The following is a 144,179-nucleotide window of genomic DNA, read 5'->3' as shown; positions in this document are numbered from 1 at the left end:
TCCCTCTTTCACCCTCAGTTGTCCCTCTTTCAGGACTTTGTCCCCCTTTCTATATAAATATATATATTTCTATACTAAAAATGTGTTTGATTGACTCTAAACTTTATTCCCATCCTTTAAATTGATATATTACTAATTTTAAAAATGTTACTATGAAGGAAAATGAACTAGGATAGACAGGACCAGTGTGGTTTGAATTATAAAACAACATTTTTTTCTTATGAAATTTTTATGGTATGCGTGACTAGGGATGTGGCAGGGGTGTGATCAGGGGTGTGGAAGGGGCGTGGCTTAAGGGCCCGTTCAGATCACAAATGCGGATGACCATGCGTGCGGAACGCAACGCATGCGAACGCACGCCATCCGCGTTTGTGTGCGTTGCGTGGCTGATCCCATCACTGAAAAGTGAATGGGACAGCCGCGCGTTTTTACAAAATCTGCATGCAACATGCGTTCCCGGACCGCACAGGTCCAGAACGCATGCAGTGTGAACATCAGACAGTGCACTCTATGCACTGTCTGGTGTCGTGCGTGTCTGCCTCCTGCACGTGTTTCCAAAACGCGGCTGGAAACGCGTGCAGTGTGAACGGGCCCTTAGTGTCCCTTTTTCTCATCTCAAAAAGTTGGGAGGTATGCAACTACATTGCCTAGGGCCTCATTACATTATAGGACAACTGAAGTGAGAGGGATATGGAGGCTGCCATATTTATTGCCTTTTAAGCAATACCCGTTGCCTGGCTGTCCTGCTGATCCGCTGCCTCTAATACTTTTAGCCACAGCCCCTGAACAAGCATGCAGCAGATCAGGTGTATCTGACATTATTGTCACATCTGACAGGATTAGCTGCATGCTTGTTTCTGGTTTGATTCAAACACTACTGCAGCCAAATAGATCAGCAGGACTGCCAGGCAAATGGTATTGTTTAAAGGAAACAACCGAGGGCTCGATCTATTTACCCGGGTGGGCTTCCTCCAGCTCCTGGCAGCCGACATGTCCCTCGCCGCAGCTCAGTTGACCCGGGATCTCCTCGCCAGGTCCAGCTAACAATGCCACTTCCTGCTTGCGAGGACTCCGCCAAGATATAGTTAAACTCTCAAAGAGAATACAGATCAAGCTGAAATCAAACGCTTATGCTACGTACACATTTGCGATAACAATCGTTTGCAAGGAACGATAGTTACCAGACGAACAAACTTGGAACGACTGGGATGCAGCGATCATCATACACATTTTAACGATCGTTCTCGTAGAAAAGAACGATCAGAGGGAAATGCTGCGTACATATTTATATAAAATAAAAAAACAAACAAACACTAAAATGGGGTTACAATAGATAAAAACATATGATAGTTAACTTGAAAACAAAGTTTATTTGAAATTTGTAATGTAACAATATTTACGGGTCGCGCTACACAGGAAGTACGGAAGCTGGGCAGAAGCCAACGCAGGTGCATTGGCCCTTGTAACGATCGTGCTCAGCAGATAACTGTACACACTATAGTTTTGTAACGATTGTCGCTCGATACGATCCGTCCTGTTGGATTTTCTCATCGTGCCGATATCGTTCATTTGTCGTTGTACTTAATGATTGTTTGGTAAAGTTCTTTAACCGATTGTCGGCAGACCGATCGTTAAGCTTAGCTTCTGTTTCAAACGACCATAGTCGCAAGTGTGTACGTACCGTTAGGCTTTGTTCACATCTAAATTCGCAATCGCTGACGCCAACATTTTGCAATTTTGTGCGCAATTATTTTTAGCACCTCCCGGCGCTTACCTGGGTGTTGCGATTTTTTGTAAAGCGTTTGTCTAAGCGCTTTTGCAGAGCGATTTGTTTTTTCACTTCCTGACTCAAGTCACTCTTTGACCCGTAAAATAATAAATACAATGCATCTATTCATGAAAGCGCTCAGGAAATCGCTTACATGCTTTCCTTGCGTTGAAAGACATCCATGGCTACAATTACTAGGTATTGCCCAATGATGTTGATCCAGGGATTTTATCTGATTGCCATCTGGAGTCGGGAAGGAATGTTTTCCCTTTTGGGGCTAATTGGACCATGCCTTGTAAGGGTTTTTCTCCTTCCTCTGGATCAACAGGGATATGTGAGGGAGCAGGCTGGTGTTGTACTTTGTTCTCTGGTTGAACTCGATGGACATATGTCTTTTTTCAACCCAAATAACTATATAACTATGTAAAGCGCTTTCAAGCATTTTGCGGTTTCCCTATACCTTCCATTGAGGCAAATCGCCCCAAAAAAGGTACAGGCAGCGCTTTGCTGAGCAGATCGGAATCGAAACCGCTCATATGTGAACACTCTCATAGGGAATCATTGCACAAATCGCTTTTAAAGAAAGCTGAAAACGCCCCTAGTTGTGAACAAACCCTTAAAGGGAACCGAAACTAAGAAGGATTAGGCGTTTTCCTTTTAAAATAATGCCAGTTGCCTGACTCTCCTGCTGATCCTGTGTCTCACTCTCTAATACTTTTAGCCACAGCCCATGAACAAGCATGCAGATCGGGTGCTCTGACTGAAGTCAGACTGGATTAGCTGCATGCTTGTTTCAGGTGTGCGATTCAGACACTACTGCAGCCAAAGAGATCAGCAGGACTGCCAGGCAACTGGTATTGTTTAAAAGGAAACACCCATATTCCTCTCAGTTTAGGTTCCCTTTAACATTAAAGAAACATATAGACAACATAGCGCAGTAATCATCAGAGTTTATTACCTGCTATTATTATGTTCAGAACGCTTAGACGTGTTACAAAAAACGCGGGCGTGCCACAGCTACCGCTCCCCTCTCGCTCCTCTGATTGATGCGGGTGACAGAGCCGCAGCTGAACTATTAATAAGACTCGCTTTGTAAGATAAACAAGCTAATTACGCACAAGGCGAGGCATAACTGGACCATCTCCTAATGAGGGATAACAAGCACATAATCGCCCTCGGCAAAGAATATCTCTTAATTGGAGAGCAGTCATTCTGGAAAGGAGCGAATGGCTAAGTGATTAGCGAGTGGGTCCACTTCTCATCTCTCATCGCGGCTGTTTATTACGTGCGGAGAGAGAGGCCTTGTTATTGCTGAACTTGTCATACAGACGTGAATGTGGCGGAGACGTCACCTCCTGACACAGGACTAGTAATGACATAAACCTCCACATAGGCAGAGCTGGGCCTGATATACACAGATGTGCTACGAGGTTGTAAGAACAGCGATGTTGTCGTTATTGTTGTTGTTCAGATTCAGGCTAAAGTCAAAAGTTGTCACAAATATCGATCGATTAGTTTGGAAAAGTCATGAATGAGTAACAGCAATGCTGGCAGTATTCAGCAGACTCTTAGGTCAAACCCATACCTCCCAACTTTTGTACAGTGATGAGCGAAATTTCGTTTCAATGGGCGAATTTCGTTTCGACGGGCGAATCTTCGATCGAACATTTTCGCGTTAATTTTCGAATAATGCCCGTTATTTTTGCATTAAATTAGAGGATTATTGCGGACATTTTTCCGCATAAGCGTCCGCATACAGCGACGTTTCTTTCGGATTATTGCGGACATTTTTCCACATAAGGGCATAAGCGTCCGCATTCAGCGCAGTTTCTTGCGGATTATTGCGGACATTTTTCCGCATAAAGGCATAAGCGTCCGCATGCAGCGAAGTTCCTAGCGGATTATTGCGAACATTTTTCCACATAAGCGTCTGCATTTAGCGACGTTGTTTGCGGATTATTGCAGACAATTTTTCTCATAAGGGCATAATCGTCCGCATACAGCAAAGTTCCTTGCGGATTATTGCGGACATTTTTCCCGCATAAGGGCATAAGCGTCCGCATACAGTGAAGCTTCTTCAATTTTCATTGCTGGTCGAAAACGCGAATATTTCCAAAGATTTTTGTGAATATTTGCCGAAATCGAAAACGGGATTTTCGATGTGAAAACTTGGGCGAAAATTCGCAAGCAACACTGCTTTTGGAGCCAGAAAAAATGGATATATGCGACCCCCCTCCCTTATAAAATTCCCTGGTGACTAGTGGCTCCCCCTCTGACCCCTATACTGTCTAATGCCCAGTACACACGATGAGCTTTTGATGCCCGGCTGTTCCTCTGCCTCGAATACATTTAGCCATAGACCCTGTGCAAGCCTGCAGCACATCAGGTGTTTGGCCCAGTGCACACCAAAAACCTTTAACAGATCCACAAAACGCTAGAGGTTTTTGAAGCAGATTTTCAGAGCGATTCTGGGCATGTTTAGGGTCCATTCACACTAGAACATTTTGCCGGCGATTTTGGCAAGACACTCAAGCGCTAGAGCTTTCTAAAGCGCTAGAGCAATAATATCCTATGGGCCCGTTCTCACTTGGGCAAATCGCCAAACGCAAACGCATTTTCAGGCGATTTTCTGGCGATCACATTTAGTGCTATAGAAGCGCTAAATGCGGAAAAAAAAAACAAGTGTGAATAGCGATTTTTTTGCGATAATCGCCAAAAATCGCCTGAGCAGAACGCTAGCAAAAGCGCTAGCGTTTTGCAGGTGTGAATGGGGCCTTAGAGAAGTTTTCTAAACATGCCTAGCGTTTTTTGGAGTGTTTTTGTGTAGCAGATTACAAATATTGTTACAGTAAAGCTGTTACTGAACAGCTTCTATAACAAAAACGCCTGCAAAACCGCTCTGATCTAGCATTTTCCAGAGCGGTTTGAGCTTTTCCTATACTTTACATTGTGGCAGAAACGCTTCTGCAAACCGCAAAAATGCAGCAGGAGTCACGTTTGGAGTTTGCTAAAAACCTCAATCCGCTGGTGTGCACCATCCCATCGAGATACATTAGCCAAGCGTTCTCACAGGCGGCAGCGGTTTTGAAAACACTACAAAAAACGCTCGGTGTGCACCAGGCCTTTCGGATGTTATCCGATCTGACAAGATTAGCTGCATGCATGTTCCTGGTGTTATTCAGACACTACTACAGCCAAACAGATCAGCAGGGCTGCCAGGCAACTGGTATTCAAAAACAAAATTGAAAATTAAATTTTCAACTTCAGAAATATAAACCATTATTCAAAAAATGCAAATGAAAAAAAGCATGAAAAACACATTAAAAAAACCCACATGAAAAAAACGAAAAACACTCAAGGCAGAAACTGAAGTTTGTGCGCGGACAAGTGCGATCCCTGCATAAATAAGATTTTTAAGCTAAGTTCTGTAATGCCACTGGAATTCCACAAGGTGGCGAAAAAGAGCTCTGGCTCAAAACAAGAAAGCAAGATCAGAATAGATACATAGCTGAGCATTGCCATAAGCCCCATTTACACCTAAAGCAACCTGCTTTATAGGACAACAACTGAAGTGAGAGGTATATGGAGGCTGCCATATGTATTTCCTTATAAGCAATACCAGTTGCCTGGCTGTCCTGCTGATCCTCTGCCTCTAATACTTTTAGCCCTAGCCCCTGAACAAGCATGCAGCAGATCAGGTGTTTCTGACATTAGACTGGATTAGCAGAAAGCTTGTTTCTGGAGTTATTTAGACACTGCTGTATCCACACAAATGAGCAGGGCTGCCAGGCAACTGGTATTGTTTAAAAGGAAATAAACATGGCAGCCCCCATGTAATTCTCACTACAGTACCTCAGGGTACCTGAGACGGGAGAGAAAAAAAAAATATACATACCTGGGGCTTCCTCTAGCTTCATCCACGGTAATCTCTCCCTCGATGTCCTCCTCCACCTCCTGGAGTGTTGCAAAGTCCTCCAGTCGGCACAGTCCGGCTGCGCGTGCTTTACCATCGCCCTCCAGTGGCCGGGAGTGTTCTGCGCTTGTACCATAGTACCGTGCAAGCACAGAACACTCCTACACTCCCCGACATGGGAGCGCACATGTGGCCGGCAATGCGCAGTACGTTCCAGCCCGGAGGACTTTGTGAGGCGAAGGAGGACGGCGAGGGAGCGATCCGTGTGGAGGAAGCCCCAGGTATGTATATTTTTTTTCTCCACCGACTATCTCAGGACATATTAACCACTTCCGGACCAGCCGCCTAACCCCCCTTAAAGGATACCACAGCCCACAGGCTGTGGTAAAATAAATGCAGCATGTGTAGGGGAAAAAAAGGACATACCGCTCCCCTCGCTTCCAGCTGTCGAGTCCCGCTCGTCTGCTACAGCTCCCGGTACCGGCCGACTCATCTGACCCCTGACCCGGACATACTGCACTGCGCATGCGCAGTATGTCCAATCATCTTCCCTTCTGCCGTCGCATCATGACGGCAGAATATCGGACACTCCCCCGCCTCCTCCCTGCCCAGCGTGTACGCTCCACTAATAGAGCTAGCGTGACATGCTAGCTGGAGTCACGCTGGGAGCGGCGATTTGGAGAGAGAGTGGAGGGGGAGTGAGTTGGGATGGACGGGAAGCGGCTTGCATGTGTCCTATTGGATGTGTTGCAAGCCTCACCACCGCGCACTTCCTCCTTCCGGCTTGAAGGAGGAAGTGCGCATAGTAAGGCTTGCAAAGCACATGCAAGCTGTTTGGAGTGCAGGGAGGATGACGGACTTATGGGTAACCAATCCCTTCTCATCCAGCCGCACACCTGAGGCAATTAAGCCTTATTTAAAGGGAAGGTTCAGGGAGGGAGAAAAAAAAATAAAAATCCATATCCACTTACCTGGGGCTTCCTCCAGCCCGTGGCAGGCAGGAGGAGCCCTCGCCGCCGCTCCAGAGGCTCCCGGTCGTCTCCGGTGGCCGACCCAACCTGGCCATGCCCGGCTGCCAGGTCGGGCTCTTCTGCGCTCCAATCTGCGCCTCACGGGGGCGCGCTGACGTCATCGGACACTCTCCGGGCTGTACTGCGCAGGCGCAGTAGTTCTGCGCCTGCGTAGTACAGCCCGGAGGACATCCGATGATGTCAGCGCGCCCGCGTGGAACGCAGAAGAGCCCGTCGTTGGAGCGCAGAAGAGCCCGATCTGGCACCCGGCCTGGCCAGGTCGGGTCGGCCACCGGGAGCCTGCGGAGTGGCGGCAAGGGCACCTCCTGCCCTCCACGGGCTGGAGGAAGCCCCAGGTAAGTGGATATGGATTTTTATTTTATTTTTCTCCCTCCCTAAACCCTCCCTTTAAATCAGGAGTTTGAGTCCTTATAGACTCGTAACTACTCGTGAGCCCATCACTGCTCCCTAGACAAGGCCTTGTCGATAAGCTTCGGGAGTGCCGGGAAGGGAGGGGGGGGGGGGGGTGTTACACTACTTGTATTTTCTGTTCCTCAGCCGAGCAACCAACTCTTTATATACCGCGAGCACAAGTGGAATGACGGGCTGCACAATATGGCCTCATTCAAAACATGTATTTCCTACACATGGCCGATATCAGCCCAACAGTTGTGTGAGGTGATCTGCCAGATGGATTGGGCAAAATGTCTGATATCAGTCAGTCGCTTGTCTAGTCGTGTACCATGCATACTGATTATATTCCAACACACCAAAATCAGACGGCAATCAGGTGGTTTGGTTGAGCGTGTGTATGGGCCTTTACTTGGTTGGGGAAACTTGCTTAACCTCCCTGGCGGTCTATTGAGATCGCCAGGGCGGCTGCGGGAGGTTTTTTTTTTAACTAAAAAAAAACTGTTTCATGCAGCCAACTGAAAGTTGGCTGCATGAAAGCCCACTAGAGGGCGCTCCGGAGGCGTTCTTCCGATCGCCTCCGGCGCCCAGAATAAACAAGGAAGGCCGCAATGAGCAGCCTTCCTTGTTTTGCTTACATCGTCGCCATAGCGACGAGCGGAGTGACGTCATGGACGTCAGCCGACGTCCTGACGTCAGCCGCCTCCGATCCAGCCCTTAGCGCTGGCCGGAACTTTTGTTCCGGCTGCGCAGGGCTCAGGCGGCTGGGGGGACCCTCTTTCGCCGCTGCACGCGGCGGATCGCCGCAGAGCGGCGGCGATCAGGCAGCACACGCGGCTGGCAAAGTGCCGGCTGCGTGTGCTGCTTTTTATTTCGCTCAAATCGGCCCAGCAGGGCCTGAGTGGCGACCTCCGGCGGTAATGGACGTGTATAGTCGTCCATACCGCTGAGGAGGTTAAAGTGGACCTGAACTCTTGCACAGGACAGAAGGAAAACAGAAAGAAATGCACCCTGTATGTATTTGCAGAGTTTATTCCCCCTCATCTGTGACTAAACACAAGTTGTAATTTGATCTCTTCTCTGCCACTGGAGAGCAGCTATTTTGTAAGCACAGGAAGGTAACAATATGTCTGCTTCCATGAACGCTGCAGATTTATTGCAGGATTAGTATGAGCTGTAACATAGAAGTGTTTTAGTCTGAAGCGAAATTGAAAAAAAAAACATACTCACCTAAGGAGAGGAAAGGCTCTGGGTCCTATAGAGCCTTCTGTCTCCTCTCAAGGTCTGTTCATTTCAGCGCTGGCTCCACCATTCAAATCCCCAGCTGTGGGAGGCTGTGGGAGTCTTCGGCAGCCCGAGTGCATGAGAGAGCAGGTTTGCGCAGACGCAGTCTTCAGGAGCACTCTGGCTCCCGCAAACTTCCAAAGCTTCCCGCAGTGGCAGAGAACAGTCTCTGACGCATCAGTCAGAGACGGCTAATGGGTCAGAGATTGCTAATGGGGGAGCCAGCGATGGAATGCGGGATCAGGTGAGAAGCAGGAAGACTCTATAGGACTCAGAGCCTCCCTCTCCTTAGGTAAGTATTGGTGTTTTATTTTTCCACTTCATACTCATTTGCTGATGCTTATATTTTAGAGCAGAGAGGCCTTGCTCACATCTAAAAACGAAGACGCAAGCATTTTGCGTTTTTGTGTGCTTTTTTTTACCACCTCCAGGCGCTCCACTGCACATTGCGTTTTTGTTAAAATCGCTTTTCTAAGCATTTTTCCAGAGCGTTTTTTTCATTCACTCCCTGACGCAAGTCAGGAAGTGAACTCTTTGACATGGAAAAGAATACAATGATTCATTCTTAAAAACGCAATCGCTGCACGAAGCGATTTAGTGAACATTTTGCATTTTTCCTATACCTTCCATTATAGCAAAAACGCCCCAAAAATGGTACAGGCAGCGCTTTGTGGACCGCAAACCGGACACAACGCGCTGATATGAAACTTATGGAGATTCCTTGCACAAACATTTTGTGGCTGATTTTGAAAACTGTCTGCGCTTGAAAAAAGGGCAAAAACGCCCTAAGGCCTCTTGCACGCTGCAAGCGATTCAGATTCAGATTCCGCTTTTTAATCTGTTTTTACTTCCGATTCCGATTTGCAGTTTGCTCCTTGCACACTGCAAATCGGAATCTGAATCGGAGGTAAATACTGATTAAAAAGCGGAATCTGAATCGGAATCGCTTGCAGTGTGCAAGAAGCCTTAGCGTGACCGAGCCCAGAGGAAGTTCTGTTAAGGTCTGTTAAGGTGTTGCAGGAATTTTCACCATACCTCCCAACTTTTTGAGATGAGAAAAAGGGACACTTAAGCCACGCCCCTGCCACACCCCTGGCCACGCCCCCACTACGTCCCTAGTCACGCATACCATAAAGATTTCATAAGAAAAATATGTTGTATTATCATTCAAACCACACTGGTCCTTTCTGTCCTGGTTCATTTTCCTTCATAGTAACATTTTAAAATTAGTAATATATCAATTTAAAGGATGTGAATAAAGTTTAGAGTCAATCAAACACATTTTTAGTATAGAAATATATATATTTATATAGAAAGAGAGACAAAGCCCTAAAAGAGGGACAAATGAGAGGAAAAAAAGGGACAAAGGGACAGGGCTTCCAAAAAGGGACTGTCCCTCCGAAAAAGGGACAATTGGGAGCTATGATTTTCACTTCAAATCTAATGTGAAATCTCAGCTTCGTTCCCTAGTTTCCAGGCAGACGAATCAGACGATTGTATCGCTTGTTTATCGGTTTGTGACGCGGAGATCATTTAATCCGGTCTCCGATCAGAGCTGAAGTCTTATCAGCAGGGGCGTAACTAGATATCACTGGGCCCCCCTGCAAAGTTTTGCATGGGGCCCCCTCCCACCAAGGAGGCTGGGTGCTGTACACCAGAACATGATTCACACTGAATGCGGACTGTCTACAAATCTTTGTCTGCAAACTTTGTACGATTCCTTATTAGTGGCTGAGCAGATGCAGTCATTAGAACAATTTTGCAGAGAGTAGAAAGCTTCTTCTCTTCTTGCCCTTAGTTGTCAGTCTATCAGGATGGGGCCTCCTATGGACTTTGGGCCCCCCTGCAGCTGCATCCCTTGCAGGGTCTATTGTTACGCCCCTGCTTATCAGGGAGATTTCTATGGAATGCACAACAATGAGGCTACATGCTGATGTGGGTAAGAGAATGACTGGTAGCAGCCGGTCACACTCAGCAGGTTAGTATAGTAAGTCAGGATACACATTTGTATAGAATGCCTGTTTCCTCGTTGTTATATTTTTCCTTTAGACCTCTTTTCCACGAACTGTTTACAGGCAGTGAAATGCCTCTCAAACTCTTACAATTGCTTGCTGCTGCCTGGTAACTGCTTACTGCTGCCTGGCAACTGCTCACTGTTGCCTGGTAACTGCTTGCTGAGCACACAGCTCAACAGTCCGTGAAAAGGAGGCCTAAGTGTAAATGGGGCCTTTAGGGCCCGTTCACACTAAGGCTGAGGAGTCAGAGCAATTTTGGGTACCTGGAGACAGAGTTGAAGTCGGTGGTTTCATAAACTGAGGAGTTGGATGATTTTTGTACCAAATCCTTAGTTTTGGTAAGTATTAGACTAGAAAAAAGGAGAAAACACAGGGACACCGAGAGCCCAATATAGTGTAGTACGTATGGACACAAGGGAGGAGTTATGTAAGGTAAGCCACAAGGATAAAACAATATAATAAAATTCTTAAAACATGGACGTGGTCGTGGTGGATATCTGGTCACTCCACAGGACACTCAGAAATAGGTGTGTTTCAAGGTAAAACACAAAGAACATTTATTTATACACTCCACGATTTCACAACGCGTTTCACGAACGTGACCCCACTTCCTCAGGCAATTCAAAAGGAGAATATAGGATTAGTAGTCCTGGTCTGCATTAAGCACCTCTGACAGACGTTTTAAGAATGTTATTATATTATTTTATCCTTGTGGCGCCTCTGTTCGCTTGCATTAAGTATTAGACTAAGGAGTCGGAGTCGAGGAGTCAGAGCCATTTTGGGTACCTGGAGCCTGAGTTGGAGTCGGTGGTTTCAAAAACTGAGGAGTTGGAATCAGATGATTTTTGTACTGACTCCACAGCCCTGGTTCACACTAGGGTCATTTTCCGCCTTTTTTCAAGCACAGGCAATTTTCAAAATCGCCCACAAAACACTCGTGCAATGAGAAAGTTCACAGCTGAGCGGTTCGTTTCCGGTCCGCTCAGCAAAGCGGTGTCAGTACCATTTTTGAGGCGTTTTTGCTATAATGGAAGGTATAGGAAAACCACAAAACGCTCACAAGATTGCTTTGTGTAGCGATTGAATTCGGATTTTTAAAAATAGATACATTGTATTTATTATTTTACGGTCAAAGAGTTCACTTCCTGACTTGCGTCAAGGAGTAAATTACAAAACTGCTCTGCATCTTTTACAAAAATGCAGCGCGCAGTGGAGAGACGGGAGGGGGGAATAAACAGCACACAAAAACGCAAAAAAACGCTTGCGTTTTCGTTTTTAGGTGTGAATGGGGCCTCAGAGTCAGAAGCATCTGAATCACACTCATCTCGTAGCCAGAGGTGTCAGGACACCAGAGTCAGTGAGTCACAAAGTATTAGCAGCAGAGGAACGGTGTAAGGCCTCCTTTCCATGGACTGTTGAGCTGTGTGCTCAGCAAGCAGTTACCAGGCAGCAGTGAGCAGTTACCAGGCAGCAACAAGCAGTTACCAGACAGCAGTGAGCAGTTGTGAGAGTCTGAGAGGCATTTCACTGCCTATCAATAGTCTGTAGAAAAGAGGCCTAAAACTATACATTACTTTTAAAGTGGACCTGATCTCAGAACTTCCTCTCTAGTCTAAAAGATAAGCAACAGCATAATAACCTTGAGGCCTCTTTCACAGTAGGACGTTGCGTTTTGATGTGGCGTTAAAGTCGCAACGCAAATTACAACGCAATGCCCCCAAAAAGTTGCAACACAACTTTGGCCTCCTTTCCACGAACTGTTGAGCTGTGTGCTCAGCAAGCTGTTACCAGGCAGAAGTGAGCAGTTATAATACAGCAACAAGCAGTTACCAGGCAGCAACAAGCAGTTACCAGGCAGCAGCAAGCAGTTACCAGGCAGCAACGAGCAGTTACCAGGCAGCAACGAGCAGTTACCAGGCAGCAACGAGCAGTTACCAGGCAGCAACGAGCAGTTACCAGGCAGCAACGAGCAGTTACCAGGCAGCAACGAGCAGTTACCAGGCAGCAACGAGCAGTTACCAGGCAGCAACGAGCAGTTACCAGGCAGCAACGAGCAGTTACCAGGCAGCAACGAGCAGTTACCAGGCAGCAACAAGTAGTTACCAGGCAGCAACAAGCAGTTACCAGGCAGCAACAAGCAGTTACCAGGCAGCAACAAGCAGTTACCAGGCAGCAACAAGCAGTTACCAGGCAGCAACAAGCAGTTACCAGGCAGCAACAAGCAGTTACCAGGCAGCAACGAGCAGTTACCAGGCAGCAACGAGCAGTTACCAGGCAGCAACGAGCAGTTACCAGGCAGCAACGAGCAGTTACCAGGCAGCAACGAGCAGTTACCAGGCAGCAACGAGCAGTTACCAGGCAGCAACAAGCAGTTACCAGGCAGCAGTGAGCAGTTACCAGGCAGCAACAAGCAGTTACCAGGCAGCAACAAGCAGTTACCAGGCAGCAACAAGCAGTTACCGGGCAGCAACGAGCAGTTACCAGGCAGCAACGAGCAGTTACCAGGCAGCAACAAGCAGTTACCAGGCAGCAACAAGCAGTTACCAGGCAGCAACAAGCAGTTACCAGGCAGCAACAAGCAGTTACCAGGCAGCAACAAGCAGTTACCAGGCAGCAACAAGCAGTTACCAGGCAGCAACAAGCAGTTACCAGGCAGCAGTGAGCAGTTACCAGGCAGCAGTGAGCAGTTACCAGGCAGCAGTGAGCAGTTATCAGGCAGCAACGAGCAGTTATCAGGCAGCAACAAGCAGTTATCAGGCAGCAACAAGCAGTTACCAGGCAGCAACAAGCAGTTACCAGGCAGCAACAAGCAGTTACCAGGCAGCAACAAGCAGTTACCAGGCAGCAGTGAGCAGTTACCAGGCAGCAGTGAGCAGTTACCAGGCAGCAGTGAGCAGTTACCAGGCAGCAGTGAGCAGTTACCAGGCAGCAGTTACCAGGCAGCAACAAGCAGTTACCAGGCAGCAGTGAGCAGTTACCAGGCAGCAGTGAGCAGTTACCAGGCAGCAACAAGCAGTTACCAGGCAGCAGTGAGCAGTTGAGAGAGTTTCAGAGGCATTTCACTGCCTATTAACAGTTTGTGGAAAGGCCCCGTTATGGTTGCATACAGTAGAGCATACAGGCAATGATAATTATGCTTCCAGGTCATTACTGAGCATGTGCAAACAGTCCAACACAGCTAATAACGTGTATAACACACTGCATGCAGCACTTTCTAATAATGCTACGTAGGGTTGCCAGGTGTTTTGTGCGCTGTGTCCGGTGCAAAAAGGCATGCTAAACCGGACAATTAAGTTGTCCGGTTTAGAGCCCCCCCCTGCAGCGCAGGAGGAGAACAGCGCAGCAGAGAGAGAGCTGGGAGCAGCGGTGGAGAAGGTGGGCAATCTCCCCCCCCCTTCCCTCACCTTAGGGTGCTCTCTCTCCCCCGCTGTCTCCTCCAGGATGATGTGCAGGCTGGCGAGTGGCTGCAGGCGGAACTTACCTCTGTGTCGCTCCAGCGCCGGAAGTTCGGGTCCCGCAGCCGCTGAGATTCGACTCAAAAAAGATCCGGATCAAAGATCCGAATCATTCATGAGCCGGACAACACTAATCAGTCTGAATAGTGTTGTCCGGCTCATGAATGATTCGAATCTTTGATCCGGATCTTTTTTGAGTCGAATCTCAGCGGCTGCGGGACCCGAACTTCCGGCGCCTGCGACACAGAGGTAAGTTCCGCCCGCAGCCACCCGCCAGCCTGCACATCATATTGGAGGAGACAGCGGGGGAGAGAGAGCACCCTAAAGTGAGGGAAGGGGGGGGAGATTGCCCCCCTTCTCCACCGCTGCTCCCAGCTCTCTCTCTCTGCTGCACTGTTCTCCTCCTGCGGGGGGGGGGGGGGGGGGGGAGCGGGGGGCACCTGGCTACCTAACCTATTCTGGGCACATATAGCCCCTGGCTACCTATTCCGGGCACATATACCCCCTGGCTACCTATTCTGGGCACATATAGCCCCTGGCTACCTATTCTGGGCACATATACCCCCTGGCTACCTATTCCGGGCACATATAGCCCCTGGCTACCTATTCCGGGCACATATAGCCCCTGGCTACCTATTCTGGGCACATATAGCCCCTGGCTACCTATTCTGGGCACATATAGCCCCTGGCTACCTATTCTGGGCACATATAGCTCCTGGCTACCTATTCTGGGCACATATACCCCCTGGCTACCTATTCTGGGCACATATACCCCCTGGCTACATATACTGGGACATTTACACCCCTGCCTACATATACTGGGACATATATACCCCCTGGCTACATATACTGGGCACATATATCCCTGGCTACATATACTGGGAACACTGGCTGTTTGTCATTATGTGCATTTAGTGGTGAAAAGCTGTCTCTTTTGTGCATTTACTGGTGAAAATCTGTCTCTTATTATGTGCATTTACTGGTGAAAAGCTGTGTCTTATTATGTGCATTTACTGGTGAAAAGCTGTCTCTTGTGCATTTACTGGGGAAAAGCTGTCTCTTATTATGTGCATTTACTGGCGAAAAGGTGTCTCTTATAATTTGCATTTACTGGTGAAAAGCTGTCTCTTATGTGCACTGGACCAGTACTACTGGTGAGGACAGTTAGTGACATGGCTATGTACTCTGTAATGTGCTGCAGAAGATGTCAGTGCGATATAAATACTATAATTTTTTTTTTTTAAAAAGCCCATTGCTTAGCCCCACTCTACATAAAAGTGCGCTTCTGACCCCGCCCCTAACTCCACCCCTAACTCCACCCCCTGCCCGGTTTTCTCCATCAGCCGACCTGGCAACCCTACACGTTACACACAAACGCAACGTGTGCACTGTGAATGTCGCACAGACTTAGTATTGCTGTGCGTTAGTCTGCGTTGAAACCTTTTTCTAACATGCGACTTTAACGTCTCACTGTGAAGGAGGCCTTAAAGAAAAACATTTCTATGTTAGGCCTAGTGCACACCGAGCGGTTTGTGGAGCGATCCGCCGGCCGCATCCGCCTGTAAAACCGCTTGGCTAATTGCAATGGGATGGTGCACACCGGCGGTTTGAGGTTTTTGCCAAGCCGCAAACGCACCTCCTGCTGCACGTGTGCGGTTTGCAGAAGTGTTACGTCCTCAATGTAAAGTATAGGAAAAACGCAAACCGTTCTGAAAAACGCTACTTCAGAGCGGTTTTCCAGGCGTTTTTGTTACAGAAGCTGTTCAGTAACAGCTTTTACTGTATCAATATATGAAATCTGCTACACAAAAATGCTCCAAAACTGCTAGTTATGTTTAGAAAACCTCTCTAAACATACCTAGAATCGCTCTGAAATCAGCTCCCAAAACCGTTAGCATATTGCGGATCTGCTAGCGGTTTTGGTGTGCACTGGGCCTCACAGCTGATACAAATCCTGCAATAAATGTGCAGGGTCTGCTTCCTGCTTTCATGGAAGCAGACATATAGTTAACATCCTGTGTTTCCAAATGAGCTTATCTGCTGCGGCAGTCAGCTGACATAGGGGAGAGATCAAATTACAACTTGTGATTAGTCACAGATGCGGGGGAATTCAACAGAATAAACTCTCTAAATACATACAAGGTGCAATTCTGTTGTATTACTGTCCCGTGTAAGAGTTCTGGTCCAGTTTAAAACTGAGCCCATCCAAATGAACCTCTCTGAATCCCTCTCCAGCACAGGTGAGCATTGCGGAGCCATGGCTGTAAATGGGTAGCTTGACGTGTAATAATATCACATGCTTTCCTCAATGCTCCCGTGTGCTGCTGGATGCTGGGCTATTTATACAGCTCAGGCAGCTTTCCATAGCTAATACTGGCAGCCCCAGGCAATACCCGGGGACATCCATGCTTCTGCATACTGATAGCTGACAATCACGCTCTGGGATACTTTAAATAATTAAACCTATGAACATTCCAGAAGAGAATTGCTCTCAGGTCAGACCACAGCCTTGCTGCATTTCAGAATAATTAGACGCTCGTCCCCCCCTTCTGCTGTGTATAATAAAGATCTTTAACTTTCTGCTGAATTTTATGTTTCAGGTTGCATAGCAAAACGCGCAGGGGGGGCATTACAGCTGCCCAGAATCCCCCCTCAGACCAGGGCCAGTGCAGTGTCTGGGTACAGGCACAAGTTGAGACACCAGAATATCTGCAGGTATCCTGCAGCTCACAGCCCTGCCCCTTTTATTTCCCCGCTACAGTTGACTTTGGATGGAGCAGCAGCGTGTGTACAGAGCATGGAGCAGCAGTGTGTGTACAGAGCATGGAGCAGCAGTGTGTGTACAGAGCATGGAGCAGCAGTGTGTGTACAGAGCATGGAGCAGCAGTGTGTGTACAGAGCATGGAGCAGCAGTGTGTGTACAGAGCATGGAGCAGCAGTGTGTGTACAGAGCATGGAGCAGCAGTGTGTGTACAGAGCATGGAGCAGCAGTGTGTGTACAGAGCATGGAGCAGCAGCGTGTGTACAGAGCATGGATCAGCAGTGTGTGTACAGAGCATGGAGCAGCAGTGTGTGTACAGAGCATGGAGCAGCAGCGTGTGTACAGAGCGTGGAGCAGTAGCGTGTGTACAGAGCGTGGAGCAGCAGGGTGTGTACAGAGCGTGGAGCAGCAGGGTGTGTACAGAGCGTGGAGCAGCAGGGTGTGTACAGAGCGTGGAGCAGCAGCGTGTGTACAGAGCGTGGAGCAGCAGCATGTACAGAGCATGGAGCAGCAGCGTGTACAGAGCATGGAGCAGCAGCGTGTACAGAGCATGGAGCAGCAGCATGTACAGAGCATGGAGCAGCAGCGTGTGTACAGAGCATGGAGCAGCAGCGTGTGTACAGAGCATGGAGCAGCAGCGTGTGTACAGAGCATGGAGCAGCAGCGTGTGTACAGAGCATGGAGCAGCAGCGTGTGTACAGAGCATGGAGCAGCAGCGTGTGTACAGAGCGTGGAGCAGCAGCATGTACAGAGCGTGGAGCAGCAGCGTGTACAGAGCGTGGAGCAGCAGCGTGTACAGAGCATGGAGCAGCAGCGTGTACAGAGCATGGAGCAGCAGCGTGTGTACAGAGCATGGAGCAGCAGCGTGTGTACAGAGCATGGAGCAGCAGCGTGTGTACAGAGCATGGAGCAGCAGCGTGTGTACAGAGCATGGAGCAGCAGCGTGTGTACAGAGCATGGAGCAGAAGCGTGTGTACAGAGCATGGAGCAGCAGCGTGTGTACAGAGCATGGAGCAGCAGCGTGTGTACAGAGCATGAAGCAGCAGCGAGTGTACAGAGCAAGGAGAGCAGCGTGTGTACAGAGCGTGGAGCAGTAGCGTGTGTACAGAGCGTGGAGCAGCAGGGTGTGTACAGAGCGTGGAGCAGCAGCGTGTGTACAGAGCATGGAGCAGCAGCGTGTGTACAAAGCATGGAGCAGCAGCGTGTGTACAGAGCATGGAGCAGCAGCGTGTGTACAGAGCATGGAGCAGCAGCGAGTACAGAGCATGGAGCAGCAGCGTGTACAGAGCATGGAGCAGCAGCGTGTACAGAGCATGGAGCAGCAGCGTGTGTGCAGAGCATGGAGCAGCAGCGTGTGTGCAGAGCATGGAGCAGCAGCGTGTGTGCAGAGCATGGAGCAGCAGCGTGTGTGCAGAGCATGGAGCAGCAGCGTGTGTGCAGAGCATGGAGCAGCAGCGTGTGTACAGAGCATGGAGAAGCAGCGTGTGTGTACAGAGCATGGAGCAGCAGCATGTACAGAGCATGGAGCAGCAGCGTGTACAGAGCATGGAGCAGCAGCATGTGTACAGAGCATGGAGCAGCAGCGTGTGTACAGAGCATGGAGCAGCAGCGTGTGTACAGAGCATGGAGCAGCAGCGTGTGTACAGAGCATGGAGCAGCAGCGTGTGTACAGAGCATGGAGCAGCAGCGTGTGTACAGAGCATGGAGCAGCAGCGTGTACAGAGCATGGAGCAGCAGCGTGTACAGAGCATGGAGCAGCAGCGTGTGTGCAGAGCATGGAGCAGCAGCGTGTGTGCAGAGCATGGAGCAGCAGCGTGTGTGCAGAGCATGGAGCAGCAGTGTGTGTGCAGAGCATGGAGCAGCAGCGTGTGTGCAGAGCATGGAACAGCTGCGTGTGTACAGAGCATGGAGCAGCAGCCTGTGTACAGAGCATGGAGCAGCAGCGTGTGTACAGAGCGTGGAGCAGCAGCATGTACAGAGCATGGAGCAGCAGCGTGTACAGAGCATGGAGCAGCAGCGTGTACAGAGCATGGAGCAGCAGCGTGTGTGCAGAGCATGGAGCAGCAGCGTGTGTGCAGAGCATAGAACAGCTGCGTGTGTGCAGAGCATGGAGCAGCAGTGTGTGTACACAGCATGGAGCAGCAGCGTGTGTGCAGAGCATGGAGCAGCAGCGTGTACAGAGCATGGAGCAGCAGCGTGTGTGCAGAGCATGGAGCAGCAGCGTGTGTGCAGAGCATGGAGCAGCAGCGTGTGTGCAGAGCATGGAGCAGCAGCGTGTGTGCAGAGCATGGAGCAGCAGCGTGTGTGCAGAGCATGAAGCAGCAGCGTGTGTACAGAGCATGGAGCAGCAGTGTGTGTACAGAGCATGGAGCAGCAGCGTGTGTACAGAGCATGGAGCAGCTCTGGAGGTCAGGTATGAGCACAGCCCTGTGCCCTGCTGTGTGAATGCTTTACTTTCCCCTTCATTACCAATGTCGGCTGTCCTCATTATTATCTGTATCTAAACTGCTCCTGATCAATCCCATTGTCGATTGGGAGCAGATTGGACATTTAGGAAATAATTGTCAGATCCTATCAGTCGGATTGGAAATTGCATTATGTGTACCCAGCATGATGTCCTACCATATTATTTTACTGTATTGTGCGGGTTGAGGGCGACCTTTCAGGAATCCCCCCCTTAAAAATCCTGGGTTTGCCCCTGGGTTGCATGCAGGAGGGCTTGAAACAAACTTGGCCATACATCTCTCGACTTAGCGCCCGATCGAACATCCGATTTGATAATTATCGACTTGGAAAAAAATTGGTGCTGCTAAGAGCATGCGTGATGAAGAGGTGACGAACTTCAAGCCGAAACTGGTCGCGTGTATCGATCAGGCATGCTGCAAGATGGCGAGCATGCGAGGTCGATAGAGTGCATGGCGGTAATGGGAAGCAGTATTGGGATGAGCGACGAAAACCCCCACCGCTGTTTCCCCGGTGTATAAATGTGGTGTGTGCGTTGGATTTATCTCCCCACAGAAGACTCAACAGATATAGATACAATATTTTTTTTTTATTTCTTTTACTCCAAAACAAAAAGGAGGGGATGCAATGCGTTTCACAAGTCCACAGCGTCTTCATCAGGCAACAATATCGGGAGCAAGCTTATTCTGATGGATGATAAATAAAAGAGGCACAATACTGTTGCCTGATGAAGTAGGCTGTGGACCCGTGAAACGCATTGCATCCCTCCCTTTTTGTTTTGGAGTAAGGCCTCTTTTCCACGAACTGTTTACAGGCAGTGAAATGCCTCTCAAACTCTCACAACTGCTCACTGCTGCCTGGTAACTGCTTGCTGAGCACACAGCTCAACAGTTCGTGGATAAGAGGCCTAAAAGACATAAAACAAATATTATTGTTGAATTGATATCGGTCAAGTCCTCTGTGGGGAGGTAAATTGACCCCCCCCCCGTTTTAGTGAGGACAGGAAAAAATCCCCACCTGCCTATACAGTGGTTGCCTCGGAGGTAACCCACCTTTGTGAGTATCCTTCCTGAGTGTCTACAGATTGAGTGCTCACAACCTCGAAATAGAGTCTGGGAGACACAGACAGACGTACAAACCCAGGGAGGAGAGACTATGCCAACACTGTGAGCAGAAGACTGTTGAGGATGAAAGCCACTTCCTACTGCACTGCCCCAGATATACTGCAACCAGCGACACTTACTTTAAGAAATTGTCGGAACTATTCCCAGACTTTCTCACACTAGAAGATGAGAGAAAAACATATATCCTACTAGGAGAAGAGGAATCCACAGTGACAATCTCTGCAGTGCACACTATGTCACAGCATGCCACAGACTGAGAGGAGCATAACAGAACTGTAAACCTAAAAATGTCCACAGACTGCTTAGCTATTGTCCCCCTACCCCACCCCCTCCCATGTCCCCTATTTCCCCTGCTTTGGCAATACCTGTAATGAATCTTGGTCATGCCAATAAAGCTATCTTTGATTTGGTTTGAGTATTTTTTTCATATAACTACCCACCCACCAACACCTAAATGACTATACCATAGTGGGCTCATTATACTTGTCCCCTTTTTGCTTTAGATTTATACACTGCGGAGCAGCGGTGAGGGCGGCCAGTTCCCGAGACATTTCATGCACAAAGCGATTGGGAATCATCCTGCGGTGTAAGGGCAGCTGACCGATCACCCTCTTATCAATCAGAGAGAAATTTGTCTCGAATCTGCCCATCATCGCTGGATGTATGGCCGCCTCTGGATCAACAGGGATATGTGAGGGAGCAGGCTGGTGTTGTACTTTGTTCTCTTTTTGAACTCGATGGTCGTAGACTCGTATGTCTTTTTTCAACCCAAATAACTATGTGTTTGTATAAACCAGAGACGAAAAAAATAAATAAAAAGATTTCTACATACCTGGGGCTACCTCCAGCCCCATGCGCAATGACCGCTTCCATGCCGACGCCGTCCACTGCCTGCAGCTCCGGTATCGGGTCCCGTTAGTTCTGCCAGTTGCCGCCATGAAGCAAGGTGAAACATTTGCATCAAGCGCAGAGAAAACAGGGGCAGAACATTTTGAAACAGCATGCAGTCAGGGTTCGTTCACATTGCGTTCTGATCATGTTAGAGTTCGCGTTGGGCGTTTGAGGTGTTTTTTTTTTCCCTTTCGCAACGCTTGGGTTGGCAATGCATTTTTGTTAAAAGCGCTTTTCTAAGTGCTTTTCCTGAGCGATTTTTATTTCACTCCCTAACAACAAATACAATGTATTTATTCTTAACCTCCTGGGCGATAATTACGAGCTGAGCTCGGGGTAAGCCACCGCTGAGGATTTCTCAGCCCCTGGTGGGCCGATTTCCACACTTTTTGCTTTGTTACACGCAGCTACCACTTTGCTAGCTGCGTGTACAAGCCGCTACCCGCCGCGCTAGAGGCCCCCCCCCCGAGACCCCGTGCACAGCCTGGCCAATCACCGCCAGGCTGCTCTAAGAAGTGGATCGGGACTCCCTCTGACGCCATGACGTGGATGACGTCATCCTGATCGTCGCCATGGCGACGGGAGAAGCCAAACAGGAAATCCCGTTCTGAACAGGATTTCCTGTTTGCTCTGATTGCCGGAGGTGTTTGGAAGGGGTGGGGGGGATGCCGCTGCACAGTGGCTATCATGTAGCTAGTGCTAGGCTAGCTACATGATTTAAAAAAAAAATGTAAGTGCTCAGGGAGGTCAGAAACACAAACACAATCGCTGCACAAAGCGATTTTGTGAGCATTTTGCGCTTTTCCTATACCTTCCAGTGTAGAAAAATTGGCCTCGACAGTGGTCCCTGCAGCGCTTATCTGAACGGAAAATGAACGGAATGCCCAAATGAGAACTATCTCATTAGAAAGCATGGTGTAAGCGCTTTCAGGGCAGTTTTGAAAAATTGCCATCCAAAAAAACGCCTCTAGTGTGAATGAGCCCTCAGAGTAGGAGGAGAAGTGAGAGGAGGGTGAGGTGAAGAGGTCATCATTGGGAGTCTGACAGTGAGTGAGGAGGGGGGAGGCAGGAGAGCAGCATTGGGGAAAAGCATCTTGTTGTGCTGTGTCAAGGAGTCTGACAATGAGTGAGGAGGAGGAGGCAGGAGAGCAGCATTGAGGAAAAGCAGCTTGTTGTGCTGTGTGAGGAGTCTGACAGTGAGTGAGGAGGGGGGAGGCAGGAGAGCAGCATTGGGGAAAAGCAGCTTGTTGTGCTGTGTGAGGAGTCTGACAGTGAGTGAGGAGGGGGGAGGCAGGAGAACAGCATTGGGGAAAAGCAGCTTGTTGTGCTGTGTGAGGAGTCTGACAGTGAGTGAGGAGGAGGGAGGCAGGAGAGCAGCATTGAGGAAAAGCAGCTTGTTGTGCTGTGTGAGTGGTCTGACAGTGAGTGAGGAGGGGGGAGGCAGGAGAGCAGCATTGGGGAAAAGCAGCTTGTTGTGCTGTGTGAGGAGTCTGACAGTGAGAGAGGAGGGGGGAGGCAGGAGAGCATCATTGGGGAAAAGCAGCTTGTTGTGCTGTGTGAGGAGTCTGGCAGTGAGTGAGAAGGGGGGGGGGGGGAGGCAGGAGAGCAGCATTGGGGAAAAGCAGCTTGTTGTGCTGTGTGAGTGGTCTGACAGTGAGTGAGGAGGGGGAGGCAGGAGAGCAGCATTGGGGAAAAGCAGCTTGTTGTGCTGTGTGAGGAGTCTGACAGTGAGTGAGGAGGGGAGGCAGGAGAGCATCATTGGGGAAAAGCAGCTGGTTGTGCTGTGTGAGGAGTCTGACAGTGAGTGAGGAGGGGGGAGGCAGGAGAGCAGCATTGGGGAAAAGCAGCTGGTTGTGCTGTGTGAGGAGTCTGACAGTGAGTGAGGAGAGGGGAGGCAGGAGAGCAGCATTGGGGAAAAGCAGCTTGTTGTGCTGTGTGAGGAGTCTGACAGTGAGTGAGGAGGCAGGAGAGCATCATTGGGGGGAAAGCAGCTTGTTGTGCTGTGTGAGGAGTCTGACAATGAGTGAGGAGGAGGAGGCAGGAGAGCAGCATTGGGGAAAAGCAGCTTGTTGTGCTGTGTGAGGAGTCTGGCAGTGAGTGAGAAGGGGGGGAGGCAGGATAGCAGCATTGGGGAAAAACAGCTTGTTGTGCTGTGTGAGGAGTCTGGCAGTGAGTGAGAAGGGGGGGAGGCAGGATAGCAGCAGTATTTCATTTGACTTGGCGCATCCTCACAAGTTTGCCTCAGGCAGCAAAAAGTCTAGAACCAGCCCTGCGCAATTGTATGGACACCTTTAGTTTCATTCTCGCAGTTTAGCCATTCTTTGGAGCTAGTAAATTTCCATTCATCTTTATCTCCAGACTATAATAAGGTCAGATGAGCATTGCAGAGACGTTATCATTAGTAGATTCTGATACATTTCCTTATTACTCAATACCAGGGAATACTGCTATCTGTCACTGCATGCATCATGCTTTCCTCCATCTCTCAGGCTGTGTTGGGTGTCTGGAATATCCCACATTTCACCATCGCAGGTCAGACTTTTCACCACACTTAAGGTGGGTACACACATCAGATAAAAGTCTTTGGAAAATGAAAGATCACAGACCAATTTTACCCCCTTCCATGTAGTATGAGAGCCATACCTACACAGTCTATTCTATGGAGCTGAACTCCCCATCAGATAAACTCTTTGCAAGATGCTGCACACACACAAAGATGCTGAACACATTCAAAAGATCATTATCTGCAAAAGATCTGTTCCTGCAAAATGCATTCATAGTCTATGAGATCTGCAGATCCTCATACACACCTTGTTTAACAGACAATCATCTGCAGATCATCTGCAGATCAGATCCACCAGGATGGATTTTCAGATCTGCAGATGATTGCCAGATATGCAGATGAAGTCTGTTAAACATGGTGTGTATGAGGATCTGCAGATCTCATAGACTATGAATGCATTTTGCAGGAACGGATCTTTTGCAGGAACAGATCTTTTGCAGATAATGATCTTTTGAATGTGTGCAGCATCTGTGTGTGTACAGCATCTGTGTGTGCAGCATCTTGCAAAGATGTCTATCTGATGGGGAGTTCAGCTCCATAGAATAGACTGTGTAGAGTATGGCTCTCATACTACATGGAAGGGGGTAAAATTGGTCTGTGATCTTGCCTTTTCCAAAGACTTTTATCTCAAGTGTGTATGAAGCATTACTCTACAATGTCATCACATACCCGCCTGCTAAAATTACCCTTCTAAACTTAGCTTCATTCAAAAACAACCAACCAACCATGAAACATTTGTAAAGCGCTTTTCTCTCATAGGGCACAAACCGCATAAGCTTGTCTCAGATCAGAAAACAGTGATGTCTACAAGGGCGAAAAATATGTGGTCATCATAAATTCCAGACTACACGGGTAGCTTTTCAGATTTGATTTAAAAGTGTCCAGGGTTGGAGCTGTCTTGAATAAGTTTGGCAAGGCGTTCCAGAGATTAGGGGCAGCATGACAGAAAGGTCTGGCTACAAAGATTCTTAGTTGGACTCTAGAGGTTGGTCAAGTTATTGGATACTTTTTGATTTGAGGTTGTGAGAGGTGTGATGCAGTTGCAGCAAATCCTTCAGGTATCCAGAGCCTAGGTCGTGTAAAGGTGGGTACACACGTCAGATAAAAGTCTTTGGAAAATGAAAGATCACAGACCAATTTTACCCCCTTTCATGTAGTATGAGAGCCATACCTACACAGTCTATTCTATGGAGCTCAACTCCCCATCAGATAAAAATCTTTGCAAGATGCTGCACACACAGATGCTGTACAGACACAAAAGATCAGTATCTGCAAAAGATCAGTCCCTGCAAAAGATCCATTCCTGCAAAATGCATTCATAGTCTATGACATCTGCAGATCCCATACACACCTTGTTTAATGGACATTCATCTGCAGATCAGACAATCATCTGCAGATCTGAAAATCCATCCTGGTGGATCTGATCTACAGATAATTGTCCGTTAAACAAGGTGTGTATGAGATCTGCAGATCTTATAGACTATGAATGCGTTTTGCAGGAATGGATCTTTTGCAGGAACAGATCTTTTGCAGATACTGATCTGTTGCGTGTGTACAGCATCTTTTTGTGCAGCATCTTGCAAAGATTTCTGTCTGATGGGGAGTTCAGCTCCATAGAATAGACTGTGTAGAGTATGGCTCTCATACTACATGAAAGGGTTTAAAATTGGTCTGTGATCTTTCATTTTCCAAAGACTTTTATCTGACGTGTGTACCCACCTTAAGGATTTGAATGTTAGCATGCCAATTTTGAAAATAATTCTCCATTTTATTGGCAGCCAGTGTAGTGAGCCAAGGATTGGTGTTATGTGGCAATGGCAGGGTTGGCTTGTTAACAGCCTTGCGGCAGCATTCTGTACTAGCTGCTGGCGGTGTAGGTATTTATTTGGCAGGCCTGCATAGAGAGCATTACAGTAGTCCAGCCGTGATGTGATGAAGGCCTGAATATTCCATGCAAAATGAGAGTAAACCATTTCCTATTGTCTTGCAATTGTGATATACCCACCAGAACTACACTTTTCCATGTAATCTGTGTTCATTACCGGTGGATAGATTTTTATAGTGCGCCCAATTATCACATGGCACATTGCAGAGTATGCCCTGAAGATAGTCATCACCACAAGCCATAGCTGCAGCATAAGGGCCCTTTTCCACTGAGAAATGCAATAACGCTGCTATTGCAATAGAATTTCTCTTGATTTCCAATACTGTGAATCTGCAGCAATCTGACTGCAAGGCAGGCAGAAAGGGCGCCGGACATTAGGGCGCCTTCATAGCCTGTAATGTGAATTACGGCTAAAGCTGAACTCAGAGGGTAATTGGGGCGCCGGAAAAAGATAGAGCCCAAATTACAAAAAAAGTGCAATTCGGCCGCCAGCAATATCTGGCAGCCAAATTAAAGTAAACCAGAGGCGATGCACCCTAACGTATTTTACCATATAGATCAGTGGGAACATTAGAGAAAACATCTACCCTGCTCTCTGTTTCACTCTTCACTGCTCAGCCTGCTTGTTATCAGCCCTGATAAAATCCCCCACTGAGCATTCAGTCTGGCTTTGCTCAGGAATCATTATAGCTGAGTCTGTCTTCTCTGATGTCTTTTCAAGCCCAAGCCTGCCCTCTTCTGGCTCTGCTATAATGACTCAGCTATAATGATTCCTGAGCAAAGCCAGACTGAATGCTCAGTCGGGATTTATCAGGGCTAGCTGGCGTACGGGAAGATGGCTGGGAAGCACAGTGTCCCTAGCAGGTGTACGGAGCGCTGGTCGGGAGGCATGGTGTTCCTGGCAGGTGTATGGGGCACTGGCTGGGAGGCGTGGTGTCCCTAGCAGGTGTACAGGCAGCTGGCTAGGAAGCGCAGTGTCCCTGGAGGGTGTACAGGTGCTGGCTGGGAGTAGCTGTATCCCTGGAGGGTGTACGGAGAGCTGGCTGGGAGGCGTGGTGTCCCTAGCAGGTGTACAGGCAGCTGGCTAGGAAGCGCAGTGTCCCTGGAGGGTGTACGGCTGGCTGGGAGTAGCTGTATCCCTGGAGGGTGTACGGAGATCTGGCTGGGAGGCGTGGTGTCCCTGGCAGGTGTACGGGGCGCTGGCTGTGAGGCGTGGTGTCCCTGGCAGGTGTACGGGGTGCTGGCTGGGAGGTGCGGTGTCCCTGGCTGGTGTACATGACGCTGGCTAGGAGGCGCGGTGTCCCTGGCGGGTGTACAGGTGCTGGCTGGGAGGCGCTGTGTCCCTGGTGGGTGGTGTACGGTGCGCTGGTTGGGAGGCGCGGTGTTCCTGGAGGATGTATGGGGCACTGGTTGGGAGGCGTGTTGTCCCTAGCAGGTGTACAGGGTGATGGCTGGGAGGCGGGGTGTCCCTGGGGGGTGCTGACAGTGAGGTGCAGTGTCCCTGGTGGGTGGTGTACGGGGTGCTGGCTGAGAGGTGCGGTGTCCCTGGCTGGTGTACATGACGCTGGCTAGGAGGCGCGGTGTCCCTGGCGGGTGTACAGGTGCTGGCTGGGAGGCGCTGTGTCCCTGGTGGGTGGTGTACGGTGCGCTGGTTGGGAGGCGCGGTGTTCCTGGAGGATGTATGGGGCACTGGTTGGGAGGCGTGTTGTCCCTAGCAGGTGTACAGGGTGATGGCTGGGAGGCGGGGTGTCCCTGGGGGGTGCTGACAGTGAGGTGCAGTGTCCCTGGTGGGTGGTGTACGGGGTGCTGGCTGAGAGGTGCGGTGTCCCTGGCGGGTGTACAGGTGCTGGCTGGGGGGTGAGGTGTCCCTGGCGGGTGCACAGGTGCTGGCAGGGGGGTGCGGTGTCCCTGGCGGGTGTACAGGTGCTGGCAGGGAAGCATGGTGTCTCTGGCGGGTGTACAGGTGCTGGCTGGGGGGTGCGGTGTCCCTGGCGGGTACAGGTGCTGACAGGGGGGTGCAGTGTCCCTGGCGGGTGTACAGGTGCTGGCAGGGGGGTGCGGTGTCCCTGGCGGGTACAGGTGCTGACAGGGAGGTGCAGTGTCCCTGGCGGGTGTACAGCAGGTGCTGGTTGGGAGGCGCGGTGTCCCTGGCGAGTGCTGGCTGGGAAGTGCGGCAGAGCAGGATCATCCACCAGGCGACCTAGGCAGGCGTCAACTGGCCCACCTGCCGCCCAGGGCCGTGGAGTCGGTATGACAATAAGATCCAACTTCGACTCCACAGCAGGGTTGCCAACTCATCCCTTTAATTACTGACACATATGAATTATACAGGGTTTGTGGCTATTTAGATGCAGTTAATGCACTGGTTATGTGCAAAAAGCCCCAGAACCTGTATAACTTAGATGTGTCAGTAATTAAAGGGATGAGTTGGCAACACTGCTCCACAGTCCTGCAGTCCCCTTCATTGACCTCTCCCCACTGTACTTTACCAAAGAGGCCACAAGGGGGCCCCAAATTAACTACCTTGCCTAGGGCCACATAATCTATCTCTGGCTCAGGCGCTGGCTGAGAGGTGCGGTGTCCCTGGAAAGCAGACATGCTGACAATGACACAGAGTAACCTGTCACGTAGCCACGCCTCTCCGCAGCACGCGATAGGCATAGTCCCTCCTGGCCCCTCTCCGGCCGCACCCTCAGGCGGGGTCTGGGCTCAGTGGGCGTGCTCTAGTGTCAGCGGGCGGGCTCTGGGTTCGGTGGACGGGAAGGTGGTGGAGAGAAGGCGGGGTCTAGGCTCAGTGGGCGGGGTCTGGGTTCGGTGGCCGGGCGGGCGGAGGAGAGAGGCGGCAGTGGCGGGATGGCTCCGGCTTTGGATAGGCCCGGTTACTGGGGGCCGCCGACCTCCACGCTGGACTGGTGTGAGGAGAACTATGCCGTGTCCCTCTACATCGCCGAGTTCTGTGAGTAGTCACGTGACCCTCGTGCTGCGGCTCTACCGGGCCGGAGCAGTGCTTTTCAGCGCTGCTAGCTTTGGGCGCAGCCAGCGCCGCCATAGACTGTAATGGGAATCAGTCTATAGCGGCGCTCAGTGAGGAAGGTCGGCTCCGTCAGAAGACGGAGCCGAAGTTGTTTAAAAAACACAATAATTCGGCCTCCAGCAATCGCTGGAAGCCGAATTATTTCATTCCCCCACTATCCATGGCGGCCTGGAGGGGGAATAGTAATTAAAACGCCCCGGACTTGTGCAGAAGCAGGACCAGCCATTTAACAGCTGGATCCTGCGCCCAAGTCTACCAGCGCCGTATTCAAATGTACGCTACCGGGCTGCCCCTTCACCTGCATAATGCATAACGAGAGAGTGTGCCCCTCTGTGGCCAGTGTGTGCCAGGAGGCAGTGCTCCTCCTCTGTATGGCCAGTGTGTGCCAGAAGACAGTGCCCCCTCCTCTGTATGGTCAGTGTGTGCCAGAAGACAGTGCCCCCTCCTCTGTATGGCCAGTGTGTGCCAGGAGGCAGTGCCCCCTCCTCTGTATGCTCAGTGTGTGCCAGGAGGCAGTGCCCCCTCCTCTGTATGGTCGGTGTGTGCCAGGAGGCAGTGCCCCCTCCTCTGTATGGCCAGTGTGTGCCAGGGGGCAGTGCCCCCTCCTCTGTATGGTCAGTGTGTGCCAGGAGGCAGTGCCCCCTCCTCTGTATGGTCAGTGTGTGCCAGGAGACAGTGCCCCCTCCTCTGTATGGTCAGTGTGTGCCAGGAGGCAGTGCCCCCTCCTCTGTATGGCCAGTGTGTGCCAGGAGGCAGTGCCCCCTCCTCTGTATGCTCAGTGTGTGCCAGGAGGCAGTGCCCCCTCCTCTGTATGGTCGGTGTGTGCCAGGAGGCAGTGCCCCCTCCTCTGTATGGCCAGTGTGTGCCAGGGGGCAGTGCCCCCTCCTCTGTATGGTCAGTGTGTGCCAGGAGGCAGTGCCCCCTCCTCTGTATGGTCAGTGTGTGCCAGGAGGCAGTGCCCCCTCCTCTGTATGGCCAGTGTGTGCCAGGAGGCAGTGCCCCCTCCTCTGTATGGTCAGTGTGTGCCAGAAGACAGTGCCCCCTCCTCTGTATGGTCAGTGTGTGCCAGGAGGCAGTGCCCCCTCCTCTGTATGGTCAGTGTGTGCCAGGAGACAGTGCCCCCTCCTCTGTATGGTCAGTGTGTGCCAGGAGGCAGTGCCCCCTCCTCTGTATGGTCAGTGTGTGCCAGGAGGCAGTGCCCCCTCCTCTGTATGGTCAGTGTGTGCCAGAAGACAGTGCCCCCTCCTCTGTATGGTCAGTGTGTGCCTGGAGGCAGTGCCCCCTCCTCTGTATGGTCAGTGTGTGCCAGGAGGCAGTGCCCCCTCCTCTGTATGGTCAGTGTGTGCCAGGAGGCAGTGCCCCCTCCTCTGTATGGCCAGTGTGTGCCAGGAGGCAGTGCCCCCTCCTCTGTATGGTCAGTGTGTGCCAGAAGACAGTGCCCCCTCCTCTGTATGGTCAGTGTGTGCCAGGAGGCAGTGCCCCCTCCTCTGTATGCTCAGTGTGTGCCAGGAGGCAGTGCCCCCTCCTCTGTATGGTCAGTGTGTGCCAGAAGACAGTGCCCCCTCCTCTGTATGGTCAGTGTGTGCCAGGAGGCAGTGCTCCTCCTCTGTATGGCCAGTGTGTGCCAGGAGGCAGTGCCCCCTCCTCTGTATGGTCAGTGTGTGCCAGAAGACAGTGCCCCCTCCTCTGTATGGCCAGTGTGTGCCTGGAGGCAGTGCCTCCTCCTCTGTATGGCCAGTGTGTGCCAGGAGGCAGTGCCCCCTCCTCTGTATGGCCAGTGTGTGCCAGGAGGCAGTGCCCCCTCCTCTGTATGGCCAGTGTGTGCCAGGAGGCAGTGCCCCCTCCTCTGTATGGCCAGTGTGTGCCAGGAGGCAGTGCCCCCTCCTCTGTATGGCCGGTGTGTGCCAGGAGGCAGTGCCCCCTCCTCTGTATGGTCGGTGTGTGCCAGGAGGCAGTGCCCCCTCCTCTGTATGGCCAGTGTGTGCCAGGGGGCAGTGCCCCCTCCTCTGTATGGTCAGTGTGTGCCAGGAGGCAGTGCCCCCTCCTCTGTATGGTCAGTGTGTGCCAGGAGGCAGTGCCCCCTCCTCTGTATGGCCAGTGTGTGCCAGGAGGCAGTGCCCCCTCCTCTGTATGGTCAGTGTGTGCCAGAAGACAGTGCCCCCTCCTCTGTATGGTCAGTGTGTGCCAGGAGGCAGTGCCCCCTCCTCTGTATGGTCAGTGTGTGCCAGGAGACAGTGCCCCCTCCTCTGTATGGTCAGTGTGTGCCAGGAGGCAGTGCCCCCTCCTCTGTATGGTCAGTGTGTGCCAGGAGGCAGTGCCCCCTCCTCTGTATGGTCAGTGTGTGCCAGAAGACAGTGCCCCCTCCTCTGTATGGTCAGTGTGTGCCTGGAGGCAGTGCCCCCTCCTCTGTATGGTCAGTGTGTGCCAGGAGGCAGTGCCCCCTCCTCTGTATGGTCAGTGTGTGCCAGGAGGCAGTGCCCCCTCCTCTGTATGGCCAGTGTGTGCCAGGAGGCAGTGCCCCCTCCTCTGTATGGTCAGTGTGTGCCAGAAGACAGTGCCCCCTCCTCTGTATGGTCAGTGTGTGCCAGGAGGCAGTGCCCCCTCCTCTGTATGCTCAGTGTGTGCCAGGAGGCAGTGCCCCCTCCTCTGTATGCTCAGTGTGTGCCAGGAGGCAGTGCCCCCTCCTCTGTATGGTCAGTGTGTGCCAGAAGACAGTGCCCCCTCCTCTGTATGGTCAGTGTGTGCCAGGAGGCAGTGCTCCTCCTCTGTATGGCCAGTGTGTGCCAGGAGGCAGTGCCCCCTCCTCTGTATGGTCAGTGTGTGCCAGAAGACAGTGCCCCCTCCTCTGTATGGCCAGTGTGTGCCTGGAGGCAGTGCCTCCTCCTCTGTATGGCCAGTGTGTGCCAGGAGGCAGTGCCCCCTCCTCTGTATGGCCAGTGTGTGCCAGGAGGCAGTGCCCCCTCCTCTGTATGGCCAGTGTGTGCCAGGAGGCAGTGCCCCCTCCTCTGTATGGTCAGTGTGTGCCAGGAGGCAGTGCCCCCTCCTCTGTATGGTCAGTGTGTGCCAGGAGGCAGTGCCCCCTCCTCTGTATGGTCAGTGTGTGCCAGGAGACAGTGCCCCCTCCTCTGTATGGTCAGTGTGTGCCAGGAGACAGTGCCCCCTCCTCTGTATGGCCAGTGTGTGCCAGGAGGCAGTGCCCCCTCCTCTGTATGGCCAGTGTGTGCCAGGAGGCAGTGCCCCCTCCTCGGTATGGTCAGTGTGTGCCGGGAGGCAGTGCCCCCTCTGTATGGTCTGTGTGTGCCAGGAGGCAGTGCCCCCTCCTCTGTATGGTCAGTGTGTGCCAGGAGGCAGTGCCCCCTCCTCTGTATGGTCAGTGTGTGCCAGGAGGCAGTGCCCCCTCCTCTGTATGGTCAGTGTGTGCCAGGAGGCACTGAGTGTCCCCTCCTCTGTATGGTCGGTGTGTGCCAGGAGGCAGTGCCCCCTCCTCTGTATGGCCGGTGTGTGCCAGGAGGCAGTGCCCCCTCCTCTGTATGGCCAGTGTGTGCCAGGAGGCAGTGCCCCCTCCTCTGTATGGCCAGTGTGTGCCAGGAGGCAGTGCCCCCTCCTCTGTATGGTCAGTGTGTGCCAGAAGACAGTGCCCCCTCCTCTGTATGGTCAGTGTGTGCCAGAAGACAGTGCCCCCTCCTCTGTATGGTCAGTGTGTGCCAGGAGGCAGTGCCCCCTCCTCTGTATGGCCAGTGTGTGCCAGGAGGCAGTGCCCCCTCCTCTGTATGGTCAGTGTGTGCCAGGAGGCAGTGCCCCCTCCTCTGTATGGTCAGTGTGTGCCAGAAGACAGTGCCCCCTCCTCTGTATGGTCAGTGTGTGCCTGGAGGCAGTGCCCCCTCCTCTGTATGGTCAGTGTGTGCCAGGAGGCAGTGCCCCCTCCTCTGTATGGTCAGTGTGTGCCAGGAGGCAGTGCCCCCTCCTCTGTATGGCCAGTGTGTGCCAGGAGGCAGTGCCCCCTCCTCTGTATGGTCAGTGTGTGCCAGAAGACAGTGCCCCCTCCTCTGTATGGTCAGTGTGTGCCAGGAGGCAGTGCCCCCTCCTCTGTATGCTCAGTGTGTGCCAGGAGGCAGTGCCCCCTCCTCTGTATGGTCAGTGTGTGCCAGAAGACAGTGCCCCCTCCTCTGTATGGTCAGTGTGTGCCAGGAGGCAGTGCTCCTCCTCTGTATGGCCAGTGTGTGCCAGGAGGCAGTGCCCCCTCCTCTGTATGGTCAGTGTGTGCCAGAAGACAGTGCCCCCTCCTCTGTATGGCCAGTGTGTGCCTGGAGGCAGTGCCTCCTCCTCTGTATGGCCAGTGTGTGCCAGGAGGCAGTGCCCCCTCCTCTGTATGGTCAGTGTGTGCCAGGAGGCAGTGCTCCTCCTCTGTATGGCCAGTGTGTGCCGGGAGGCAGTGCCCCCTCCTCTGTATGGTCAGTGTGTGCCGGGAGGCAGTGCCCCCTCCTCTGTATGGTCAGTGTGTGCCAGGAGGCAGTGCCCCCTCCTCTGTATGGTCAGTGTGTGCCAGGAGGCAGTGCCCCCTCCTCTGTATGGTCAGTGTGTGCCAGGAGGCAGTGCCCCCTCCTCTGTATGGTCAGTGTGTGCCAGGAGACAGTGCCCCCTCCTCTGTATGGTCAGTGTGTGCCAGGAGACAGTGCCCCCTCCTCTGTATGGTCAGTGTGTGCCAGGAGGCAGTGCCCCCTCCTCTGTATGGTCAGTGTGTGCCAGGAGGCAGTGCCCCCTCCTCTGTATGGCCAGTGTGTGCCAGGAGGCAGTGCCCCCTCCTCTGTATGGCCAGTGTGTGCCAGGAGGCAGTGCCCCCTCCTCGGTATGGTCAGTGTGTGCCGGGAGGCAGTGCCCCCTCTGTATGGTCTGTGTGTGCCAGGAGGCAGTGCCCCCTCCTCTGTATGGTCAGTGTGTGTGCCAGGAGGCAGTGCCCCTCCTCTGTATGGTCAGTGTGTGCCAGGAGGCAGTGCCCCCTCCTCTGTATGGTCAGTGTGTGTGCCAGGAGGCAGTGCCTCCTCCTCTGTATGGTCAGTGTGTGCCAGGAGGCAGTGCCCCCTCCTCTGTATGGCCAGTGTGTGCCAGGAGGCAGTGCCCCCTCCTCTGTATGGCCAGTGTGTGCCAGGAGGCAGTGCCCCCTCCTCTGTATGTTCAGTGTGTGCCAGGAGGCAGTGCCCCCTCCTCTGTATGGTCAGTGTGTGCCAGGAGGCAGTGCCCCCTCCTCTGTATGGTCAGTGTGTGCCAGGAGACAGTGCCCCCTCCTCTGTATGGTCAGTGTGTGCCAGGAGACAGTGCCCCCTCCTCTGTATGGCCAGTGTGTGCCAGGAGGCAGTGCCCCCTCCTCTGTATGGCCAGTGTGTGCCAGGAGGCAGTGCCCCCTCCTCGGTATGGTCAGTGTGTGCCGGGAGGCAGTGCCCCCTCTGTATGGTCTGTGTGTGCCAGGAGGCAGTGCCCCCTCCTCTGTATGGTCAGTGTGTGCCAGGAGGCAGTGCCCCCTCCTCTGTATGGTCAGTGTGTGCCAGGAGGCAGTGCCCCCTCCTCTGTATGGTCAGTGTGCGCCAGGAGGCACTGAGTGTCCCCTCCTCTGTATGGTCAGTGTGTGCCAGGAGGCAGTGCCCCCTCCTCTGTATGGCCGGTGTGTGCCAGGAGGCAGTGCCCCCTCCTCTGTATGGCCAGTGTGTGCCAGGAGGCAGTGCCCCCTCCTCTGTATGGCCAGTGTGTGCCAGAAGGCAGTGCCCCCTCCTCTGTATGGCCAGTGTGTGCCAGAAGACAGTGCCCCCTCCTCTGTATGGTCAGTGTGTGCCAGGAGGCAGTGCCCCCTCCTCTGTATGGTCGGTGTGTGCCAGGAGGCAGTGCCCCGTCCTCTGTATGGTCAGTGTGTGCCAGGAGGCAGTGCCCCCTCCTCTGTATGGCCAGTGTGTGCCAGGAGGCAGTGCCCCCTCCTCTGTATGGTCAGTGTGTGCCAGGAGGCACTGAGTGTCCCCTCCTCTGTATGGCCAGTGTGTGCCAGCAGGCAGTGCCCCTCCTCTGTATGGTCAGTGTGTGCCAGGAGGCAGTGCCCCCTCCTCTGTATGGTCAGTGTGTGCCAGGAGGCAGTGCCCCCTCCTCTGTATGGTCAGTGTGTGCCTGGAGGCAGTGCCCCCTCCTCTGTATGGTCAGTGTGTGCCAGGAGGCAGTGCCCCCTCCTCTGTATGGCCAGTGTGTGCCAGGAGGCAGTGCCCCCTCCTCTATATGGTCAGTGTGTGCCAGGAGGCAGTGCCCCCTCCTCTGTATGGTCAGTGTGTGCCAGGAGGCAGTGCCCCCTCCTCTGTATGGCCAGTGTGTGCCAGGAGGCAGTGCCCCCTCCTCTGTATGGTCAGTGTGTGCCAGGAGGCAGTGCCCCCTCCTCTGTATGGTCAATGTGTGCCAGGAGGCAGTGCCCCCTCCTCTGTATGGTCAATGTGTGCCAGGAGGCAGTGCCCCCTCCTCTGTATGGTCGGTGTGTGCCAGGAGGCAGTGCCCCCTCCTCTGTATGGCCGGTGTGTGCCAGGAGGCAGTGCCCCCTCCTCTGTATGGTCAGTGTGTGCCAGGAGGCAGTGCCCCCTCCTCTGTATGGTCAGTGTGTGCCGGGAGGCAGTGCCCCCTCTGTATGGTCAGTGTGTGCCAGGAGGCAGTGCCCCCTCCTCTGTATGGCCAGTGTGTGCCAGGAGGCAGTGCCCCCTCCTCTGTATGGCCAGTGTGTGCCAGGAGGCAGTGCCCCCTCCTCTGTATGGTCAGTGTGTGCCGGGAGGCAGTGCCCTCTCCTCTGTATGGTCAGTGTGTGCCGGGAGGCAGTGCCCCCTCCTCTGTATGGCCAGTGTGCCAGGAGGCAGTGCCCCCTCCTCTGTATGGCCAGTGTGTGCCAGGAGGCAGTGCCCCCTCCTCTGTATGGCCAGTGTGTGCCAGGGGGCAGTGCCCCCTCCTCTGTATGGTCAGTGTGTGCCAGGAGGCAGTGCCCTCTCCTCTGTATGGTCAGTGTGTGCCGGGAGGCAGTGCCCCCTCCTCTGTATGGCCAGTGTGTGCCAGGGGGCAGTGCCCCCTCCTCTGTATGGTCAGTGTGTGCCAGGAGGCAGTGCCCTCTCCTCTGTATGGTCAGTGTGTGCCGGGAGGCAGTGCCCCCTCCTCTGTATGGCCAGTGTGCCAGGAGGCAGTGCCCCCTCCTTTGTATGGCCAGTGTGTGCCAGGAGGCAGTGCCCCCTCCTCTGTGGCCAGTGTGTGCTAGGAGGCAGTGCCCCCTCCTCTGTATGGCCAGTGTGTGCCAGGAGGCAGTGCCCCCTCCTCTGCATGGCCAGTGTGTGCCAGGAGGCAGTGCCCCCTCCTCTGTATGGCCAGTGTGTGCCAGGAGGCAGTGCCCCCTCCTCTGTATGGTCAGTGTGTGCCAGGAGACAGTGCCCCCTCCTCTGTATGGTCAGTGTGTGCCAGGAGGCAGTGCCCCCTCCTCTGTATGGCCAGTGTGTGCCAGGAGGCAGTGCCCCCTCCTCTGTATGGTCAGTGTGTGCCAGGAGGCAGTGCCCCCTCCTCTGTATGGCCAGTGTGTGCCAGGAGGCAGTGCCCCCTCCTCTGTATGGCCAGTGTGTGCCAGGAGACAGTGCTTTCTCCTCTGTATGGTCAGTGTGTGCCAGGAGACAGTGCCCCCTTCTCTGTATGGTCAGTGTGTGCCAGGAGGCAGTGCCCCCTCCTCTGTATGGTCAGTGTGTGCCAGGAGGCAGTGCCCCCTCCTCTGTATGGTCAGTGTGTGCCAGGAGGCAGTGCCCCCTCCTCTGTATGGCCAGTGTGTGCCAGGAGGCAGTGCCCCCTCCTCTGTATGGCCAGTGTGTGCCAGGAGGCAGTGCCCCCCCCTCCTCTGTATGGTCAGTGTGTGCCAGGAGACAGTGCTTTCTCCTCTGTATGGTCAATGTGTGTCAGGAGGCAGTGCCCCCTTCTCTGTATGCCCACCCTGTACTCCATGGAATGGGTGCCCTGCGCCTTCCATTGTATTTTTAGTGTATACAATTAGTTCCATGGGGCAGTGCCCTTTGTGTGCCAGCATTTTAGTTTTCTGTATACATTATTACCTACTGGACTGCGGCTCCCTTCTCTGTGTATTTCCAGGGTTTTGTTATGTGTGTCTGGTGTATGCCCATGCATATGTTCTGCAACAAATCTCATTATAGTAAATGCTGATATAGTAAACCTTTGGCTGTAGTATACTCAGTCCCCAGGTCCTGCCTATGCCCCTGTATGATTTGATACAGTGTATGGTGAACCCTTTTATTGTACACACACCTTGGCCAGGTCCTTTGCAGGTTACTATAAGGGGATTATACTGTACATGTATACATTGAGTTGCCACTTTGCAGCTTATGAAAGTGAAGGCACATGTGGTGATGTTTCAGTGCCTGGTGCAAGCAGTATGTGCCATGTTTCTGTGCCCTCCCCCAGAATATGTATGAGATTTCGATTTCCCCAACCCACTGCCACTATTTTTGCAGTTTGTATGCAACTTGGTTTTTAGACTACTCCAATTCAGAAGTATTTGACTGGCCCGTTTTTAAGCTGCTTACAAACTGAACCAAAAAGTACACCAAATTGAGAATCTTATTGTATCATTCACGGCTGAAGAGTCGGTACGAAAATCATCCGAATCCAACTCTGACTCCTCAGTTTATGAAACCTGGGATATTAGACTGTGGCAGGATTCGATTGTGAGCTCTGAGTACTGTCAGTGACATGACTGAATATGTACTCTATTCTGTCAATGACATGACTTTGTCACTTGAGGTGACATGATGAGATAGACATGGGTATGTACAGTGCCAAGCACACACATAACTAGGCTGTGTTCCTTTGATTCTTTCTCTGCCTGAAAGAGTTAAAAATCAAGTATGCAAGTGACATTTTCTGTCTGGGTCGGGACGGGGTCGGACTATAGCGAAACCCTCACTGGAAAGCAATTACAGCCATAAAACACTTTCCTGGAAGAAAATGGCTTCTAAAAGCAGGAAAGAGATAAAAAGGTTTAATAGTTCATAGATTTTAGCTCTGGTATACGTCAATGCATGCGTCTTTGAGCAGAAAAAATGAAACAGTAAAAACGTAAAAAGTAAATTTAAAATGAAATAAAACTGAAAAGTCTTTTTTTAGGAGAAGGAGGATAGATACAATTGTTAATCTCGTCAGTTTGTTTTCATCTCGTGTTTCCTTTAATAACAGTGAGGGCTGCTGAAAGGTTATGTACAGTGTTCTTCATAGGAAACTTTATTTAAAAAAAAATAAAGGCCTAGCTAAAGAGAAAAAAAGATACTGACGGGTTCTGCTTATCAGTAACCTTGTTATGAATGGATATGAGCCAAGTTTGGATGATCAATCCTAACCACTTAATGTCACATAACGGTTTGGAATCCATTCCAGGCTTTCTGGATGAGGTGTGATGTCCCCTGCTAGGCAGGCCCTGGCATCTCTGGAGATGGCATATCCAGCACAGTGTGTCAGGTTACAGTGCCCTTTGCATGTGTTTCTCAATCAAGGCCATCTCGTCATATACACTGTGTGTACTAGGGGAAAGTTCTTGGCCTTTGTGAGTGCCCAGCATGAACGGCTGTGCTGGCATTGGCCTGCTTGTACAATCTATGCCAGGGGCGCCCAGGTTTTTTTTTTTTCAGCTTGGGAGCTACTGCAATAATTACAAATGAGAAATGATCTACAGATGCAAGCCACAACTGCAGCACAGTCCATCAGTGATTACCACAACTGCAGCACAGCCCATCAGTGATTACCACAACTGCAGCCCAGTCCATCAGTGATTACCACAACTGCAGCCCAGTCCATCAGTGATTACCACAACTGCAGCACAGCCCATCAGTGATTACCACAACTGCAGCACAGCCCATCAGTGATTACCACAACTGCAGCACAGTCCATCAGTGATTACCACAACTGCAGCACAGCCCATCAGTGATTACCACAACTGCAGCACAGCCCATCAGTGATTACCACAAGCCACAAGTGCAGCACAGTCCATCAGTGATTACCACAACTGCAGCACAGTCCATCAGTGATTACCACAAGTGCAGCACAGTCCATCAGTGATTACCACAACTGCAGCACAGCCCATCAGTGATTACCACAAGCCACAAGTGCAGCACAGTCCATCAGTGATTACCACAACTGCAGCACAGTCCATCAGTGATTACCACAACTGCAGCACAGTCCATCAGTGATTACCACAACTGCAGCACAGTCCATCAGTGATTACCACAACTGCAGCACAGTCCATCAGTGATTACCACAACTGCAGCACAGTCCATCAGTGATTACCACAACTGCAGCACAGTCCATCAGTGATTACCACAACTGCAGCACAGTCCATCAGTGATTACCACAACTGCAGCACAGTCCATCAGTGATTACCACAACTGCAGCACAGCCCATCAGTGATTACCACAACTGCAGCACAGCCCATCAGTGATTACCACAACTGCAGCACAGCCCATCAGTGATTACCACAACTGCAGCACAGCCCATCAGTGATTACCACAACTGCAGCACAGCCCATCAGTGATTACCACAACTGCAGCACAGCCCATCAGTGATTACCACAACTGCAGCACAGCCCATCAGTGATTACCACAACTGCAGCACAGCCCATCAGTGATTACCACAACTGCAGCACAGCCCATCAGTGATTACCACAACTGCAGCACAGCCCATCAGTGATTACCACAACTGCAGCACAGCCCATCAGTGATTACCACAACTGCAGCACAGCCCATCAGTGATTACCACAACTGCAGCACAGCCCATCAGTGATTACCACAAGCCACAGCTGCAGCACATGCACAGCGGCAGCCCATCAGTGATTACCACAAGCCACAACTGCAGCACATGCACAGCGGCAGCCCATCAGTGATTACCACAAGCCACAACTGCAGCACATGCACGGCGGCAGCCCATCAGTGATTACCACAAGCCACACCTGCAGCACATGCACAGCGGCAGCCCATCAGTGATTACCACAAGCCACACCTGCAGCACATGCACAGCGGCAGCCCATCAGTGATTACCACAAGCCACAACTGCAGCACATGCACAGCGGCAGCCCATCAGTGATTACCACAAGCCACAACTGCAGCACATGCACAGCGGCAGCCCATCAGTGATTACCACAAGCCACACCTGCAGCACATGCACAGCGGCAGTCCATCAGTGATTACCACAAGCCACAACTGCAGCACATGCACAGCGGCATCCATCAGTAATTACCACAAGCCACACCTGCAGCACATGCACAGCGGCAGCCCATCAGTGATTACCACAAGCCACACCTGCAGCACATGCACAGCGGCAGCCCATCAGTGATTACCACAAGCCACAACTGCAGCACATGCACAGCGGCAGCCCATCAGTGATTACCACAAGCCACAACTGCAGCACATGCACAGCGGCAGCCCATCAGTGATTACCACAAGCCACACCTGCAGCACATGCACAGCGGCAGCCCATCAGTGATTACCACAAGCCACACCTGCAGCACATGCACAGCGGCAGCCCATCAGTGATTACCACAAGCCACAACTGCAGCACATGCACAGCGGCAGCCCATCAGTGATTACCACAAGCCACACCTGCAGCACATGCACAGCGGCAGCCCATCAGTGATTACCACAAGCCACACCTGCAGCATATGCACAGCGGCAGTCCATCAGTGATTACCACAAGCCACACCTGCAGCACATGCACAGCGGCAGTCCATCAGTGATTACCACAAGCCACACCTGCAGCACATGCACAGCGGCAGCCCATCAGTGATTACCACAAGCCACAACTGCAGCACATGCACAGCGGCAGCCCATCAGTGATTACCACAAGCCACAACTGCAGCACATGCACAGCGGCAGCCCATCAGTGATTACCACAAGCCACACCTGCAGCACATGCACAGCGGCAGTCCATCAGTGATTACCACAAGCCACAACTGCAGCACATGCACAACGGCATCCATCAGTAATTACCACAAGCCACACCTGCAGCACATGCACAGCGGCAGCCCATCAGTGATTACCACAAGCCACACCTGCAGCACATGCACAGCGGCAGCCCATCAGTGATTACCACAAGCCACAACTGCAGCACATGCACAGCGGCAGTCCATCAGTGATTACCACAAGCTTCCAGTTTTTGTAAAAATTAAGCGCAAGCAATTTTCAAAATCGCCCTGAAAGCGCTTGTGCAATGATTGTCTATGAGAGAGTTCATATCTGAGCGGTTCGTTTGCGATCCGCTTTGAAAAGCGGTGCTTGGGCCATTTTTGAGGCGATTTGCCTCAATGGAAGGTATAGGAGAAGCACAAAACGCTCACAAAATCACTTTGGCAAGCGATTGCGTGAGCGGTTTTTTGAAAAAAAAAAAATTTCCGGATCCAAGACGGAAGAGGTTTGCAAAAGCGATTACAAAAACGCCCACTAAAACGAGCGAACGTTCAGAAAATCGCAGAAAAAAAAGCCCGCCGTGGACAAACACGCGAGCCGAACGCAATGTGAACAAGGCCTCTGCCAAATGGAACAGTGGTTGAGAGACAGAGTATGACGCGTACGTAACTTAGGCGGGGGGTTTGGGATCTACCCAGGAGTCCTTTGCGATCTACCATTAGATCACCATCTACACAATGGGCACCCCTGATATATGCACACATATAAAGCATTATTACTGGGTAAGGACCTCCTTTTTCTCTCAAAACAGGTGAACATTTCTACTAACATTACATAGAAAATAACAGGGTGGCTTGTGTAGCCTAAAGGCTGCCATACATCTATCGACTGTGCGATTCTATACTTTTTATCGAATCGGATAATCAATGCTGCCAAGAGCATGCCCAGTCGCCGATGCGACCAATTTCGGACCGAAATTAATCGCATGTATCGATTGGACATGCAGAAAGATGTCAGGCCGTCGTGGTCGATTGCGTGTGCAGTGGTAACGGTGATATTGGGCGAGTGAAGAACGCCCAGTGCTGTCCCCCCTAATGTCAAATGTTTCTGCCTGGTGCACTTTACTGTACCCGTCGGTGGCCGCCGCTGGCTACGTACGACATCCGTATACACATGCCCCACATGGTTGCCGGAGTAACGTGGGCACGTGTGACATTAGGAGCTTAGCTTTGGATCAGCAAGACGGTTCATGTGGCGTCACAAGGACGATTCCTGATTCATTTCAGCGTATAATTTATCGGGTCTCGGCGTGCAGTTTATGGGCAGCTAACAGATCTCTCTCTAATCAGATTAGTTCAGAGAGAGATGTCTCTTGGTCAAATCCGCCCATCATCTCCTGATGTATGGATACCTTTATGGATCAATTCATTAGTAATGTAAATACAGATATCATCCCCTCCATAGCACTGATATGCCATACCACTCAGATTAAAGAGACTCCGTAACAAAAATTGCATCCTGTTTTTTATCATCCTACAAGTTCTAAAAGCTATTCTAATGTGTTCTGGCTTACTGCAGCACGTTCTACTATCACCATCTCTGTAATAAATCAACTTATCTCTCTCTTGTCAGACTTGTCGGCCTGTGTCTGGAAGGCTGCCAAGTTCTTCAGTGTTGTGGTTCTGTGAGGCATCTCCCCCCTCCAGGCCCCTCTCTGCACACTGCCTGTGTATTATTTAGATTAGAGCAGCTTCTCTCTTCTCTCTTATCTTTTACAAGCTGCATAAATCCTCCTCTGAGCTGGCTAGGCTTTCACATACTGAGGAATTACATACAGGCAGATCTGTCTGCACTCTGCAGGAAGAAACAGCCTGACACTTCAGTGGAAGATAGCTGCAGGGGGAAAGAAACACACAAATGATCTCTTGAGATTAAAAAGGAAGGGTGTATACAGCCTGCTTGTGTATGAATGTATTTTCTATGTGTGGACATACTGTACATCAACCTACTTCCTGTTTTGGTGGCCATTTTGTTTGTTTATAAACAAACTTTTTAAAACTGTTTTTAACTACTTTTAATGCGGCGAGGAGTGGCGAAATTGTGACAGAGGGTAATAGGAGATGTCCCCTAACGCACTGGTATGTTTACTTTTGTGCGATTTTAACAATACAGATTCTCTTTAAAGTGGAATGGGGCCCTAGGGGGAACAACTTTTTCTAAGATTGGTTGGGGGATAGCATCAGCTAGGCCCCTAGTGTCTCTCCAGGCCCTAGGCAACTGCCTTAGTTGCCTTGTGGATGGTCCGGCTCTGCTCTGGAGTCCATGCCAGTAGCTGCTGCACAGATGAGTATCATTCTATGGCAATGCCACTGCTGTGTGAAATAATCCTGCAAGTTAGAGATTTGCGCTGCAGAGAGGTAACAGGCAAACTGAGACAGGGTGTAGACAGGCATGTGGGAACATGCTTTCCAATAGGAGAGAATGGGTCTACTTGGCATGCCTGCTGCTGGGTGGCAGGTACCTAGTGTGGCCCAGATACCGCTACTGTACATCTAAGCAGCTTGCTGTCTTCAAATCCCCACCTCTTACATCTGTGGGCGCAGGTCTGACTGGTCAGCCTTCACCACTGCACACAGGGAAGACTTGCGACTTACTTGCGAACAAGATTTACCAGCATGCCCGATCGATCCATTAAATTTATTTTGGATGAAAAAATTATCAAAAGATCAGTTGGGTGGCCATGTTGCGGTATCGATTCTTCTTTGATCTGATAAAATTGTTGGATCGAAAGGTCGATTGGCCCGTAAAATGATAAATGGGCATCCTTTGTCACTACTGTGGCCACATTGCAGGATGGAAGTGTGTGCTAGATAAATAATGGGGATTTTGCTGGTTTGAATTCCATGCAATGTCTCTTCTAACCTTTTAAGTGGCCATACATCAGACAATCGATGGGCAGATCGACCAAGAGATGGATCTCTCTCCAGGCGAATCTGATCTGAGGGAGATCTGTCAGCTGTCCATACACTGCAGGCCGGTTCCGAAACAATTTCAGCATGAAATCTCTCGGGAATCGGCCTTGTGACACCGCATCCGCTGCCGCGCTGTTCCCCCTAATGTAAAATGTGCCCTTTGCCATATACTTTACCTGTTCATGTTCACCGCTGGCTCCTCCCTGCGTCCATGTGGTTGCCGGAGTAACGTGGGCGTGTGTGTATGCGGGTGGAGCACAGTGGCGTGGCGGACCCTAACAGGTTAAGTATACTACAAAGGGCATGAGGGGCACATGTTACATTAGGGGGGACAGCGCTGGAGGTTCCTTTGCGTTGATCTCCCGATATGGCATGCTGTAATCGCCACGCATCCATTCGAGTATGTCGGCGCGGCCTCTTGAAGCATATCTGATCAACCTGAAATTGTTTGCATTGTCAACCGGGGATGCTGTTGGCGACACCGATTTTCATCTGATTATAATAAACGAATCAGATGGTCGTTCGGCCGCCAAGTCATCTGGTGTTTGGCAACCTTTACTCTTCCATACTGGAGCAGGCCCGGAATCCTGCTGTGTGGAAGGAAAAATCCGCTCGTACATCCGGTGTGTGTAGAGCTTGGTTAATAATTAATGTGACTAAAGGCTTCATCAGCTGTCATTGAGATCGTTAAATGCGATACCCCCACCCCCATGGCCAGAAAGATGAAAGGGGCCCTGCCTGTACCCGTCACTGCTCGTTAGAATGCAAAGTTCACACTCGCTCTGCAGGTCCTGCAAGACAGTCACACTCACGTCATTTGCACTTTGTATGCCTGCGTAGATGCCTCATCCAAAGTGGCCAGAACCGCAGGGCACACACAGGGGATGCACCATACAAAGTGGCCAGAACCGCAGGGCACACACAGGGCTGCACCATCCAAAGTGGCCAGAAACAGCAGGACACACACAGGGCTGCACCATCCCAAGTGGCCAGAACCGCAGGGCACACACAGGGCTGCACCATCCAAAGTGGCCAGAACCGCAGGGCACACATAGGGCTGCAACATCCAAAGTGGCCAGAACCGCAGGGCACACATAGGGCTGCACCATCCAAAGTGGCCAGAACCGCAGGGCACACACAGGGCTGCACCATCCAAAGTGGCCAGAACCGCAGGGCACACACAGGGCTGCACCATCCATAGTGGCCAGAACCGCATGGCACACACAGGGCTGTTCCATCCAAAGTGGCCACAAACAGCAGGGCACACATAGGGGATGCACCCTCCAAAGTGGCCAGAACCGCAGGGCACACACAGGGCTGCACCATCCAAAGTGGCCAGAAACAGCAGGGCACACACAGGGCTGCACCATCCCAAGTGGCCAGAACCGCAGGGCACACACAGGGCTGCACCATCCCAAGTGGCCAGAACCGCAGGGCACACATAGGGCTGCAACATCCAAAGTGGCCAGAACCGCAGGGCACACATAGGGCTGCACCATCCAAAGTGGCCAGAACCGCAGGGCACACACAGGGCTGCACCATCCAAAGTGGCCAGAACCGCAGGGCACACACAGGGCTGCACCATCCATAGTGGCCAGAACCGCATGGCACACACAGGGCTGTTCCATCCAAAGTGGCCACAAACAGCAGGGCACACATAGGGGATGCACCCTCCAAAGTGGCCAGAACCGCAGGGCACACACAGGGCTGCACCATCCAAAGTGGCCAGAACCGCAGGGCACACACAGGAAATGCACCATCCAAAGTGGCCAGAACCGCAGGGCATACACAGGGGATGCACCATCCAAAGTGGCCAGAACCGCAGGGCACACACAGGGGATGCACCATCCAAAGTGGCCAGAACCGCAGGGCACACAAAGGGCTGCACCATCCAAAGTGGCCAGAAACAGCAGGGCACACACAGGGCTGCACCATCCATAGTGGCCAGAACCGCAGGGCACACACAGGGCTGTTCCATCCAAAGTGGCCACAAACAGCAGGGCACACATAGGGGATGCACCCTCCAAAGTGGCCAGAACCGCAGGGCACACACAGGGCTGCACCATCCAAAGTGGCCAGAAACAGCAGGGCACACACAGGGCTGCACCATCCAAAGTGGCCAGAACCGCAGGGGATGCACCATCCAAAGTGGCCAGAACCGCAGGGCACACACAGGGGATGCACCATCCAAAGTGGCCAGAACCGCAGGGCACACACAGGGCTGCACCACCTAAAGTGGCCAGAAACAGCAGGGCACACACAGGGCTGCACCATCCATAGTGGCCAGAACCGCAGGACACACACAGGGCTGCACCATCCAAAGTGGTCAGAAACAGCAGGGCACACACAGGGGATGCACCATCCAAAGTGGCCAGAAACAGCAGGGCACACACAGGGCTGCACCATCCAAAGTGGCCAGAACCGCAGGGCACACACAGGTGATGCACCATCCAAAGTGGCCAGAACCGCAGGGCACACACAGGACTGCACCATCCAAAATGGCCAGAACCGCAGGGCGCGCACAGGGGCTGCACCATCCAAAGTGGCCAGAACCGCAGGGCACACACAGGGGCTGCACCATCCAAAGTGGCCAGAACCGCAGGGCACACATGGGCTGTACATCCAAAGGGGCCAGAACCGCAGGGCACACACAGGGCTGCACCATCCAAAATGGCCAGAACCGCAGGGCACACACAGGGCTGTACCATCCAGACAGTGGACTGTGTACTGTAGTTTAAAGGCCCACCATCATGAACATTTTTTAAATTCAAAATGCATATACAGCAAAGTCCCTGTTACCCGGAAGTCTCAACTAACCGGCATGCTGGATGGAAAACAGGGACTATAGTTCTGAGCAGGTTTTGAGGCTTCTAAGATACTCACAGAGCCTTCATCGATGTCTAGCAGCCTTCCTGCTGAACTTAGTGGCTTCCGGTGTCCGTGCACGCCAGTCGACGTGTCACATGACCCGATGCAGGTCAGGTGACACCGGCTGGTGTGCACAGGGGAAGCTGGAAAGCCACTAGGTGCTGCAGGAAGACTGCCAGAGGTCAGATGTGCCGGCTCAGTAAGTACGGGGGGGCGCTTGGCGAGGATTTGGGGGGATGTTTATGCTTTTTAGGCAGGTTGTTCAAGCAACCGGCAAGCACATACAGGGAGTGCAGAATTATTAGGCAAGTTGTATTTTTGAGGAATAATTTTATTATTGAACAACAACCATGTTCTCAATGAACCCCAAAAAACTCATTAATATCAAAGCTGAATATTTTTGAAAGTAGTTTTTAGTTTGTTTTTAGTTTTAGCTATTTTAGGGGGATATCTGTGTGTTCAGGTGACTATTACTGTGCATAATTAGTAGGCAACTTAAAAAACAAATATATACCCATTTCAATTATTTATTTTTACCAGTGAAACCAATATAACATCTCAACATTCACAAATATACATTTCTGACATTCAAAAACAAAACAAAAACAAATCAGTGACCAATATAGCCACCTTTCTTTGCAAGGACACTCAAAAGCCTGCCATCCATGGATTCTGTCAGTGTTTTGATCTGTTCACCATCAACATTGCGTGCAGCAGCAACCACAGCCTCCCAGACACTGTTCAGAGAGGTGTACTGTTTTCCCTCCTTGATGATGGACCACAGGTTCTCAATGGATCTGGTGAACAAGAAGGCCATGTCATTAGTTTTTCTTCTTTTATACCCTTTCTTGCCAGCCATGCTGTGGAGTACTTGGACGCGTGTGATGGAGCATTGTCCTGCATGAAAATCATGTTTTTCTTGAAGGATGCAGACTTCTTCCTGTACCACTGCTTGAAGAAGGTGTCTTCCAGAAACTGGCAGTAGGACTGGGAGTTGAGCTTGACTCCATCCTCAACCCGAAAAGGCCCCACAAGCTCATCTTTGATGATACCAGCCCAAACCAGTACTCCACCTCCACCTTGCTGGCGTCTGAGTCGGACTGGAGCTCTCTGCCCTTTACCAATCCAGCCACGGGCCCATCCATCTGGCCCACCAAGACTCACTCTCATTTCATCAGTCCATAAAACCTTAGAAACATCAGTCTTGAGATATTTCTTAGCCCAGTCTTGACGTTTCAGCTTGTGTGTCTGGTTAAGTGTTGGTCGTCTTTCAGCCTTTCTTACCTTGGCCATGTCTCTGAGTATTGCACACCTTGTGCTTTTGGGCACTCCAGTGATGTTGCAGCTCTGAAATATGGCCAAACTGGTGGCAAGTGGCATGGCAGCTGCATGCTTGACTTTTCTCAGTTCATGGGCAGTTATTTTGCGCCTTGGTTTTCCCACACGCTTCTTGCTACCCTGTTGACTATTTTGAATGAAACGCTTGATTGTTCGATGATCACGCTTCAGAAGCTTTGCAATTTTATGAGTGCTGCATCCCTCTGCAAGATATCTCACTATTTTTGACTTTTCTGAGCCTGTCAAGTCCTTCTTTTGACCCATTTTGCCAAATAAAGGAAGTTGCCTAATAATTATGCACACCTGATATAGGGTGTTGATGTCATTAGACCACACCCCTTCTCATTACAGAGATGCACATCACCTAATATGCTTAATTGGTAGTAGGCTTTCGAGCCTATACAGCTTGGAGTAAGACAACATGCATAAAGAGGATGATGTGGTCAAAATACTCATTTGCCTAATAATTCTGCACTCCCTGTATATCTGGCATCAGGTGATCCCCGCTGGTGCCGGCTAATGGGGACTATGCTGAATATAACAGACATTTCTTCCTCAGTAGGATGCACAAATCCTACCTAATGATGTACAAGTGTCCCTGCTTCCTGTCCCTGTGTCAGTGCTTTTGCGCTACTGTGCATGTTCTGCACTGACAGCCGTTGAGACAGGACAGGCCGGGCGGGTGCGGCGGTGACAGACCTAGAGCCCGTTTTTAGATGGACTTAGGTCACTAGTACATGATAAAAAGGGAACCCGGAAATTTGAGTGCCCTGAAAAACCAATAGTAGAATATCAGTCAATTTACAGATATTCTATTCTTACTGCCCCCCAGGGGTAATGTTAACTGCCCCCTCCTTCTTTCATAAATAATGGCCAAGGGGGAAAATTCCCCCCCACCCCCCATAGCCGTTACTGAAATGGGCGCCTGTGGAGGTTTACAAATTTTCTTTTTTCGGAAAGCTCTATGAATTTTTTTCTTATGTCGGTGTCACTTACAGTAAGTTGCAAAGTTCTGACAGGATTTGAACTATTCCATCTCCTTATAGGGGATTCTCAGAGTTTTCCTTATTTTAACCACTTGAGGACCGCAGTGTTAAACCCCCCTAAAGACCAGGCCATTTTTTGCTAAATTGGCCACTGCAGCTTTAAGGCCTCGCAGCAGGGCCGCGCAACTCGGCACACAAGTGATTTCCCCCCCCCCCTTTTCTGCCCACCAACAGAGCTCTCTGTTGGTGGGGTCTGATTGCACCCCAGGTGTTTGTTTATTTGTTTTATAAATAATTATTTGTTTATTTGACTAATATTTTTTACTTTTTTTTTGGTGTTAATTTTATAATTCCCCCTCCCCCCCACCAGCCAATCAGCGTGATCGGTTGTGATAGGCTTTCCGCCTATGACAGTGGATCACTTCTGCAGCTACAGCACTGCGATCTAAGGTGGTAATTAGAAGGCAGTTTGGCTGACAGTCTCTCAGCGACGTTGGCCGCTGGGAGACCCTACCAAGTGGAGATGCGCGCGCATCGGCTCACGTGATCTCCTGCAGAACCCCGTCCCAGGATTTGACGCCAATTGGTGTTAAACGGTCCTGGGGCTGCTGGGGGTCCCGCCCATTGGCGTGACGCTCTTCCTGAATGGCAGTTATTCAGACCAATTGCCAGAATACGGTGCAAGCGAGTGGGGCAGTCCTGCCTGTATCTTCGTACAGATGCTTTTCAGGGAGTGCTTTAGTAATGAATAAAGGTAATGCTGAGAATCCCTCATGAGGAGATGTGCTAGTTCAAAACTTGTCAGATTTTTACTGACTGCTGTAAGTTACAGGAACATAGGAAAAAAGTAATTTATACCGCATTTTACTCTGGGAGAAATGTACTTATAAGTATGTGTACACATGTGTTTTACAATTTTTCTCGATAGTGACTTTTAATACGGTGGGGTCTCGGTTATTGAGTGTGATGACGGCTAGGTCACGGTGACAAACTAGGCCGTATCAATATGTGTAATTTCCGGTTTCTTAAAGGTACCCATTAACTTTGCATTGCTTTGCATCGCTGGGTCCCCGGTTCGAATCCCAGCCAGGTCAACATCTGCAAGGAGTTTGTATGTTCTCCCCGTGTCTGCGTGGGTTTCCTCTGGGCACTCAGGTTTCCTCCCACATCCCAAAAACATACATATGTTTATTGGCATCCCCCTAAATTGGCCCTAGACTAAAATCTACATGCACTACACAATATAGACACATGACTATGGTAGTGACTAGATTGTGAGCTCCTTTGAGGGACAGTTAGTGACAAGACAATATACTCTGTACAGCGCTGCAGAAGATGTCGGCGCTTTATAAGTACTAAATAATAATAATAAAGATCCGATTGTTTGATTAGGCCTCGTTCACATCATCACAAGCAGATGGCTGTGCGATCGGAACGCAATGCATATGATCGCACATCATCTGCGTTTCCATGCGTTGCGTAGTTGATCTCATTCACTGTAGTGAATGGGTCAGTCGCGTGTTTTGCCAAATGGGTGCAGCATGCGTTCGCGCACCGCAACTAGTTCATGCCACCCGGCTACTAGTTCATGCCACTTGGCTGGAAACAAATTCTGGGGAGAACACCGCACTGGTCCGGAACGCATGCAGTGTGAACATCAGACAGTGCGCTCTGTGCACTTCTGATGTTCATGCGTGTCTGCCTCTTGCACGCATTGCCGAAATACGGACGGCAACCCGTGTGATGTAAACGAGGCCTTAGACTGCGGGATCGAAAGTAATCGAAAGGTACCGTTTTTTTTCCCCAGCAAATAAGACCCTTTTCCTCTCCAAAAATGGGGATAAAAAGTCATAGGACCCGCCGCTATGTCGGGGACGCCCTGTATTGTTCCCCTGTGGGACAGGAGGAGGACCCAGTAGGACTTGGGAGAGAACATCTACAAGACATACCTGGAACATGGACGCACCAAGTTTAGTATATATTTTTTAGTTTCCCTAGTTTTTGTACTCTAAACCTAGGTGTGTCTTACACTCTGGAGTGTCTATGGTAATTATTGATTGTTTTCATAAGCAAGTCTTTCTCTTTTCACATAAGATCACAAAATCCAACATTCTGTATTCCAATCTACCATAGAATTGTAGATTTTTCTCCACGTGCTGCGTGTTTCTGTGCAATTCGATTGTAAAGATCTGATCGAAAGATCGCATCTTAGGAATAAATTGTACCGTTGATGGGCACCTTAAAGCGGACCCAAACCAAACATTTTTTTAATTCAAAATATTCAGTTGCACCACTCTGACACATACAAAGATAAATAAACACTCCTTCAAGCCTATGAGCATTTCAGTGCATGCTTTTCACCCTTCTCTTTTCATAACTAGGGTTATACTGGGGGCAGCCATTACTTCTGAGCTTAGTAGGGGGTTTTAGATCATGGGTGTGTTTGTCATCAGCTGCCCTCCCTCACAGGGGCGTCGTCTATGTGAAATCTCACACAAGCTGAGATCACCTCCCCTGTGACATCATCAGTAGCAGCCTGTGTTTTGTTTTCGTTTTTCATCTCCTCCACCAGTCTGCCGGATTCTGTCCCGGCAATATGAAAGGAAGGGAGGGGTTCTTCCAATAAATGTAAAATATTTTATATTTGTCATCATGCAGCTGAAAAAAAGGCTGCTATTTATTATTATAATTTAGAAAATAGATTTTATTGCTGAAATCTTGTATTTTTAATTTGGGTCCACTTTAAGGGTGTGAACACAGTAGGCAGAATCTCATATGTTTTCCACTATGTGCTATGGAAAATGCATATGTGATTCTGCCTAATGTGTTCCTACTCTGAGTTCAAACCACTGGGGGCCTGAATGTAAGGCTTGGATTCTGTGTGTGTGTTTTGGGGGAGGGGTTTGCAGGGGTAAAGTTAGGAATAATATTTTTCTGAAATTCTGCTTTACCGTAGACTTTTCACCCACATTCCTGGCATGCACATAAACATTGCTGCAGTTAAACCATGCCTGACGAAGGCTCTGTCTTATTGCAATGGAGTCATTGTGCTATAAGAAGGTATCCTGGAAAGCAAACCTGCTGAAGTACAGATTCACCCCCCCCCCCCCCCTCCCCGTACATCCCCCTTGGTCTACTTTCCGTCACAGTATATGTATTTAGGTAAGGTTTACCGTAATTACTGCACAGCAGTGGCAAAAAAATAAATAAAAAAATAGCGATACCCTCTAATAACGAGTTGGTCCACCTTTAGCTCTGATCACAGCTGATATTCTTCTTTGCATGGACCCAACAAGATGCTGATACCGTTGCTGAGGAATGTTGGTCCATGCTGGCAGAATGGCAGCTCTAAGTTGGGCCGGGTTGGTTGGTGGCGTTTCCAAGCTTTGAAGTGATCTTTCAACTTCATCCCACAAATTCTCAATAGGATCGAAATCAAAGGACTGAGCTGTCCATGGAAGCAGGTTAACCTCTTGACTGATGTTCCTCGAGCGAATTTGAGACCAGGCACTCTTTAGGTCTCCTGCTGCTAAAGCCCATCCTTTGCAGTCAGTATAATTACTGTAAACTTGGGTATCCTGAATATTTTATCGCGTTCTACTATATGTTACTACAGGGCCTCTTTAAAAGGTTACTTAAAAGACAACTGTAGGGGGAAAAAAGAGCTGAATTTACCTGGGGCTTCTAATGGTTCCCATGCAGAAGTCTGTTGCCCGCGCAGCCACTCACCGATGCTCCGGTCCCCGCCTCCGGCTCACTTCTGGAATTTCAGACTTTAAAGTCTGAAAACCACTGCGCCTGCGTTGCCGTGTCCCCGCTCTCGCTGACGTCACCAGGAGTGTACTGCGCAGGTCCAGTATGGTTTGTGCCTGCGCAGTGCACTCCTGGTGACGCCAGCAGGATTGAGGACACGGCCGTGCAGGCGCAGTGGTTTTCTTAATTTAAAGTCGGAAATCCCGAAAGTGTACCGGAGTTGGGGCCAGAGCATCGGTGAGTGGCTGCGCGGGCACAGGATGTCTGCAGCGGACCGTTAGAAGCCCCGGGTAAGTTCAACTTTTTTTTTCCTACACCTCTACAGTAGTCCTTTAAGTGAAAATAAAAAAATCAGTTTTACTTAACTGGATCTTCTTGCAGCCCCCTGGAGTCATCCTGTGCCCGCACCATCCTTCTGAGACCCTCCAGCAAGCAGCGGCCGGTTGCAGCCAATCGGAGGCTACTGCACATGCGCGGCCCCAGGCTGTGCACACCCTGATCGCACTCCTGCTGCCATGGACAGGGACACAGTGAGGAGGCGCATGGCCGGCCAGCTTTTGAGGGTCTCGGGAAGGACAGCGTGGGTGCAAGATGACTCCAGGGGGCTGCAGGAAGCCCCAGGTAGGTACTTTCCTCTTTAGATTTCCTTCAGGCAGGGAACACACTTAACTGTTTTCGTGCGTGTTTTCTGCACAGAAAAACTGAGAACTCATGTTAATCAATGGGCTAGTACACACTTAATATTTTGTTCGCGCGCAGAAAAAAAACTGACATTCTGCATCATGACTCTGCACATTTTGTCAGTTTTTTTGTATCAATTACATCAGCTGCTATGAAAAACCGCGCGCGTTTTCCTGCATAGAGACACACTTGGTGTGCAGAAAAAGTATGCAGGAAAACGCGCGCAGAAAACTGAAAGACAAGTGTGTTCCCTGCCTTAAAGCTGCCCTGATACTGTTGTTGGCCCCTCAGTGTCACCTTGTGTGTAACTGGCACTGGAAGCTGGACAGTGGTGGGTGAGATGTTTGGCTGAGTTGCTGGATAATGAGAACATTAGAAGCTGAGGACATTGCTGATCACACGAGTTCCCTCTCTCCTCGAGGCATTTGCATGTAACCATGTGACCCCAGGAGACTGCTGTCCACTCCTTATCGCTGAGCGCTGCCTCTAGAGGAGGAGGGGGAGAATGACGGGGGAAGCCATATCGGAGTCCAGCGATGTGAGGAATGTGTGTGTGGAGAATTTCATATAAATATCCCACTTGTGAGTTTGTTGCTATGAGAGCTGGAGGAGGCATTCCAGTGGGCTCGTAATCCCCTCAAAGAGGACCTGTAGTGAAAAGAACATAATGAATACAAATGCTTATGTTTTACAATATTCACTTATAGATTATTTAGTCAGTGTTTGCGCAGTGTAAAATCTTTCCTCTCCCTGATTTACATTCTGACATTTATCACTGGTGGTGACCTCTTTAGTCCTGTCAGGTGCAGCTCTGCGGAGTGTTTGGTTACTGAGAATTCTGAAACTGATACAAAATATGCCTGGGCTCCCAAAATGTTCTGAAGTGGGAGTTCTGCATAGCTAAACAGCCTAGGCTAAGCATCACTGGGAGGGCGGGGCTTCAGCAATATATATACATACAGGATTTGTTTCTGATGTTGATTCCAGGTTAATTACTATAAAAGTGGGTCTCCTGAATAATTTATTGCATTCTACTATCTGTCACTACAGGGCCTCTCCTTTCTCCATATCACCACCTTAAATTCTCTTTTGAGATGATCAACAAAATGCTCATAATTATGGCTTGCCTTTATAATCAATGCAAATGATATGCAACCTGGAATTGGCCATTTAACTACTGTATATACTCGACTATAAGTCTAGAAATGTAGGTCTGTCTCACAAAATAAAAGTACAGGGCTCGTCTTATACACGAGTCACGGGCAACACTGAGTAATGTGTGTACAATCAGTGACATTCCCATTTGCAGCAATTTACCCAGTGGTAAGTGATAATTTCTTGATAAAGGAAATGACAAGAAAACACAGGTCTGAAAGTCCTGGCCACAACAACTATTAACAAGGAAAGGGGCGGAGGGGAAATACTGGGCGGAAGGAGGTGAATCGTTGTTGCACTTGGGGACCTGGAGGAGTTATTGGCTACATTTAGAGGAACTCCAGTGAAAATAATGTAATAAAAAACGTGCTTCATTTTTACAATAATTATGTATTTAGTCAGTGTTTGCCCATTGTAAAATCTTTTAAATCCCTGATTTACATTCTGACATTTATTACATGGTGACATTTTTACTGTTGGCAGGTGATGTAGCTGCTGCATGGTTTTTTTGGCAGATGGAAACAGCTGTAAACAGCTATTTCCCACAATGCAGCAAGGTTCACAGACAGGAAACACCCAGGAGTACTATGGTCCTCAGATATTCTTGTGGGAGGGGTTTCACCACAATATCAGCCATACAGCGCCCCTTGATGATCAGTTTGTGAAAAGGAAAATATTTCTCATGGGAAAGGGGGTATCAGCTACTGATCGGGATGAAGTTCAATTCTTGGTCACGGTTTCTCTTTAAGGAACAGGATGGGTTAATGGCTGCAATACTGTATGCAGTGCAGTCATTAACCCCTCCTGCTCCCCTAGTTCAGCCATTAACTTTCCTGGGTAGACTTATACTTGAGTCAATAGAAAAATTACAGCTTAAGAGGGTCAAATCTTGAACGCGACTTATATTACGGCTATAGCAGCGCACAGTGAGTAACTTCAGCGCCGTCAGAAGACGGAGCTGAAATTACCTTTAAAACGCTGTCATTCAGCCGCCAGCAATAGCTGGAAGCCGAATTACATAATTCCCCACCATCCACATGGACCTGGAAGGGGAATAGTAATTAACGCAGGGTAAGGTGCAGAGTAAGCTGTATATTCGCTGTATCCTGTGCCTAAGTCTCCCGGCGGTCGTTTTATATGTACGCTTCCTAGCAGCCCTCTCATATAATAATCTCTGTTATAGTCCTATGTCTGTGTATGGATTGTATAGTGCAGTGATCTGCAGACTTGTCTCTCCAGCTGTTAAGGAAGTGGAAGCTGCCATTGGTTTCTTCTTCTAGAATTCTGGCTGTCACAGGGATTTGTTGGAGTCTATATCTTTTGGGTCACACGCCTGCAGGAAGCACACACCCATATCTGAGCGCTGCTGCTGGATCACTGAGTGCGGAGGCCCTTCCAGGAGAAAATCAGCACAACAACAACCTTATCTTGCTGGAAATGATAACGTGATTTGCTTTATCTGTTTCTTTTTGACTGTCAGGGACTTAGAGTTTCAGTAAACGGTTCCTCCTTGAAGGCGAGGCGGCCATGTTGTTTAGTCTGCTGCTTTGGCATCTGGCAGGGCAGGCAACCACCGTCAGCTCTGTCTGTTCCCCTATCCTCCTGGCTGCACATTCTGTTGATGTGGAGACAATCCCTTCCATGATGTGATTTGCCTTCTTTAAACAGAAGGGGATTTGCAATAATTCAGCTATAAGTGAACATTTGTGGTTACCCACAGCTCAGCGGATCGTTCAGAAACAGCCCTCTCAGTCCGCCGACAGCACGTACACACGTGCTACTGTCGGCTAAAAGACCGCCCAGTGGGAAGGTCCGGCAGACCCGCCGTTTCCTTTTGTAGTGCGTGTATACGCACCTTTAGTCCTTTGTGTTTGTACACATGCTTGATTGTCATCCAACAGACTTAAAGGAGTCATCAGGCGAAAATAGATAAAATAAGTGGTACTTACCGGAGTTTTCCTCCAGCCCCAAGCTCCCAGCATGTCCCTCGCCGCAGCTCTGCCCACAGCCATTCGCCGCAGGTCCGTCCCGGTCCCTGGCGATGACGTCGGACTGTACTGCGCCTGCGCGAGCGGCGCTGTCAATCACCACCACGTGGGCCCGGAGCGGACTGTGCAGCTCGCACAGTACAGTCCGACCTGGAGGTCGCTCTGACGTCATCGCCGGGGACCGGGACGGACCTGCGGCGAACGGCTGTGGGCAGAGCTGCGGCGAGGGACATCCTGGGAGCTTGGGGCTGGAGGAAGCCCCCGGTAAGTACCACTTACTTTATCCATTTTCACCTGATGACTCCTTTAAGTCTGACAATAATCAGGAAGTTTGGTTGAGTGTGTTTATGAGCTTTTTTTTTTACCACACCTACAACGATATCGCTATCCGAATACAACCCTGCCAAGGCATGCCTCCCGCTATCTCTGGCTTGCCTGTTTCGTGCTGTAGCCATGTCTCACCCACATTCCCATTTCAACTTTGTATAGCACCACCAGCAGCCATGGGTTCCCTGACACAATGTATCCCTTCTGGTGGAACCAAGCTTCTCTTGGCGTCTTGCTAACACCATGTATTCCTTCTGGTGGAATCAAGCCTATTTCAGCGTTTGCTAATACCATGTATTCCTTCTGGTGGAACCAAGCCTATCTTGGCGTCTTGCTAACACCATGTATTCCTTCTGGTGGAACCAAGCCTATCTTGGCGTCTTGCTAACACCATGTATTCCTTCTGGTGGAACCAAGCCTATCTTGGCGTCTTGCTAACACCATGTATTCCTTTTGGTGGAACCAAGCCTATTTCAGTGTTTTGCAAACTCCATGTATCCAGGGGAGAGGAGAAGGGGCTGCCCATTACACAGCAATCCTGCTGGGAATATTTCCAGAGAAGTTGGGGCTGTTTCAGACGGACGTCTGCCTGGCATCTTGCTTCTACAAGCCTGCAGAAAAGCATTTGTCGGCGTTCAGCGGCGCTTCCTTGTGTGCAGCATATTTCATTCCCGCCGGGGGGGGGGGGGGGGGGGGGGCACAGAAGCTGTAACAAAGAAATGTTTTTCTTTAATCTTCTTTAAAGGACTTTCAAGGTGAGGGAGAATGAAAATCTTTTCACTCACCTGGGACTTCTTCCAACCCTTACCAGCCGTCTCAGTCCCTCGCTGCAACCCCGCTCCTCCTCGGTGTCCCCGCCGGCTGCTGTAATGGCGTGTACTATGCCTGCGCACAACTACTGCACAGGCGCAGTACGTGCCAGATGACGTGGATGTGCGGGCTTGAGTGCCTGCGCAGGTGCAGAAGGACCAACCCCGCCGGCAGGTCGTGATCATTGTGGCCAGCCAGCGGGGACACCGAAGAGCACCGGGGCTGTGCCGAAGGACTGAGACAGCTGCTAGGGGCTGGGAGAAGCTCCAGGTGAGTAAGAATAAATTGTTGTTTGCTTTAGAAGTCCTTTAACCCTCCTGGCGGTTTAATTATTTCCGCCAGGAGGCAGTGCAGCAGTTTTTTTTTTTGTTTTTTTTGTTTTTTTAAATCATGTAGCGAGCCTAGGGCTCGCTACATGATAGCCGCTGCTCAGCGGCATCCCCCCGCCTGCTCCGTTCAAAGAACAGGATTTCCTGGAGGGCTTCCCCCGTCGCCATGGCGACAGGGCGGGATGACGTCAGCGACGTCGTGACGTCATTGGGAGTCCCGGGCCACCCCTCGGCGCTGCCTGGCACTGATTGGCCAGGCAGCGCACGGGGTCCGGGGGGGGGGGGGGGCGCGGCGCGACGAATAGCGGTGATCGAGCGCGGGTCGGCGGCGATCGGTGTGCTGACGCAGCTAGCAAAGTGCTAGCTGCGTCAAGCAAAAAAAAAATTAAGTAAATCGGCCCAGTAGGGCCTGAGAAAACCTCCTGCGCGGCTTACCCCGAACTACATTCGGGGTTACCGCCAGGAAGGTTAAAGGATACCCGAAGTGACGTGAGACATGATGTGATAGACATGGGTATGTACAGTGTCTAGCACACAAATAACTATGAGGTAATCCTTTTTTTCTTTCTCTGCCTGAAAGAGTTAAATATCAGGTATGTAAATGGCTGACTCAGTCCTGACAGGAAGTGACTACAGTGTGACCCTCACTGATAAGAAATTCCAACTATAAAACCCTTTCCTAGCAGAAAATGGCTTTTGAGGGCTGGAAAAAGATAAAAAGGGTCATTAGTTCATAAATTTTAGCTCTGGCATACTCCAATGAATGTGTCATTGAGCAAAAACAATAAAACAGTTAAAACTTAAAAAGTAGATTTAAACATAAGAATAAAACTGTGGAATATCTTAAAAAGTCATTTTTAGGAGAAGGAAGATGGATACAATCGTTTATTTAATTAGTTTATTTTCGCTTCGGGTGTCCTTTTAAAGGTTATTATGCTGTTGCTTATCTTTTAGAGCAGAGAGAACGTTCTGAGTTCAGGTCCGCTTTAACTTTAGCCATTAGTGACCGGTTCCCTTTGAAGTAGAATCTCACAAGCAGAAGCCCGAGTAGTTGAATTTAGAGGCTCAGCTGAAATTTGTTTCCTCCTCTTTCCTTCCTTCCTATCTAGAGAACCGGCCGTGTTTCCAGCAAAGATCCAGGATCTGCGGTTCCCACAGTGCCGGCCATTGGAGCGCATTGTTCGGTGACCTTTCACTTTCTTGGCTGAGATACAAATTGCCCAGCAAGCTCAGGGCGAAGCAGAACTCCTAGGAGTGTGTTAAACCTCATACACATGGACTACCGTTGTAGCTGTTGCTAGCACACAGGAAACGTGTGCACAACAGCTCAGTGACAGCTCTGCCTGAGCGACAGCTGTCTACACGACAGGCAGAGACGCGGCGAAAGCTGTCGCCGAAAGTTTCCTCCCACCGCCGGAAGCTCCCTTCTGGCTGTGGGCATTTGTCGCTAGTCCGCACATACATACGCAGTACGCGTGGTGGACTAGCGACAGTTGCGGAGACTTTTCAATCGCATAGCAACTGCTGTCTCCGGCGACAGTTTGGGGTGTGCGCCTCATACACACGGGGCAACTGTCGCCCACACATGCTCGTGCCACGTGTTTGTAGCGACAGTTGTGCCCCGTGTGTATGAGCCGTAACGGGCTGAGGGATAAAAAAGCCTCCTTACTAAAATGCTATTCAATCTGAACAAGATTGTTGCTGCACCAATGGTAACAATGTGTGGGTCTATGATGATTTGAGAAAGGACTGTAACGGTCCGAAACGCCTGTGCGTCATCTGCCATGTACCCATGCTATTTTATCATGTTTTTATGACTTTAAAACATTAAAAAAATTGGATTTTTGATGGTGCGGATCTTGAAGATTTATAAAATGCTATGCAAAACAGAACTTTGCCTCCTTAAAGAGAAACTCCGACCAAGAATTGAACTTTATCCCAATCAGTAGCTGATACCCCCTTTTACATGAGAAATCTATTCCTTTTCACAAACAGACCATCAGGGGGCGCTGTATGACTGATGTTGTGGTGAAACCCCTCCCACAAGAAATTCTGAGTACGTACTCAGACTGGCAGTTTCCTGTCTGTGAACCTTGCTGCATTGTGGGAAATAGCTGTTTACAGCTGTTTCCAACTGCCAAAAAAGCATGCAGCAGCTACATCACCTGCCAGCAGTAAAAATGTCACCATGTAATAAATTTCAGAATGTAAATCAGGGATTTAAAAGATTTTACAATAGGCAAACACTGACTAAATCATGTATACATAATTATTGTAAAAATGAAGCACTTTTTTTTATTACAGTATTTTCACTGGAGTTCCTCTTTAAAACAGGTATTTGTGGTTATTCAGGTTGGAGTGAGCATGTGATGTCTCCCACAATGCATCACTGCTGAACGTGCAAATCATCCTTTGTTGTTGGCTTGTTAACCTCCTTATCGGTATGACCGAAACTGTGTCGGGCATACCGCTCGCTGGCCCCAGGAGTCCCTCAATATAAATTTGACAGATCGCACGCTTGTAAAAGCTTTAGCTATCACTAGGCTAGCTAGTACAGGTGGCCGGCACCCCCCTGATTGCTGCCGATCCCCTGCTAATACATTACCCAGCCCGGATCCAGCGATCAGTGCAGCCTCCTGCACATCTCTGGTCCTATCTATAGGGAGGATCGGGCCTGCGCATGACTGTACGATTCTCCCCATAGAGTAGTCCGGAGCTGTGCGAGGAGGCTGCGCCGATCACTGGAGCCAGGCTGGGTAATGTATTAGTGGGGGATCGGCAGCAATCGGGGGGATGGGGGGGGGTAGCCAGTCACCTGTACTAGCTAGCCTAGTGATAGCTAAAGCTTTTACAAGCGTGCAATCTTTTAAATTTGGACGGGGGACTCTGAGGCTGCAAAGCCTTGGCGGTGTACTTCCTCTCGCCTCTAAAAAAAAAAAAAAATAAGCAACAGCATAATAACCTTTAAAGAAAAACATTTTTATTACAGCTGATACACTGCTGATGTATTGCAGTATTTGTATGTACTTCCTGCTTTCATGGAAGCAAACGTGCTTTCAAATTAACCTCTCTGCCGTGGCAGTCAGCTGACACAGCTGAGGGATCAAATTACAACTTCTGCTTAGTCACAGATGAGATGGAATTGGACAGGCTAAACCTTCTAAATCCACACAGGGTGCATTCCTCTCTGGTTTCCTTTTGTCCTGTTTTCTGGCATTTGTGAGCGCTGCAGTCCCAGGTCACCGGATGTGATAGCGGTATTTATATTGTTTGACATCTTCTCACATTGGTTTGGGAACTGTGCTGCCTCATTTGCTTTGTCACTGTGGAAAAGATCTAACCTCATAACTTCTGTTTTTCTTTTTGTTTTTTTTACTCTACAAACTTCTCTTAAAGAGCCCTTTTCTACTGCAAATTGTGATCACGTTCGCAAACGCGCTGCGATTCAGCATGCTTGTTTCAGGTGTGTTAATCAGACACTATTGGTGCAGGAAACATTAGCAGGCCAACCAGGCAACTGGCAATGTTAAAGGGAAGGTACGATCAACCTTAAAATATCTACCTATCTCGGGCTTCCTCCAGCCCCCTGTATCCGTCCTGTGCCCCCGCCGCAGCTTCCTGCGCTCCAGCGTGCGGCTCACTGATTCGCACTGACATCATTCAGGCAGTACTGCGCAGGCGCTGAACCTCTGCGCCTACACAGTACAGTCCGGATGACGTCAGCGCGACTGAGAGACGCTCGCGCGGGCGCAGTGGACATCTTGCACTGGAGGGGACCCCGGACCACCAGCGTGGAGCGGAGCTGCGGCGAGGGCACAGGACGGTTGGCAAGGGCAGGAGGAAGCCTCAGGTAAGTGGATTTTTTTATTTTTAGGTTGATCGGATGCGTCCATTTGAAAAGGAAATAAATATGGCAGCCTCCATATCCCTCTCACTTCAGGTGTCCTTTAAATTGTGCCAGAGACGGTGAAATAAGCAGCTTTCATACTTACCTGGGGCTCCCTCCATCCCCATGCCAGCCGTGTGTTCTATCGCTGTTCTCCTGGGCCCCTCCGTTGTGTCCCCCCGTATATAGCTTAGTCGCGGCCAGACTCGATTCAGCGCACATGTGGCCATGGCACGCTCCCGTGGCCTGGGCTGTTCTGCGCAGGCGGCTCCCGGCGACTGGAACGTGTAACGGCCACGTGCGCGGCGAGCCGCAACTGAGCTATATACCAGGGGACACAGTGGAGGAACAGAGGGGCACAGGAGAGTGGGGATGGAGCCTACCGCTGGCATAGGGCCTGGAGGAAGCCCCAGTGCCAATTTCATCATCTCTGGTACACTTTAAAGGACACCTGAAGTTAGAATGAAATGGGGGCTGCCACATTTATTTCCTTTTAAACAATACCAGCTGCCTGGCTGTCCTGCTGATGTTTTGTGCACCAATAAAAAGCTGCTTATTTCATCATCCATGGTTTCCTCCAGTTATCAATAGTGAAAGGACTGTCCATGGTTTAGCTATTTGCCTTCTGGAAGCTTTAGTTATGTACTGAAGAAGTCCATGGGCAGGGTATTCCCAACCTCTTGTTTGCCCCAGCAGCAGAACAGCACAGGCTTGCTTAGTTGTCATCTTTGTGACCTTCTGCCCTAATCTCCATACAGCAGGACACACATGTGTGAGGAGAAAGTCTGTGAAGTGTTTCTGGTGTAATCCTAGGTACACACCATACAATTTTCTGTTATGCTGGGAATACACGGTTCCTTTCTGCTCTCAATTGGTTTTGCCGCTCGATTTTTAGCTCTCAATTCTTTTATCTTCCGCTCGTTTTTCTTCTCTTTTTCCTTTCACTTCTATCAGAAAACGAGAGGCAAAAGGACCGAAAGTGAGATAGGACATGTCGGAAATTATCTATCGAACCATCTTATCAGCTTAAAGGGAAGGTTCAGGGACCGTTGAAAAAAAATAAAAATCCGCATCCACTTACCAGGGGCTTCCTCCAGCCCGTGGCAGGCAGGAGGTGCCCTCAGCACCGCTCCGCAGGCTCCCGGTGGCCGACCCGACTTGGCCAGGCCGGCGGCCAGGTCGGGCTTCTTCTGCGTTCCAAAATGCGCCTCACGGCGGTGCGCTGACGTCATCGGACGTCCTCCGGGCTGTACTGCGCAGGCTCAGTAGTTCTGAGCCTGCGCCGTACAGCCCAGAGGACGTCTGATGACGTCAGCGCGCCGCCGTGAGGCGCATTTTGGAACGCAGAAGAAGCCCGACCTGGCCGCCGGCCAGGTCGGGTCGGCCACCGGAGACCACCGGGAGCCTGCGGAGCGGCGGCGAGGGCACCTCCTGCCTGCCACGAGCTGGAGGAAGCCCCAGGTAAGTGGCTGCAGATTTTTATTTTTTTTCAACGGTCCCTGAACCTTCCCTTTAAAAACGAACTGTGTATTCCCAGCATAATGCTGGGTACACGCGATGCAATTTCCAGCTTGATTGGCGGGATCGATCGATTATTTCCGACATGTTCAATCGATACAGCCGTCGATTTTGTATACTTAACATGAGTAAATCGACGGCTGTATCGATCGAGACCCGATCGAACATGTCGGACATAATCGATCGACCTGGCGATCGAGCGGGAAATCGCATCGTGTGTACCCAGAATTAGGTTTATCTGCCAGATAATTTCCAAAATGTTGGAAATTATCTGTCTAACCATCTATCTGCCTAGCAATTAGGCATTGTTCTACTCAGCAGGAGATAAACAGAAGACAATGCACCAGAGATGATGACCAGTCTTTACAGAAAATAATCTAATTATGCATTCTAACAGAAAATCTAACAGAAAAATGTATGGTGTGTACTAGGCATCAGATGCATCATCAGTATCTCCTCAGAACAGACAGGTCACTATTGCTGTGCTGCAGATCTCTGATCAGGAGCTGAACTGTGCTCAGCACATGCAAATAAGGGAAGTGTGTGAGGGAATTGTGGTCAAACATTAATCCGGATGGCCTGTTCAGAGTCAGTGTGTCAGCCAGACCTCGCTGGTATGCCAGTGTGTGCTGTGGTGGAAGGCTGCCAGCCGCTCCATACCTCAGTGCATACCTCAGTGCTCTGTCTGCACATTCCCACCTGCATACCTTACAGCTGGGACCCAGAGAATCCGTGGTATAGCAGAATCCCATTATAGTAAACTCCAAGGGACCGGGGCAAGTAGTTTACTATCTCACAAATGGCCATACTTTAACCACTTAAGGACCGGGCTCATTTTGAGTGATCTCTGCTGGGTGGGCTCTTCAGCCCACAGCACACATCACATTGCAGGCAGGGCGATCAGACTCCCCTTCCCCCCCCCCCCCCTTTTTTTCCCCACTAGGGGGATGTCCTGCTGGGGGGGTCTGATCGCCGCCGGTTATTTTACTGTAGCGGGGGGGGGCTTCTCCTGAAAGCCCCCCTCCGCAGCTCTATCCTGCCCCCCCTCTTTCCCTCCCTCCCCTCCTTCCCATGGGTGGCACAGTACAGCGATCCGTCCTGTACCGCTTCAGCCTATCAGATGCCGGCGATCCCCGGCCAATCAGAGGCCAGGGATTGCCGATCTCCTTTACGGCGCTGCCGTGCGGCGTAAGCACCGGAGATTTCTTCCCCGTGTGTTTACATTTAACCTGCGAGCCGCGATCGGAGGCTCGCAGGCTGTTCACGGAGACACCCTCCGTGAACTGACATGGAACGGTTTCCATGTAAAACCACTTACGACCAGCCGCCGCCTATCAGCGTTAGGCGGTCGTAAAGTGGAACTTTAACCAAGGATTGAATTTCATCCCAATCAGTATCTGATATCACCTTTCCCATGAGAAATCTTTTCCTTTTCTCATATAGATCATAAGTGTGATGTCATGACCATGGTCCTGACAGTTTGCTGTCTGTGAACCTTGTTGCATTGTGGGAAATAACGGCTTTTTCCAACTGCCAAGCAAGCAGTATCTCCCTCTGTGCATAGAACTCTCAGTACAGCCCAATCTACACGATACGATTCGATTACGATCCGATTAAATCCTACATGTCCGATCGGGATTCGATTCGTTTCAATTCGCAAAACAATGGCAAATCGAATTGAATCGAATACTGATCGGACATGTCGGATTTAATCGGATCGTAAATAGAATCGTAATCGAATCGCACAAAGAATCTTATCGTGTAGATTGGGCTTAACACACATTCAGTACAGATCACCTGGCATAACTAAAGATGTCGCCACCAGTGATAAATGTCAGAAGGTGAATCAGGGAGACGAACGATTTTACACTGGACAAACACTGATTAAATAGTCTATAAATTAATATTGTAAAAGTAAGCAATTTTATTCAAGATGTTTATTTTTAGTACAGTTCCTCTTTACACACATAAAGTATACTATAGCAGGGGTCCCCAACCACCGGGCCGCGTCTCACTGCCGGTCCATGGGCAGTTTTCCGCCAGGCCGCGGCAGGTCCTGTTACCTTATGAGCTGGCGGCCGCTTCCTCTCTTATATTTCCCAGTGGCCCCTCTCCTCCATGCACTATCTTCTATTACAGCAGCGCGTCCCACGGCTGCTGTAAGGAGGGAAGGAAGCGGGACAGTGGCTTCCTGTAGCAGCGATATGCATCGCTGTTACCATGGGAACCGCTGTCCCACGGCTGCTGTAAGGAAGGAAGCGGGACAGCGGCTTCCTGTAGCAGCGATATGCATCGCTGTTACCATGGGAACCGGTGTCCCGCGGCTGCTGTAAGGAAGGAAGCAGGACAGCGGCTTCCTGTAGCAGCGATATGCATCGCTGTTACCATGGGAACCGCTGTCCCACAGCTGCTGTAAGGAAGGGAAGGAAGCGGGGCAGCGATTCCCATGGTAACAGCAATGCATATCGCCGCTACAGGAAGCCACTGTCCCGCTTCCTTCCCTCCTTACAGCAGCCGCGGGACTATATAACTATACTAGCTTTACTGGGCTAACTATACTAGTTTTACTGGGGTAACTATTCTGGGCTAACTATACTAGCTTTACTGGTGTAACTATACTAGCTATGCAGGGGTAACTATACTACTTAACTAACTATACTGGGGAAACTATACTCCTTATACAGGGGCAACTGTTTTAGCTACCTATACCGGGGACAACTATACCTAGATTCCTACTAACCTATATACTACACTCCAAATTCTGGGGGGGTTTGGGCTACCGCTACTGCAAAGTCTGCAAAGTTAGATGTCATTTTTCTGTGCTAAGTAATGCATAACTGTGTGTAATGGTTACTGCGTTATCAGAATCTGCATATACGGCAGTCTCTATGCTGCTTCTGTATGGCTTGTGTAATAACTCCTGGCACACAGTCCTGTAATTATCACCTAGGTGGGGCTGTGAATAATTAGCTTATCGCGATGTCATTGTAAACGTTCTTGACACCCTAAACACATAACACAAGCCTATAACAATAATGGTGAGCACATAGTGGTAAGCATCAGACTGGCAGTAAGGTGACTGCAGCCAGGAGGAAGTATAGTATTAAACGTAACTACCCAGCATACTGTATGTGATGCTGTATCACTGACATTGATATGCAGAGACAAGATGATACATGGGGGCAGCAACTAAACTAGTTGGAGTTTCTAGATCTTATTCGCTTTATAGAAAAAAATGTTCTCTTTTGCTGTCAGGGCTGGCACTTTGATACAGCCATCTGGGCATTTGCTTAGGGTCCTGAGGTCTTTTGGGGCTCACATGTTAAGAGCTCATGACACTACTGTAAATAGAGTATTATATTTAACCACTTCTGGACCAGAGCAGTTTTCTCCACCCATTCATTTCTTATTAACTTGCATGGATGAAAATATATGACCCTGGAGCAATAAAGTTAAGTTTTTAAAGGGCCCCATGGTTTGTGTCCAAGGCATAATTTTACTTAAAGAGAACCCGAGGCAGATTTTCTATATCTTAAAAGGACACAGAGGCACGTTCTCTGCACAATGACATTCCTCTGTGTCCTTCTTTTGCCGCCGCCAGGCGCCCCCCCCCCCCCCCCCCCCCGGCTTTGCTGTCCCCCGCTGAAAATAGCGCCAGTTTAGTGACAATCTGCTTGTCGCTAGCTTTCTGTTTACCTTGTATTTGTCAATCACCGTGCGTCTCCTACATTGCATGGCTCCCGCCTTACTCCCCGCCTCTGTCAGCTTCCTCCAATCGGACGCTAAGCCGCAACCCAGGAAGTACTTCTGGCTTCGCTTCTGATTGGAGGAAGCTGATAGAGGCGGGGAGCGAGGGGACAGAGGCGGGAGCCATGAAATAGACAAGACAGGGGAGCTGCCTCCCGTTCTCTTTAAAACCACCCCCGCCTAGTGACATTTCCTATTCGCTTACAAATGGGAACAGGACATTGAGGCCGGTTTTACACGTTTTTTGCAGTGGGGGATGCGGTGCTCCTGCTGCATCCCAATGCGACACGAAAAACGACATTTCTATGACCTTGCGGCAGAGCGCGCTGACGGGGTCATATGCATAGCACCGCCCCCCGCTCAGTGACTTACTTCCTGCTGGACAGGAAATATGTCACTGGGACAATAAGTGCGACAGTCTCCATTGACTTTCATTGCTTTTGCGGCCTCTGGCTGTAAAATAGGTTAACGCAACACAGGAATTACATGCAAGAGCCCTAAGATTTTCCTATACTGATAGCTGTGCAGAATGGCTCATTCCTTCTTCCACCCTCACAGAATGTTAAAGAGCACCTGAAGCGAATCATGAAATATTACCTTATATACTGGCGTATAAGCCTAACTTTTCAGCACTTGCGTCAGGGAGTGAATTACAAAATCTCTCATGAATAGCGCTTTTTACAAAAACGCAGCACGCAGTGGAGCGCGGGGAGGCGCTAAAAAAAAAAAAAAAAAAGCACAAATGCGAAATGCTTGTGTTTTCGTTTTTAGATGTGAAGGAGACTGTATTGTTTATAAAGGAAATAAATATGGCAGCTTCCATAGGTCTCATAGCTAGAGTTCCTTTTAAGTTATGCCCGTAATGAAGGGAGAAAGGAACTGCACACGCAATAAGCAGGCTATCTCCTGAAGCTGTCACTGATCTCTACCTTGAGAAGTGTGTGGGCGGGGGAGGAGTACAGAGTTACGGGACAGCCTGTCCTGCATGAAATATGATTGGCCCATTGATCACAGAAAGTACTAGCTAAGCTCTCCTAGGATGAAGGCTCGTACAATCGTTTGATCTCCAGCCAAGATGTTTATCCATACATGATATGTACCTTGGCTAGGAAGGCAGCTGTGTGTATACAACACCTACCCAATACTATAACTCACTGAGCTAAACATTATACACTTTACAGCCGCCAGTCATTTTCCTGCTTCTGTTCTGCCACTCTTGTCCCGTGATTCCTTCTGTATGGGCAACCCCATTGTAATGCAAAAATCTATATACCCTAAATAAGCTCTAAATTTTGTAACCGAATGCCATCAAATGTTATCTTTCAAATTAAACTGGGATGGAACTCAAATATCATCTCTTGTCTAAAGCATTAAAGGATACATTAGCAGTGGCTGACTGAAGAGAGAAGGATATGGAAGCTGCCATATTTATTTCCTTTTAAAGAGACACTGAAGCGAAAAAAAAAATATTATATAGTGAATTGGTTGTGTACTATGAATAATTACTAGAAGATTAGCAGCAAATATCCTCATTTTTATTTTCAGGTATATAGTGTTTTTTTCTAACATTGCATCATTCTATAATATGTGCAGATTACACCAACACTCTGCATTCAAAATGATTCTTTCAGAGCAGTCTGTGAACTAATGACCTCTCCTCTGCCAGAGGAAAAGTAATTAGTTCACTTACAGTTGAGATAAAAAGTCAGATAACAGCCCTCTCCACAACTTTGAAAGTCATAGAGATGAATGGCTTTTTTGCAAAGAGATAACAACTAGAGTTTCTTAACTCTAACTGTACTGGAAACAATTAGACTGATATATCTGATCCTAATGTTTTATTTCTTAGCTGTACTACACATACAAATCATTATATCATTTTTTTTCGCTTCAGTGTCTCTTTAAGCAATACCAGTTGCCTGGCTGTCCTGCTGCTCCTCTGCCTCTAATACTTTCTGCCACAGCCCCTGAACAAGCATGCAGATCAGGTGCTCTGACTGAAGTATGATTGTGGGCTTGTTTTAGGTGTGTGATTCAGACACTACTATCCCTCTCTGTTCAAGTGTACTTTAAAGTTGAGGATTAGTCACTGTCACATTCCTTCACCGACCCCCACCGTGTATGAGCGTGGTTGCAGTGCGGAGGTGCACAGACGACCGGCACCTGCATAGTGCGGCCGTGCTTGTACAGGAAGGGGACACAGCCGCAAAGAGGAAAAGGCAGCAGAAGTCAACTCCCGATCAGAAAGAACTTTTCTTTCTTTTGACAACACAAGTGGTTAAAGAGAGTCTGACGCCATATTAAAAAGTAGTTTTTAACTTTTATTTAGCTTTAGGATGATGGCCAGGGCTAAAACGCCACATTCCCAGGGCAGAACGAGGCTTTTATAACTCCCAAATCCCCAGGTAAAAAAATCAGGTAGCGCTTCCTGGTAGAGGCAGAGCTTTAGGGCTGTAACTCTGCCTCTACTTGTGTCAATCCCCGCTGATCGCCGCCTCTCCCCGCCCCCCTCTGTCTTCATTCACTGAGAGGGGGCGGAGATTGACGCGAATAGAGGCAGAGCTACAGCGCTAAGCCGTGTCGTGGATTTTTGCCCCCGGGGATTTGGGGGTTATAAATCCCTCGTTCTGCTGCGGGGATGCAGCGTTTTAGCCCTGGCCATCATCCTAAAGCTAAATAATAGGTAAAAACTAGTTTTTAATATGGCTTCAGAGTCTCTTTAAGGGCTCTGCCTCTGACACAGGCGACCTGGGTCACATCTTGGCTCTTCCTGTTCAGTAAGCCAGCACCTATTCAGTAAGGAGTCCTTAGGCAAGACACCATAACACTGCTACTGCCTGTAGAGATCGCCCCTAGTGGCTGCAGCTCTGGCGCTCTGAGTCCGCCAGGAGAAAAGCGCGATATAAATGTTCTGTGTCTGTGTGTGACAAGTGCACTTTAAATATGTAATCCCGCTCACTAGAGCAGCGTGTGAGTTTTCATACAGCGTGGTGTTGCATACTTAGGTTCTTTCCCCGGGCGTCTCGACTCTGCCATGCTTTATCTCGTATCTGTTACAGGAATATTGTCCTTGGTAAATGTTTAAATGGGTAGTGTGATTAGTTACAACATTGCAGCCCAGAGTGACACTGGAGACTTCCCTGTGAATAATGGCCCATTTAGAGGCATGGAGAAGCCTATTGAGGGGCAGTGATGTGAGGTAATGGGATCGGTGTGACATAGTCTGCATCAGAGCGCACTGGAGTGTGTCGCTGCCAACAATAGTCAGCGGGGTGGGGCTGGCCACTACTACGAGCCCCTCCCCAGCCAAATGTATTCCTCCTAAAATGTCCTCCTCCCTCACCGCTGATAGTGTTATCTGATAAAAATATAATGTATTTATATAGTTTATATAGTTCTAGTTCATTGTTACCTTTAAACGCTCTCTAAAAACTCATTTGTTTCGACAAGCATATGCGCTACCATAGGCCACTTCCCTTTGTCCTAAGACCAAATTGCACTCCTACTAGGTGTCCTAAAACACACAGCCTCTATATATTTTATTCTATACTACCCCTCCTCGTTTCCCCCCATTCCCTTTAGATTGTAAGCTTGCAAGGGCAGGGCTCTCTTCCCTATTGTGTCCTGGAAATCATTATACATTTTATTCATCATGTTACTTTTATCACTGTCATTACCACTTCTGTATTTTGTATTCTGTATTCTGTATGCTGTATCATTTTATTGTATTTTGTCACTAATTATGTATCTTGTATGAGTGTACACCATTGTCTGTATTATGTACCCCATGTTTGTTTCTTACTTTGTACAGCGCCACGGAATATGTTGGCGCTTTATAAATCAATAATAATAATATAGCAATGATGTCTTCTGCAGCACTTTAGGCCTCGCTCACATTAGGCAATGCGTATGGCCGTGCGTTCGGGACGCAAGCGCACCCGATCGCACGCCATCCAAGTTGCCATGTGCTGCACTGCTGATCCCATTCATTACAGTGAATGAGAACAGCAATGCACTTTGGCAAAAATGCATGCAGCAGTGCGATAGCGCATCGAACTGTTACACAGCGCGCATAGTCTGAACGTCAGAAGTGCTTTCTCTGCATTTCTGATGTTCTTACTGATTGCATGCTATATGCACTGCCGAACTGTGCACGGCAGCATGTATAGTGTGAACGAGGCCTTACAGAGTACATAGTCATGTCACTGACTGTCCTCAGAGGAGCTGACAAGCTAATCAGGAATCAGGAATCAGGAATTCTTTATTTCGCCAAGCATGACTAGGTCATGCCCGGAATTGGTTTTGGCACAGTACATATAGCTCAAGGAGAGAAAGAAGAAAACAGAGGACAAGCAATTACATTAACATTATATCACACTTAACATTTGCGTTACATTACATTAGCAGCAATTTTGCATCACCCGTGACAGTACTGAAAAAAAGTCCTAGAATGGCCTATTATTCAAATAGTTTTGTGTCACATTGATTTGTGTGCAGATGGGAGTATGTGGAGGGAATTAAGGAGGCTGACGGCCGAGGGGAAGAAAGAGTTACTGTGTCTGGCAGTCCTTGTGGAGATGGCCCGAAGTCTCCGTCCTAGTGGGAGCTGGCAGAAGTAGCGATGGCCCGGGTGAGTAGGATCGTTAGCGATCCTCAACGCCCTCGATCTCAGCCTTCTCCTGTGTAGGAGGTCGAGTGAGGGGAGAGGTCTTCCAATGACCCTCTCCGCTGCCCTGATGACCCTCTGAAGTGCGAGCCTGTCGCTGGCGGTGGCGCCGGTGTACCAGACCAGGATGGAAGAGCAGACGATCGATTCAATGGTGGCGGAGTAGAAGCTGATCAGAATCTCTGGTGCCATGCCGAACTTCCTTAGCTGACGAAGGAAGTAGAGTCTCTGCTGGGCTTTCCTTTGGATGGCAGTGATGTTAGGTCTCCAGCTAAGGTCACTGGAGATGGTAGTGCCCAGGAGACGGGCACAAGGCACTCTAGCCACTTCTGTACCCTCAATGTGGATTGGTGGTGGGGGGGGTGCGGCCTTCCTGAAGTCAATGATTAGCTCTACAGTTTTTGTGGTGTTGAGTACTAGCTTGTTCTCCCTGCACCATTGGGAGGTTCTTTCCACCTGCTGACAGTACTCCTGGATATTGTCCTTGGTGACGAGACCGACGATGGTAGTGTCGTCGGCAAACTTGATGACCTTGACTGAGTCTGCCTTGGATCTGCAATTGTTTGTGTAGAGGGAGAACAGCAGTGGAGACAAGACACAGCCTTGGGGGGCACCTGTGTTCGTGGTCATGGTTTGTGAGTAGATGTCGCCCAGCCTAACAGTTTGAGTCCGGTTTGTGAGAAAGTCTGTGATCCAGAGGCGTAGGCTTGGGTGAACACCAAGAGTGGCTAGTTCTTCTTGTAAGATGCGTGGACAAATAGTGTTAAATGCCGAGCTAAAGTCTAGGAGTAGTACTCTGGCATACGTGTCTGGTCTGTCAAGGTGGTCATAAATGGACTCCAGGCAGATGTTTATAGCGTCATCAGTGGACCTGTTTGCCCTATACGCGAACTGATGGGGGTCTAGAAGGGGCAAGGTGGAGATCTTGAGGTTGGATAGGACCACTCGCTCTAGAGTTTTCATTATGATGGACGTAAGGGCTACCGGCCTGTAGTTGTTCAGGTCAGAGACTCCCTGTTTCTTAGGGACAGGTATGATGGTCGACCTCTTGAAGCATCCGGGGACTATTCCTTCACTTAGTGATTTGGCGAAGATGGCAGAGAGGATGGGAGCGAGTTGCCTGGAGCAGGTTTTCAGGCAGGCTGGAGACACGCCGTCTGGTCCCGGGGCTTTCCTGGTGTTTAACCTTGACAGGAGTAGCAGGACATCAGCTTCGCTCACCTCTAGAGATGGAGCTTGGCTCGTGATGTGCACCTCGAGGCAAGGGGGGGCAGGAGGGTTGGGCAGTTCCAGATGTACCCTTGGTTCTTCCTGCCTCTCAAACCTGCAGTAGAACTTGCAGAGTTCTTCGGCTAGCCCCGGACTGGGAGGAGTATGTTGGGGGAGGGGCTTGTAGTTGGTGGCAGCCCTAAGCCCCTTCCACACAGCTCGAGTGTCATTTGAGCGCAGGTTTTGTTCCATCCTCTCAGCATAGTCCCTTTTGGCAGCCTTCAGTTCTCGATTTAGGTCGTTCCTCGCCTTCCTGTAGTCCTCCTGGTTGCCGGTCTTGTGTGCAGTTTCCTTCTGCCTTCGCAGCTGCCGTAGCTTGTTAGTGAACCACGGCTTGTTGTTCGGGTAGACCTTAAAGAATTTGGTTGGTACGCAAGAGTCTTCACAGAAGCTGATGTACGACGCGACATTGTCTGCCCACTCGTCTATGTTTGGTGCGCCCAGGGACTCCCAGTCGGTGCAGTCAAAACAGGCTTGGAGTTGGAGCTTGGCCTCGTCTGACCATACTTTGGTAGATTTAAGAGTCGGTTTAGCAGATTCTAGGCGTCTCTTGTAGGTGGGGATCAGGTGCCTGCCATAGTCATAGTCTAATGTCATACCATATTATTATTATGTATTTATATAGCACTGACATCTTCTGCAGCACTTTACAGTTGGCTGATGGTGTAATGGTTAAGGGCTCTGCCTCTGACACAGGAGACCAGGGTTCGAATCTTGGCTCTGCCTGGTCAGTAAGCCAGCACCTATTCAGTAGGAGACCTTTGGCAAGTCTCCCTTACACTGCTACTGCCAATAGAGCGCGCCCTAGTGGCTGCAGCTCTGGCGCTTTGAGTCCGCAAGGAGAAAAGCGCAATATAAATGTTATTTGTCTTGTCTTTGTCTTTACAGAGTACATCGTCATGTCACTGACTAACCTCAGATGAGCTGACAAGCTAATCCCTGCCATAGTCAGTCTAATGTCCTACCATATTATTATTATATATTTATATAGCACTGACATCTTCTGCAGCACATTACAGAGTACATAGTCATGTCACTGACTGTCCTCAGAGGAGCTCACAATCTAATCCTACCATAGTCAAAGTCTAATGTCCTACCTTAGTATTATTATGTATTTATATAGCACTGACATCTTCTGCAGCACTTTACAGAGTACATAGTCATGTCACTGACTGTCCTCAGAGGTGCTCACAATCTAATCCCTGCCATATCCACAGTCTAATGTCCTACCATATTAGCACTGACATCTTCTGCAGCACATTACAGAGTACATAGTCATGTCACTGACTGTCCTCAGAGGAGCTCACACTCTAATCCCTGCCATATCCACAGTCTAATGTCCTACCATATTAGCACTGACATCTTCTGCAGCACATTACAGAGTACATAGTCATGTCACTGACTGTCCTCAGAGGAGCTCACAATCTAATCCCTGCCATATCCACAGTCTAATGTCCTACCATATTAGCACTGACATCTTCTGCAGCACATTACAGAGCACATAGCCATGTCACTGACTGTCCTCAGAGGAGCTCACAGTCTAATCCTACCATAGTCATATGTCCATCATAGTCTCGGGCCAATTTAGCGGGAAGCCAATTAAAGGTGAACTCAAGGTGAACATCTGGATCCTCACTTTTTTTTTATCTGATGTTCGCCTTGGTTACACATTAACATATCTGCATGTTTTGGGGATGTGGGAGGAAACTGGAGTGCCCGGAGGCAACCCACGCAGACACGGGGAGAACATACAAACTCTGTTCAAAAAGTGCCCTGGGTGAGGTTAAAACCGGGGACCCAGCGCTGCTCATCGACCCACTTTGAGAGGGGATTTGAGTAACGACTCATCCAGCGTCCTGATTGGTGAGCAGCAGCTCGATGTCGCCACCTAGCAGGGAGTCCTCCACACAATTCTTTATGCATTGCTAATTAAAGTGAACCTTAACTTGGGAGGGGGGGGGGGTTCACTTACCGGGGGGGTTCTACCGGCCCCCTGCAGACACACTGTGCCCGCACCATCACTCACCGATCATCCGGTCCCCGGCGAGCCAGTTTCTTTTTCGGTGACCGGCCAGTCGCCGGGCCACTGCTGGGGATTTATCTAGGGCTTTAAAGAGAGTCTGAAGCCAATTAAAATACTTCTTTTTACCTGCTATTTATGTTAAAGGACGACTGAAGTGAGAAATATATGGAGGCTGCCATATTTATTTCCTTTTATACAATACCAGTTGCCGGCAGTCCTGCTGGTCTATTAGGATGCAGTAGTGTCTAAATAATGCCAGAAACAAGCATGAAGTTTATCTTGTCAGATCTGACAATAATGTCAGAAACACCTGATCTGCTGCATGCTTGTTCAGGGTCTATGACTAAAAGTATTAGAGGCAGAGGATTAGCAGGGCAGCCAGGCAACTGGTATTGCTTAAAAGGAAATAAATATGGCAGCCTCCATATCCCTCTTGCTTCATTGTCCCTTTAAGCAATATGAGCAGTGCTGACGCTGCATTCCCGCGCCTGAACGATGCCTTTATACCCCTTAAATCCCCGGGGTAAGAATCGGGTAGCGTTTCCAGGTGAAGGTAGAGCTTTGCACTCTAGCTCTGGCTCTACTGTAGTCAATCTCCACCAATTGCCGCCTTTCCCCGCCCCTCTCATTCTTCTTTCACTGAGAGGGGCGGGGAGAGGCGGAGATCTGTGGAGATTGACTCCAGCAGAGGCAAAGCTCTGCCTCCCCCGGGCAGCACAATCCACGACCTGGAAATTCGTTGAATTTTGCCCCGGGATTTGGGGGTATAAAGCCCTCGTTCTGCCGCTGTAGTGCAGCGTTTCAGCACTGCTCATATGGCTTAAAGCCAATGGGTACCGGATTAAAAAAGAAAAAATCAGATACTAACCTAAGGAGAGGGAAGGCTCGGTCCTAATGAGCCTTCCCTCTCCTCTCCCGGTGCCCTCGGTGCTGCGCTGGCTCCCCCGTTCGCGTCCGCCGCCGCAGGGACTTCGGAGGTCTTCGGGAGCACTCGGGCTTCCGAAGACGGGCCGCTCCATACTACGTATGCGCGAGTGCATCATAGAGGGCGCTCGCGCATGCGTAGTATGGAGCGGCCGCGTCATCGGGAGCCCGAGTGCTCCCGAAGGCTTCCGAAAGCTCCCGAAGGTATGCGGAAGTGGCAGTATTTGACCGAACTGGTCGAATACTGCCACGGGGGATCCTGCGCGGGACCGGGCACCGGGAGAGGAGAGGGAAGGCTCATTAGGACCGAGCCTTCCCTCTCCTTAGGTGAGTATCTGACTTTTTGTTTTTAATCCGGTAAACATTCACTTTAACAGAAATAGCAGGTAAAAAGAAGTATATTAATTGGCTTCAGACTCTCTGAAATTGTCCCTTGATCATGTTGGGGACTTTCAGACTGACAGCTGAAGTGATCCTTCATCATTTCAGGAGACGTTTTTCCAGCAGCCAATGGCTATCCTGCATACTGGTCTCGGGAGACTTGCATGGATTGTCCGATAGCACGAGTGATCCCAGTGAGGACTCAACCCTTCACGGATTTATATCCAATCAATATTTATTGCACATTAATGAGCAGTGGTATCAAGCATAGCAAACAGCATGACGTTTCGGGCAGAAGCCCTTTCTCAAATGTATTGTCCGATAAGCATGCGAGAGAGCAAGGCAGGGCTCACCAATGCAAAATTGTACTCAAAAACGCAATGTAGGCTTCCTGGGCCTACCACCATAAGGCCAGAAACCCACTGGGAGCGCTTTGTAAGCGTTAGTGATTTGAAAAAGCTCTTGGTAATGCAATGCTATGGGGGATTTTTAAAAATCACATTGCTCAAGTGGGATCACTCCCATAGCATTACATTAGCTAGAGCTTTTCAAATCACAAAGCGTTCAGAAAAGCGCTCCTAGTGGGTTTCTAGCCTCACAGTTGAGTTCTAGTTATCAACCACGTCCTGTTGCCGTGGTTACCAAAAAGTTTTGTTTCAAGGTTGTAGTAGCTGTAGAATGAGGTTGGAAGAGAATATTTAACTCATTAGCAACTTCAAAGGAATTATCTCATTTGAGATAAGTGCACTGCTTTTGACCTTAGCTGGCATAACTCACTGTGCTGTAGATTCTTGGAATGTTTTGATGTCTCTCTGTTAGCAGAAAATATATAAACTAAAAGCAGAAGTCCTCTGTTATCTCACACTGCCCCCTAGTGACAAGTGGCCATAAATACACATTGCCGCGGTACTAATTAATTTTTTTTTACACACTTCATTTATAGATTTGTCAGTTTTTGCCCACTGTACAATCTTTCCTCTCCCTGATTTACATTCTGAAATCACTGGTGATGACATCTTTAGTTCTGCCAGGTGATCTGTATGGAATGTTTCTTACAGAGTTCTATGCACAGAGGGAGATATTGCTTGCTTGGCAGTTGTAAACAGCTGTTATTTCCCACAATGCAATGAGATTCACAGACCGGAAACTGTCCGCACCATGGTCATGACATCACACTGTGGGAGGGGTTTCACCATAATATCAGCCATACAGAGGTCCATAATGATCTGTTTGTGAAAAGGAAAGTATTTCTCATGGGAAAGGGGGTATCAGCTGCTGATTGGGATGAAGTTCAATCCTGGGTTAGAGTTCTCTTTAAATGCCCGGATTTCTCTTGGCATTGCCAGCTGCTGATCATCATCACACCATTGCCTTCTAGCAATACATATTCAGCTTGCAGCTAATTAGCTCAACCTTGGGGATTTAATAAAGTTTAATTACAATTGTAAAACCTGATTAAAAAGCGGATAGATTTAATGATTTTTTTAGTGGCTCTCGACCTCCCATTATACGGCCTGCAGCTCAATTATCACTTTTTATGACCTGCTTGCCTTTGACTTTGCAGTATAAATAGTTTAACTCTCTAGACTAGAGCGTGGTGAACCCCCTGCGTGTTTCTGTGTGTGGACAGTTGTGGATCCTCTCTGTATACAGGACAGTGCCTCTCCATATCTCTCAGCTCGCTCTGTGTAATTTGCCTTCTTAGAACAGAAGGTATTTGCGACTGTGGTTTCCCACAATGCATCACTACAGGATATGCAAATTAGTCTCATTAGCAGCCGAGGGGAGGGCCCCAGAATGCTTTGCAGTATAGTATGCGGCTTGCGTCCTGCTTAGGTCTAACAGCTTTGCTGATAAGCACACATCAAAGGTAAGAGAGATTTTTATCTTCAGTAATGCCTTTTTGGCTTCCTTCTAAACTGTTTAAAGAGAGTCTGAAGCGAGAATAGATCTCGCTTCAGACCTCATATATAGCAGGGGCACGTGTGCCCCTGCTTAAACGCCGCTATCCCGCGGCTTAACGGGGGTCCCTGTCCCCCCAAATCCCCTCCGTAATGCGGGGGAGCGCTTCCGCATTGGGGCAGGGCTAACCGCCGCAGCCCTGCCCCATGCGCGTCTGTCAGACGCGTATCTCCGCCTCTCCCCCGCCCCTCTCAGTCTTCCTTCACTGAGAGGGGCGGGGGAGAGGCGGCGATGCGCATCTGATAGACGCGCTGGGAGGCAGGGCTGCAGCCGTTAGCCCTGCCTCCAGGAAGAAAAAAACCTACGACCAACTTGCGACCAAGGTTTGCGGGGGGTGGGTTGGGGGGACAGGGACCCTCGTGCAGCCGCGGGATAGCGGCGTTTTAGCAGGGGCACATGTGCCCCTGCTATATATGAGAGCTGAAGCGAGATTTAGTCTCGCTTCAGTGTCTCTTTAACACAGGAGAATAGAGGTTTAAATTAGCTTCTGCAGCCTGACAGTTACTCTTTAAGTAATGTGCAGGGGGGTCCTTGGCATTTTCACCCATCGTTGGGAATATATGATAGAGCGCACTATATATACAGTAATAGATACTGTAAAAAGAAGCACTAAATTGGTGGTCAGAGTAATGACCACATGAATAAAATGCTCTAGAATAAGGAGACAGTGTAAAGAGGGGGCAGTGTAATAGGAGGAAGTGAAATAAACAGCCACGCCTATTTTTAAAGTCCATGCCACCTGCAAAATAAATGCAGGGGTTCCTTGAGATCCCAATAATATTTGCAGGGTTTCCCCGGGTTAAAAAAGTTGAGAAAGGCTGCAATAGCTTATAAAATGTGCAGCGCCTGTTGTTGTCCTCCTCAGTGCATGGCAGAGATTGATATGGCTGTATAGGATGGGGGCTTGGACCAGTACAACAGAGTACCTAAGTAGCTCAGGGTGACCTAAAACCACTAGGAAATTATAGGGGACTAAGAGAGACCAAAAAGCCCTCCTACTGAAAAGCAATGCATTCATACCTGGGGCTTCCTCCAGCCCTCTTCAGGCCTTTGGCTTCCTCGCCATCTTCCTTGTCAGCCTCAATCCTCCGCTAGGGTCCTCGGAAGTTTCTGCAGTTGGGGCGTACTGCGCATGCATGACTGGTGCCCGCGCCCCCATCATACTCTGCAGGCGCAGAATGCTACCGCCAACTAGAGCATGATGGGGGCAAACGTGCAGCTGAACTGCCCATGCGCCAATTGGCACAGACTGAAGAAATTTCTGAGGAGTCTAGCGGCGGATCGAGGCGACCAGGAAGGACGGCAATGGAGCAAAGTTCTAAAGGGGGCTGGAGGAAGCCCTTGGTAAGTATGAATTTTCCCTCCACCCCCGTCTGAGGTACACTTTAAAGAGAAACCGTAACCAAGAATTGAACTTCATCCCAATCGGTAGCTGATACCCCCTTTCCCATGAGAAATCTATTCCTTTTCTCAAACAGTTCACCAGGGGGCTCTGGATGGCTGATATTGTGGTGAAACCCCTCCCACAGTGTGATGTCAGTACCATGGTTCTGACATCACACTGTGGGAGCCTTGTTGCATTGTGGGAAATAACAGCTGTTTCCAACTGCCAAAAAAACAAGCAGCATCTCCTTCCAGTGACCTCACCTGCCAGCAGTAAAAATGTCACCATGTGATAAATGTCAGAATGTAAATCAGGGAGAGGAAAGCTTTTACAACGAGCAAACACTGAATAAATCATTTATATATAATTATTGTAAAAATTAAGAATTTTTTTTTTTGTTGCATTATTTTCTCTGGAGTTCCTTTGTAAGTTCATTGAGGCCCCATTCACAGTAGAGCGTTTTGCCGGCAATTTCAACAAAACGCTAGCGCTTTTTAAAGCGCTAGTGTAATAAAACCCTATGGGCCCGTTCTCAGTTGGGCAATTTGCGTTAATCGCCGGCGATTAAGCTATGATTAAGGACAGATAGTCTGAAACATGTTAGCTATCTGATGTTGCCTTGGCTGTTTATGGACAAGTCCATTCAATAAAGGTTGCTTCTTTTGAAAAGTGCGGACTCTCTCTCTTTTCCTGTGACCGCTTGGATTTGCTGGCCAGGTCGAGCGCTGTCAGAGAAGCAGTGGGATGTAGCGGTGTTCCCTCTGACAAAAAAAAAAAAAAAAATCGCCGGCGATTAATGCAAATTGCCAAACGCGTAGCATGCACCATTTTCAGGCGATTTCCCGGCAACCGCGTTTCAGTGCTATAGAAGCGCTAAATGCGATCACAGGAAAATTGCTGCAGTGTAGAGTGATTTTTCCACGTGAAATCGCGGAAAAATCACTCCTGCAACTTTCTAGTGTGAATGGGGCCTGAGACCCTTCTCACGTCAGTCGTATAGCGAAGCAAAAATTCTGTGGAAATTGGATTAGATAAAATAGGAGAGCCTTTTCCAACCAGCCACTCAGGGACACCATCTTCATTGGGAAACAAACGCCACCACACTAGGAATGATCAATAAGATGCAAATATTTCAGTTCATGCCAATTTATGTAAATGTTTATGCAATTATATGCAGCTTGAAAATGATCAAATCAAGTCCCACCCAGATTTAAACTGATTGGTCCATTTTCAAGTTGCATATTTTTACATAAAAATGTACATGAATTTGCATTAACTCGGAAATATTTTCATCTCATTGATCATCCTTACATCACACAAGCCATCAGAGGAGTTGCAGCCCTGCAGGTTTCATTGGGAATGCTGCCTGGCACAGCTCTCAGCTGTAACTAGAACTGGAGCGCCTGCTCCCATCTGCTGCGTATGCAGGTCGGCATCCACGTGGGTGTGAGGAAACGCTAATGCATGATAAGGTAGGGGCAGGGCAGTAAGTAGGCAATTCACTCCAATCTAGCATAATTCATTCATATAATACACCAGCGTAACAATAATGTACTGTATTCTTTGTAAATACTCTCATGAATTAAAAGTAATAATTGATAAATTATGTCAAAAAGGGACCACCCATATCTAAATACATAAGCGTGAGAGAAGGAGTGATAAGGGTAAGGTGCAGCAGTGCTAGGAATATATTTACATATTAAAGATGAGCTGTAGTGAAAATAACAACAATAAATAAATTGCTTATTTTTTACAATATTCATTTATAGATTTAAACTCAACACACACCATACAATCTTGGTTGTACAGATTTACCAAATCTATGTAGTATAAGGGCCAACAGATTGAAAATACCTTGAATGATTGATTGGATAAGCTCTTATAATACATGAAAGTGGTAAGATTGAACAACCAAGAATGTATGGTGTGTGTTGAGCTTTAGTCAGTGTTTGCCCATTCAATAGCAGTATCTCTGCAGCACTATCTCATGTGTGTGCTAGGACCAATGTGGAAACACGTACAAACAATGGAGGACTAGAGACACTTAAGCCAGAAAAAAAAAATGAGTTTTACTCACCTGGGGTTTCTACCAGCCCCCTGCAGCAGTCCTGTGCCCTCGCAGCCACTCACTGCTCCTCTGGTCCCCCGCTGCCAGCTAGTTTCGTTTTTGCCAACAGGCCCGTCAGGACTGGCCATGCGTAGCTTTTACTGCATTCCCGACTGCAATTAGGGCTATTGCGGGTTGCAACGCATACAAAAATACGCGTTGCCGCATTACGCATGCATAGATATGCGGCAACGCGTATTTTTGTACGCGTTGTGGCCCGCAATAGCGCTAATTACAGTCGGGAATGCGGAAAAAGCTACGCGTGGCCAGTCCTGACGGGCCTGTCGGCAAAAACGAAACTAGCTGGCAGCGGGGGACCAGAGGATTAGTGAGTGACTGTGAGGGCACAGGACTGCTGCAGGGGGCTGGTAGAAGCCCCAGGTGAGTAAAACTCATTTTTTTTTTCTGGCTTAAGGTTCACTTTAAAGACAGCACCACACATGTATAGTATTCAAAACAAATATATTTTGAATACTATATATGTGTGGTGCTGTAGTCCTCCATTGTTAGTACAGTGTTTGAACATTGTAAAATCTTTCCTCTCCCTAATTTACATTCTGAAATAGATCACAGCATGGTGACATCTTTAATCCTGCCAGGTGATATGTGCGGAATGTTTGTTACTGAGGATTCTATGCACAGAGGGAGATATTGCTTGCTCGGCAGTTGGAAACAGACATTATTTCCAACAATGCAGCGAGGTTCACGGACAGCAAACTGTCAGGACCATGGTCATGATGACATCACGCTGTGGGAGGGGTTTCACCTCAATACAAGCCCTACAGACCCCTCCCCCCGACGATCTATTCGAGAAAAAGTGATGGGAAAGGGGGTATCTGCTACTGATTTGGATGAAGTTTAATCCTGGGTTAAAGTTCCTCCTTAAAGAACAAGCGACACCCATGCTAACCTAAAAAAAAAAAAAAACAAAAAAAAAACATATACAAGTAGATAAATCAGGGCTGTGGAGTCGGTCCAAAAATCCACCGACTCCGACTCCTCAGTTTAGGATTCCTCCGACTCCGACTCCACGACTCCGACTCCTCTAATTTGCATATTACAATTTTGTTGATTAAAAGTATGTAACATGAAATTCGTCTCATAACTGCCAACGCTTAGGAATTTTACAAGACAACTGAAGTGAGAAGGATATGTAGACTACTATATTTATTCCCTTTAGACTAAAACTAGTCCTTAGTAAGAGTACTTGTAAAAGGTACAAACCGGAACAAAGAACATCTATCAGGCCCTAGGCAATGTAAGTGTGGGTACATGTAAGAATGATGTGCAGGTACTCTGCAGGGGAATGAGGAGATTGTAAACAGACAACACCTCTGTGTTCAATGTGCACAGCATTCTCAGTGGATTCCCTGCAGCTCTGTGAGGAGTGCATATGTAGAGTATAGTACTACTGTGTAACAAAGTAAACCTGAGACAGATGAAATTAAAGTTTTATACATACCTGGGGCTTCCTCCAGCCGCCTTCAGGATAATCAGTCCCTCGTTGTCCTCCTCCACCACCTGGATCTTCTGCTATGAGTCCAGGTACTTGAGCCAGTCTGGCGTAGTGCACATGAACACACTCCACCGCTAGGAGCATACTACACCTGTGCAGCACTATTGCGCAGGTGCAGAATGTTCCTGGCTGTGGGAGTGGCATGCGGCCGGACTGCGCTGACTGGCTGAATTACCAGGACTCATAGAAGAAGATCCGGGTGGTGGAGGACAGTGAGGGACTGATTAGCCTGAAGGGGGCTGGAGGAAGCCCCAGGTATGTATAAAACTTTACTTTTCATCCGTCTCAGGTACCCTTTAATTTGTAGTCACCAAACCAAATTTTAATAACATATCAAATTATTTGATTTCATCAGCAAAGGGAGTGCATACATTTGCATAAAGCAGCATCAGTGCAGAATTATTTCCATCTCATTGACCATCTCTATTAGTGACACAGCTACACATCAGGCTTTATTCTTACAGCATAGATGTTATTTAGTATATATAAGAGATTCCCGTGTACGCATCATATATACAGTCACAATCAGATATGTATATCTGACCTTAAAAATACGGGGACTGCTTTATTGAAGCAGCACAAGTAACTAATTTTGATTGGTTTATTTCATTTTTGTGGACTAAGCACAGCTATTACTGTATATATACATTATTTTTAATGACTATTATCTGAGAAATAGAACATTTTATCATATTTTCTATTTTAATTACAGTTACAAATTCATTAGGAGTCGGAGTCGGTGCATTTTTTCCCGACTCCGACTCCGACTCCAGGCACCCAAAATTGCCCGACTCCGACTCCACGACTCCGACTCCGACTCCACAGCCCTGAGATAAATACTAGTTCTTCTTACATAACAGATGTATTGTGCTAGCCACGTAATGATTCCTGTGAATTTTATAAAGAAAAAGCAGAGAATCCTATTCTAGGCAGTGGCCATTTTTGTTACCTTTGGCCTCCTGACATTTCCTCCCTCACTTTTTTTCTCCTCTTGCTAATTGTGTATTTGTTACCCGCCCTCCTCCCAGAGCCTTCAGACACTCCCACTGAGGTCTATACTAGGAAGTGCACCGTCTTATGTCATTAGAAGGAGAGAGAGCTAATGGGAAGAGGAGTAATATATTCTAGATAAAAAGATCCCCCAGCATGCAACTTTTTGGCAGTGGCTATTAAAGGGCCAGTGCTCCTAAGGTATGTGATAACTCCAAACCATAACAGCAGAAAAAAAGTTTTGAATGCAGGATTAGCATCTTTATCACTCAATACACTCAGACCAGTTGCTCTTGAAATTTGATTTTTATGGTGACAATCCCACTTTAACCCTCCTGGCGGTCTAATAAATTCCGCCAGGAGTTTTTAAATCCTGTAGCGAGCCCAGGGCGGCATCCCCCCGCCCGCTTCGATCGCCTTCGGCGATCTCCGATCAGGAAATCCCATTCAAAGAACGGGATTTCCTGGAGGGCTTCCCCCGTCGCCATGGCGACAGGGCGGAATGACGTCATTGGGAGTCCCGATCCACCCCTCAGCGGTGCCTGGCACTGATTGGCCAGGCAGCGCACGGGGTCTTGGATTGGGGGGGGGGCAGCGCGGCGCGACGGATAGCGACGCTCGAGCGCTGGGCGGCGGCGATCGGTGTGCTGACGCAGCTAGCAAAGTGCTAGCTGCGTGCAGCATAAAAAAAAATTAAGCAAATTGGCCCAGCAGGGCCTGAGAAAACCTGCGCGGCTTACCCCGAACTACGTTCGGGGTTAACGCCAGGAAGGTTAAAGGACACCTGAACTGAGAGGGATATGGAGACCGCCATATTTCCTTTTAACAAATACCAGTTGCCTGGCTGTCCTGCTGATCTCTATGACTGAGAAACAAGTAGTAATGACATCTGCAGACTGAAGCAGTAAGAGCATATTTAGCATCATTTAGTTTCATAATGACATATTGAGGATACGGATAGTAGAGGGCAGGTACTGGGCAGTAGAGAGAAGGAACAGAAAACCTTAGATTTTTAGACCAGTAGTTTAGAGTCGTCCTTTCTGTTGGCTTTGCTGTCGTGTTTCAGCCTGAAGCTCAGATGTATCGGTCAGACTGATAACAGCGGCTTTACGAAAGGAAATAGGAGAGATGACTGGGCAGCTATTACCTGTGTGTAGTAACAGTTAGCAGGCAAATGCTCCCAGAAGATTTATCGTCTTCTTTTTAAAATTACCTTTCAGCACTCTGCAGTTGAAAAAGATATTTGTTCTCTCTCTCTTTTTTTTTTTTTTTCTACAAAACCACAAATAATGATGGGGGGGGGGGGGGGGGGGGTGCAGATTTCATGCCAAAGCATTCAGCCCCTGTTGACGAGATGTAGAAATTACAAATGGCCAATGAGATACTAATAACGCCACCCAGCATGCAAATTTATTAATACAAAATAAATTTCAGGTGTCAAGTGTGCTTGGAACTGCACTACAGCTTGCTTCCTGCCCTCTATAAGTTTAGCTGGTAGGTGGGTCAATGCGGAGTGACCATGTGATATGAAAAGTAGACCATACACTAGAGGCCAGAATACTTTGCCCAGCCTTAGGGCTGGATCAGATGGGCACCTGCTCGGCATCTCATCTGAATGCCATCGTTTTCCAAACAAAAACATCACTCCGGTGGAAGGAGGCAGTGCGAAGTGTGGTAGTGAGTAGTGGAACACATCCCATAGGACGCGTATTACTAGGACGCGTATTACAGCGGTGACGCGCATGTCTCCGGACTTCTGGGTAAGTTAACACCCCCCATCCTGCGGGCACACGTACCTTAATTAACCTACATTGGCATTCCAAATTTGAGCACTTCAGTACTTGAAAGCCCATCCCTGACTGTCACCATTGTTTAAAAACTGCTTCCATTCATTTGAATGGGGCGGCAGTAGATCCCTTTTTAAACTACGCTTTCGTCGGCCTGAGTAAATGACGTGATTACCACTCATGTGACCAAACCCACAGTAAGAAGATGTGGCTGAGGGTGATGGCCAAGAGCAGTGGCAAGGGTGAAGTGTGTAAATAATTTGCTTGTTTGTTTCTTTAGCTGCACAGTTCTCCGCCCACCTCATCTGTATTGATTTCTGTGCACCAGAGGTGGGCGGGAACTTGCCTTGGCACCACCTGCTATATGCATTTAGTTCACAGGAAGTGGAATTTCAGGACCCTGCTTTATGAACAGGGAACCAGCCTGTTGTCTGGAGTCTTGCCACTGTATAGATGGGTGTTGCTGCTGCAGGCAAGCACAGCTTGAAAATGCAATGCTAATAATTTACACTAAACATGGGCGTTCTGAAAAGCTTAAGATGTTAATGCCAGGAAATAAAACTTTTAAAGGAAGTGAATTAGAGCAACTTCCATATTTTTTTTTACGTTTTCTGCAAAGCCCTTCTATATTTTATTATTGAGATGTTGATTTAAAATGATATAGCAGGAACTTGTGTAAAATGTCATCTTACAGTTACAGAGGATCCCGGTTCTTCTTCTTTCTCCCTACACACACTGATCTGCTGCAGCTGTAAAGTTAGAATGTTGTATCAAACAAACAACAAATGCTTTAATAAAATGCAGATATCAAATAATCAGGGTAAACTGGGAATTTAACAATTGCCTGAGTGACCTTAGTGCCCTGTTTCCTGTTCTCCTCTGACCTCACATCCTGTCTCCTGTCCCTCCTCTGACCTCGCATACTGTCTCCTGTCCTCTTCTGAACTCACATCCTGTGTCCAATTGTCCTCTTACCTCATGAATTGTCTCTTGTCCTCCTCTGACCTCTTGTACCCTGTCGCCTGTCCTCACATCCTGTCTCTTGTCTTCCTCTGACCTCACGTCCTGTTTTTCCTGTGACCTCATGTCATGTCTCCTGTCCTCCTCTGACCTCAGGCCCTGTCTCCTGTCCTCCTCTGACCTCACGTCCTGTCATCCTCTGACTTCACGTCCTGTCTCCTGTCATCCTCTGACTTCACGTCCTGTCTCCTGTCATCCTCTGACTTCACGTCCGGTCTCCTGTCATCCTCTGACCTCACATCCGGTCTCCTGTCCTCCTCTGACCTCACGTCCTGTCTCTTGTTCTCCTCTGACCTCACGTCCTGTCTCCTGTCCTCCTTTGACCTCAAGTCATTTCTTCTGTCATCCTCTGACCTCACTTCCTGTCTCCTGTCATCCTCTGAATTCACATCCTCTCTCCTCTCCTCCTCTGACCTCTTGTGCCTTGTCGCCTGTCCTCTTACCTCATGAATTGTCTCTTGTCCTCATCTGACCTCTTGTACCCTGTTGCCTGTCCTCACATCCTGTCTCTTGTCTTCCTCTGACCTCATTGTCCTGTTTTCCTGTGACCTCATGTCCTTTCTCCTGTCATCCTCTGACCTCACTTCCGGTCTCCTGTCATCCTTTGACCTCATGTCCTGTCTCCTGTCCTCCTTTGACCTCACGTCCTGTCATCCTCTGACCTCACTTCCTGTCTCCTGTCATCCTCTGACCCCATGTCCTGTCCCCTGTCCTCCTCTGACCTCACATTCTGTCCTCCTCTGACCTCAAGTCCTTTCTCCTCAATCCTCTGACCTCACATCCTGTCCTCCTCTGACCCCATGTTGTTTCACCTGTTTTCCTTTGGCCTCTTGAGTACTGTCTCCTATCTTCCTGTGACCTCTTGTGTCTGGTCTCTTTTCCTCCACTGATATTTTGTCTCCTGTCTCTTGTCCTCCTTTTACCTCTTGTGATGCGTCCTCTTGTCTCCTGTGCTCTTCTGTCATCCCTGGACCTCTTCTGTTTTTCTTTGTGTCACGTGTCTCCTAAACTCCTGCACCCTATCTCCTATCCACCCGTGACTCCTTCTGTCCCCTGACATCCTCCGTCCTGTCTTCCTTGTGTCTTGTCTCCTGTCCTCTGACCTCTTGTATCTCCTAACCTCATATCTTCTGACCCCATACTCTGTGTCCTATCTTCCATCCCCTGTCCTCACACAGATGATTCACTTAGTACTCCGGAACCACAAGAGCTTAGCGAAGGTCAGTGAGAAGCTCCCTTGCCCTGGAATTTCCTTATCTAAGCGACTCACGATTCCTGTCTTGTCTTTTCTGAGTATTGCCCTTTCCCAGAATATACTTCCCCATTCAGTATGCGAGGTGCCAGAAGCAGTACAATGTCTACAGATTGCCTTCACACGTCCACCGATTTTCCTTGGCATAGATCCTGATCTCTCAGACACCTCTGTGCTTTTTAGCACTTGCAAATTTAAAGGGTAAACCTTTATTATTATTTATTGTATTTATAAAGTGCTAACATATTACGCAGCGCTGGACAATAAATACATACAAGGATACAAAGGATGACAGGCGCAACAAGGTTATACAACATAGGGCAAAGCTATACAAGGTAAACAGGGCACAAGATACATGATCATGCGATTTGGGCTGGTTCGATAGGCCCAGTAATCAAAGTACTAGGTGGTCGTAGGAAAGGAGCACATGATCGTGTAGAATACACTAGGAAAAGGAAGACCCTGCCAAAGGCTTACAATCTAAGGGTAGGGGGGGATGGACACACTAGGTAGGGCTGTAGAATGAGTATTCGGTAGAGAGTTGGTAGGGGTTGGGTAAGCCATCTTGGGTTTTGAGGGCTTTTTGAATGTGTTGAAGATGGGGACGAGTCTGATGGGCGGCGGAAGGGAGTTCCAGAGGGTAAGGGCGGCTCTTGGGCCTGCATGGGAAATGCCTGGCGCAGTTAGGCGAAGGTCGTTGGAGGACCGGGGGGGACGGCTTGGTATATACCATGTGGACAAGCTCCGAGATGTAGGTAGGGCAGGTTTTGTGCACAGATGTATAAGCCAGGCATAGAATCTTGAATAAAAACGGTAGACTTTCATTGCTTAGAACAATCGTTCTTGAAATACAGTGTGCCTCCTGACATCGGCTCCTTCCTCTCCAGCGAATGTAAAATCTTTGGCCAGTATCCAATGTAGTTCTCAGGGCCTCCAGCTTGTCCTGCCATCTGCATAGGGCATAACATGCTGCTTAGCGGGGAGCCCAACAGCATCTGTGCAACAATTGTGTGAAACTCGCTCAAAGCGGTCAAGAATGATTGTGATCACACTGACATACCTATGATTACTCTGATGTTTTTCCAGTCACTACTCTGGTTGACTGTAGAGATGGGAGTTATTTACTCTGAGTGCCTTGTACGCATAGCCAGCATCCCTACAGAAGTGTGGATCCCAACTCCCTGTGCAATAAATGTCATTGCAGTAGACCCTGTGAAGCAGCCGAGGCTGCAAAAGGAGAAATATATTTTATTTCCTGCTTTGTGTAGCGTTAAAACACACCTGACCCAAGGCAAAGCACCCTAAGTTAATCACAGAGGTATGTTATGCTGGATTCACATACCTCTGTGCGTTGTCAGTTCCTCTCCTCGTTCCCTTTGGTCGTTCCTTGCAAATTCAAATTTACAGACAGCAAGAGGCAGGGCTTGCTTCGATGTTCCCTCCTATCCCCCTCCAATTTCCCCGCCCAATTCACTCCCCTTAACCACTTAGGTCTATCTGGACGTATATACCCATCCAGATGGCCTGCTGTGCTGCCGCTGCACCATACACGCTCCTGCGGCATTCCGTTAGCCCCGAGATCAGTGAATGGGAACATGGTTCCCATTCATTGATCTAAGTCCCCGGCAGAAAAACCGACGGCCTCTTACCTGCGCAAAAAAAAAAGTTTCCTGTCTTCTTTATGGTTCCTGGAAACGTCCAGGACAAAAAAAAAATGTTTTGTTCACTGTGGTCTTCTTGTGGCCAAATAGTAAAACTACATCCCTGGATACAACGGGAACACCCCACCCTGGACGACGCATTTATCACTAGGCTGTGAGATGGGTCCCTTTTCCTCTTTCTTTTCTTTTCCCCCTTGAGACCTCTTTCTTTATTCTCTTCTAGCTTCTCCCCCCCTCCCTCTGTCTCTTCCTCCCAAACAAAGGATATAATACCCCTGAATAGCAGAGGCCTAGGCTCACTGCCAAGAGCCGGCCTCCATAGATTCCCCCAGCCCGACCTCTCCCCCCCTTAGGTCGGCTTCCTCACCCCATACACCCCTCATCGCATGCCTCAGATAGCTGGATTATTTCCTCTGAGGTACACCAGGCTTCCAGATAGATATGGAGTCCCCCGCTCGTGGTCCTCTGCCGGTCTTGGGCCTGGGACTCCCCCCCCTCTGCCGGTCTTGGGCCTGGGACTCCCCCCCCCCCCCCCCCCCCACCAAGTTTCATTTTGTTTTACTTGGCCTTGTTTGTTCCTTCCTCAATGCTCCAGGCAACTTTATACTTCAAGCCGATGTGAACCTGTTCTATCTCATGTAGTTGCCTCACTGTTTTTTTGTTTTTTTTTAAATAATCTTTATTTATAGAAAAATTTTCCTTCAAGCAAATATACAAATACAATAAATAATGTACTCAATATAATATCGAACACATCCTAAATCCATTTTGCAAAAATACCATACTAAGAAATGAAGGGAAAAAAAATCCCTCCCCACACATACTCCATTCCTCCATCTTCAGGGGGCGTGTCCACATAACCACTATTCAGACGTAACCTATTAAATTAAACTCCATCCCCCAGAACTAGTCTCCCGAGTCCCTCCCCCTTTTACCAAGGTTACTAAGAAGAGAGAGTCAGGATCCCCAACCCATCAATCTAAACTTTCAAACCATCCATACAAACACGCAAACAAAACAAACAAAAAAAAATAAAAATAAATAAAATAAATAAATAAAAAAAAATAAATTAAAAAATGAAATAAAAGAAAATACACACACACACACACACACACACGCACGCACGCACGCACACACACCAAAAAGGGGGAAAACCTCATGCCACTGTCTCGGGACATCCCAGGCCTGGGCCACCATCGACAAATGGATCAATCTCACTTGTCCCTCAAACACTCTGTGACCCTATAAATCTCGGGCCCGTGCATACTCCTCAGAGGATCTAAACCTCAGCCATTTAGCCCATGTACTGTAGTAGACATCCGATCTATTCTGCACCATATGCATAAGATCTTCCATATTCATGATATCATCTATCTCTCTAATCCAATCCCCTATTGATGGAGGGATAACCTGTTTCCACCTCCTAGTTATCAAGATCTTAAGGGCATTCAGGAGGTGCCTCAAGAGTGAATTTTTATATTTCTTGATGCTCCACGTATTTACATGCAGCAAGAAGAATGCAGGGTCATCGGGGGGGGGGGGGGGGGTAAACCCCAAGATCTTCTGTATATAGCATTTCACATCTGTCCAAAATTTTACCAATCCCTCACATCCCCAAAACACATGTAGGATCGTACCTCGCTCTTTATTACATCTCCAACACATGGGTGAAGCGTTCGGAAAGGCCTTGTTTAACCTGTCTGGAGTCCAGTACCATCTCGTAAAGAACTTATAGTTAGACTCTTGTGTTTTGGATGCCACTGAGGATTTATGAACAAACAGCAGGATTTTCCCCCACTGCTCATCAGTAAATGTGTTACCCAGGTCCCCCTCCCACTTGGCCCTAATATATCCCGCTGGATCTACTTCATCGTTTAAAATATCATATATACGTGAAAGAGTACCCCTAATCGCCCCCTGTCCTCTACACAATCCTTCAAATGCAGTCAATTTCCTTGAGAGCTCTCTCTTGCTACCCACCGCCCCCAAGAAATGACGAAAACGAATAAGGCCCCACTCATCCAACCCAGGATTACCCACCTTTTCCCTAATCTGATGCAGGGTAATCCAATTCCCCTCCTCGATCAAGTTTAATGCTCTTAGTTCCCCGCAGCTTTTCCAACGTGGGAATCCCTCGCTCGTAATACTACCAATTAACCCCGGGTTCCCCAATAATGGTATCATGGGGGTTGGCCATGGAGACATATCCCCCCGCTCCCTATACTTACCAAATAAAGTCAAGGTTTGGTTTATCAGGGTACCTGCCGGGTGGGTTATCTTAGCACATTTCCCAATCCAGGGTGTATACTGAATAGGGTACGCCACCAGCTCTTGCTCCATCTCCACCCATTGTTTATTACCCTTGTGTCTAGACCAGTCTACCACCCGAGTTAACACTGCAGCTGCATGATACAGGCGTGCATTAGGCGCCGCCAATCCCCCCCTTCGCTTACCTGCATACAAAAGCGTGGATCTAGTGCGTGGAGGTTTCTTTTTCCAGGTAAACCTCATGAATAATCGTTTGACCTGTTGGAAAAAGTGCTGAGGTAGCATGATCGGTACAGCCTGGAATAAATATAATATTCTAGGCATCACTGCCATTTTCAGGATATTAATTCTACCTAACCATGAGAAGGACCCCACATCCCATCTTTCAAGGTCTTTACTGATATTATTCAGCAAGGGGGGGAAATTCCGCTGATATAGTTCCATAATCGATGGAGCAAGCTTAAAGTGAACCAGAGACGAAGCACCCTTGTGTATTTTACCATAGAAATCAGTGGGAACATTAGAGAAAACATTTACCATGCTCTCTGTTCCATCCTCACTGCTAAAAGTGTCTGTTATCTAGCTGAGATAAGAATCCTGGACTGAGCATTGAGTCTGGCTTTGCTAGAATGACTCAGCTATAATGATTCCTGAGCAAAGCCAGCAGGGGGCAGGCTTGGACTTGAAGACAGCAAAGAACACAGTCTCAGCTATAATTATTCTGTAGCAAAGCCAGACCGACTGCTTAGTCGGGATTCTTATCTTAGAGGTGATAACAGGCAAATTAAACAGAGAACAATGTAACAAAGAGCAGATTAGGTGTTTACTGTCATGTTCCCACTGATTTATAAGGTAAAATACATGAGGTTGCTTCATCTCTGGTTCTCTTTAATTCCCAAGTATGATAGGCCAGACTGGGCCCACCCAAATGGGAAGTTCTGCGTGATCCTCGTGATCGTGTCCTGATCCAGACCCACTGACATAGCCTCGCATAGCATAGCTCCCATATTTAGTAAACTCCTGCATCAGATTAGGCAAGGATATATGTGGGGTAGTCAAAAAAAATAACAAGTCATCGGCATATGCTGCCACCTTATGCCTAGATTGAACGAGTGTTAAACCCCTAATATTCTCATTGCCCCTAATTGAACACAACAGGGGCTCCAGGGTCAAAGCAAAGATCAAGGGAGACAAGGGGCACCCCTGTCGTGTCCCGTTACTAATGCTGAACAGCTCGGAAGGTACCCCATTCACTCTTACGCTTGCAGTGGGAGACGAGTACAGTGCTAAAATTCTCTCCCTCATTAATCTTCCCAACCCCACATGCCGCAGTGTCTGATCAATAAAGTCCCAGTCCACCCTGTCAAATGCCTTCTCCGCATCCGTGGATAATAACAGGGTGGACTGGGACTGGGTCCTGGCCCACTCAATCAAATCCAGAGCTCTTATTGTATTGTCCCTTGCTTCTCTCAAGGGCATAAAGCCCACTTGGTCGTAGTGGACAATACCGCCAACCAAGCGCGCCAGCCGGTCTGCAATCATCCTGCCATAAATCTTAATCTCTGCATTGAGCAATGATATAGGTCTGTAACTGGTGCAGAGCAGTGGGTCCTTACCTTCTTTAGGTAGGACCACTATGTTCGATCTAAGCATATCTTGTGAAAATGCACAACTCCTCTCCCTCCCACTTCCTATCAGGTTAAATAACCTTAACATCTGAGGGGCCAATATATCAAAAAACGTCCTATAATATTCGGAACCAAACCCGTCTGGCCCGGGAGCTTTATTTGGAGGGGACTGCCAAACCGCCTTCTGCAGCTCTTCCTTTGAAAAAGGGGCCTCTAGCTCTGCCGCTTCTGCGGCGGCCAGGGTCGGCATTCCAGACCTCCTCAAATACTGTTGTATTTTATCTATCTTCTGTTCTTTGGAGTTTACCCCACTCTGTTCAATATTATAAAGTGAATTGTAGTAATTTCTGAAGACGCACGCGATAGACTCACTTTGCACCCGCCTTCTCGTCCTCACTGTTAACAACAATTGTAACTTGTATGTAATGTGAGTTACCTCTCTGTAAAAATTTCTTGAAAAACTTCAATAAATACTTTGAAATAAAAAAAAAAAAAAAAACTACATCCACATACATTTTTTTTTTTAGTAAATAAACATATATTATTACATTTAAAATTAACTGTTTACCTCCCACACCAAAAATTACCCACATAAAATTTTTAATTAAAAAAATTACAATAAAAAAAAATAAAAATATATAAATAGTTACCTAAGGGTCTGAACTTTTTTAATATGCATGTCAAGAGAGTATATTACTATAATTTTTTTAAATTATAATCTTGTAAATAGTGATGGTCGCAAATTAAGAAAATGCACCTCTATTTCCAAATAAAATATCGGCACCATACATTGTGATAGGGACATAATTTAAACGGTGTAATAACCGGGACAAATGAGAAAATAAAATACATGGGTTTTAATTACGGTAGCATGTATTAATTTCAAACTATAATGGACAAAAACTGAGAAATAATTATTTTTTTCCCCCATTTCTTTCTTAATCTTCCTGTTAAAATGGATTTAGAATAAAATAATTCTTAGCAAAATGTACCACCCAAAGAAAACCTAAATGATGGCGGAAAAAAACAAGATATAGATCATTTCAGTGTGATAAGTAGTGATAAAGTTATTGGCGAATGAATGGGAGGTGAAAGTTGCTCGGATGCATAAGGTGAAATACACTGCATGGCTGCCCCGCCTCTTCCTGTCTGAAAAATTGACTTTAGACGTTAGATTTTTCAAGGAGTGAAGCAGATCTATGTGCTTACCTTAGGTAGCTTTACCTCTGGTTGTGTAAACTTTAACTAGTTCAGATTCCATGACGTGAGTCTCATGTCAGAATCTGCTACTCTAAAGATTCCTGGATGTGAAACTCACGGGAAGCACTAAAAGCCGCTACTACGATCGTGTGTGCGCGCGCTCCCGGTGCTCGTGCATGCTCATACATCAACTTAGTGAGCGATTGCTGCCATTCGTAATGTTGAAAAAAAAATAGGTCTGGCAAATAATAGATTTCATTGTGTTGGAAGACAATTGTGTGCAAATATGTAACCAAATGACTTGACGAGTGGCCGATATTGGGCATTTTGCCCGATCTGCCCAGCAGATCAACTCACTCAGCTGTTGGGCAGATAGTGTGCAGTTGGCCACGTGTGTATAATGTAGTTTGAATGATATTGTTCTACTGAATGCAGACATGTCGTGCGTACCGTTGTTGCGCATGCAGTATTTAAAAAAATGTGGTCATTTGCAATATCCGTCTGCGGAAAAGATTTATCGTTTCAACAAAAGTCGCAGGTAAAGTTGTTGTGTGTTTTCTGGGGCTGTGGAGTTGGAGCAATTTTGGGTACCTGGTTTCATAAAATTTGAGTAGTTGAAGTCGGATGATTTTTGTACCAACTCCATTGCTCTGGTAAGTATTAGACGAAGGAGCCGGAGCAGTTTTGGCTACCTGGAGAGTCAGTGGTTTCATAAACTGAGGAGTTGGAGTCGGAGTCCGATGATTTTTGTACTGACTCCACAGTCTCTGTGGCTTTGGTTTGGCGTGTGCACAGCCTGCCGTAGGAAGCGCATGCGTGCCGGTTTTTGCATGTCTTTCACACGCTGCGCTGTTGTAAACCTGTTTGTGTGTCATAGGTCTGCCGCACTGAGCCTGCTTTGTCTCTTCTCTCTTCCAGGGAACACAGTCAGTAACCTGATCATGATATTACCTCCGTTATATGGAGCTGTGCACACTGTCAAGGATGGCCTGGAAACCAGATACTTATTTGCCTATCTGGGCTTAGCAGGTGAGTGACCGGAGTTTGTGCAAGTATGACCGGGGGCGGGGCTTTCTCTAAATCATTCACTCATTGGCCGGAGAGAGACGAACCCCGCAACTCTGTCTCCTGTTAAAGGTGCCCATTATCGGACACTCGAGGTGAAAATAAACTAATGAAAAAAACGATTGTATCTATCTTCCTTCTCCTAAAAATGACTTCTTAAAATATTCCACAGGTTTTTTATGTTTAAATCTACTTTTTACGTTGTAATTGTTTTTGTTCAATAACACATTCACTGAAGTATTCCAGAGTTAAAATCTATAAACTAATGATCCTTTTTATCTCTTTTCTGTTCTCCAGAAGCCATTTTCTGCTAGGAAAGTGTTTTATAGTTGGAATTTCTTATCAGTGAGGGTCATACTGTAGTCAGGACTGAATCAGCCACTTACATACCTGATATTTAACTCTTTCAGGCAGAGAAAGAAAAAATGCTTGGCACTGTACATACACATGTCTATCTCATCATGGCACACGTCACCTCGGGTATCCTTTAATGATATAATATTAAGTGCACGATTATGATCTGTGTTTGTATGAAAACACAGAAGCTGGTGGGCCCAGTGAATCATGAAGGATTGCATTATCAATCGTTTCCTTAGAGAAGTGGTCAATCACAGAGCAGGATTATCCACAAGGCAACCGAGGCAACTGCCTGGGGCCTAGTGACCATAAAGGGGCCCAGCTTGCTGCCACTTCCTCTGGCCACTCTCCCACATCAACTTGCCAAAAAGGCTAAAGGATGAAGCAAAAACTAGTACCTTGCCTTTGGCCCCATTTCATCTTAATAAATGCGGAATTTTTCATAGATACGATCACAAGTTGGACTCGTTAATACTTTGAATCGATTCATTATTCTCTTATAAATAAGGTTGTTCGCAAAAAATTGCACCGATAATGGGCGCCTCAACTGGATCAAAAATGAGATTTACTTACCTCGGGTTTCTTCTATCCCCCAATAGTCTTTCAGTTCTCTCTTGTGCCGCTGCTCCCTCTGAAAGATCGCCGACTAGAATGCCAGTCTGGAGGCTGCTGTGCATGCACGGCCCCGTCTGTGCGCCTCCTCGATTGTACTCTCCCGCTGCCCAACCGCATTCGGTGCATGCGCAGTTCTCAAATCAATTGTACAGCGCATGCGCAGAATGCTGCCGTCAATGGGAGTGGGATTGTGGAGGCACGCAGACAGAACCGTGCATGCGCAGTAGCCTGCCACTGGAGTTCTAAACGCAGATCTTTCAGAGGTGGGGGGGGGGGGGGGTGAGACAGATGACACCAAGGGACCTGAAAGAAACCCCAGGTAAGTAAAAATCTATTTTTGGGTCCAATTCAGGTGTGCTTTGAAACTCTGTACACAATTTACTCTGAGGTTTTCCTTCCTTATTATTTTGGGTGACCAAGACAAGGCACAGAACATTTATATCGCGCTTTTCTCCTGGCGGACTCAAAGCGCCAGAGCTGCAGCCACTAGGGCACACTCTATAGGCAGTAGCAGTGTTAGGGAGTCTTGCCCAAGGTCTCCTTACTGAATATGTGCAGCTTACTGAATAGGAAAAAGTGAGATTCAAACTCGGGTCCCTTGTGTCAGAAACAGAGCCCTTAAAGTCACACTGAAGTGAAAAAAAAACCAAAAACTCATGATATAATGAATTAGTTGTGTAATACGAACAATTAATAGAACATTAGTAGCAAAGAAAATAGTCTCATATTTTTATTTTCAGTTGTATAGCTTTTTTTCTTTTTTATAACATAGCATCATTCTCTAGTAATTGCAGTTTCCACACTACTCAGCATTCTAAATGATTTCACAGAGCAGGCTAGTGACCCTTTGAACTTTTCTCTGCAAAAAAACCATAAACAAAGAAGAAACAATGAGACAGTTGAGATAAGTGCTTCAAAAGACAGTGCTGTCCAGGACTTTATAAAGTCACAGAGCTCAGAGAAGCTCTTTTGCATAGATAACTGAAGTTTCTTACCTCTTCCTGTACTGGAAAAAAAAAACAAGAGATTCCTATGTCTGCTAATAATGTTCTATGTCTTAGCAGTACTACACATACAAATCATTATATCATAAGTTTATTTTCATTTCAGATTCCCTTTAACCAGTACACTGACCAGCCAGTCTACATATACCGAGTAGCCTGTCTTGCCATGGGAGGGTGAGCCGGAACTAGATACATAACAATAGCCAATGGGGATCATCTTTCAGCTTTTGGACATCAAAATGAATACTGTACGTACTGGCGTATAAGACTACTTATTAACCCTTGAAAGTCATCTGAAAAGTCAGGGGTCGTCTTATACGGCGGGTGTCATTGATGCCGGGTGATACACCCTATCCCAGGGCTGGGCCGAGGCAGAGGCGAGAGAGGCTCCAGCCTCGGGGCGCAGTGTAGGAGGGGGCGCACAACTCAATCAGCTATCATTACCTTATTGTGTTTGAAGCAGAGATAAATAATAAAAGGGGATACATGGCAGTGATTGCAAGCCAAATAACTAGAGATTAAGGTGTTGGGGGCCCTGGGGCGCCTCTTAGTCTAATAGCAATCCGTGTGTGACGGCTGGGGTGGGAGGGATGGGGGGGCGCACTTTGGTGTCTCAGACTTGGGTGCTGGAGGACCTTGTCCCGGCTCTGCCCTATCCTGTTACCGCCTCTCAGATCTCGCTGCTGAGGACTGTAGTGAAGCGGCGCAGGCGCACATGTGTGAGATCTGAGAGGCAGAGGAGGAGTGTAAATAGGATACAAGGGTGGGGCCAGAAGGGTGAAAGGGGCGTGTTTTATGGGCACAGCGTAATCTATTCTTCCATACCGCTCTGATAAACAGGGAGAGCTGACCAATCCACTTAGGGAGAGGGAGAGTTGACCAATCCAACCAGTCAATCCCCTGTATACTGGTATATACTGGTTACCACATACAGTACAGCACAGTATCTGATCATACATAGCACCAGTATATGATGTTTTTTATCTCTATTTGGTGTGGAAAAGGGGTAGTCTTATACAGCGAGTATATCCCAAACTCTATATTTTAAAGAGGAAATCTTAAATTTTTTTTTAAAAAGTACATTTCTTCCAGAGTAAAATGAGCCATACATTACTTTTGTTCTATGTTTCTGTCACTTAGTAGTAGAAGAAATCTGACATTACCGACAGGTTTTGGGCTAGTCCATCTCTTCATGGGGGATTCTCAGCATGGCCTTTATTCTTTAAAAAGGCAATCCCTGACGAGATTTTTACACTAATGCTGGCCAGCCTCCCTGTACACTTCGTTGGCAGTTGGACGGAGCAACTGCCATTCACTAAGTGCTTTTAAAAATAAAGAAAACCCTGAGAACCCCATGAGAACATGGGCTAGTCCAAAACCTGTCGTTAATGTCAGATTTCTACTACTTACTGTAAGTGACAGCAACATAGGAGAAAAGTAATTTATGGCTCATTTTACTCTGGAAGAAAAATACTTCTTATTTTGTATATATTTACATGTATTTTAAATTTTAAGATTTTCGCAACAGTGGTCCTTTAAATTGTAAAGTTGGGGGGGGGGGGTCTTATACGCCTAGTCATCTTATATGCTGGTAAATACGGTATATAACTTCCAGTGTAATCTTGAGTGAATGAAGAGGAAGTTATATATCTTTCTTCATTGCCCATCATCTCAGTAGTAGAGGTATATTGAAGGTTGTGACCCAAGTTCTGAGGTCAGCAAAGTGCCAAATCTACTTCCACAATCTTTAAATAGGAACTGCAGTGAAGATAACGTAATGAATTACATTTTTTTCAATATTCATTTATAACTGATTTAGTCAGTGTTTGCCCCCTGTAAGATCTTTCCTCTCCCTGATTTACATTCTGAAATGTATCACAGGGGGCAGCATCTTTACATCTATCAGGTGCAGCTCTGCAGATTCCAAAGCCAGTGAAAATAATGCCTGGTCTCCCAGAATGCCCTGGGAGAACTCTGTATAGCTAAACAGCCTAGGCTGTGACATCACTAGTAGGACGGGGCTTCATACAGCAATAGAAAGATAAAGGCGGTGTTTCTGATGCGGTAACCAGGAAAATTACTATAAAACTGGGTATCCTAAATAATTTACTGCATTCTACTCAATGTCACAACAGTGACTCTTTAACGTAAACCTGAGAAGAGCCCAAAGAAAAGTTCTATACATACCCGGGGCTTCTTCCAACCCCTTCAGGCCGATCGCTCCCACGACGCCTGGATCCTCCGCTATGGGTCCCGGGAGTTTCCCAAGTCGGTGCAGTCCGGCCGCATGTGCACCCCTGTAGTACTGTCCAGGCAGAACTCTCCCGGCGACAGGAGCACGATGGGGTGCGCGGTACCTCCACGACTTGCGAAATTACCGGTTCGCCTAACGGAGGATCCAGGCAGAGGAGGAGGATTGCAAGGGACCCACCAGCCTGAAGGGGGTTGGAGGAAACCCCAAGTATGTATAAAACTTTTTCCTTTTTTTTTTTTTTTTTTGGCTCATCTCAGGTAACCTTTAAAGGGAACCCGAGGTGGGTTCTAAGAATCCAATTTGCACACAGAGGCTGGATCTGCATATAATGCCCAGCCTCTGTTGCTATACTGTTTCCCCCAGTCTCCCCCCTGCGCTCTGCTGGCCCCCATAAATCTATCGCCGTGCTGACGACATGCAGTGTGTCGCCAGCCGGCTGTTTACCTCTGAAGTGTCAGTCTCTGCCCCTCCCCCGCCTCCAATATCGCCACTCCCCGCCTGCGTCCCTTCCCTCCAATCAGCGGGGAGGGAAGGGACACAGGCGGGCAGCAGCGCTATGGAGAAGGCGAGGAGGGAAGGGACACAGGCAGGGAGCGGTGCTATGGAGGAGGCGGGGAGGGAAGGGACGCAGGCGGGCAGCAGCGCTATGGAGGAGGCGGGAAGGGACGCAGGCAGGGAGTGGCGCTATGGAGGAGGCGGGGAGGGAAGGGACGCAGACAGGAGAGGCGCTATAGAAGAGGCGGGGGATTGGCGAGAGTAACAGTGCAAAGGTAAACAGCCTGCTAGCGACACGCTGCCTGTCGCTAGCAAGGAGTTTGATTTATGGAGGACAGCAGAGCGCAAATAGTATAGCAACAGAGGCTGGTCATTGTATGCATAACCAGCTTCTGTGTGCTAAATTGGATTCTTAGAACCCACCTCGGGTTCTCTTTAAGTAAAAAGCTGCCCCCGGTGACCCAGAATGCGCACATATATGGTATGGAATATTCAAGGACAATCCAGTGTATACCATTTAAGAGCTGTTTATTAATCCAGAAGTGCTTACAATGTGTAAACCAGTAACTCCAAACTCACTTGGACCCCACAGAAATGTGCGTCTGGGGCAGAGACAGAGCAGCAACTCTGACAATGGCTGACGGACGCATATTTCTGTGGGTTTGGGCCCTTTAGGGAAGTTATTGTTATACTTATTTTAACCAGTTTTGGATGAATCAACAGCTCTTAACCTCTTGCGGACCTTGACGATTGAAATCTACACCCTGTTTGTGTCCTGTTACTCCTGCCAAGGCGTTGATTTCAGTCCTCCCTGCTGCACGCGTCGCGTCACCCCCCCCCCCCCCCCCCGCTTTCGCTTTTTTCGTCGCTGCACCCGCTCGCTCTGCCGTGAGCTTCCGTGTTTCAGTCTGAAGTCAAATTCATGCAATCGCAATTTCATTGGCTCCTGACCATGTGATTGCTGTGAGCCAGTCGCAGCAATCCCTGCGCTTAAAAGGGCGCTGACGGCTCTGGTCTTAAAGTGGACAGAGCCGGCAAGGGGTTAAACCGTATACGCTTAGGCCCTGTTCACACTGGGAATCGCAAAACACAATCGCGATTTTGCATTGCAAATTTTTTGCAATTTTGCCACGGTTGCGTTTTGCAATTCTCATTTCAGTGAATGAGAAGCTCATCGCGATTGCTCGCAAAAATGCTACATGTGAATGACGAAAATTGCAAAAGCACCACAGTGTAGCATGTATATCAGCTGTAACGAAGAAATATTTTTCTTTAAAGGTGATAATGTTGTTGCTTATCTTTTAGAGCAGAGAGGAAGTTCTTGAGTTCAGGTGCACTTTAAGTCGTAGAGGAAGCACACATTTAAAGGAATACTATCGATACCCAAGTGTTCTAAAATGACAGTGTGCAAATAATGTCTAAGTAGCTGTGTAAACATTTTCCTACTTTTCATGTTAAATATCAGAGGCAAAAACTGTAATTTATTGAGGGTAGGATTTAGCTATATTGGGACAAATCAATTGCAGAAGGGGTGTCTGCTTCAATGCACAGCCAGTGTTGCATATCAGACTACAGAAAGCAAATCTCAAACATATCAAACTCTGAAAGCAAAAACAGTATGAAAAGCTGTGACAATTAGTTACATTTCCTCTGCTCTCTTCAGACAGGTCAGTCAGAAACACAGGACACAGGAGCTGCAGCTGTTGGGAGCTCTCTTCTCTGTCACACACAGAGCTACACATAGAGTTCACTGATCAAGTGTGAGGGGAATTTCCCCTCTCCTCATGGCTCAGTCAGCAGTTTTGGCATCAGTAAAGTTTGAATGTATTTTGCTAACAGTAAACAAAGGTTGCTACTAAAATGTATACACCAGTACTTAGCAGCACTTCCCAAACAATTCCTGTGTCAATTGAAAAAAATATGTGAATCGATAGTATTCCTTTAAAGGGAAGGTTCAGGGAAACCTGTAAAAAAATAAAAATCCCTATCCACTTACCTGGGGCTTCCTCCAGCCCGTGGCAGGCAGGAGGTGCCCTCGCCGCCGCTCCAGAGGCTTCCGGTCGTCTTTGGTGGCCGACCCGACCTGGCCAGGCCGGCTGCCAGGTCGGGCTCTTCTGCGCTCCAAGGACGGGCTCTTCTGCGTCCCACGCCGGCGCGCTGACGACATCGGACGTCCTCCGGGCTATACTGCACAGGCGCAGAACTACTGCACCTGCGCAGTACAGCCCGGAGGACGTCCGATGACGTCAGCGCGCCGGCGTGGGACGCAGAAGAGCCCGTCCTTGGAGCGCAGAAGAGCCCGACCTGGCAGCCGGCCTGGCCAGGTCGGGTCGGCCACCAAAGACGACCGGAAGCCTCTGGAGCGGCGGCGAGGGCACCTCCTGCCTGCCACGGGCTGGAGGAAGCCCCAGGTAAGTGGATAGGGATTTTTATTTTTTTACAGGTTTCCCTGAACCTTCCCTTTAAGTCATAGTGGAAATTGTGCATCATTACTGTAGTTCTCTTTTGGTTGAATTTCTTTTCATTATATAATGATTGCAGGTGAGATGAGGTCAGGGTCGACTCCCAGCATTTAGTAGCAGATGGAGGAGTAATGTTGTAGCCTGCGGGTCTTTTGAGTCATTGGAATAACCCCGCCCTGTGATAGATCTCGGTACATCTAGCAGGCTGCTTCTGCGCATTGTGAGGAGCGCGTTCCAACCCCCCCCCCCCCCCCGCCCCCTCTTATCACCGATCACCGGGGTGTGGCTGCTGCAGACTGGGCTCACTCCTACTGATCTCTCCAGATAACTCTGTGGTGACTCACTCTGGCAGCTGCCTACCTGGTTCAGTTGTACCATAACAAAGCCCCCTGCGTCTCCAAGCCCCCAGTATTAGGCAGGCCCCCCCAGTAATAGCCAACTATGTCCCCCAGTAGTAGGTAGCCTCCCCCTAGTATAGATAGCCAGCCGTGCCCCCCAGGGTTAGGTACCTCCAGTATAGCCAGCTATGCCCCCCTCCCCAGGATTAAGTTGCCCCCCCCCCCCCCCCTATTGTAGATAGCCATATTTGCCTCCCAGGATTATCTCTCCCCAGTATAGATAGCCAGATGTGCCTCCCAAAATAAGGTAGTGACTCCCCACCCCTAGTATGGACAGCCAGGTGTGCCCCCCAGGATTAGGTAGCCCCGTCCCTCCAGTATAGATAGCCAGATGTGCCTCCTAAGATAAGGTAGTGCCTCTTCCCAGTATGTATAGCCAGATGTACCGCCCAGGATTAGGTAACCCCTGCAGTATGGATAGCCAGATGTGCTCCCCCCAGGATTAGGTACCACCACCCCTCCAGCATAGATGGCCAGATGTGCCCCTTAGGATTAGGTAGCCCACCAGTATACATAGCCAGATGTAGCCTCCCAAGTATAGACAGCCAAATGTAGTCTTCCCCAGTAATAGATAGTAAGGTGTGTGCCCCCCAGGATAAGGTTGTGGGTTGTGTCCCCCCCCCCCCCCTTTATGAGTAGAGCAGGAAACGAGGGCACAGCTCAACTGTCAGGGCTGCCTAGAACTTCAACATATCTACTCCATGTTGTACAGTCACAGCATGTCCTCTCTGACTCCTCCAGCGGCCCAATGATAAGCGCCACTAGAGGGCGTACTAGAGGAGGCGCTGAACTATGCGATGTGAAGGAGACAGGTGAGCTGTACCCTCACTTCCTGCTACGCACACGCCCACTAAGCTCTGTGCTCATGTGCTGGTGCCTTCCCTTCCTCCCCCTCAGCACCGGCCCTGAGCCAGCTTCATATGAGCATAAAGCTAATTGTAATAACGCATCACTTCAGGGGCGTGAGTAAATATGCAGATTATTGGTTATCCTTCCTTAAGGGACAACTGAAGTGACAGGTATGTGGAGGCTGCCATATTTTTTTTTTTTTAAACAATAGTAGTTGCCTGGCATCCAAGCAGCCAATCAAGCAGCTACAAACTCTCTCTCTCTCCACGATATGAGTAAAGCCAGTTGGAGTTCTGACTGTTGTGATATTTTCTGAGGCTGGAAGGGCCAGAGGGTGCCGGGGCCTGGTAGAGCTGTGAGTGTAGAGGATGCGGAATTCTAAGTATGTGGGGAGTGTGTGGGAAGCTGGAGGTATCGCTAATGTATGTGTGTCTATAGAAGGATGCACATGTATAACAAGATCTGCTACAGGCAAACCAGTTTTTCTGGCTGATCAGAAAGGAGTAGAACAGTGACCATTAGTCATGATCAGTAATGGCGTCAGATGTAGATTATGGACATGTATACAGAACATTGCCAAGTGCGAATTCCCCATCCTAAAATTACAGAAGGCATCTGCAAATACTCAGCTTCAAGTGATCAAACAGTTTCTCCCATAAAGCACCTCCTTAGATCACTGGGTTCCTGGAGTCCAGCAATGTACTGACACCAAATCCTGGTATATTTAAAACACTGAAAAAATAAATCATCCAATAAGAAATTACATACTGTATTTTTTGAACTAAAAGACTCAACTTTTCTCCCCCAAAAGTGGGGAAAAAAGTCACTGCATCTTATAGTCCAAATGCAGGGAGTTCCTGACTTGTGAACGCCTGCCAATACGGACCTCCAACCCGCCGCAATGTCGGGGACTCCCTGTACTGTGCCCATGCAGAGAAGGACACGGGGGGACAAATGGAGGACACAAAGGGGCATAGTAGAGGGCATAGGGGGACAAAGGGGCAGAGAGGAGGACAGAGACGGACGCAAGGGATACACAGGAGGACGAAAGGGGGACACAGGGAGACAGAAGAGGTACAAGGGGGCATGAGGTACATGAGGGGCCTAATCCACAAGTTTTGTGTTTGTTTTTTCCCACTGGTTTTTGTCCTGTAAACCTAGGTCCGTCTTATGGTCAGGAGTGTCTTATAGTCTGAAAAATACAGTAATTGGCTTGCCTATCCTGTTGTTTTAGTGTGTACTGTCAAATTTAGGAGAAAAGTGATTCGGAAAAATAAAACATTTCTGCTAATTTTCATCTTTACTGTTTCTCTGTGATGCCAAAAGTGACATCACTTCTGCCTTTTTTTAACCCAGCTCATTGTTAATTTGACCTCCCTACTGCCACAGTTTACTGCCTATCCCACACAAAACATCACCTAGGCAACAAGCTTACATAAAAGACATAAAAGGAGGGTGGGGGATTCATTCACTTTCTAGTCATAGTGTCCTTATATTATCCAATATAGGAAGCATTTTGTTATTTGCATGCAAGAAAAAATAAAAATTTAATAATATATTTGGGGAACTATTTTTTTAGCTAGCTAATTGTACAATTTCTGATGTTGCTGAAACCTGTAACGATCGGTGTCAGCACACAGAGAGAATCTGATTATTGATGATCAACAATACAGATGTATACTTGATTATGAATGATCTGCAGAATCACCAATAATACAAGTATAGCTAACCTCTGGACACCTAATAAAGTGTAATTGTTTGGTGTAACTGTAGGCTATCTCCAGAGAAGCGGGAGATATAGGCAGCTCGGCCAAGAACCACCTGAGGGGCAGGTTGCCCTGGGAAGTGCAGGGACTATCTCCTTGAGAGAGGAAATAGTGAGAACCTGGCAACCAGGGCTATCTGGAGATCAGATAATAGACTGTACTGCAGCCAGGGGAAGAGGCCACTGGCTGCTAACAGGCAGGACTCCCTGAGGAGCAGAAGTCCTAGTTGCAACTGACACTTGGAGGAATTGTGTCACTGCTAGTACAGATAGACTGAGCACTCAAGGGGTGAGTGACAGCCTGGAAGGTCGGGCAGGCCAGGTCGGCAAGATAAGGTACAGAGACAGAAGGCTGTTTCTGTAACTGGGTACAGGCAGGGTCTGGCAACAGGTAGGCAGAAATGCAGAGGCACCGAATCAGAAAGCAATAGAGAGGTCGACAGAGCAAATAGTCATAACATAAATAGAGCAGAGTCCTAGTCTGGGGTGTGAGGTCCGTGGTCTCAACACCCAGGAACTAGTCTAAAGTATAACACAATGACACAGTATTCCTAAGCTTGGATGTGAGGTCCTTGATCTCAGCACCCCGGAACTGGTCTAAAGTATAACACAGCAAAAACACAGTAATTTTAAGTTTGGGTGTGAGGTCTTTGGTCACAACACCCCGGAACTGGTCTAAAGTATAACACAAGCGTAATCTGGCTAAGTGTGAATTCCCAGGTCCTCCTGGTTCTAACACACTGTGGGATCTGACTGAGGTCTGAGTGCTCACACATAAGTATTTGCAACGGCAAACAACCTGAGACTGGCCAGAAAGATCTATATATAGTGCAGCGCTCCCCAGTGCCACTCAGCCAATCATCCACTGCGCTGGGATCAGCTGATCGTCCTGATCAGCTGATCCCTCTCCTACTGGCATAAAGGTCCTGCCTCCCAGCGCGCGCGCGTAGCTCTCCATCTGTATGCACTAGAAGGCTCAGACAAACCAGACGCATGCTGCTGTGCGGAAACCGCCGGTCTGAACGCGGAGACAGCCGCCCCGCCGCCAGACCGCGCGGCGGCATCTCCGCAATCCATTACAAAACCCAAGAGAAGCTGAAGACGAGTCTGACACTTCCACTGCCCGGGGGATCAACTGTATATACATCACCATGGCAACATGGACGTGAGCCCTCTGCAGCGCATGCGCACTGTGCCAGTTTGAAACATTTTAAAATATGTGGCGTTTATGGCTCTCAGCCAAAAAAGTTCCTGACCCCGGCATAGATGCTTCAGCAACATCCAGCTGAGCTGTTCTACAACCTAGCAGTTATACATACATTTTAATCCGGATTAAAGTACATGGCAAAAAGTCTTTTTACGCTACTTTTCTGCAATGTGTTTATTCAAGTGTAGACATGTGGAACTATTGTCAGCACTAGAACCAATGCCACATGAGTTAAAACTTACCGTTCTCGGCTCGTAAAACAAATGAATACTATAATTTGACTACATTTGTGCTTAATGTAATTACAATTTAATGAAGATTATACAGTACTGCTAGATTCTACATATACATTCAGGGCAGATGTAAAGTCGTGCGCATGGAATGCAGAGGCGATGTGGGTTTGCTGCAAATCCGGCTCAAGTGGTGCTTAAAGAAATAAGTAAATAGAGAAAGATTACACCTCTGTACATTAAAGAGGAACTTAATGTGCCCATACACTTAGTCGATTTCCCGCCAATAGACAGCAGATTCGATCACTGCGATCGAATCTGCTGTGTTAAATCGATGCGCAAACGCTGACCGTTTGACTAATTTCCGTCCGAGATCGATCGATCAATCTGTCCGCGTGGAAAATTTCGATCGAACGGCAACGGGTCGGGAGTGAGTCAATAGCGGCATTCGCATTTCCAACGACCGACTCTAGTGGCAATACATTACCTGTTCCGCCGGCGCGTGTCAACGCTGCTCCTTCTCCGCTGGTTTCTGGCTGGCTTCACTTACTTCCTGTCGGGAGAAGTTTAAATAGTAGAGCGCCCTTTACTGTTTAAACTTCCCCGACAAAAAGTAAAGTGAAGCCCGGAGCGGAGAAGAGACAGCAAAGACCGGGGGACACGCGCCGGCCGGATCAGGTAATGTATGCGGGGGGGGGGGGGGGGGGCCGGATCAGGTAATGTATGCGGGGTTTGTCGGGCGGTTGGGCAGCGGCAGTTCCACTGATTGTGAATCGATTTCATAGTGAAATCCATTCAAAATCTGTTTGTAGTGCAGGCAGCCAATAGATCCCTCTTTGATCAGATTCGATCACAGAGGGATCTATCTGCTGGTCGATCTGGTGGCAATCGACCAGTGTATGGCTACCTTAAGATACAGGATTTAACTTCATCTCAATCAGTAGCCGATACCCCTTTTCCCACCAGAAATCTTTACCTTTTTCTAAAATAGATCATCAGGGGGGTCTGTATGGCTGATATTGTGGTGAAACCCCTCCCACAGTATGATGTCATAACCATGGTCCTGACAGTTTCCTGTCTGAACCTTTTGCATTGTAGGAAATAACAACTTTTTCCAACTGCCAAGCAAGCAGTATCTGTGTATAGAACTCTCAGTAACAAACATTCCGTATAGATCGCCTGGCAGAACTAAAGCGGTCACCAGCTGTGATACATTTCAGGATGTAAATCTGGGAGAGGAAAGATTTTACAATGGGCAAACACTGACTAAATAATCTATAAATATTGTAAAAAAAAAAAAACAATTTTATTTGTTCTTTTCACTACAGGTCCTCTTTAAGCCGAATGCCACCTCTCCCCCTCCAGCTCTGCACATGGGTGGTGGGAAAATGGTAGAGGGGTGTTGCTATAATCTTCTTTAGTTCTCTTTTAAATATAGGACTGTTTATCCATCGTGCGCTCTGTAGTAATCCTCTGTGTTTCTTGTGTCCGCAGCTGTGGGGATGGGTTCCTGGTGGTTCCACATGACTCTACAGTATGAAATGCAGGTAACGTCTAATTGTTAATCAGCCACCTCTTTGCCTACGGTAAAACAAAGCCCTTGCAGCTTATTTGCTTCAGGGCATAAAGGCGACTAGCGGGCCCTAGTTATGCCGGTTATACCTGCTGCTGTTCAGTCAGGCTCAAGACATAAGACTGAAATTCTAGTTCACATATTCACAGCTAGCTATCCTTGATATCGGGCCGTCCTGTGTCCCACCGACCAGCAGATTGTGTGTAGCACTGTGTATGTAGGCTGCTCAGACGCCACATCCAGTGTACTGTGTAAAGCCCCAGTCTTAGCCAATCATTTGTCTGGTGTGTGACACGCCTCCTAAGCCTCTGCTCCTTGGGGGAGGATTTGTTATAGCACTGCCCCCTGGCTGACCCAAGCTGTACACCAGCAATGCAGATTGCCCGGCTGTCCTGACAATCCTCTGCCTCTGTTACTTTTAGCCATATATCCTGAACAAGCATGCAGGGCTGCAAGGCAACTATCATTGTTTAAAAGGAAGTAAATATGGCGGCCTCCAGGTTCCCTAAAAAAAACAGTGTGGTTCTGCTTTTCCTCTACCTCTGATTGTTAATGAGAACCTGAGGTGAAAGGGTTATGTAGGTTGACATGTTGTTGTTTTTTTAAATAATGCACGTTGCCTGGCTGTCTTGCTGATCCTTTGCTACTTTAAGCCATATACCCTGAACAAGCATGCAGATCAGGTGCTTCTGTCAAAAACCTTACTGGATTAGCTGCATGTTTGCTTCAGGTGTGTGGTTTAGACCCTACTGACCAGAAAGATCAGCAGGACTGCCAAGCAACTGGCATTGTTTAAAAGTAAATAAATATGGCAGCTTCCATGTGTCTCACACCTCGGATTCCTTTAGAAGCAACTGACACAGAACGATTATGCAGATCAGGTGCACTGACTGACATCTGACTAGGGATGATCAATGAGATTATTATTATTTAGTATTGATGTAGTGCCGACCTCTTCCGCAGCGCTGTACAGAGTATATAGTCTTGTCACTAACTGTCTCTCAGATGGGCTCACAATGTAATCCCTACAATAGTCATATGTCTATATATGTATCGTATAGTGTATGTATCGTAGTCTGGGGCCAATTTAGGGGGAAGCCAATTAACTAATTTGTATGTTTTTAGGATGTGGGAGGAAACCGGAATGCCCAGAAGAAACCCACACAGACCCAGGAGGCACATATAAATGCCGTACAGATGTTGACCTGGCTGGGATACGAACCGGGGACCCAGAAATGCAAATAATTTTGAGTTGATGCAGGATTATGCAAATTTATACAGGATTTGATTGGTTCATATTCAAACTGCATAAATTTGTATGCAAAATGTATATGTTGCTGCATCAACTCAAAATTATTTGTATCCCATTGACCATCCCCTGCATCTGACCACACAAATGTATATGCTTGTTTCAGGGGTGTGATTCAGAGAATATCCAAGCCAGGAACAGCAGCAGGACAGCCGAGATGTGGACTAGGGGGGTGGCAGCAGCATCAGCACAGCTTGCGCTAGTGACAGGAGGAAATAGTAGGGGGGAGTGTAGGGGAAGAGGGCTGCATGAAAAGTGTATGAGGTCTGCAAGTGGCCAGCCCCACAACTAAACAGCATGATTTGATTGGTCTGGACCTAGACTCACTATAAGCCGGCAAGCTGCTGTGGAATAACCTGCTCCCTTTATCTTCTTTTCAGCTGCTGGATGAATTGCCCATGATCTACAGCTGCAGTGTCTTCGTCTACTGCCTGTGAGTAGCTCTATAACGTTTTACACCACCAATGCCAGAATGAGCAGAACCAACTCCGCCTCTTGTAACACCTGCACATGTACACAACCAACCGATACAGCTCCGCCTCCTGTAATACCAACACTGTACATGTACACGCCTAACCGATACAACTCCGCCTCCTGTAATACCAACACTGTACATGACCAACCGATACAGCTCCGCCTCCTGTAATACCAACACTGTACATAACCAACCTATACAACCCCGCCTGCTGTAATACCAACACTGTACATGTACAGTGGTGTGAAAAACTATTTGCCCCCTTCCTGATTTCTTATTCTTTTGCATGTTTGTCACACTTAAATGTTTCTGCTCATCAAAAACCGTTAACTATTAGTCAAAGATAACATAATTGAACACAAAATGCAGTTTTAAAGGATGGTTTTTATTATTTAGTGAGGAAAAAAAACTCAAAACCTACATGGCCCTGTGTGGAAAAGTGATTGCCCCCCTTGTTAAAAAATAACTTAACTGTGGTTTATCACACCTGAGTTCAATTTCTGTAGTCACCCCCAGGCCTGATTACTGCCACACCTGTTTCAATCAAGAAATCACTTAAATAGGAGCTATCTGACACAGAGAAGTAGACCAAAAGCACCTCAAAAGCTAGACATCATGCCAAGATCCAAAGAAATTCAGGAACAAATGAGAACAAAAGTACTGTAATTGAGATCTATCAGTCTGGTAAAGGTTATAAAGCCATTTCTAAAGCTTTGGGACTCCAGCGAACCACAGTGAGAGCCATTATCCACAAATGGCAAAACATGGAACAGTGATGAACCTTCCCAGGAGTGGCCGGCGGACCAAAATTACCCCAAGAGCGCAGAGAAAACTCATCCGAGAGGCCACAAAAGACCCCAGGACAACATCCAAAGAACTGCAGGCCTCACTTGCCTCAATTAAGGTCAGTGTTCACAACTCCACCATGAGAAAGAGACTGAGCAAAAACGGCCTGCATGGCAGATATCCAAGGCACAAACCACTTTTAAGCAAAAAGAACATTAAGGCTCGTCTCAATTTTGCTAAAAAAACATCTCAATGATTGCCAAGACTTGTGGGAAAATACCTTGTGGATCGACGAGACAAAAGTTGAACTTTTTGGAAGGTGCGTGTCCTGTTAAATCTGTCGTAGAAGTAACACAGCATTTCAGCAAAAGAACATCATACCAACAGTAAAATATGGTGGTGGAAGTGTGATGGTCTGGGGTTGTTGTGCTGCTTCAGGACCTGGAAGGCTTGCTGTGATAGATGGAACAATGAATTCTACGGTCTACCAAAAAATCCTGAAGGAGAATGTCCGGCCATCTGTTTGTCAACTCAAGCTGAAGCGATCTTGGGTGCTGCAGCAGGACAATGGCCCAAAACACACCAGCAAATCCACCTCTGAATGGCTGAAGAAAAACAAAATGAAGACTTTGGAGTGGCCTAGTCAAAGTCCTGACCTGAATCCTATTGAGATGTTGTGGCATGACCTTAAAAAGGCGGTTCATGTTAGAAAACCCTCAAATAAAGCTGAATTACAACAATTCTGCAAAGATGAGTGGGCCAAAATTCCTCCAGAGCACTGTAAAAGACACATTGCAAGTTATCGCAAACGCTTGATTGCAGTTATTGCTGCTAAGGGTGGCCCAACCAGTTATTAGGTTCAGGGGGCAATTTCTTTTTCACACAGGGCCATGTAGGTTTTGAGGCTTTTTTCTCACTAAATAATAAAAACCATCATTTAAAACTGCATTTTGTGTTCAATTATGTTATCTTTAACTAATGGTTAACAGTTTTTGATGAGCAGAAACATTTAAGTGTGACAAACATGCAAAAGAATAAGAAATCAGGAAGGGGGCAAATAGTTTTTCACAACACTGTACATAACCAACCAATACAGCTCAGAAACACAGGAAGCACAGCATACTGCCAGAACCGTGGTCCTGATATCACACTGTGGGAGGGGTTTCACCACAATATCAGCCACACGGACCCCCCTGATGGAAAGGAAAAGATTTCTCATGGGAAAGGGGGTATCAGCTACTGACTGGGGTGAAGGTCAATCCTGGGTTACAGTTCCTCTTTTAAAGTAAATCTGAAGTGACTGTGGACAGAAAAAAAAATAGTCAGATACTGACCTATGCAGATGGAAGGCTCCAGATTTCATAGATTCATTTATAATGCTCACATTTCACATACCTTCAAGGCCTAACCTTACACCTTGGTGCCTGTGCTGGACTCCTGCAGGTACACCACTCCTGCAAGCCCAATATACTGTAGTAACAGAACGGAGACGGCACACAAATGGCTTCAGCAATTCAACTGCATTGAAAGCATACAGAGGCGCACCATATGTTTCGGGCGTAGTCCTTCCTCAAGTGTCATTTGACACCTGAGGAAGGGCTGTGCCCAAAACATGTGGTGTGCCTCTGTATGCTTTCAATGCAGTTGAATTGCTGAAGCCATTTGTGTGCCGTCTCCATTCTGTTACTCCAGATTTCATAAGTCTACCCCTCTTCCTGCTTTCGGCCCACGCCGTACCTCATTAAAATTCACGGCTTCGGAAGTCCTTGGCCAATTTTCATAAGATCTCGCGACCCCGAGTGTTTTCCAAAGACGGACCTGCTCTTCTCGGGAACGCAAATACTTCCGAAGCCTTTAGAGGTCTCCTACTAGTGTATTTTATCTGTTGGTGGAATACCTGAAAAGGAAGGATAATGGTGCACTGAGGGTACAGAGAGAGGGCCGGGAACACGCTATGGGATCCACAGCCTTCGTAGGTGAGTTTTTTTTGTTTTTTTTCTATGACAGTGGCTTCATTTTTACTTTGAATTTTTAGTTTTGTTTTGCATATGCTTGACCTACTAACACAATAGTGTACTTTGTTTTGAAGTGCTCACTAACACTGCCATCTACTGCTCTGATGTGCTCACTAACACTGCCATCTACTGTTCTGATGTGCTCACTAACACTGCCATCTACTGTTCTGATGTGCTCACTAACACTGCCATCTACTGTTCTGATGGGCTCACTAACACTGCCATCTACTGTTCTGATGTGCTCACTAACACTGCCATCTACTGTTCTGATGGGCTCACTAACACTGCCATCTACTGTTCTGATGTGCTCACTAACACTGCCATCTACTGGCTGCATTGTTGAATATGTTGAATATAAACCAAACCTTTAATTGTTCTTTTTTTTTTTTCTTATTCTTTCAGATATGAATGTTTCAAGAACAGAAATTCATATAATTATGTGTTGCTTGTTCTATTAGGACTTTTCAGTTTGATAGTAACACTAGTAAGTGATTTCCTCTTCCATCATGTGTCTGTGTGGGTGTATGTATGTGCATACTTGTGTCTGTGGATGCATGTATGTATGTCTGTATGTATGTGTACATGTATGTGTGTCTGTATGTACTTGGGATACTCGCAGCTGCTGCATTATGCAGGTCACACGCAGATTGTAATGCGATAGTTTATTTAGAGGAAGAGGGCTGCATGAAAAGTGTATGAGGTCTGCAAGTGGCCAGCCCCACATTTGACACTTGAGTAAGGACTACGCCCGAAACATGTGGTGCGCCTCTGTATGCTTTCAATGCAGTTGAATTGCTGAAGCCATTTGTGTGTCTGTGTGGGGGCATGTATGTATGTATGTCTGTATGTTTGTATGTGTACATGTATGTGTGTTTGTATGTACTTGGGATACTCGCAGCTGCTGCATTATGCAGGTCACACGCAGATTGTAATGCGATAGTTTATTTAGAGTCACTCAACGTTTTTTTTTTTCTTATTTTTTTTTTGGGAATGTCCAATCTGAATATTTCACAGGATTTACCGGTAATCGAATACCAAGATCATCGTTAAGAGATTATTTAGTTTAGTTTTGATTCTTTTTTTTTTTTTTGAATCTCTTTTTATTCCACATTTCATTTTTTAAAGCGGAACTGAAATAAACTAAAAAAAATATATGAGTTTCACTTACCTGGTCCCACACCACGGCTCCCCTTCACTTTGCGCAGGTCGTGTGCACTGCGCTGCCCTGGCCGCTGGCGTCCTCGTGATATTTTCTCGTACTGCACCTGCGCAGGATGCTTCTGGCTACGGGAACGCATACGAGGATATGCGGGGCCAGGACGCAGCGGTGGTCGACTTAGGAGTCTGCTTCCACTGCATGAAGAAAAGTGAACCACGGTGGGGGAACGGAGGATCGGTCCAGGACGGCGAGGGCATAGGGTGGCTGGAGGGGACTGGCAGAAGCCCCAGGTAAGTGAAACTCTTACAAATTTTTTTTTGTTTAGTTTATTTCAGTTCTGCTTTAAGCTAACAGACAATAAACTTATACATGAGGTGTTTCAGATTGCTCAGCAAGCTCATGGTCAACCAGAACTCCTAGGTGTGTGTAAGGGGCTGAGATGGACCCAAAAGCAGGGATGGTCGTAGTCAGCCAACTTCGCTACGCTGGAACTACGCGTAGTTTTACGCAATTACGCTTCGCCAAACTACGGCTTCACAATCAAATATTTATTTTGTATGCATTTCGTAGACTACGCGTTAAAATACGCTATTACGCGTAGTACGTAGCGTAGTTCATGCGGACGCTTATGCCATTATGCATAAAAATGTACGCATGAATTCCCCTGCAAAATGCTTGTACCAGTAACTCTTCTATGCGTACATTCCCCTTTCCAATGCGTAATTTTGTATGCATACAATCGTACGCGGAAAAATAGCCGCAAATAACGCATTCGTAGTTTACTTCGCAATACACATGAGAAATACACATAGGGGCGTAAACTACGCGTAACGGTACTTCGCTGTGTGTAAAATCGTACGCGTAGTTTTGAGACTTCGCCTACGAACTGCGATGCGTAGATGCGAAAATTCGCACTGGCGTAGTTTCTGCTCTTCCCTGCCCAAAAGCCACAATAATCCATGCACTGATGAGGATCAACCAATTGCGGAACAGTCTGTATGCATGTTGGATTATTATGGCTCTGTACAAATAACAAGCTGACACATCATTGCATTCCAGGGGATCTGGAGGTGTGTTTAGCTTTCAGGGACAGCAAATGATGATGTGCATATTCAGCAGTGATGCATTGTGGGAGATGATATAGGCTCACTCCAACCTGAGTTATCACAAATATCTTCTGTTTTAAGAAGGCAGATTTCTGTCTTACATTAGGCGTCTGTGAGAGACCGTATCGGATAAATTCTGTCCTCTGTAACTGTCTATCACTCTGGATATCCTGTTTGACATGAAAACTCTATATACGGTGGTTGATACACATTTCTCATTTCTCAACCACTTTGGATGGACCTTAAAGGACACCTGAAGTGAGAAGAATGTGGAGGCTGCCATATTGATTTCCTCTTATACAATACCAGTTGCCTGCCAGTCCTGTTGATCTTTCATGTATCAGTAGCATCTGAATCACACACCTTAAACCAACATGCAGAAAATGCGTAATCAGAGCACCTGATCTGCATGCTTATTCAGGGTCTATGGCTAAAGGTATTTGAGGCAGAGGTTCAGTAGGACAGCCAGGCAATGTGCATTGTTTAAAAATAAATAAATATGGTAGCCTCCATATACCTCTCTCACTAAATGCAAACAGTCAGTGCAAGGCTGGTTTTCAGGGTATGACCTCTGTTTTATCTCATGTGTGAAGTGTGTGAGTGGCAGGAATGTGTGTGTCTGTGTGTTACTGATATGTATGGGAATAGTTCCTTCATTAACCCTCATCCTCTGTCTTCTCAGGTTTACTTAAAATGGAAGGAGCCAGTATTCCACCAGGTACATTAGCTATTATTATTATTATTATTGTACATGTATGTAGTGCTGACATTTTCGGCAGCGCATGTCTTTAAAGGGAAGATAGCTTCCCTCAGTGGAGCTGACAATGTAATGTCCCTATCATGGATGAATGTTAAAGTTAAGGAATTGACTTGGGATTTGGAAGGAAGCCTATGCATTTATGTGGACAACATACAAACTCCATGTACATAGTGTCCCGGCCAGGATATGAGCATAGCGCGAACAAGGATGCGCGTGGCCAGGGAAAACAAAACTAACTAAGGATAGTCAAAACTAAGGATAGTCGAGGACCAGCGCAGGCACAGAACGGCTGCAGGGGGCTTGGGGAAGCCCCAGGTAAGTGAAACTTTTTTTTTTTTTTTTTTAATCACAGTTAAGGTTCCCTTAAAAGGAACACAGATCACAGACCTGATCCAATGTAATCAGGACTCAGGTGATGCTCCGCCCCCCTCAGGCTCAGCCATGTTTCTGAAGTCTGTTGAAGCTCTACAGAAATCTCTGCCTGTGTTGCCAGGCCCATCCCCCAGCTCAGCAGCCTCTAATTAGGCCACAGCTGTCCAGCTGGAGGCGGGCCACAGCAAAGCAGATGGGGGTGGCCAGAGTTTTTTGTTAGGGATTTGAGAAGAAAATGCCCGCAATTCTGAGGTGGGCGGAGCGCTAACCTTCCTGGAGTAATTACCTCAGATCAGGTAAGTATTTATCCCTGAGACGTCTCTAGTCTTGTACAATTAAGACAGACCCCGGCATGGCAGGCTCTGTCTTTCTGACTTCAAGTCCTTAAAGGAAACATCAGGAGAATATAAACAAAAAAAATCAGATCTACTTACCTGGGGCTCTGCTCCAAGGCGGTCTCCTGGGGTCCCCCCATTGCAGCCGCCGACCTGGCCAGGTTAGCAGCCACTGCACATGCATGAGCACACGCTCAGGTGGCCGGGAGCTTTCTGCGCAGTCACAGTACTTCTGCGCCTGTACCAGAGGCGGACATAGGCCCTTACAGGCCGTGCAGCTGCAACGGGGCCCCATGTCCTTTAGGGCCCATGCCATTGCACCAGGCCTGATTATTCTCTAGGCTTTTCTCCGTGTATTTTTCTCCGAAAACTCAAGAGAAACCATGATAATAACTTGTACCCCAGCATAGCTCCCAAATGTCCTTCTTTTGGAGGACAGTCCCTCTTTGGGAGCCCTGTCCCTCTGTCCCTCTTTCCTCCTCGTTTGTCCCTCTTTCTATGCAAATATATATATTTCTCTACTAAAAAAATGTTTGATTGACTCTAAACTTTATTCCCATCCTTTAAATTGATGTTACTAATTTTAAAATGTTACTATGAAGGAAAATGAACCAGGATAGAAAGGACCAGTGTGGTTTGAATTATAAAATAACATATTTTTCTTGTTATATGCGTGACTAGGGGCGTGATCAGGGGTGTGGCAGGGGCGTGGCTTAAGTGTCCCTCTTTCTTATCTCAAAAAGTTGGGAGGTATGCCCCAGGCAGATACAAGTTTAAAATGTGTGCTACATGAATACAATACCTACAGAATGTGACCTAGGTACATGTACTTTTATCTTATCGGAATTGTTTGGATCCAACCATGATCTGTTATGACCACGCCCACTCGCATGGGGCCCACTTCATTTATTCTGCACAGGGGCTCATTGTTGGCTGTGCCCGCCACTGGCCTGTACAGAACTCACCAGGCTGCGTGCTCACACATGAGCAGTGGCTGCCAACCGGCTGGGTCGGTGGCTACTATGGGGGGACCCCGTAGGCCTCCAGGGACTGGAGGAAGCCCCAGGTAAGTAGATCTGATTGTTTTAATATTCCCCTGATGTTTCCTTAAAGCACCACTATCACGAAAAAAGTAGGCAGGTAAAATCTGACAGAACCGACAGGTTTTGGGCCAGTCCATCTCCTCATGGGGGATTCTCAGGGTTTTCTTTGTTTTCAACAGCATTTCCTGAATTGCAGTTTAACTGCCAAAATAATAAGATACCAGCCAGCCTCCCTTGTAGCTTAGGCTGAGGAGTGTTGTCTTGTTGCCCGGGATACGAGTGTTATTCTGTAGAGATATGAGCAGGGAACTTGGCTGCACAGAGCGCTGCTGGAGAGTAGAAGGCAGTGATTGACTTCAGAGGCCACAATGGCAGCTCTGGGAACCCACATCACACGCTCAGCACATCTGATAGCTGTTGTAGAACAATGAGCCCCTTCTGCAGCTGTGCGCCTGACCTTTCCCTGCACATGTCGGCTGTGTGAGAGGGTGGAGGATTCTGGGAAATCTCTCTTGCCTCATTATTTTATGATCCGCATCTGGATCCCATTGCTTACACTCGTACAATGCGTGTCTGTAGCAGACAGCTCAGAGGTGGCAAAACAGATGAGACCAACTTCTCCTGAACTCTGTACCCCAGGATTTAAAGCGAAACGAATGCCTTGCACTCTCTGTAGCATAAAACATACAGCTGTGAAGCGTAATTCTTATTTTGTACCATAAAAAAAGACATTAAAGTCTTCCTTTGATTTTCTATGGGTTTTAGTCACATAATTATGCCTTCAGTATGCTGCTGACTCAGGTTCTCAGTGATGTCATTGGTCTCTAGTGAATGGATAGGCTGCAGTCTCAGTGATGTCACTGGTCTCTAGTGAATGGATAGGCTGCATTCTCAGTGATGTCACTGGTCTCTAGTGGATGGATAGGCTGCATTCTCAGTGACGTCACTGGTCTCTAGTGAAGGGATAGGCTGCATTCTCAGTGACGTCACTGGTCTCTAGTGAAGGGATAGGCTGCATTCTCAGTGATGTCACTGGCCTCTAGTGAATGGATAGGCTGCATTCTCAGTGGTGTCACTGGTCTCTAGTGAATGGATAGGCTGCATTCTCAGTGATGTCACTAGTCTCTAGTGAACGGATAGGCTGCATTCTCTGTGATGTCACTGGTCTCTAGTGAAGGGATAGGCTGCATTCTCAGTGATGTCACTGGCCTCTAGTGAATGGATAGGCTGCATTCTCAGTGGTGTCACTGGTCTCTAGTGAATGGATAGGCTGCATTCTCAGTGATGTCACTAGTCTCTAGTGAACGGATAGGCTGCATTCTCTGTGATGTCACTGTTCTCTAGTGAATGGATAGGCTGCATTCTCAGTGATGTCACTGGTCTCTAGTGAATGGATAGGCTGCATTCTCAGTGATGTCACTGTTCTCTAGTGAATGGATAGGCTGCATTCTCAGTGATGTCACTGTTCTCTAGTGAATGGATAGGCTGCATTCTCAGTGATGTCACTGGTCTCTAGTGAATGGATAGGCTGCATTCTCAGTGATGTCACTGGTCTCTAGTGAATGGATAGGCTGCATTCTCAGTGATGTCACTGGTCTCTAGTGAATGGATAGGCTGCATTCTCAGTGATGTCACTGGTCTCTAGTGAATGGATAGGCTGCATTCTCAGTGATGTCACTGGTCTCTAGTGAATGGATAGGCTGCATTCTCAGTGATGTCACCAGGCTCTAGTGAATGGATAGGCTGCATTCTCAGTGATGTCACCAGGCTCTAGTGAATGGATAGGCTGCATTCTCAGTGATGTCACCAGGCTCTAGTGAATGGATAGGCTGCATTCTCAGTGATGTCACTCTTTTCTAGTGAATGGATAGGCTACATTCTCAGTGATGTCACTGGTCTCTAGTGACAGGAGAGGAGGTGTCTGCATGTCTTATCGTAGCCTATCGCATTCTGCGTTTCCCTGTGTTCCTGCAGTTGTTGTACAGTACATATAGACAGATGTATCTTCCATCATGCTGAATGTGTAACTGTGCTGTGCTTCTCTCCCCTCTCAGGTTATGTACGGCATACTGGTGTCGTTCCTGGTCCTCCGATCTGTGTATATAGTTTCCTGGTAAGTCTGCATGGCTCCTAATGGAAATGTGTGATTATTAATTATACAGTATGGGGGTTTTACCGAACTGTGACTTATTTTTCTCAAGAAATATCAAATGTGGCTTTAGGCTATGTTCACATTATAAATCGCCAGCGCTGTCGCAACCGCTGAGCCATTTCTTGAGAGTTTGATGATGACGTCACGACGTGGGTCGCCATGGCGACGGTAGAAGCCCTCCAGGAAATCCCGTTCAGAACGGGATTTCCGGACGGGCCATTGCGCCGGCGGCGATCAGAGGGGTGGGAGGGATGCCGCAGGGAGGGGGGAATCATGTAACTAGCGCTAGGCTAGCTACATGAACGAGAAAAAAAAATATATGCAAAAAACGTTCCGTGGAAATCAGAACGCCAGGCAGGTTAAAGCGCTTTATCTTGCGCTTGGAAAAGTGCTTTTGTAAGCGCTTTTGCTGAGCGATTCTTTTTTCATTTCCTGACATTAGTCAGGAAGTGAACTCTGACCCGGCAATGAATAAATACAATTTATTTACTCATAAAAGCGCTTGGGAAATCACTATACAAATCGCTTTTTCAAGCGCTTTGCGATTTCCCTATTCCTTCCATTGAGCCAAAGCGCTCAGAAAATGGTACATGTAGCGCGTTTGCGATTTTAGTAAAATCGAAACGCGCATATATGAACACTTTCATAGGGAGTCATTGCACAAGTGTTTTTTGGGGTGATTTTCTAAAATCACCAGCGCTTAAAAAAACCTGCATGCTTGTTTCTGGTGTGATTCAAACACTACTGCAGCCAAATAGACCAGCAGGGCTGTCAAGCAACTGGTATTGTTTAAAGTAGACCTGAACTCAGAACTTCCTCTCTTCTCTAAAAGATAAAGAACAACATAATAACCTTTAAAGAATAACATTTCTTTGTTACCACTTACAGAACTCCTGCAATAAGTCTGCAGTGTCTACTTCCTGCTTTCATGAAAGCAGACAAAGGGCTAACATCGCATGTTTACGTATAAGCTGTGTCTGCCAAAACTGCCAAATTTCTGAGCTGACTCAGCTGAGAGATCAAATTACACTTGCAATTACTTACAGATGAGGAGTAATTAGGCTCTTCTCGCTAAATACACAAAGGATGCACTTCTCTCTGTTTTCCTTGTGTCTTGTGCAAGCGTTCAGGTCCTTTTTATGAGAAAATAAATATGGCAGACTCCATATTCTAACCAAGACCCGAAACAATGCCTGAAAAGTAATATTATGTTAAAAAGTTAGTCTTAAAGAGACACTGAAGCGAAAAACAATTAGGATATTATGATTTGTATGCGTAGTACAGATAAGAAACAAAACATTAAGATCAGACACATCAGTCTAATTGTTTCCAGTACAGGAAGAGTTAAGAAACTCCAGTTATCTCTATGCAAAAAAGCCATTAAGCTCTAAGACTTTCAAAGTCTTGGAGAGGAGTGTTATCTGACTTTTATTATCTCAACTGTAAGTAAACAAATGTCTTTTTCTCTGCCAGAGGAGAGGTCATTAGTTCAGACTGCTCTGAAAGAATCATTTTGAATGCTGAGTGTTGTGTAATCTGCACATATTATAGAATGATGCAATGTTAGAAAAAACACTATATACCTGAAAATAAAAGTATGAGAATATTTTCTTTGCTGCTAATCTTCTAGTAATTATTCATAGTCCACAACCAATTCATTATATCATATATTTTTTTTCGCTTCAGTGTCTCTTTAAGACATTGTTAATAACTTTGCCATTTGATATCTCAGTTTGACGTTACTTCTTCAATGACCGTATTTTGACACTGGTTTGTTACCTTGCAGGGTATATCCCTGGCTCAGAGGTCTGGCCTACACCTCGTTAGGAGTGTTTTTATTGGGATTTATACTGTGGAATGTGGACAACATCTTCTGTGACACCTGGAGGTAAGTTGTATGGCCGTAATACAAATATCAAACTTGGTTAATCACAGAGCTGCCTGGTTAGCATTCCATAACTTCAGGTATACTGTCGGTTATTGGATCAAAGCTAAACGCTGGTTTATGTTGTAATAATAAGTGTGTGTGGATTTTCATTCCTTGTCAAGATCTACCGGTCATCCCCAGAGTCCATCTCAAAACCTTTGAAGCCAGAATTTTCTGTCATGCTGCTCCTACTCTTTGGAATTGCTTACTAAGCTCAATATCGACAGCTCCATCCCCGGCGCTGTTTAAATCCAATTTGAAGGGCCACTTTTTTAGCCTGGCATTATGTAGATTTTCCCTCTGATATAATCCCCCTGCCATTAGAGGCTGAACTGAAACATACTATGTGGTCGGAGTCCTGTGAGGGAAAAACACTTTTAACCGTTATGCAGGATTTCCAGGCAAATGAATGTGTGAAACTAACACTACTTACCCACCTGGGCTGCTGCTAGGCAACCACAGTATCAGGCAGATGGAGAATTCCATCTCCACATAGATTGGGTATCCTCTTCAGGATAGGTTTTTTTTTTTTTTATGTGGTGCACAGAGGTTACTGGTTGTATAGTCTGCACTTTCTCATGAAGGGGACCCCCCGTGGCCTCGAAACAATTGTCAATCTGTGTGTTGACTTGAGATGTGAAGAATAAATACTTCGGAATTTACAAATTGGTGTGCTAACCGACTTTGGACTTTGTTCTTCAGGATAGGTTGGGTCGCATTCCAGAAAAGGGACCAGTGGCGTAGCAATAGGGGTTGCAGAGGTAGCCACCTCATTTGGGCCAGAGGGGCCCCTTAGGGCCCTCCCTCAACTGCAGTATTAGCTCTTTATTGGTCCTGTGCTTGTAATAGTAGATAATTGGTAATAACAGAGGTGCCAAATTAGAATAAAATAGTTAAAAACCGTTTAGATGGAGGGGGGTAGGTGGACACCACCCTCAGGTATGCAATGATCAGCCAATGAGTCGTTATAAATAAATGATAAAATGTATTATGAACTCTCCAGGTATGCAATGCGTTTCACGGGTCAACTGCCCACTTCATCAGGCAATCAAAGATTGGAGATACACACTCACAGTAGGTGCTTGGCCCAGCTATCTACACAGCAGTGTGTATCTCCAATCTCTGATTGCCTGATGAAGCGGGCGGTTGACCCGTGAAACGCGTTGCATACCTGGAGAGTTTATAATAAAAGTTATTATTTATTTATAACGACTCATTGGCTGATCATTGCATACCTGAGGGTGGTGTCCACCTACCCCCCTCCATCTAAACGGTTTTTAATTATTTTATTCTAATTTGGCGCCTCTGTTATTACCAATTATCTACTGATCTAGTCCACCTCTGGTGGAGGGGTGTATCCCCTTTTTCTTCCTGTCTACAGAGAGCGACTTCTTATACCAGAGTGGGGTCAGGTCATAATTCTCCCCACCTGCAAATCCAGTGGTTGCCTTTGCGGTAACCCAGACTTGTGAGTATATCTTTCTCATACTTCGTGTCATGCCCCTTTGTTCCTGACATACTACACTATATTGGGCTCTCGGTTTTTCACCTTTGTATTCCTGTGCTTGTAATAATCACTTCTATAATAGACAAAGAATGGAGATGCTGGCACCACCGGTGCATAACCCAGGGGAGCAGGAATACCGGGTCTCAATGCAAACAAAAGAAAAAGATGTTCCGCTGCACCGTGGGTTGGGTATAAAGCAATCTTCAGTTTATTGACACATCAGTAGATACACATATGGCTCACGCGTATTGGAGCTCACACTGGCTCATGATTAAGGAGCCAGTGTGAGCTCCGATATGCGTGAGCCATATGTGTATCTACTGATGTGTCAATAAACTGAAGATTGCTTTATACCCAACCCACGGTGCAGCGGAACATCTTTTTCTTTTGTAATCACTTCTATAGATGCTTTGAATGCTAATAATCAAATACAAGCTGCTCCCAAAGCCCTTCTTGCACCTCTGGCACTGTGGTTGTCCTTGGCAGGTTCTGGTGTGCCGTATTCATTATGTATAAAGTGCTGGGGGGGGGCCCATGTATAACTCGCACCGGGGCTCCTAAGCTACGCCACTGAAAGGGACCACTAGATAATTATCATAGGGGATGTCAGATCAAATCTAGATGTCCCTGGGGAGGAAGGGGAAAACTGTGCACAAAATGGGAGGCGTTGTCAAAGTGTTCGGGGCATCTGTTTATCAAATGCAGCGCCATACTTCACCCCACATCATTGTGCGTCATAAAAAGAAACATCAGGCTATAAACTAAATGCTGAAGTATTGCATTCAAATAGTAAGCATGGCATCCATGTGTAGTGATGTGTGGTGTGCAGCTACTGACCCCCTTCCATTGCAGTGTACGCTGGGATACATGCAGTATGCACTTCTATAATTAGACCCGTAAGCCTCTTTAATATCTTTTGGTACCCATACACGGTACAATAAAAACGTTAAATTTTCCCATTTATTCGATCAAAACTATCAAATCAAATGAATGTTTAAAATGATCTTTTTTTTGGGATTAAGAAAAAAGACTCGATTATCCCATTCTTTCAATAAAAATCGGATCAGACATGTTGAAAAAAATCTTTATATTTGATCTAACGGAATAATCGAACAAAATTATCTAATCGAAAAAAAAAATGAAAAAATGGTACCATGTATGGACACCATTAGGATGTCAGAGCTTATGTAGCAGTAAGAAAGGGTCCATACACACATCCAATTTTGATTGGCCAATTATATAAGTTCATTGTAGTATGAAACCTAACAGGGTTTGAAGACTATGAACAGATTGAGTAGGTAAGCTCTTACTCTACAGGAAGGTGGTAAAATTGGTCAGTAATTAGCCAATTAAAATGGGATGTGTGTATGCACCTTAATGGTACAATCTCTTGAGCAATCGGCCATACGATCGATCAGATCGGATGCAACTAATAGTGCCGATTGACAACAAACAATTCATTTCTTGATCCAAATTTCGGAACAATTCTTTTAGTTTGCCTCCCTCTGTTGGTGGGCCTGAACGATTGTTCGGGAAATTGAATCGTTAATGGGCAACTTACAGACAATCAAGCACCATTAATTTTTTTTTAAATTAACCTCCTCATAAGGGAGGTTCTTAAAGAGGGATTGTCAGACATAAAATCAAATTCCATTTACCCACTGCTCTGTGTTTAATATGTAGTCTACATCCTGACCCTGCATTGCAAGCATTCCAGTATAATCATAAATGTAAATGTTTCTGCTGTAATGGATCTTATCTCATTCAGTCTGGCTCCTGTCTGGTACATTGTCCACCAGAAGGAAACTTATCTCCCCTCCCACATTCCTGCTCATCACTGATTGGCTGAGGGCAGTTCAGTGTGACAGGCTGAGAAGGGAGAAGCTGCTGAAATATCTATGCTGTGCTCACATGTGTGTACAAAGCAAGCTAGATATGACAGTGCAGTTTCTCTGAGGAAAAAAAAGATTAAAGGGGCACTATGGCGAAAAATTGTAAAATTTTAAAGAGATCCCGAGGTGGGGTTCTGACAATGCTATCTGCACACAGAGGCTGGGTCTGCTTATATTGCACAGCCTCTGTTGCTATGTAGTGTCCCCCCAGGCCCCCCCCCCCCCCTGCGCTCTGCTATGCCCCGATAAATCACAGCCGCGCTGTCGACACGCAGCATGTCGCAGCGGGCTGTGTTTACCTATTAGTGTCACTCTTGCCGCTCCCCGCCTCCTGCATAGCTCCGATCCCTGCCCGCGTCCCTTCCCTCCATGCTGATTGGAGGGAAGGGACGCGGGCGGGACCGGAGCTATGCAGGAGGCGGGGGGAGAGGCGAGAGTGACAGCTGCAGATCTACACAGCCCGCTGCCTGTGGACAGCATGGCTGTGATTTCTGGGGGACAGCAGAGCGCAGGGGGAACTTAGGGGGGATTGAGATAGCAACAGAGGCTGGGCAGTATAAGCAGACCCAGCCTCTGTGTGCGGATAGCATTGTCAGAACCCCACCTCGGGTTCTCTTTAAATATGTGCAAACATAGACAAATAAGAAGTGCATTTTTTACAGAGTAAAATGAGCCATAAATTACTTTTCTCCTATGTTCCTGTCACTTACAGTAGGTAGTAGAAATCTGACATAAGCGACAGGTTTTGGACTAGTCCATCTCTTCATGGGGGATTCTCAGCAAGGCTTTTATTCTTTATAAAGATATTCCCTAAAAAGGATTTAAACAATGATGCTGGCCGGCTTCCCTGCTCGCTACACCGTTTCTTGGCAGTTGGACAGAGCAACTGCCATTCACTAAGTGCTTTTGAAAATAAATAATTCCCTGAGAATCCCCCATAAAGAGATGGACTAGTCCAAAACTTATTACTTCTGTTAGATTTCTACTACCTGCTGTAAGTGACAGCAATATAGGAGAAAAGTAAGTTATGGCTCATTTTACTCTGGAAAAAAACATACTTCTTTTTTGTATATGTTTACACATATTTTTAATTTTACAATTTTTCGCCATAGTTCCCCTTGAAGGAAGGAAATGACATCAGGATGTGGCTTTAGTCGCCCTTTGAATGAAAGGAAATTGGGATAAGTAAATGGTGGTCAGCTGACTGGTGTTGCTTTGTCTTCTTGCAGGAGTGTGCGGCAGAAGATGCCCCCAGTGGTCGGAGCAGTAACACAGTTCCATGCCTGGTGGCATATACTGACCGGACTGGGCTCCTACCTGCACATTTTATTTAGGTAATTGCACCATTATTCCCTGAGTGTATTTATCATCTAAGTGAACCAGCCCATAGTGCTTTTGGAAAAATAATATGCAACACTGTTATAGAAATAAATCCGAAAGTGCAGTTTGTTGGTTTTATTGTTTGTTTGTTTTTATTGCAGTTTATACACGCGAGCCCTCTTCCTCAAATGTCGACCAAAGGTGAAGGTGAGTATACTTCCTACTTTCTGTAGGTCATTTCTGGCTTCAAGTATTTGCTGCCTCCCCTCCCCAATTTCTCACGCTTGCGCGCTTAGGGCCCGTTTCCACTGGCGCTTACCACGCTGAATCCGCAGTGTTTCCCCGCAGGCAAATCACGCAGGGAAACTCTGCAATAGTACACAATGGCATCACTGGCCAAATTGCTTGCGCTAGCGATTCGGCCGATATTTCCATCCGAAATGGTGCTGGAGGCTGCGAATACCATATATACCCGGACTGGGGGTGAGGTCAGCACCATCTTGCATGCTGAAGCTCTGCCCCCCTGTACGCACACCATGTTATTGCATGTCGCTGCGTGCTACTGGAGGGGATAAGAGTGTCCACATAGGGTGACGCCATGCCGGACCAGATCTGGCAGCAGCGCCCACTCAGCAAGCCCAAATGTGCCCCTGTAATATTTACAGTATGTGACGTAGCAGCGCTGGATGGGGGGGAGCGAACAGTTTTGGACTTTGTTCGAAACTTTGATCTGAAGAAGATGACACTGTGCCAGATTTTATCAACATCAGCAGCCACTTTTTCCTATGTCGGATTCATAAAGCGACACCCATGCTAACCTAGAAATAAAAAAACACATACGGTATATAAGTAGGTAAATACTAGTTCTACTTGCATATCAGATGTATTGCTCTGTCCATGTTATTCTTGTGAATTTTATTAAGGAAAAGCAGAGAATCCTATTTTAGACAGTTTCCATCTCGGTTACCTTTGAGCTCCTGACATCATTTCCTCCCTCACTAATTTTTTCTCCTCTTGCTAATTGTATATTCGTTACCCGCCCTCCTCCCAGAGTCTTCAGACACTCCCACTGAGGTCTATACTAGGGAGTGCACTGTCTTATGTCATTAGAAGGAGTGAGAGATAAAGAGGAGGAATACACTGTATATCCTAGATAAAAAGACCCCCAGCATGCAACTGTTTTGCCAGCCGATGGCAATGGCAATTAAAGGGCCAGTGCTCCTAAGGTATGTAATAACTCCAAACCATAACAGCAGAAGAAGTTTTGAATGCAGGATTAGCATCTTTATCACTTAATACACTCAGACCAGTTGCTGTTGAAATTTTTATTGTGACAATCCTGCTTTAAGGGGTTTGCCTTCCTTCAACCCTCCCATGGCCCCGCCTATGCTTGGCCCTTTCTAAGCCACAAGCAGCTGATACGTGGCATGGTTCCCGCTTTATTTTGACTACATTTGATTTAGCTACCTGTATTGGTACATCTTCCATATTACTGATTTCTTTTCTCTCTCATCTTCCTGCACACAGTTCACATTCGGGATCTGGCCAGTCATTATGGTGGAATCCTCGAAGAGACGCTGACGTAGCCAAGTTGCCGATTCACTCACCGACATTCCAGGACGAGGACAGTCCCGGCACAACGGAAAGACAGACTCCCTATCTCCAGAGTTCTATGCAATGGACACCAACGCCCACTTTATGCATCTATGTGTTATGGACATGTGTCAAGCCATGTAGACATATCCTATAGCCAGGGGTTCACATGAAGCGTTTGCTGCACTGCTACCACCAGTCAGACAGGACAAACCTTATGGCTTTGTGAACTTTGCCTGCCTGTTTATTGGATAGTAGGCACGAGCCAAGGATTTCCCCAACTGTTGTTTTTTTGTTTTGTTCTTTCTCTCCAAAACTTTTTTTTTTTAATATGGCAGTGCGTGTCGATATATTGGTTCTTCTACTGGCCAGTCTGGGGAAAAAACATCCAGCTTGAGCAGCGAACAAGTATTACTTGCCCCAATTTGGGGTTTGTCCTGTGCACTGATTCCACTGTCCCTCATTGCCAACTGGATGTCTTTCCTACCTCGTATGGTTTATTTGAATGGTTCCTTTAGATACATTTTGACAGTTAAGGGTTTTGGGTTGAGTTGACCAAGGTTTGATGTCCATCTTGGGTGTTTCTTGATTCTTTCAGGAAGATTTCCTTCCTCCATCTTCTTCGTGGCTTTTGAAGAGAAGCTTTTGAAGGAAAGCTACTGTTGTGACCCTTGAACTCTTCAGAGGGTTGCGTTAAGAATCCACCAGTAGGGTCACTGATGCTGCCCGTCTCCGTAAGAACTGATGGAATGGTGATTACGGTGCCTGTTGTGAGGATCTTCCAGTTGGGATCCCAGACCACACTGAAGCAAGAGATTGATTGCTGCCACCTCTTTGCATGGATTAGCTCTTGTTATACTTCACCTTGAAGATCCCAGTCCTTCTTCCCAAGCAATGTTGATAAAAAGTAGTCACAGATCAGGTTTACACCAAACGTCGTATTCTTCCCCCGGCTCAGTGCTGTAAATTCTCATCTTTCCGCTGGCGTTTCTCCTGGCCTCCATTGTCTGTGAGCGCCGGTGCCAGGTGACACTGGCGCTTGTGTGATGGAGGGCAGGCGGCAACGGCAGGAAAGATTTCTGATAGATTTCATGCTGAATCTCTGTGCTGTGGGCAGGTAGCAGATCCCTCTGGGATCAGATTCGATCAGAAAGGCATCTATCTCATGATTGATCTGCCCATACATCAAGTGATGTATGGGCACCTTAAAAGAAATCTTAGGTAAAAAAAGAAACAGTATCACTTACCTGGGGCTCCATGCAGCCCCCCGCAGTCATCATGTGCCCGCGCCGTCCTTGCCGAGCCTCTAGTCAGCAGCCGCGAGCCCCTTAAAGCTGGCCAGCCGTTCTCCTCCTCGTCGGGTCCCTGTGCACTGCAGCATTCTGTGCATGCGCAGTATGGGAAAATCACTACTGCACATGCACAATGGGAGAGCGAAGAGGTTACGTGCGGCTCAGGGCCATGCATGCGCAGTATCCTCTAACTGGTCACGACCGGCCAGCTTTCAGGGGGTTGCCACTGCTTCTGGAGGAAGGATGGCACAAGCACAGGATGACTACAGGGGGCTGCAAGAAGACCCAGGTAAGTTAGTTTTGGGGTTTTTTTGTTAGCTTAAAGTGAATAAAAAAAAATACATTTAGCTTACCTGGGGCTTCTACTAGACCCCTGCAGCCGTGCTTTGCCCGCACCGGGACAAACTGATCCTCTGGTCCCCGCAGCAACTCAGTTTCGTTTTCCGTGACTGAGCCAGTTGAGTTCATGTTCCAAATGCCAGGAGCGTCCTGTGCATTCCCAGGATGAGTGTATCTCATACTGCACATGTGCAGGATGCTCCCGGCGACAAGAACGAGGATGCCCACGGCTGCGCAGGTGCAGTGGCCATCGACTGGCTTAGTCGCAGAAAACAAAACAAAGTCGCTGCAGGGGACCAGAGGATCGGTTTGTCCCGGTGCAGGCACAGGACGGCTGCAGGGGGCCGGCAGAAGCCCCAGGTAAGCTGAACTTTTTTTTTTATTATTTGTTTTAGGTTTCCTTTAAGTACCACTTTAAAGAGACTCTGTAACATTAAAAAGATCCCCTGGGGGGTACTCACCTCGGGTGGGGGAAGCCTCCGGATCCTAATGAGGCTTCCCACGCCGTCCTCTGTCCCACGGGGTTCTCGCCGCAGCCCTCCGAACAGCCGGCGACTGTGCCGACTGTCAGTTCAATATTTACCTTTGCTGGCTCCAGCGGGGGCGCTGTGGCGGCTTTCCGTTCCGAACTACACGGAAATACCCGATCTCATTCGGGTCCGCTCTACTGCGCAGGAAACTTGCGCCTGCGCAGTAGAGCAGACCCGACGGCGATCGGGTATTTCTGTGTAGTTCGGAGCCGACAGCCGTCAGAGCGCCTGCGCAGGAGCCAGGAAGGTAAATATTGACGTCACCGCTGCACGGACTCCACGGAGGGCTGCAGCGAGACCCCTGACGGATGGAGGACGGCGTGGGAAGCCTCATTAGGATCCGGAGGCTTCCCCCACCCGAGGTGAGTACCCCCCAGGGGATCTTTTCATGTTACAGATCTTCTTTAAGTGAACAAGAAATGTTGAGTATAAGTTTATTGGGGGATCCCTGGTGGATAGTAATGAAAATATCACACAGTAGCACAGCTGCCGGTGGCGATCAAATGTTTGTTGTAAACCTCTGACCTGCTCTGAATAAATGGCAGCTGGATCCTAATTGGCAGCTGAGGGCGACATTTTCGATTCCACTCAACTTTACCATTGAGTTCCATAGATAAGAATATTATATATCGGGAAGGGAGGGGGGGAGGCGTCAATGCTGAATGATAAGTATTATTGTAAGAACATACAGATGGGAGAGTTACTACTTATTATTGAATGTCTTTGGTGAACTGATGAACTATGCTTAGAAACAGTGCCTAACTTATTTCTTAATAAATTTGTGCCTATCCAACATGGAGACTCTTGTTTTCTGGAATGATTTGGGAAGTGTGGTCACTGCAAAAACTGTCCGGCTACACTGAAGCCCTAGAATTACTGCATTTCCTGTAATGAGAAAAAGTTCCCCTGGGGGGTACTCACCTCGGCTGGGGAAAGCCTCCGGATCCTATGGAGGCTTCACCTGTCCTCCTGTGTCCCACGGCAGGGGTGAAAAAGCTCCCGGAATGGCGGGGATGTAAATATTTACCGTTCCAGCGCAGGCGCAGTATCGGCTCTCCGCTCGGAGATAGGCAGAAATAGCCGATCGCTGTCGGGCCGCTCTGCTGCACAGGTGCAAGTCTCCTGCAAGTCGCCTGCGCAGTAGAGCAGGCACGACAGAGATCGGCTATTTCCGCCTATCTCCGTGCTGAGAGCCGCTGGAGAAGGTAAATATATCCAGCCTTGTCAGGCTTGTCGAGCCAGGATTGTGGGACACTTCGGGGAGTCAGCGCTGGGTTGCCTGCAGCTACAGGGATGGGGGAAGCCTCATTAGGATCCAGAGACTTTCCCCTCCCAAGGTGAGTATCCTCCAGGGGAACTTTTTTTTTTTTTTTATAGAGTCTCTTTAATGCAAACCTGAAGCAGAAATTAACTTATGAGATAATGAATTGTATGTGCAGCTAGTACAGCTAAGAAATATAACATTAGTAGCAAAGAAAGGAGTTTCATGTTGTTTTCCGATTAAAACGAAGAACAAAAACAGAGAGCCCAATATAGTGTAGTATTAAGAGAAACTCCGACCAAGAATTGAACGTTATCCCAATCAGTAGCTGATACCCCCTTTTACATGAGAAATCTATTCCTTTTCACAGACCATCAGGGGGCGCTGTATGACTGATTTTGTGGTGAAACCCCTCCCACAAGAAACTCTGAGGACCGTGGTACTCCTGGCAGTTTCCTATTTGTGAACCTCAGAATCAGAATCAGAATCAGTTTTATTTCGCCAAGTACAGCAAGAGCCATAATCGGAATTATTTGTGGTACCTTGTTGCATTGTGGGAAATAGCCGTTTACAGCAGTTTCCAACTGCCAAAAAAAGCATGCAAATGTCAGTAAATCAGGGATTTAAAATATATTACAATGGGCAAACCCTGACTAAATCATTTATACATAATTATTGTAAAAATGAAGCACTTTTTTATTACATTATTTTCACTGGTGTTCCTCTTTAAGTCAATTTATGTAGATTCAATTGAAAGTATCAATAGTTATACTCACAAACAAGGGTTACCACACAGGCAACCACTGACAAGGCAGGTGGGGAGAATTGGAACCTGACCCCACTCAGGTTTAAAGGGAACCTAAACTGAGAGGGATATGGATTTTACCTTTTAAACAATACCAGTTGCCTGGCAGTCCTGATGATGTCTTTAGCTGCAGTGGTGGCTGAATCATACTCTTGAAACAGGCATGCAGCTAATCCAGTCTGATGCTTGTTCAGGGTCTGTGGCTTAAAGTATTAGAGACACAGGATCAGCAAGACTGCCAGGCAACTGGTATTATTTTAAAAGGAAAATCCATATCCTTCTCTGTTTAGGTTCCCTGTAAGAAGTCGTTCTCTGTAGATAGGAAGGAATGGGGATACACCCCTCCACCAAGGGGGGACAAAACTGATTGCAATTAAGTGAATGGAGGCGCCAACAAGAATAAAAACGATTAAAAGGGGGAAGTTTGGTGGACTTACCGAGGGAGGTAAGTCCACTAAACTTCCCCCTTTTAAACATTTTTATTCTTGTTGGTGCCTCTGTTCACTTAATTGCAATCATGTTGTTTTCCAGCACAGGAAGAGTTATCTATGCAAAAGAGCTTCACTGAGCTATTTGACGCACTGGGTCCAATACAGTCCTGATTTCTAAAGCACTTAACCCTTTCAGGACTGGCCGCCTAACCGCCCTTAAGGACCAGGCACTATTGCATGGGGGGGGGGGGGCCTTGAGTTTGGGGGGTCAGGCAGCCGGATCCTGTTGCTGAGCTGTGTCCCCCCCCGTGTGGCCAGGTGTCCCCCCCCCCCCCCCCCCCCTTTCGGCAGCAACCATCACTCGCCTTCCAGGCTCCAGCGATGAGCCGCTGTGGAGCGGCTCTTGGATATATCACAATGGTACATGCTAGGCTGGCTTCAGCATGTGGCATTGCAGTGTGTTGTGTTGGTGGTATAATGGTTAGGATAGCAGCCTACAGAGCGGTAGGCCTGGGTTTAATTCCTGGGCCTGGCCAATGTATGTGAGTTGGCTTTTGGCATCCTACAAATCCCTAAGCAAGCTCATTTTTCTCTTGGATATATCATAATGGTACATGCTAGGCTGGCTTCAACATGTAGTTGTGGTGGTGGTATAGTGGTGAAGAGAGCTACCTACCGAGCACTAGACCTGGGTTCAATTCCCGGCCAAGACCTGGGTTCAATTCCTGGCCAAGGAATGTAAGCTGGCTTTCAAAATCCTACAATTCCCTGGAAGATGAGAGAGAGGAGGAAGGGAGGAGGGAGAAAGGAGAAAAAGGACTAAAGGAACAGTCAATAGGGTCTATGGGCTACCATATAGCATAAACAAGGTTCCATTTGCGATTATTATAACTTTTCCGCCGTAATCCTGAATTTCGTTAAAATCCGGTGGAATTCTCATAGCAACGGAATTTAGCTCTGGCGAAATCCGCGACTTCCGGCGGAACGGAATTTGTTTGTTCCGATCATCCCTACAATCCAGCGCTGGCTTCCCCCGAAACATCCCGCAATCCTCGCTTGACAAGGCTGGATATATTTGCCTTCCCTGGCTCCAGCGGGGGCACTGTTGCGGGTCTCAGCACAGAGATAGGTGAAAATAGCCGATCTCAGTCGGATCCGCTCTACTACGCAGGCGCAGGAGACTTGCGCCTGCGCAGTAGAGCGGACCGACAGTGATCGGCTATTTATGCCTATCTCCGAGGAGGAGAGCCGATACTGCGCCTGCGCTGGAGCCGGGAAGAAAAAGATTTACATCCCGCTGTTCGGAGGGGCACAGCGAGATGGCCGTGGGATACAGGAGGATGGGTGAACCCTCGATAGGATCTGGAGGCTTCCCTCACCTGAGGGGTTTTTTAGTTACAGGTTTTCTTTAATGAAGAGTTCATGATATGTATTCAGAGTGGGGTATAGTACTGTATGTTAGGCCTATGTTTAACATTGACTCACAAGCACTCAGAAAGCACACTTTTCCGACATCAGCCGATCCCCGTCCTTGCCAGATAACCGAGACTCTACTGTATTAAGAAATGATCAATTATGGGTAAATAACCACTTGTATCCCCGCCGTAAGAGCAACCCTGGAGTGGCATCAGCACAAGTGGAAACAACCCTAAATGTCTGGATATTTCTTTCACTAATCAGACCTGAAGACATCACTCAGCAGGAGTGAGAAAACCTCTTCTAGAATAGAAAAGGGTGCCCATTTTGAAGGTACCTATAAAAGCAAGGCCTCCAATCAGTTCACTGCTGACATCAGTTCACGATCAAAGGGTAGCGTTATAATGGTGAAGCAATCAAATTTACCAGAACTCACCATCGATTCTCCTCAATTTGACATCACAGCAAGGTAATTTCCACTCAGCCCCCTCCTATCAGGTCGCCACGCTCTCCGATCTGCCTTACGGCGCAGCCCCCCGAAGCCCGCGCCGGTGCAGCCTCTCCATAGCATCCAGGGGTCACTATGGTAGCGATTGGAACTGTGCATGACGTCAGACGTCATGCCCGATTGTTGCCATAGCAACGCCTGAAGCTATGCCGGAAGTCTCGGCCATCGCGGGATCGCAGCCAGGTAAATATCGCTGGCGGCGATCGGAGGGAGAGGGACAGTGCTGGGGGACTTGGGGGGGGGGGGGGGGGGGGGGGGGGGGGTTGGGTGTCTGGGGGTTAAGTGTAGCTAGCCTAGTGCTAGCTACATCACCTTAGACACATTTTTTTTAAAATAAAGCCAACTGCGTTAGTTGAACGCCAGGGTGGTTAAGCTGCATACTCCCCGCCTGACAGGTCCTTTGACGTCCCCTTGATGACGTTCATCAGCGACTCCTCTTCCTGTCAGCGGTTGTGCACGATGTCACGCAGCGCTACATGCCGGGAGCAAACAAGACTTCAAGCGATATTGGTACTTTGCGATTCAATGTGACATCGTTATTGCGACGCGATGCTAAGCAACATTACGTGGTCGTGCGCCTGTAACCACGTAGCGATGTTGTGGAAATGACCGTTCAGCGCTGAAAAAAAATTGTTGGTCAGTGGGAAAATGGTTGGGAAAATCGCGACATGGGTGCTTAGCTTTAGATTGTAAGCCTTTGGAAGGGCCCTGCTGCTCACAGAATAACGTGAACCTGAATGAGACGATGACTCCAGTGTATCAGCTGGCATTGTGTACAATATTGTCTGGTGTGTGTATTATCAATATCTGTAACCTTATTTATTGTACAGTGCTGCGTAATAAGTTGGCGCTATATAAATCCAGTTACTGTAATAATAATTTTAACCCGGCAAAAGATAATTTTTCGGACTGCATTATAGAGTTTGGCCACCAGGTGGAAACATAATACAAGTTTTGGTAATAGATTCCATTAGCACAGATTGTCAGACCATGACAAGTTTACCTTGGCAATTACCGCACACTGAGCTGCCAAATGTGTCTCCACTTCAACAAGATACACATTTGTCACCACAGACATCATTCATAAATAGTTAAATTACTATAAGTATACTCTTATAATACATATAGACCTATCATTATTTTCTATGGCCACAATGCATTCTTGAAGTGAATTTCTCCTACCGGTAAGGAAAAAAACAAGCAATCCAAGATTCCCCGAGCTCTGTGCACAGGTTATTTCAGCTAGACAAGACAAGACAAATAACATTTATATTGCGCTTTTCTCCTTGCGGACTCAAAGCGCCAGAGCAGAGCAGCAGCCACTAGGGCGCGCTCTATTGGCAGTAGCAGTGTAAGGGAGACTTGCCAAAGGTCTCCTACTGAATTAGTGCTGGCTTACTGAACAGGCAGAGCCGAGATTCGAACCCTGGTCTCCTGTGTCAGAGGCAGAGCCCTTAACCATTACACCATCAGCCAACTGCCAACTGCTAGCTCCCATGATTTTGTGTGTATATAAAACACAACAGTTATAAAGTATTTCTTACAGAATCTGCCAGGTTGCAGTCACAGCGTGTTGCTAGTGAATTGAATAATGCAGGTGTAAAATAATGTATCCTGCTTTATGCAGCTAAATACTTAACCACTTAACGACCAGCTAACCCCCATAGGCGTCGGCAGGTCTTAAGTGGTTTACCATGGAAATGGTCCATGTCAGTTCACGGAGGGTCTCTCCGTGAACAGCCGGAGAGCCGCGGATCGCGGCTCGCCGGCAAAATGTAAACATGCGGGGAAGAAATCCCCGCTGTTTACATCATACGGCGCTGCTGCGCCGTAAGGCAGATCGGCGATCCCCGGCCTCTGGCCGGGGATCGCCGGCATCTGATAGGCAGAAGCCTATCCTTCAATGCGCAGGACGGAATTCCGTCCTGCGCATTACGGAGAGAGGGAGGGAGGTAAGGAGGCAGAGGGCGGAAATGGCTGCGGAGGGGGGCTTTGAGGAGCCCCCCCACAAAACGCAGATGGCCGGCGGCGATCAGACCCCCCCCCCGGCAGGACATCTCCCTAGTGGGGAAAAAAGGGGGGGAAGTCTGGTCGCCCTGACTTCAAAGTGATCTGTGCTGTGGGCTGGAGAGCCCACGCAGCACAGATCGGACCAGCATAGGCTGGTCCTTAAGTGGTTAAAGGGGAACTGAAGTGAGAGGGATGTAGAGGCAATACCAGTTGCTTGGCTGTCCTGCTGATCCTTTACCTCTAATACTTTTAGCCATAGACCCTGAACAAGCATGCAGCAGATCAGAACTGACAAGATTAGCTGCATGCTTGTTGTGATTCAGACACTACTGCAGCCAAATAGATCAGCAAGGCTGCCAGGCAACTGGCATTGTTTAAAAGGAAATAAATATGGCAGCCTCCATATACTTCTCACTTCAGTTGTTCTTTAAAGGTCAACCGAAGTGAGAAGAATATGGAGGCTGCCATATTTATTTCCTTTTATACAATACCAGTTGCCTGGCAGTCCTGCTTGTCTATTAGGATGCAGTAGTGTCTAAACAATGTCAGAAACAAGCATGAAGCTAATCTTTCAGATCTGACAATGTCAGAAAAACACCTGATCTGCTGCATGCTTGTTCAGGGGCTATGGCTAAAATTATTAGAGTAAGAGGAATAGTTGGATATCCAGGCAACTGGTAATGCTTAAAAGGAAATACATATGGCGGTCTCCACATCATTCTCACTTCAGTTGTCCTTTAAGGGCCTGAGCCCTCTAACGCAGTTGTGTCAGCTTTTCAGTTACACATCAATGTTACAGATGCTAAAAAGCAGACAGTAGTAGATACAACTATGTTAGTGGGCCCCAAATAGGGATATGGGAATTTGTAGTCAGTCTGTACTCTACACAGGATGGCTGCCATGGTGACACGCTGCCATGTAAACTTAGGCCTGAGACCCACTAGCAGCGCTTTTCTAAGCGCAACTGAAGTAATTTAAAAAATAGGTAGCTGGTTCAGGTGCTTCCTTGGCCCTCCTAAGCCCCTCCTTCACTAGGGGTGGGACCCTCTAAACCTGGGGTGTCAAACTTGTAGTACGGTCTGCTCCCGGGGATGTCAGACTTGTAGTACGGTCTGCTCCCGGGGATGTCAGACTTGTAGTACGGTCTGCTCCCGGGATGTCAGACTTGTAGTACGGTCTGCTCCCGGGGATGTCAGACTTGTAGTACGGTCTGCTCCCGAGGATGTCAGACTTGTAGTACGGTCTGCTCCCTGGGATGTCAGACTTGTAGTACGGTCTGCTCCCGAGGATGTCAGACTTGTAGTACGGGCTGCTCCCGGGGATGTCAGACTTGTAGTACGGTCTGCTCCCGGGGATGTCAGACTTGTAGTACGGTCTGCTCCCGGGGATGTCAGACTTGTAGTACGGTCTGCTCCCGGGGATGTCAGACTTGTAGTACGGTCTGCTCCCGAGGATGTCAGACTTGTAGTACGGTCTGCTCCCGGGGATGTCAGACTTGTAGTACGGTCTGCTCCCGGGGATGTCAGACTTGTAGTACGGTCTGCTCCCGAGGATGTCAGACTTGTAGTACGGTCTGCTCCCGGGGATGTCAGACTTGTAGTACGGTCTGCTCCCTGGGATGTCAGACTTGTAGTACGGTCTGCTCCCGGGGATGTCAGACTTGTAGTACGGTCTGCTCCCGGGGATGTCAGACTTGTAGTACGGTCTGCTCCCGGGGATGTCAGACTTGTAGTACGGTCTGCTCCCGAGGATGTCAGACTTGTAGTACGGTCTGCTCCCGAGGATGTCAGACTTGTAGTACGGTCTGCTCCCGGGGATGTCAGACTTGTAGTACGGTCTGCTCCCGGGGATGTCAGACTTGTAGTACGGTCTGCTCCCGGGGATGTCAGACTTGTAGTACGGTCTGCTCCCGGGGATGTCAGCGGGAGCGGGAGCGAGGACGCCACCGCCGCGCAGTGGTTTGTGACTTTAAAGTCGCAAATTCTGATAGTGAACGGGTGGTTTGGGCCGGAGCATCGGTGAGTGGCTGTGCAGGCACAGGACTTCTGCGGAGGACCATTAGAAGCCCCAGGTAAGTTCAACTATTTATTTTCCTACCCCCCCTACAGTACGCTTTTAAAGGGAACCCGAGGTGAGTGTGATGTAGAGGCTGCCATATTTATTTCCTTGTAAACAATGCAAGTTGCCTGGCAGTCCTGATGATATTCTGGCATACATGGTCAAAACCCTGGAACAAGCATTTAACAAATCCAGTAAAACATGAGTCAGCTGCATCAGAGTACCTGATCTGCTGCATGCTTGTTCAGGGTCTATGGATAAAAGTATTAGAGACACAGGATCACAGCAGGATAGCCAGGCAACTGGTATTGGTTAGAAGGAAATAAATATGGCAGCCTCCATATTATACTCACTTCATTTTCAATTTGGAGTGCCCAAAAGTTACCTGGATCTTTTAGGATCCTAGCAATGCCCCTGCTTAGTAGAAGGAAGGCTTCTGATACCAGGGAGACTTCCCGATCCTCTCTCACAATCTGTTTGCAGTTAGGTGGCCATACGATCCCTCTCAGATTCGATCAGAGAGGGATCTATCGGTTGAATCTGATGGCGAATCGACCAGTGTATGGCCACCTTAATACTTTTAGCCACAGCCCCTGAACAAGCGTGCAGATAAGGTGCTCTGACTGAAGTCAGACTGGATTAGCTGCATGCTTGTTTCAGGTGTGTGATACAGACACTACTGCAGCCAAAGATATCAGCATGACTGCCAGGCAACTGGAATTGTTTAAAAGGAAACATCCATATCCCTCTCAGTTAAGGTTCCCTTTAAGGGCCTGTTTCCACTACACGCGGATTCTGGATGCAGAAAAACTGAGCCCAATGAATGTCTATGGGCCTGTTTCCACTAAATACGATTTTTCTGATGCAGATTTTCCCATATGCATTCATTGGAGTCAGTTTTTCTGCATCCATTTGTCATCAAATCTGCGTGTAGTGGAAATAGGCACTGAAGGACAACTGAAACAAAAGGAATATGGAGGCTGCCATATTTATTTCCTTTTATGCAATGCCAGTTGCCTGGCAACCTACTGATCTAATTGGCTGCAGTATTGTCTGAACCAGAAACAAGCATGCAGCTAATCTTGTCAGATCTGACAGTATTGTCAGAAACACCTGATCTGCTGCATGCTTGTTCAGGGGCTATGGCTAAAAGTATTAGAGGCAGAGGATCAGCAGGGCTGCCAGGCAACTGGTATTGCTTAAAACATAATAAATATGGCAGCCTCCATAACCCTCTTATTACAGTTGTGCTTTAACCTCCCTGGCGGTAAGCCCGTGCTGAGCACAGCTATGCCGCCGGGAGGCACCGCTCAGGCCCCGCTGGGCCGATTTGCATAATTTCTTTTTTTGCTGCACGCAGCTAGCACTTTGCTAGCTGCATGCAGTGCCTGATTGCCGCCGATCCGCCGCTATCCGTCGCGCCGCAGCCGCCCCCCCCAGACCCCGTGCGCTGCCTGGCCAATCAGTGCCAGGCAGCGCTGTGGGGTGGATCGGAGTCCCCCTTGACGTCATGACGTCGGTGACGTCATCCTGCCCCGTCGCCATGGCGACGGGGAAGCCCTCCAGGAGATCCCGTTCTTTGAACGGGATCTTCTGATCTCCGATCGCCGGAGGGGCTGGGGGGATGCCGCTGAGCAGCGGCTATCATGAAGCGAGACTTTGTCTTGCTACATGAAAAATAATTTTATTTTTTTTTAAAAACGCATTTGCTGCCCCCTGACGGATTTTTAGCAAACCGCCAGGAGGGTTAATTCTACATTGGGAAGTATATAACCTTTGTTATTTTTGTTTTGCTTCAGTTTGAAGCTAGGTTCACAGTGGTCAGCTGCAGAATGCACACATTACAATGAGTGTGAGCTGCAATGGAGACAGGACGTAGTCTATAATACAGAGGTCAGGAGAGTTTTTGGCTGAGAGAGCCATAAACTCTACATATTTTAAAATGTAATTCTGAGAGAGACATACAATATGTTTCAAACTGGCACAGTGCGCATGCGCAGCAGAGGGCTCATGTCCCTGTTGCCATGGTTATGTGTATACAGTTGATCCTCCGGGGAGCAGAAGTGTCAGACACGTCTTCAGCTTCTCTTGGGTTTCAGCAACATCAGCAATTTTCCCGAGAGCCGGACAGGAGAAATACAGACTAACAGCTTGTACAATTAGCTAGCTGAGTTGGGGGTTGATTCACTTTGTAGGACGAGATCCTCGCACTTTGGCCCAATAGGCTGCCTGTCAAGTGACAGACAACTTATTGGGCCAATCAAAGTGCGGGGATCTCGTCCTACAAATCCACTGGACCTGACAGGGTCCAGGGTGGGACAATTGGTCCAGGGTGGGACAATTGGAGCAGCTGTTAGTTTTGAGGTAGCGTGAGTAAGTTAGTGGTGCATGCTACAGCAGTAGCATGCCTACTCTGAAAATTTTACTTGCACTGCCACACTAAGCGGCGCTGCTTGAGCCGTACTAGATTAGTGAATCAACCCCTACTGATTTGTCTGTGAGCCAGATCCGGCTCCCGAGCCATAGGTTCCCTACCCCTGCTATAATACAGAGCCTGCAGGTGATCAGTTACAACCCAGTACTGTGAAATGGCCCATAGCATTTTATGGGCAGTGAGTTAATATGCAGAATTATTATTCTGCAATGCAGCTGAGCACTGTGAACTGGGCCTCGCGTTAATGCTGGGTACACACGATGCAATTTCCCATCCTATTGACGGGTAATCTGACAGGAAGTTGCATCGTGTGTACATGTCCCTCCTGATGGATAACGGTATCGATTTTCCCATGAGGACTTTGTAAAATCGATCTCGTTATTAATCGGGAGCAGATCAGTCATATCGGAAATAATCATCCAATTCCTGTCAATTGGAGGGGAAAAATTGCACTGTGTGTGTACTAAGCATCAGGCCGGCGGCCCGGGCTCCAATTGCAAATTACAGCAGAGCCCCCGTTATCAGGAACTCAGGCAACTGGAAGTCTTTACTAACCGGCACGCCTGAAGGGATAACAGGGATTGTGATGTCGGTGGGTTTTGAGGCTTTCAAAATACTTACCCAGCCTCCAATGATGTTTAGCAGCCTTCCTGCAGCGGCGTCCGTGCACAGCCCCCTCGTGTCATGTGACCCCATGCAGGTCAGGTGACATGTCAGCTTGTGTGCACAGGGGAAGATGGAAAGCCGCTAGGAGCTGCAGGAAGGCTGCTACACGTCGCAGTAGGCTCAGTGAGTATTTAGGGGGTAGGTTTGTGCTTTTTAGGCCTCTTTTCCACGGGCGTTTGATGGGCAGGGAGATGCCTCTCAAACTCTCACAACTGCTCACTGCTGCCTGGTAACTGCTTGTTGCTGACTGGTAACTGCTGCTCACTGCTGCCTGGTAACAGCTTGTTGCTGACTGGTAACTGCTGCTCACTGCTGCCTGGTAACTGCTTGTTGCTGACTGGTAACTGCTGCTCACTGCTGCCTGGTAACTGCTTGTTGCTGACTGGTAACTGCTGCTCACTGCTGCCTGGTAACTGCTTGTTGCTGACTGGCAACTGCTGCTCACTGCTGCCTGGCAGTGGCGTAGCTAAGAAGCTTTGGGCCACGATGCAAGTTTTACATTAGGACCTCCCAAGCACTCTATACATAACAATTGATATGGCGCACCAAAACCTGCCAATGGCAACTACAGTGTCAGAGGTGCAAGAAGGGGATGGGGAACAGTTGGTTTATGATTACCACTATTCAAAGCATTTATAGAAGTGATCATTATGATCACTGGACCTTTAGAGAGCTGATATTGAAGTTGAGGGAGGGCCCCTCGGTGCCCTTCTGGCCCAAGGGCCCCAATGCGGTCGCTACCTCTGCACCCCCTATTGCTACGCCCCTGCTGCCTGGTAACTGCTTGTTGTTGCCACCTGATAACTGCTCACTGCTACCTGGTTACTGCTAGAGATGTCGCAAACCTCCGATTTTCGGTTTGCGAACCCTGTTCGCAAACTTTCACGGAAGGTTTGCGCGAACTTTCGCGAACCGCAATAGACTTCAATGGGGAGGCAAACTTAAAAATTTTGAAAAATTTCTGCTGACTAGGAAAATGATAGAAAAGATGTTTTAAGGCAGGCATGGGCAAACTTGGCCCTCCAGCTGTTATGGAACTACAAGTCCCACAATGCATTGCAGGAGTCTGGCAGCCACAGTCATGACTCATAAAGGCAAAGGCATTGTGGGACTTGTAGTTCCGTAACAGCTGGAGGGCCAAGTTTGCCCATGCCTGGTTTAAGGGGTCTAATACCTGGAGGAAGACATGGTTGAGTGAAATACACATAAAAAGTCCCAGAAAAAAATCTGGATTTAACATAAAGCAGTGTTTTAAGGTCAGAAATCTCATTGAATGTTCAATTGCAGGCCTACACTGCATCAAGTCCTAGAGAGAGAGAGAGAGAACTCAGTTTTCTCTTGGGTATATAACAATGGTACATGCTAGGCTGGCTTCAGCATGTGGCATTGCAGTGTGTTGTGTTGCTGGTGTAATGGTTAGGATAGCAGCCTACCACGCGGTAGGCCTGGGTTTGATTCCTGGCCAATGTGAGTTGGCTTTTGACAT

At 48.1% G+C, this 144,179-nt stretch overlaps 1 protein-coding gene across 1 annotated transcript; it reads left to right on the top strand.

Annotated features, from left to right (window-relative positions):
• The first annotated feature begins 28,350 nt into the window (after positions 1-28,350).
• ACER3 (alkaline ceramidase 3) lies at positions 28,351-131,021 on the top strand. The gene is made up of 11 exons (XM_068266671.1): positions 28,351-28,499; positions 95,837-95,947; positions 109,114-109,166; positions 110,882-110,934; positions 114,180-114,261; positions 116,725-116,760; positions 120,607-120,665; positions 122,491-122,592; positions 127,260-127,364; positions 127,512-127,557; positions 128,878-131,021. The coding sequence occupies exons 1-11, from the start codon at positions 28,397-28,399 to the stop codon at positions 128,929-128,931; spliced, it is 804 nt and encodes a 267-aa protein (XP_068122772.1). The 5' UTR covers positions 28,351-28,396; the 3' UTR covers positions 128,932-131,021.
• Positions 131,022-144,179: the final 13,158 nt, after the last annotated feature.

Source organism: Hyperolius riggenbachi, chromosome 2, assembly GCF_040937935.1.
Source record: "Hyperolius riggenbachi isolate aHypRig1 chromosome 2, aHypRig1.pri, whole genome shotgun sequence".
Lineage (NCBI taxonomy): Eukaryota > Metazoa > Chordata > Amphibia > Anura > Hyperoliidae > Hyperolius > Hyperolius riggenbachi.
This window is presented reverse-complemented; position numbering and strand designations above follow the sequence as displayed.

Excerpts from the sequence above, each read along its gene's own strand:
- ACER3 (XM_068266671.1), top strand. The coding sequence starts at position 28,397 with ATGGCTCCGGCTTTGGATAGGCCCGGTTACTGGGGGCCGCCGACCTCC. Across the intron at positions 95,948-109,113 it reads TGCCTATCTGGGCTTAGCAG|CTGTGGGGATGGGTTCCTGG; the intron begins GTGAGTGACCGG and ends TTGTGTCCGCAG. Across the intron at positions 127,365-127,511 it reads TACCTGCACATTTTATTTAG|TTTATACACGCGAGCCCTCT; the intron begins GTAATTGCACCA and ends TTTTTATTGCAG.